The 109474-nt window shown below is 45.3% G+C and overlaps 3 protein-coding genes and 1 non-coding gene across 16 annotated transcripts; 1 reads left to right on the forward strand and 3 right to left on the reverse strand.

The window, feature by feature from the left end:
• Positions 1 to 13726: 13726 nt before the first annotated feature.
• Positions 13727 to 13830, reverse strand: LOC147917685 (U6 spliceosomal RNA). Its single transcript, XR_015551843.1, has one exon. It is a non-coding gene; the product is annotated as a U6 spliceosomal RNA (small nuclear RNA).
• A 15498-nt stretch (positions 13831 to 29328) lies between these two features.
• TICRR (TOPBP1 interacting checkpoint and replication regulator) lies at positions 29329 to 70462 on the forward strand. Of its 2 annotated transcripts, XM_014788644.2 has the most exons (22): positions 29330 to 30097; positions 34195 to 34474; positions 35438 to 35676; positions 37867 to 38101; positions 39094 to 39223; positions 42533 to 42672; positions 43466 to 43684; positions 46907 to 47058; positions 47900 to 48000; positions 48302 to 48395; positions 48489 to 48568; positions 48737 to 48976; positions 49508 to 49604; positions 51670 to 51727; positions 53215 to 53361; positions 61206 to 61296; positions 62384 to 62445; positions 63544 to 63678; positions 64300 to 64457; positions 66253 to 68431; positions 68549 to 68674; positions 69574 to 70461. In XM_014788644.2, exons 1-22 carry the CDS (start codon positions 29435 to 29437, stop codon positions 69684 to 69686), a joined length of 5739 nt encoding a protein of 1912 aa, XP_014644130.2. In that variant the 5' UTR covers positions 29330 to 29434; the 3' UTR covers positions 69687 to 70461. The 2 variants fall into 2 exon arrangements, with proteins under 2 accessions (XP_087285052.1, XP_014644130.2); XM_087428926.1 differs by lacking the exon at positions 63544 to 63678 and having other exon boundaries at positions 29329 to 30097; positions 69574 to 70462.
• An 817-nt stretch (positions 70463 to 71279) lies between these two features.
• KIF7 (kinesin family member 7) lies at positions 71280 to 87490 on the reverse strand. 10 transcript variants are annotated; one of them, XM_087428934.1, is made up of 19 exons: positions 87397 to 87490; positions 85792 to 86154; positions 84016 to 84216; positions 83296 to 83689; positions 82494 to 83028; positions 81902 to 82018; positions 81094 to 81321; positions 80066 to 80208; positions 79618 to 79733; positions 79282 to 79434; positions 77577 to 77779; positions 76337 to 76534; positions 75784 to 75909; positions 75429 to 75605; positions 74074 to 74289; positions 73086 to 73292; positions 72131 to 72329; positions 71871 to 72017; positions 71280 to 71644 (listed from the first exon to the last, which is right to left on the reverse strand). In XM_087428934.1, the coding sequence occupies exons 2-19, from the start codon at positions 86117 to 86119 to the stop codon at positions 71280 to 71282; spliced, it is 4053 nt and encodes a 1350-aa protein (XP_087285060.1). In that variant the 5' UTR covers positions 86120 to 86154; positions 87397 to 87490. The 10 variants fall into 10 exon arrangements, with proteins under 10 accessions (XP_087285060.1, XP_087285059.1, XP_087285057.1 ...); XM_087428933.1 differs by lacking the exon at positions 87397 to 87490 and adding an exon at positions 86959 to 87303; XM_087428931.1 differs by lacking the exon at positions 87397 to 87490 and adding an exon at positions 86253 to 86705 and having other exon boundaries at positions 80066 to 80205; positions 82509 to 83028.
• A 1151-nt stretch (positions 87491 to 88641) lies between these two features.
• PLIN1 (perilipin 1) lies at positions 88642 to 107540 on the reverse strand. 3 transcript variants are annotated; one of them, XR_015551631.1, is made up of 10 exons: positions 107485 to 107540; positions 104529 to 104733; positions 102780 to 102862; positions 101339 to 101603; positions 100869 to 101041; positions 98939 to 99130; positions 98266 to 98511; positions 96341 to 97199; positions 89347 to 89454; positions 88642 to 88795 (listed from the first exon to the last, which is right to left on the reverse strand). XR_015551631.1 is itself a non-coding variant. In XM_087428939.1 (8 exons), exons 1-8 carry the CDS (start codon positions 107530 to 107532, stop codon positions 96840 to 96842), a joined length of 1572 nt encoding a protein of 523 aa, XP_087285065.1. In that variant the 5' UTR covers positions 107533 to 107540; the 3' UTR covers positions 95320 to 96839. The 3 variants fall into 3 exon arrangements, 2 of the variants coding, with proteins under 2 accessions (XP_087285065.1, XP_087285067.1); XM_087428939.1 differs by lacking the exons at positions 88642 to 88795; positions 89347 to 89454 and having other exon boundaries at positions 95320 to 97199; XM_087428941.1 differs by lacking the exons at positions 88642 to 88795; positions 89347 to 89454; positions 107485 to 107540 and adding an exon at positions 106207 to 107364 and having other exon boundaries at positions 95320 to 97199.
• Between the last annotated feature and the right edge of the window lie 1934 nt (positions 107541 to 109474).

The raw sequence follows: 109474 nt of genomic DNA on the forward strand, positions 1-109474 counted from the left end.
CTTCCTCACACACACACAAAAAAACCTTAGCCTTTTATATTTGCTTTCTTTTCTTACTATCACTATAGCCTGGAGAAACAATGTTTTAGTCCGTATCATTCAGGCTATTGCATGCTCTACCAATGCCACTAACTGTTGGATTTGCCATCCCAAGCCCTCTTCTGTCTTTGAAAATGGGGATCCATTGGCCTGCCCCATATATAATTTTTCCCTGGTTCCTCCAGGTTGGACCAAAAGGCTCATAACCAAAAGAATTATATATGGGCATGGACTGACACACCACTTCTCAAGCCACGCTGTGGTGGCGTCCCATATAAAGCAGAAGATGATGGGCACAGATGTTAGCCCAGGGCCAATCTTCCTCCCAAGAAAAAGTAATAATAAAAAAAATATTTTTTAATTAAAAAATAAAAGATAAGAGATAAAACAATCAAATGTAGTGTGTGGTCCTTGACTGGATCCTGGTTTAAAAACCTACCTATAAAAGCTATTTTAGAGACAATTAGAAAAATTTGAATGGGCTGGGTGCTAGATAGTACTAAGAAATTATTGTTAATTTTATTAGGTGTGATAATAATATTGGATTATTTAGGACAATGGCTTTTTTAAAAAGAGGTACATGCTGAAGTATTTAATAGTGAAGTATCATGATGTCTATTGTTTATTTTAAGATAGTTCAGCAAAAATATATAAATGAAACAAGTATGGCAAAATGTTAAAATGCTTGAATTTAGGCCATAAGAATGTAAGTGTTTATTATACAATTCTTCCCTCTATATTATATGTTTGAAATTTTCCATAATTGAAACAATTTTTTTCAATAGTGAATGGTTTAAATCAGGGGTTGGCAAACTTTTTCTGCAAAGCACACGATAAATATTTCAGGCTTGGTGGTCCACATAGGTCTCTGTCACATATTATTATTTGGTTTTCTTTACAACCCTTAAAATTTTTTGAAAACATTCTTACCTTGAGGGCCATACAAAAACAGGTCATGGGCCAGATTTGGCCCACAGGCTGTAGTTTGCATACTTCTATTTCAAATAGAAGATTAGATATAGTTGAAGAGAGAATTAGTGAATTGGAAGATAGAGCTGAAGAAAATATCCAGAATACAGGCCAGAAAGACAATAAGAGGCAAAATAATAAAAAGAAGATAAGGAACATTGAAAAGTAGAGTGAGAAGTCTCAAATATATAAAATCAGAGTTCCAGAAGAAGAGAAATGAGTGAATAGGGAAGAGGTAATATGCAGAAATGATCACTGAGGATTTTCCTGAATTGTTGAAATACACCAATACTCAAATTCACAAAGCCCAATTAATTCTAGGCAGGATAAATAAAAAGAAATCCAAGCTTTGGTACATCACAGCAAAACAGTAACACACATGCAGACATACATACAAAGAGCCAGAAAGAGAGAGAGAATCTGAAAAGCAGCTGGAGAGAAAGCACAGGTCACCTACAAAGAAACAGTAACTAGTCTGATAGCTAATATCTCAATGGCAACAATAACAACTGAAAGCAAAATTGGGTGGAATAATATCTTTAATTTGCTGAGAGAAAATAACCGTCAACTGATAATTCTATACTTAGTGAAAGCATCTTTCAAGAAGAAAGCTGGAATAAAATTATTTTCAAACAAAGAAAAACAGAGTGTGCTACAAAAAAGTCCTCCTTAAAGAAAACTTAAAGAATGTACTTCAAGTATCCCAGATGGAAGAACCAAGATAAAAAAAGAAATAGTGAGCAAAGATGTTGGCAAATATGTGGATAAAACTAAACACGTGTTTTCTATATAAAAATATTAAATACTGTGAAATTTGTGTATGTGACAAGGGAAACAGGCTAAAATTCTGGATGAGAATACCACATAAATGAGGAAAGTGTGATTGGAATGAAAGAATTCTAAGGTCCTTATGTATTTGGGAGGAAGGTACAGATATTGATTGACTTTAGACTTTACTGTGTTAGGTACGCACGTTAGAGAAAAAACTATGGACAGAAAATAGAATAGTGGTTGCCAGGGGCTGGGGGAGGGGAGAATGGAGAGTTATTATTTAATGGGGACAGAGTTTCAGTTTGGGATGATGAAAAGTTCTGGAGATGGATAGTGGTGATGGTTGCACAACAAAGTGAGTATACGTAACATCATTGAATTGCACAATTAAAAATGGTTAAAATGATCAATTTAATTTTGTGTATATTTTACCACAATAGAAAAAGAAAGAAAAAGCTAGGGTAACCTCTAAAAGAACAGACATAAAGCATATAAGTTCCAAACAAGTAGGAGGGTGGGGGCAATGAAAAACCTTTAAAAATCAAAAGGAAACAAGAATGGAGGTGAGTTCAGAGGTAGGCACAACTCAACACTGTTTTGTCTAGGGAAGTATGAATAAGTGGTTCATATCTAGAGAAAATCGGGGGAATGTTAACCCAGAATTCAGGATAGCAGTGAGGAGGAGACATGTGGAATCAGGGTGGGACACACAGTGGCTTCTAGGGCACCGGTCATGTGATTTTTTAGCTGGGCGGTAAATATATAGGTATTCATTCTATTATTCTTCTTTAAAATGGTTCAATTTTTGTACATTTTGTATATTTTTTGTTAGTGCTGTCGAGTTGATTCTGACTCCTAGCGACCCTGTGTGCAGCAGAGCAGAACCCTGCCTAGTCTTTTTGCATCATTCTCTCACCTTCCAGTGCTATATCAGATGATGCTCCACTGCTATTCATAGAGTTTTTGTGGTCGATTTTTTGGAATTGGGTGGCCAGGTCCTTCTTCCTAGTCAGTCTTAGGCTGGAAGCTCCGCTGAAACCTCTCTACCACGGGTGACCCTGCTGGTATTTGAAATACTGGTGGCATAGCTTTCAGCATCACAGCCACACGCAGCTGCCACAGAATGACAACTGACAGATGGGTTGTGTGGTTCCCTGACGGGGAAATGACCCAGGGCCACGGCAGTGAGAGTGCCTTAACCACTAGACCCTCCAAGGGCTAGCTATTTTGTATATATGAAATATTTTATCATTACAATTATGATCTTACAACTTTTTTAAGAAAGAAGGAAAAGGTAGTTGTAAAGAAGGTTTAAAAATGAGACTCTTGGGCCGGCCCCGTGGCTTAGCAGTTAAGTGTGTGCGCTCCACTGCTGGCAGCCCAGGTTCGGATCCCGGGCGTGCACCGACGCACCGCTTCTCCGGCCATGCTGAGGCAGCGTCCCACATACAGCAAATAGAAGGATGTGCAGCTATGACGTACAACTATCTACTGGGGCTTTGGGGGGACAATAAATAAATAAATAAAATTTAAAATAAATAAAAATTTAAAAAAATAAAAATGAGACTCTTCAGAGGACTAGGGGTAAGCCATGCTGGCCACCCAACTTCAGCGTTGAGGTCTGCAGCTAGAGGACAATTTAAACCCAGCCTAGTTTGCAGTCCTGTCCCCTTTGGTTCTCTGTGGATGGGGATAGTGTATTCTCTACTCTCTGAACCTCTAGTTCCTTATCCATGGCATGCTGTGGCAAGCCCCCTCACTGGTTTGTTTTGTCTCCTTCTCCCACTTTCACTTGTCTTTTATGATGCCCAGCAGCTGGCTAACATCCTGCAAGTATTTGTTCAAGGTTAATGCTGTCTGGTGACCTCTGCCTTCCCTTGGTCTTCAGAGGTTTCACAGTCTCCTTGTGGGATTGGGAAACAGGCAGCTCGGAGGCTCTCCGTCTATCCTGTATTCATTATGCAGAATATAACTCTGGTGTGTGGATAATGGACGATTACATCTAATAATCTAATAATTACAATGAACATTCATTGAATCTGTATAAACACTCTGCATGCATCATTTCATTTAATCCTCACAGCAACTCCATGAACTGAGTAGCACTATTATTCCTAATTTACAGAAAAAGAAACTAAGTCTCATTAAGTGAGGCTGCACACGTGGTCAGAGGAGAGCCAAGCAGTCTTACCAAGATGTCAGGCTCCTCTCACTCCTTGTGGGTGCTTGTCCAGGGGACTGAACACCCAGAGAACCATTGCAAACTCTTGAGGCTTGTGAGAAGAGACCCTTCATGTGTTCACAGAAAGCCCAGAGAAATGTCCTTATCCTCCAGAACTTCTGAGTTAAAAGCTCACCCAGAAATTGGGATACAATTCTCCAAACTCACTTTCCACTCTGCTTCTTACCCATATGAGTAAATAGGCAGTAGGGAGCATGTGAATGAGATGGTGTGACTTTGGGGAAGCCACCTAACCTCTCTGTGCCTCATTTAAATGGAGCTTATAATGGTACTTACCTTATGGAGTTATTATGAAAAGTAAATAATATATGTGTAGTTTTTAAAACAGTGCTTGGAACGCAGTAAGCACTATCTAAATATTGGCTATTATTAAATTATTATCTGCAGTCCAACTCACCCAGTGAGTCCTCCTGAGTTTCAGTATGGCTGGCTGCTGGATTGTCTCCACATGTGCCTGGGGAGTTAAGTTCCCAGTTCAAGTTTAGGTGGCTAAGGAGGAGGTTGGGCTGAGTGAGCTGAAAATGCAATGGAGTCACTGGGCAGTGGAAGTCTTCCCCTCCCACTCCCACTGTGCTGTGAGGGGCTGCTGGGAAGACGGCTGGGGCCCAGGATGTACACGGATTTCATCCCAACAAGGGTATCAGTAGAGTTGAGTTCAAGAGCGTTGTTTAGACATGCTGCTCTACAGCATTTGGCTAATTGATTTGGATAACCCTATGTACTCTTTCTCAATATTCTGAATTTATGGATGCGGTTTTCTTTTCTTTTTCTTCTCTCTTTTTTTCCCCCTATATCCACTGTACTTTGTCTCTAGGAATCTTGGGGATCAAAGGATCACAGGGTCCTGGGACCAAGGTGGTACTATCCATTGAGCTCTGCCAACATCCTGAAAGAAGTATTCATCATAGCAGATTCTTAAGTTTCAAAAGGACTCAAGGGAAAATGTGCAAGGCTGGCTTGGAAGTTCAGCTCTCGTTTGTCTGATTTGATTAGTGAGACTAACTCTTCTGTGCCCAGAAACATGAAGTAAATTGCCAATGTAGACAAGACAATGCCTTTTTTGGAAACTTCACCAATGAAACAGTGACTCCCTCGCCCAGCACCTCACTTGCTGATGCCTCCCAGCTTCACATCTCAGTGGGGGCTGACTCCTAAAATGACCCTGGGGTTTGGGGAAATGGAGAACTTGAGTGGAAAGGGCTCTGACTGCCTCCCAGGCAAAGTTATCTCCTCCACTCTTCCATCACAGGCCTCGAGAGATTAAGTGTCAAATCACTCGGAGTTCTTGGTTGCAAACAACAGAACCCACTCTGGCGGGTTTAAGCAGAAAAGGCTTTTAGGTACCTCTGAGAATCTCTGTGAGGGCATGAGGCCAGGCTTGGCAGCTGTGACAAGGCAGAGCTGCGGTAAAGAGAATATCACTGCTGCCCCGACTGAGGGCGGCCCCTCACAAGGCTGATGCTGGGCTCACAGCTCTCCCCCCGCTGCATCTGGAAGCTGGGCACTTCTGCCGCCACCCTAGTCAAACTGGCGCTTGTTTCCCAAACTGTAGGCTCTGAGGTTGCATCTGATTGGTGGAGACCAGGTCACATGTCTGTGCCCTGAAGGCAAAGGAAGCTGGGACAGTATGTTTCTGGTTTCTGCTTTAGGGAGGCACAGACTCAAAAGGTGGAGGACATCCTAAACATAAGAAGAGTCTCCATGGGCAGCCAAGAACAATGATAAATGTTCACATACAATCAGCAACCTAAAATTACATGTTTATGACCCCCTAGAGCCAACTACACTGCCTTGAGACAGGCCCTTGGGCCCTCTCCTGCTGCCTGGGTCAGAACCCCCCTACACGCCCTCAAGTTCTCGTTGGTCCCGGGAGTCTATAGCATAACACTGGTCCTTCCTCCTCACCAGGGTCCTTCAGTTCCCCATGTATCCTGGAAGCAATGGTTTAGTTGTTGCTTTTATGTTTGATTGAGCCTTTTTAGGTAAACTCAAATACCTTGAAGGGCCAGGCAGGTAAGTTAGTGAGTGAAGTGGGCAGCGGGAAGGGCACGCCGGGGACAGGAGAGGAACTGGAGGAGCGCCAGATGTTTCCGTGTGGAAATACGGACCCAGTGGCCAGATCCTCTGAAGTTTCCAGAGAAGCCAGAAATCTGGACTTCTTCACATGAAATCTCCAGATTTTTAGACATTTGATCAAATATTCTTGATCTTTAAAAATAATTTTTATTATGAAAAACTTCAAACATACAGAAAAAGAGTGACAGTATAATGAACACCCACATCTAAATACACTCATCACTCAGATTTAACACTTTTAACGTTTTGCCATATTTATTTCATCTATTTTTTTCTGCTTAAGTATTTTAAAGTAACAAAATCAAAGAAACTTTTTTTTTTTTTTTTGGTGAGGAAGATCATGCCTGAGCTAACATCTGCCAATCCTCCTCTTTTTGCTGAGGAAGACTGGCCCTGGGCTAACATCTGTGCCCATCTTCCTCTACTTTATATGGGACGCCGCCACAGCACGGCTTGACAAGTGGTGCGTTCGTGCGCTCCCGGGATCCAAAACCCAGGCTGAGGCAGCGGAGTGAGCGCACTTAGCCGCTATGCCACCGGGCCAGCCCCTCAAAGAAGCTATTAAAATATTTTCATCCTTAAATACTTCAGTAGGCATCTCTTCAAAACATAGTTTCCTAAATAGCTATTATTAATAATACTTAAGAAAATTAACAAATATCTTGTTTTTTTTGTGTGTGTGTGAGGAAGAGCAGCCCTGAGCTAACATCCATGCCAATCCTCCTGTTTTTTTTTTGCTGAGGAAGAGTGGCCCTGAGCTAACATCTATTGCCAATCCTCCTCCTTTTTTTTTTCCCCCTTTTTCTCCCCAAAGCCCAGTAGATAGTTGTATGTCACAGTTGCACATCCTTCTAGTTGCTGTATGTGGGATGCCACCTCAGCATGGCTGGACAAGCGGTGCGTCGGTGAGCGCCCGGGATCCGAACCCGGGCCGCCAGTAGCAGAGCGTGTGCACTTAACCGCTAAGCCACAGGGCCGGCCCCATAAATACCTTGTTTCTACTCAAATTTCTTTCGCTAGCCCCAAAATGACTTTTTCAGATGGATTGTTCAAACCAGAATCCAATCGAGGACCATGAATTGGATTTGGTTGTTATGTGTCTCAAGCATCTTTAATCTAGAAGAGATCCCTACTGGTCTGTTTTGTTTTTTGTGTTTTTACCAACATTAATTTGAAGAACTCAGACCAGTGTCTTGTTGACTGTCCTATCTGTCTAGATATGTCTGATTGTTTCCTTGTGGTGTCACTTAACTGGTTCCTTTATCCCCTGCATTTCCAGCAAACTGGAAGTTAGATGTAAAGGCTTGATTAAATTCAGGTTAACATTTTGTCAGCTACCTATCTCAGGTGATGCTGACCCTGCCTAATTCATCACCTCCGAAGGCACAGGATGCAGACCTATTAGGAGTGATACCGGATGGAGGACTGAGTGAAGATGATTCCTTCCGTTGTAACTCTGTAGTTTCTTCCTTAGACCAGTCATTTCCCCCAGAAACCTTTTACCTAATGGTTTCAGCATCCACTGATGCTTCTTGCCTGAATCACTTGTTTTATTAGGAATTGCAAGATGGTGTTTGGCTAATGCTATTTCTTTGACATCTATTATCTGGCATTCCTCTGCAAAGAAAAGCTTTCCCTCATCAGCTGGAGCTATTTGGTTATCCTGAAACTGGAACTACTGGTTCTTACTGGAAGGCAGAAAAAATGCTTACTCCTTTGCCCTCAATTACCAATTCTCAGAGTAAGGAGTTGGTGGAACAGCTTTGTCCAATAATAACGAAGTGTTTTTCTCTTTTTTTAAGCATCATTATGGACTCCTGGATTTTTATGTTTTCAATGTTGTAAAATCAATTATAGTCTTTATTCTTTTTTGATGCTCAAATTGTTCCAACTTGGCCAGTGGGAGCCCTTCAAGATGGCTTCGGTGTTCTTCGACATATCTCTACTGTCTTTGGTCAATTTTCCCCTTTCGGGCACAACTTGATGTCTCCCATTCCCTTGGATTTTTCCTGTTCCAGACCTGGAATCAGCCATCTCTGCAAAGCTCTGGTTCCTTTTTCAAATATTTTAAAGACTCTGTGCTAGTTAAATAAACCATATTCTTTGGCTGGACACAGCCCATAGCCTGCTGGTTTGCCACTTCTGCTTTTGAATTTCTGTAGTTTTATTCTACAAGACACAGGCAGCTGAATGTCCCTGTGTTTTTAGTTGTTGCCCTTATTTGTTGAACACTTGTTTTTTACCATAATACACATCTGTGCAGGAACCAAGCTGTCTATCAACTAATATGCTCACGATAGCCTGTGAATGTCCTAATTTCCTGCAGAACTCTAGGGAATAATTTTCTAATAATCTAGGTTCACTTTGGTAGCCCTCAAACCTGGTCTCACTACCTTAGGATTATGTTGTATCCCTCTCACACCTTCACAACCCACAGCATTTCAGAATAGTTGGCTTCCTCAAGCCCCGAATCTGTGGGTAGCAAGGAGCAGGACCTTGGAAATTGGCATTCTCATCCAATGTTATTGGGAGTATAAATTTGTATGACTTTTTAGGAAGCCAGCATAGTGTATTACTCAGGACTTCTTCACTTACAAGTGACAGCAACCCAAATAAAAGTAGCTTAAACCAAAAAAGATATTTATTGACTCAATTAACTGGGAAGACCCAGGGAGAGATGGCTTCAGGCATAGCTAGATCCAGGGGCTTGGGCAAGGTCATCAGGGATCTGACTTTCTATTTCTTGACTCTGTTTCCCTGAGTGTCTTGGCTTTATTCTCATCAGACTCTATTTAGATGGCAGGGAAGATGACCTTTTATAGCCTCAAGCCTATATCTTCATGGCTTCTAATCCAAAAGGAAGAGAAAAACCCTCTTCACACAGAATCTTCATATTAAGTCTCAGGGAATACTCTAATTTACTCTCTCTAGATCACATGCTCATGTCTGAACTGAACACTGTGGCCAGGGTAATAGTACTCTGGCTACCTCAAATGACATGTTCGACCCTATCGAGGAGAGGTGTATAGTGATTGACAGCCCACAAGGACCACAAAGAGTGGGGGAGATGTGGCTCCCTAAAGGAAAAACAAAATGCTGTTATTAGAGGAAGCAGGAAAGAATTCTGAGCAGGCAAGCACATCAGAGGTCCATTACATTTTGCAAAAAAAGTCCACAAAGACTTTAAAACAGTCTATTCCCATCTGAAAGAATAATTCCACTCCTAAGAATTCATGCAAAAAAAAAAAAAAGAATCACGGACAAGGGCAGATTTGTGTCCAAGGATGTTTATAATCACAGTACTGTTTATAACAGCAAAATATTTTAAGGCCCTAAACGTCTACCAAAAGAGGGTTAAACATCTTAGTGCACATCCATGTTATTGGAATGCTAAGCAGCTGGTGAAAACGGTTATATATTTCTTTGTATTTCATGACAGGGAAAAACCTCCATGATACACTGTTGAGTGGAAAAGGCAGGTTAAAAAATAGCACACATATTATAATCTAATTTTTTAAATTGGGAATATACCCATTGGGAAATAAACACTGTCAGGAACCACACCACAGGCTTAACAGAGGTTATCTCTATGTGATTATTTCAATTTATCCAATTTTTTAATCTAAATTTTCTGTGATAGGCAAGTGTTACTTTTTAATAAGAAATAATATATATTATTTTTTATAGGAAAGAAATGAGGATAAACAGACGAGGACATTCAAAGAATAGACAGAACAGGTAAGGAAACAAGAACTGGGCTGACGCAGGACCACACCCACAAGGTCAGACACACTCAGGTGCGAGGACACCAGACCCATAGGCGCCTGTGGGGACATGGTGCACCTACTCATCAACTCTGACTTGCAGTCATCTTCTCCCTGTCATCCCTGCCATCTTCAGCATTCAGTTACGACGCTAATCACAGGGTAAGGATGAGCAGGATGGGCTGCCCAGGGCCACTGGCCTTAGCTGAAAGAGTCAAGTCATCTTTGTCTTTGAGTGCCTTTTGTTCACCCGGCCCTGCCCATGGAGAGAGCCTTTTCCCAGCCAGCCCTATCCCCACTCCAACCCCTGCCAGTTCTGGCAAGAGCTGCTCAGGCTGGCCCCTGCGCTCTCAGGTTAACTCAACAGTCACTCTACCTGGTAGTAAAAGCCAGCCGGCCAGAGGGCAGGGTGCTGCCACAGTGACCTCGGAGGATCCCCTGGGCCTGACGCCCTGATGCCCAGCTCCCAGCACTGGCTCAGCAGACCCACCCCAGCTCTGTTCCCCCTACTATCCTAGGGGCTGGGATAAAAGGCTCCCCTTCCCACGTCCTCCAGCTCCAAACCACAGGCAGCCTCTGCACACTGCCTGCCCGGGAAAGTGTGGGGCTTCTGGCCTGGTCACCTCCTGCAACCTCCACTCAGGAAATGCTGATGGATTTGTCCTCCAGAGGTCCTGGTGACATTAAATAGTCAACCATAACTTCATTACCTCTTCAAGACAAGTGCAGTGGGCAGCCCTTTTGAGTCCCTAATAGCCAAATTAAAATTGCAAAGAAGCAGACTCTCTGGTCCCAGAGAGAGAACCACAGCCCCAGGCACAATTTGCTAGCCTTTTTGTTTCCCAAGAGAAAGGAAGGGGAAAAATAAGTGTGGTAAGTGTCGGGGAGAGGGGGTGCTTCAGGCCAATAAAGGGAATCTATTCAAGAATCTTCTGGAACACTCTCATTCTATGATAAAAATTCACATAAATTTTATATGCTATTCCATGATATAGCTATATGTCTTTTTTCAACATTTTTTAATGAAAAATTTCAAACAATGATTTCTACAGTGAAAAATCCCTATACCCATCACCCAGATTCTACTATTAATATTTCCCTATATTTGCTTTATCACATATCTATCCATCTATCCATCCCTCTATCCATCCATCAATCCATTGTATTTTTTTAGTGCATCTCAAAGTCAATTGCAGACATCAGTCCATTTTTCCCTAGTTACTTCAGAATGTCTATCTTTAATTATAATTCAGTATTTGCTTACAGTTTTTTGAAGTAAAATCTATAAGCAATGAAATGCAGAATCTTAAGTGTACATTTGCCAAATTTTGACTAATGCACAAACCTGTACAACCCAACCTCTATCAAGACATGGAACCATCACCCCAGAGAGTTTCCTCAGGCCCCTCCCGGTTAATCCCCAGAGGAGACCACTGCTTTGATTTTTTCCACCATAGGTTAGTTTGGCCTGTGGTAGAACTTTATGTAAATGGAATCATGCAGAATATACTCTTTTGTGTAAGGCTTGTTTCACACAGCATAATGATTTTGAGAGTCACCTATGTTGCTGCATGTATCGTAGTTTGTTCTTTTTTCATTTGGAGGAATGTTCCCTAGTACGAACACAGCACTGTTACCAATTTTCCCATTGATGGACATCTGGGCTTTTTCCAATTTTTGACTATTACAAATAAAGTTGATATGAATATTCTGGTACAAGTCTTTTTGTGGACATGTACTTTCATTTCTCTTAGGTCAATACCTAGAAGTGGAATTGCTGGGTCATCGAGTTTGTGTATAATTAGTTTTAAAAGAACTGGCCTTTTCCAAAGTGGTTACAACCATTTTACGCTCCCGCTAACAATGTATGAAGTTCTGGTTGCTCCTTATCCTTGCTAGCCTTTGGTGCGGGTCAGTCGTTTAAATTTTAGCCATTCTGGTGTGTATGTAGTTGTATCTCATCCTGGTTGTAATTTGCCTTGCCCTGATTATTAATGATATTGAGACTTTTTCATGTGCCTACTATCCATTCATATATCATCTTTTGGGCAGCATCTGTTTTTCAAATCTTTTGCCAATTGTTTATTTGGGTTGTTTGCCTTTTTACTATTGAGTTGTAGAAATTCTTTATATATCCTGGATATCAGTTCCTTTTATTTTTTTTTTTTTGGGAGGAAGATCAGCCCTGAGCTAACATCCATGCTAATCCTCCTCTTTTTGCTGAGGAAGACCAGCTCTGAGCTAACATCTATTGCCAATCCTCCTCCTTTTTTTTTTTCCCCCAATAGCCCCAGTAGATAGTTGTATGTCATAGTTGCACATCCTTCTAGTTGCTGTATGTGGGACGTGGCCTCAGCATGGCTGGAGAAGCCGTGGGTAGGTGCGTGCCCAGGATCCAAACCCGGGCCACCAGTAGCAGAGCACACGCACTTAACTGCTAAGCCACGGGGCGGGCCCTGGATATCAGTTCTTTTCAGATATGTTTTGCAAAATTTTTGCCCCAGTCTGTAGCTTGCCTATTCATTTATTTAACAATGTCTTTGATGAGCAAAAGCTTAAGATATTGATGAAGTCTAATTTATCACTTTTGAGGGGGGAGGGCGGTGAGGAAGATTGGCGCCAAGCCAACATCTGTTGCCAATCTTCCTCTTTTTGCTCGCGGAAGATTGTCTCTGAGCTAACATCTCTGCCACTCCTCCTCTATTTTATATGTGGGACACCACCACAGTATGGTCTGGTGAGCGGTGTGTGGGTCCATGCCCAGGACTGCAAACCCATGAACCTCAGGCCACCAAAGCCGAGTGTGTGAACCCAACCACTATGCCACCGGGCCAGCCCCTAATTTATCACTTGTTTAATTTATGGTTATTGTTTTCTGTGTCCTATCTAAGAAACGTCTCCTACTCTCAAGCCACAAAGATATTCTCTGTTTTCTTCTAAAAGTTTTATTGTTGTAGCTTTTATGTTACGTCTATGATCTATCTTGAATTACTTTTTGTGTACGGTGTGAGGCAGGAGTTGAGGCTCATTTTTTTCTATATGGATGTCTAGTTATTTCAACCCCATTTATTGAAAAGAATTTCTTTCCCCCTTGGATTTCTTTGGCACCATTGTCAAACATCAAATGACGATAGAAGTGTGGGTCTATTTCTCAGCTCTCTATTCTGTCCCTTGACCTGTTTATTGATCCTTATGATGCTACACACTATGTTGATTACTGTAGTTTTATAATAAGTCTTGAAGTAAGGGACTGTAAGTCCTCCAACTTCCTTTTCAAGATTGCTTTGGATATTCTAGGTCCTTTGTACTTCCACATAAATTTTAGAATCAGCTTGTCAATTTCTTTCTTTTTCTTTTTTTTGCGAGGAAGATCAGCCCTGAGCTAACATCCATGCCAATCCTCCTCTTTTTGCTGAGGGAGACTGGCCCTGAGCTAACATCCGTGCCTATCTTCCTCCACTTTATGTGGGACGCTGCCACAGCATGGCCTGACAAGTGGTGTGTCAGTGCGTGCCCAGGATCCAAACCCGGGCCACCAGCAGCAGAGCGCACGCATTTAACCACTACGCCACGGGGCCGGCCCTCAGCTTGTCAATTTCTACAAAAAAGTCTGTTGAGATTATGATTGGGATTGTGTTAAATCTATAAATCATTGGAGGAGAATTAACAATATTGAGTCTTCGTGAACATGAACATGGTATGTCTCTCCATGTATTTAGATCTTTTAAAAATTTCCCTCAAGAATGTTTTGTAGACGTGTAAATCTTACACGTCTTTTGTTAAATTTATACTTAAATATTTTCTGGGTTTTGTTGTTATAGTAAATTGGATTTTTTTAATTTCACTTTTCAATTCTTTACTGCTAAAAAATATGGAATGCTTCACAAATTTGCATGTCATTCTTGTGCAGGGACCAGGTTAATCGTCTGTATCATTCCAGTTTTAGTAATATGGGCTGCCAAAGTGACATTATATGTGTTTTTAATAGAAACATAATATGAGGGTGTAGGGGGAAGGCAAAAAGGGTAAAAGGGCACATATGTATGGTGATGGAGAAAAACTAAACTATTGGTGGTGAACATGATGCAGTCTATACAGAAACTAATGTACACCTGAAATTTACATAATGTTATAAGCCAATATGACCTCAATAAAATAATTTAAAAAAAATAAAAGTTAGGAAACAAACAAAAAACCATAGTATGATCCACTCCTGTGAATTTTTAAGTAAAGATACACTCCAGGAAGGTAAGTCCCTTCTCTCCTGGGGCTTCTTGTGCTCCTAGCACACTGCCAAGGACCCCTCCATGGGGCATTATGGGGCCTCTGCCCAGAGAGGACCTGCTCTGCTGGGTTGTTATCCAGCTCTCTCAGCCTGGATGCCTACACTCTCCGCTACAAACTCCACACACTCACACCAGCTGTGATTCTGTAAAATGGTCCTTCAGTCCTAAAGCAGGGTGGCAAAAATGCTTCCTGGGCCAGGCCCTGATTTAGTGGCTCAGTCCTCACATTCATCCCCAAATATTACTGGAGAGGAGAGAGATAACCCCATCTCATGGACCTAAGGACAGCCAAAATGAGTGAGAAGAGAGGCACATCCATCAGGCTCTTTAGAATCCATTCTAACCCCATGGGCTGGTCATTTTGAGCCTGGAGGGGAAGACAATGCCTCCCCCAGAAGCTGCTGGCCACAGCCTGCAGGCCTTCTCAGAGCGCATGGAAGCCTCTCTTCAGCCTCAGATGCGACTAGCCTGACATGCTTTCTAAGCTAACCACAGTTTCACTTGCTTTTTTTTTAAATTATAGTAAAATATACATAACAAAATTGACCATTTTAACAATTTTAAAGTGGACAGTACAGTGGCATTAAGTACATTCACATTGTTGTGCAACCATCACCACCATCCATCTCCAGAACTGTTTCATCACCCCATATGAGAGTCTCATCTTATAAAACATTTTTCATCTGATCTTATGCTTTTGAATAATGAATTAAAAGTGGATTCCCCAGCCCTCCACTCCCAAATCACTTGGCAGCCCCAGGGTTCAGAATGTGGTAGAAATCTTTCCTCATGGTCCCTACTAGCTGGTCCAGGCCTCACTGGCTTAGCCCAGCTCCAGGCTATGAAACTGCAGGTCCCTTCTCCTAAAGAGGGTGGGTGGAATCCTGGGGTATGGGGCCTCCAGATTAGCTCCAGCCTTCCCTCTGCTCTGGCCATGGCTCCATTAGGGAGGTTGCAGTCCTGCCCATCTTCCCAACCTTCCACCCAGGACCCCATGGCTTCCCTGAGCCTATATAAGCCCCTCCGAGTGTAGTGAAGGGAATTTGAGACCCTTCCTCAAAAGTGAGGCTATCCCCCCTCCCTTGGGCAGAGCCTGAGGCTGATGGTCATCAGGGCAGAACTGCCCCCAGTATGCCAGGCAAATTCAGGTTCTTTGCAGTATACCTGACTTTGGAGAAGGAGTTTGATCTTGTAAGTTTCACCCCTGCTCAGCAGCCCCAGGGTCCCCCATCTGCTTTAGCCTCATCTCCTGATGGGCTTCCTGTGAAGACTGGGCTGCCTCCTCAGGGGACCTTCCTTTCACCCTTGGGTTCTCACATCAGTGAATGGATCCAGTGTTCCAGACCATTTCCATAGGACCCAAGGTGAGGGGTTTCTGGGCTCTGCGCAGACCTGATATGGCAGGCCTGGGCCAGGCCTCACTGGCTTCAGCCACGGCTTGGCTCTCCCAGCCAGAAAAGGGAGGGTCAATCCCACAGGGCTCTGGGATTGTACTGGCCCTCAGACATGGTTTGCCCAGGGGATACTCCTGGGGGGAGAGAGGAGGTGGGGTTTGAACAAGAGAGTCACATCCCAGGCCTCAGGCTAGTAGGCGTCAGAGAGATGACAGGGCAGAAGTGAGGCAAGCACCACTCAGCCTTATTCCTGCACGTCTGCACCCCACTCCACCCTCTACCACAGCTCTGACCCACAGCGCTGCCTCTCCAGTAAGTAGAGGGACCCCTCAATCAGCTGTGTGACATCCAGTAACTTACTTAATCTTTCTGAGCTGTAAAAATGGAGATTTAAAAAAATACCCACAAGCGGTCCTACATTGTCACTTTGCACTGGGCCCTGCAAGTTATGTAGCTGGCGCTGGCCCTAGATCACACAGCTCTTAAAAACAGAGCGGATTATCACTCCATTAGAGAATGATGAGGATCATACTCAGGGCTCAGAGGCTTGCTGGGTGCGGGGTTGTCTTGGCCCTCCATTGCCAGGTTCCTGCTGTCTACTCCATCAGGGGGAGGACGCTGTCCTCGCCTCTCTTGGGGGAAGCAGTGTAAGAGCTTCAGTGCTCCCTCTTATCAGCTGTCGGAGGCCCGCTGAGCCTCAGTTTCCTCATCTGTAAAAGAGAGGAAATAACACCTGCCTTGTAGCATTACTGTGAGGAGTGCCCAGATCATGACGGTCTCACTAGGTGCTGGAAATATGTGACTTCCTTTCCCTTTATTGGGAAAAGGGGGAAGCATCCTTGCCCAAAAGAATGAGACCCATGTGCTCCAGGTACAGCCTTGTCAGCCACCCCAGGGTCTTTTTTCTCCCTGAGAGGCCCGACTGTAATAAGTCCCCACACATCTGCTTCTCTCACGGCAAACCAAGGACAAGCAGTTCTGGGGAAGGCTTCATTCCGCAGTGGGGCACCAGGCTTCAGAGCCCTCATGGAAGGGTTGCTGCTACTGCCCCCTCCTGGTAATTTATCTGTATCTGCACAGATTCCTAAAATCCTTCTGGAAAATAAATGCTTGATAACATACTACAATTCAATTAAAAAAATAATTTATTGCTACTCTGCTAGGCACTAAGGACACAAAGACAGATAAAACCCAGTTCTTGCCATCTAAGAATTCACAGCTTAGAGAATGAAGCAAACTCTTAAAGACATAGCTTGGGGGCAGGCCCAGTGGTGCAAGCCATTAAGTGTGCAGCTCCGCTGCGGCAGCCCGGGGTTCGGTTCGGGTCCCGGGCACTCACCGACGCACCGCTTGTCAGGCCATGCTGTGGTGGCATCCCATATAAAGTGGAGGAAGATGGGCATGAATGTTAGCCCAGGGCCAGTCTTCCTCAGGAAAAAGAGGAGGATTGGCAGATGTTAGCTCAGAGCAGATCTTCCTCACCAAAAAAAAAACAAAGAGAGAGATAGCTTGAACATAGCAGAACGTGATAAGTTATAATAAAAACAATGACTCCTGACTTCTGGTTCCAGACAAAATGGAGTGGATGCATGTATTCCTATTCTTCCTACTAAGTAAAGCTAAAAGCCCTGGATATGCTGTATAAACAAACATTGGAAGATTCTGAAAGGTTGAGAAGAGGCTGACTGGCTGGGGATCCTGGGACCCAAGGAATGACATGGCAGTGAGTTCCCTGAGGTTTTTTTTTTTTTTTTTTGGCCTTTTATATCCCGAGGGGATACTGGAGCAGCTGGCAACCTAATACACCGATGGATGCAGACAAAAAATGCCCCAAGAAAAGTCTGCTCTCTCTAGTCAAAAGACCAGGAAAGGGGCAGACTAGCAAGACAGAAAACTTTTAGACAATAATCAATCCAGTCCAGCCAAACTCCAAGGAAAACTATGGCCCAGAGGATCTTCACCACCATCCGGCAGTAATGCTGCCCACCGACCCGCTGTGTCAGTGGAGGCCACTGTGGGGCCAGCTGGAAGTGACATGACATTTTTCAAGTGATGAAAAAAAAAAGAACTGTCTACTCAGGATTCTACATCCGGTGAAAATATCCTACAGGAATAAAGAGAAAATTAAGACATTCTTGGATGAAGGAAAATTAAGGAATTTACTGCCAGCAGTCTTACCCCAAAAGAATAGCTAATGGAAGTTTTGAAACAGGAAGGAAACGATAAAAGAAGGAATCTTGGAACATTGGGAAGAAAGAAAGAAAAATGGAAAGAGTAAAAATATGGGTAAATACAATAAGGTTTCCTTCTCTTCTTGTTTTCTATATTATGTTTGATGGTTAAGGCAAAAATTATTACATTGTCTAATGTGTTTATCAATATTTGTAACGGAAATATTTAAGACAATTATAAGGGAGGGAAGGTAAAGGGACCTAGAAGGAGGTAATATTTCTATAATTAATACACTATACTTCACCAGTAGGCTGTGGTAAGTTATATGTATATAATGGAATACTTAGACAAAACACTAAGAAAAACACATCTATATGAAGAAATACACTAAAAAATACAATTGATAAATCAAAATGGAATTTTAAAAAAATGTTCAATTAACCCACAGGAAAGCAGGGAAAAAAAGAAAACTAAAAAACCAACAAAAAATAAAATGGCACACTTAAGCCCTAATAATCAATAATTACATTAAATGTAGATAGTCTAAATACATGAACTAAAAGACAGAGACCGGCAGAATGGATTTTAAAAAATGACTCAGATATTACTTAAGGAAACTCACTTCAAATATAATGATATAGGGGCCAGCCCGGCGGCGTAGCCGTGAAGTGTGTGAGCTCCGCTTCTGGTGGCCTGGGATTCACAGGTGCAGATCCTGGGTGCACACTTAGGCACTGCTTGTCAGGCCATGCTGTGGCGGCGTCCCATATAAAGTAGAGGAAGATGGACACGGATGTTAGCTCAGGGCCGATCTTCCTCACAAAAAATAAATAAACAAATAAATAAATAAATATAATGATATAGGTAGGTTGACAGTAAAAAGATGAAACAAGATATACTATGGAAATATTAATCAAAGAAAGCAAGAAGGGCTATATTAATAGCAGATAAAGTACTTTAGAGGAATGAAAATCACCACTTATAGAGAGGGATATTACATAGTGATAAAAGGGTCAACCCACAAAGAAGACATAGCAATTCTAAATGTGTATGCATCAAACAACAGACATGCAAAATAAGCGAAGCAAAGGAGAAATAGACAAACCCACAATTATAGTTGGAGTCTTCAACATCTCTCTCTCAACAACTGATAGAACAACTAGACAGAAAATCAGGATAGACCATCCTGGGCCATAAAACAAACCTCAGTAAATTTAAAAGAACTGAAGTCATACAGAGTGTGTCCACCAACCAATGGAATCAAACTAGAAATCAATAATAGAAAGATAACAGGAAAATCTCTAAAAACTTGGAAACTAAACAACACACTTCTAACTGATCCATGGGTCAAAGAGGAAGTCTCGAGGGAAATTTTTTTAAAAAAATACAAGTGAATGAGGGGCCAGCCCTGATGGCCTAGTGGTTAAGTTCGGCGTGCTCCGAGGCGGCCCAGATTCAGTTTCCAGGGGGCAGACCTACACCACTTGTCAGCGGCCACGCTGTGGTGACGGCTCACATACAAAATAGAGGAAGATTGACAACAAATATTAGCTCAGGGCCACTCTTCCTCAGCCAAAAAAAAAAAAATAGAACTGAATGAAAATGAAAATATAATGTGTCAAAAATTGTGGGACACAGCTAATGCAGTGCTGAAAAGGAAATTTATGGCACTAAATGCATGCATTAGAAAAGAGGAAAAGTCTCAAATCGATAATCTAAGCTCTCACTTCAAGAATCTAGAAAAAGAAGAATAAAATTAACCTAAAGCAAGCAGAAGGAAAGAAATAATAAAGAGCAGAAATCAATGAAATTAAAAACAGAAAAAAAATCAATGAAACAAAGACCTAGCTCTTTGAAAAGATCAATAAAGTTGACAAACCTCTAGCAAGACTGATATAAAAGAGAAAGAAAGAGAGAACACAAATTACAAATATCAAGAATGAAACAGAGGCTATCACTACAGGCCCTGCAGACATCGAGAGGATAATAAGGGAATACTACCAAAAAAACAAAAGGAATACTACAAACAATTCTATACACATAAATTTGACAACTTAAATAAAATGGACCAATTCTTTGGAAAACACTAACTACCATAACTCACCCAATATAAAACAGATCATTCGAATAGCCCTATAACTATTAAAGAAGTGGAATTTGTAATTAATTAATTCCTAAAAAAGAAATCTCCAGGCCCACATGGTTTTCCTGAAGAATTTTACCAATTGTTTAAAGAAGAATTAAAACCAATTCTACACAATCTCATCCAGAAAATGAAGAGAAGGGAATCCTTCCCAACTCATTTTTAAATACTTAATTGTGGTAAAAAAAATACATAATGTAAAATTTATCCTCCTAGTCATTTTTAAATGTACAGTTCAGTATTGTTAACCATATTCACATTGTTGTGTAACAACTTCCCAGCTCATTCTATGAGGCCAGTATTACCTGATACCAAAACCAGACAAAGATAGTATAAGAAAACAAAGCTATTGACTAACATCCCTCATGAATATAGATGCAAAAATCTTTAACAAAATATCAGCAAATAGAATTCGTCAATATATAAAGAGAAATATATACTATGCCCAAGTGGGATTTATTCCTGGTATGCAAGGCTGGTTCAATATTCAAAAATCAGTCAATGTAATCCACTGTATAAACAAACAAAAATCACATGATCATATCAATAGATGCAGAAGAAGCATTTGACAAAATTCAACACCCATTTATGACAAAAACTCTTAGAAAACTAGGAGTAAAGGGGAAATTTCTTAACTTGACAGAGAACATCTACAAAACAGCTAACAACATACTTAATGGTAAAAGAGTAAATGCTTTCCTCCTAAGATCAGAGACAAAGCAGCATGAATGCTTTCACCACTCTTATTTAGCCAGCTCAGTAAGGCTAGAAAAGGAAATAAAAGGCTATAGATTGGAAAGGCAGATGTAAAACTGTCCCTATCTGCAGATAACATGATGGGCTACCTAGGAAATCCCAAGGAATCTACAAGAAAAAACAAAAAACAAAACTCAAAATTCGCCTAGAACTAGTATGTGAATTTAGCAGGATTGCAGGATACAAGATAAACATGCGAAAATTGACTGTATTTCTATATGCTGGTACTGAACACATGGAAACTGAAGTTAAAAATACATCATGTACAATTGCTCAAAAAAAGCGTTACTTTAGGTATAAACCTAACAAAACATGTACAGGACTTGTATGGTAAAAAACCACAAAACAAATCAATTTTTTTGGACCAAAAAATCAAGGAAGATGTGGGCTGGCCCTGTGGCTTAGCGGTTAAGTGCGCGCGCTCTGCTACTGGCGGCCCTGGCTTCGGATCCCGGGGTGCACCACCGCACCGCTTCTCTGGCCATGCTGAGGCCGTGTCCCACATACAGCAACTAGAAGGATGTGCAGCTATGACATACAGCTATCTACTGGGGCTTTGGGGAAAAAAAAAGGAGGAAGATTGGCAATAGATGTTAGCTCAGGGCCAGTCTTCCTCAGCAAAGAGAGGAGGATTAGCACGGATGTTAGCTCAGGGCTGATCTTCCTCACACACACAAAAAATAAATAAAATAAAAAATAAAATAAATTTTTAAAAATCTTTAAAAAAAAATCAAGGAAGATGTAAATAAATGAAGAGACATACTATGTTCACATACATATTGGAAGACTCATAGTAAAGATATCAGTTCTCCCCATTTTGATCTATAAGTTCAATGCAATTCCAGCAAGATTACTTCTAGATACAGATAGGCTTATTCTAAAATTTTAATGGAAAGACAAAGGAATTAGGATAACAAACAATTTTGAACAAAGAAAATTAAGTGGGAGGAATCATTCTATGTGATTTTAAGATTTATTATATGGCTACAGTAATCAAGACTGTGTGGTATTGGCAGAGGGACAGACACATAGATCGACGGAACAGAATAAAGAAACCAAAATAGACCATACAAATATACCCAACTGATTTTTTTTCTAGCTCACAGATTTTTTTATTATGATAAAATGTAGATAATATAAAATTTACCATTTTTAAAATTGTAATAAAATATACCTAACATAAAATTTACCATTTTAACCATTTTTAAATGTACAGTTCAGTGGCATTAAGTACATTCACATTGTTGTGCAACCATTACCACCATCCATCTCCAGAATTTTTTCATCTTCCCAAACTGAACCTCTGTACTCATTAAACAATACCTCCCATTCTCCCCTCCCCCGAGCCCCTGGCAACCACCATTCTACTTTTGGTCTCTATGAATCATCCTATTCTAGGTACCTCATATGAGTGGAATCATACAGTATACAGTCCCTTCATGATTGGCTTATTTCACTTAGCATAATGTCTTCAATGATTGATTTTTTATAAAATTCAGTGGAGAAAGGATAGTGTTTTAAACAAATGGTGCTGGACCATTTGAATACCCATAGACAAACAAAATGAACCTTGATCTATGATTATTTCAAAATAAAAAGTAAAAAAAAACCCATGTTATCAGCCAAATCATACTGATCTCACACAACCGGAAGAGGGACTGGGTATGTGCAATAAACATTGTCACTTGTGAGGTGGGAAAAGAGGAGGGACACAGAACTTTGGGTCATAGTGATACCAAGATCCTGGTAGGAAGAGATTTTGAGCTCCCTTGAGCTGCGGGTGCTTTTACCCCCCTGATTAGGTCAGTTTCTGCTCCCTAGGCATAGCTATCCAGGCTAGACCCTCGGTTTTCCTTTATCTTGTCAGACTTCATTTGTAGGTCCATCAGAGGCTATGACTTTCTTAAGGTCTTACCATCTATTACAGCTTATGTAAGATCCTGGAGGTCCGTAGGTCATTATTTTCATCCAAACAAATATCATTTTTCTCAGTTCAAGCTTTGTGACTTTTTTGGTGCTAAACACACACACACGTGTGCACACACGCACAATTTGTAAATCTACTTGATTGCATTCAGCTCCAAGTGTAATTAGACCTGTCCTCAACTCATTCTGGCTATTTTTTCTTTTCCTCACCTTGATTAAAATATCTTCAGGGGCTGGCCCGGTGGCAGAGTGGTTAAGTTCGCATGCTCTGCTACGGCGTCCCTGGGTTCGCAGGTTCAGATCCCCGGTGCAGACCTATGTACTGCTCATCAAGCCATGCTGTGGTAGGCATCCCACATATAAAGTAGAGGAAGATGGGCATGGATGTTAGCCCAGGGCCAATCTTCCTCAGCAAAAAAACGAGGATTGGCAACAGATGTTAGCTCAGGGTTAATCCTCCTCACCAAAAAAAAAAAAACTTCATCTTATTAGTTGACCCTGGCAAAAGCACACACCTTTTTTTTTTTTTTAATTCTGGAACAGTTTAGCCAACTGAAAACAGCTCTAATCCAATCATTGCTTTAAACCAAAAGTATGAGAGCCATAGCCTAGGTTAGATTTTTGCTTTCTTTTAATATGCTTTTTTTTTCTAGCGGAAAGTCCATGCTGTTGGACTGTTCTTGAATTTCTCCATTAAAAAAAAATGTAATGGGAACACAGAAAAGGCTGTGTTAATTCTGTCTGGGGAACTCAGGAAGAGCAAGAGAGAAGGTACAGCCAGGCCCTCAACACAACCCAACACCATTAGCCTGTTCCCCTGGCTATCTCACTCTACACTCTCTACAACAGCTATTTCCAACTTTCTCTTTCCTCCAACTCCCACTCCTCTATCTACCTCCTCACTCAGCCTTGCCTCCTTCCTCAGAAAAAGTAAAATTATCAGATGAGAAGCTCTCAAACTTTGAGCACCCAATACACAGACCTGCCTTCTGTAGCTGCCACACCGTCTTACCACAGAGAGAGGTTGCCTCTTCCCACTTTAGCCCAACACTCAGTCCCCTGTATTAAATCCTTCCTGCTTCAAATACCTAGAGTGGTTTGTGAGTCCTGCACTGAACCCACAGCCCTTTTTACCAAGCCTCCCAGATCATCCTCATATCAAGACTTTAATCCCTTACAGCTCTGTATATTCCCTAAGCTGACCCCATTTCCCACTCTTTCTTGACCTCCCTACAATGTCTTCTGGAATTGGCAGTGTACCATTAACAAACTCCTCTATGTCCTCAGCCTCTATTCTGAATAGTCCCTTCACCTTCTTGCCCTGTTGGAAACCTGGCTAATCCCTACAGACATCACTTCCCCTGCAGCCTCCTCAAGTAAGGGCTATCTTCCCTCTCATGCCCCTCATTCCACTTGGCCTGGAGGTGGGCGTAGCTGTGTTCTTTTTCCCTCCTCCATAAGGCCCCAGCCTCTTTGAAATAATTTACATTAGACTACACCCTGTCTCCTGTCACAGTCATCTGCACATCTCCTCCTCATTCACTGCACATTTTGGCCACTGGCTCACTCTCTCTCTCCACCACTGCCCTGTTACCATTCTTGTAACTTGAACATCTGTATAAATGCTCCATCCCACACCATACCTCTCAGTTGATCAAGACAATCTGCACCAATTCCCCAGCCTCCCTTGTAGCTAGGGGTAGCCATCTGACCCATTTTAGTCCAATGAGATTGACGTCAAACTCTGAAGGTAGGAGTGGTTTCTGTGCAAGCTTTGCTTTCCCACTGGGGATCTGCTCTCTTCTCTCTACCTTGAATACCAATGGGGCGTATGCAGCCTTCTCATGATTATGAGCATGCGGAAAAAGCAGGATGGCACACTTGTTAGTCCTGACATCATTCAATCAACGAAGCCACACCAACAGCTGCTTACATGCAATCTTCTTGTTATGTAAGAAAAACAAAGGTTCTGTTTGTTTAAGCCATTGGAGTCAAATTTTCTGTCCTTGCAGCTAAAATAACTTCTAATAATTTCTAATCAGTACAACCTCTCCCTGGCACACCTCTTCAAATCCCTCACCCTTGTCTTTCACCTGTTGTTCTTGCCCAGGAACACCAAATCCTGGTGTGTCTAGGGCTGCTGGCTATTCCCCAATACCCATTCTCTTTTTTCCCTTTAGTATTAGAACCCCAAGCTTATCACAGAGCCCATGGTCTTCAGAATAAAGAGATTCTCCCAGAGATCAAGCCACTGCACTGCTGCAATCTTCCTCGCCATTCCTGTTCCTGTGTCATCAGATTTTCACTCACTTCTTGATCGTTCCCAACCACATACAAACATTATGATATATCTGAAAAAAAAAAAAAACAACTTTTTCTAAACTCCTTATCTCCCCTGGCTACCACCTTATTTCTCTGCTCTCCTTTATAAAAGATCTGTTGGCCAGTGAGAGGTAGTGAGGCGAGTGTCATGGTCAGTGGCTTGTGTCAAAACTTGCAGAATGGGTGAAAGTAGTTTGAAAGCAAATACCAGAGACAGTAGTGGAGCACTCTTTTGAGAAATGTTCATTGCCAACACTCCTGATGGCAGAGAGAATGATATTGTGTGAAAAGATGGACACTGATGAGTGAATTGAAAACTGATTCAGAGGAGTGAGATTCTGAATGTGAAGAAGTTTTAGGAGTACTTTAATTAATTTTGTTAATTTTCTCTTTGTCTTTCATATAAGAGTGATAAGTAATTTTTTAAAATTATGTTTACAGAAATCTAAAGGAGCTTTTTCAAATATAAACCAAAAAATTCCAAGTGATTAGAAAGCACTGGGTTACTGCAATTGGCTGAATGTTTTCTCTCTTTCACTGTGACATAAAATAATGGGTATCTTGAGCCAGCCCTGATGGCCTAGAGGTTAAAGTTCGCAGCGCTCCGCTTTGGCTGCCTGGGTTAGGTTCCTGGCCGTGGAACCACACTACTTGTCTGTCAGTAGTCATGCTGTGGTGGCAGCTCACATAGAAGAACTAGAAAAGGGGCCAGCACGGTGTGGCGCAGTTAAGTTCACTTGTTCCACTTCAGCGGCCCAGGTTTCGCTGGTTAGGATCCTGGGCGCAGACCTACTTACCGCCCATCAAGCCAAAGCTGAGGCGGTGTCCCATATAGAGGAGCTGCAACTCTACAACTACGCTACACAACTATGCACTGGGGCTTTGGGGAGAAAAAGGAAAAAAGAGGAAGATTGGCAACAGATGTTAGAGCAAATCTTCCCCTGCAAAAAAAAAAAGAAAAGGCTATCTTACAATCTCTATATTGTTTTACTGGTGACAAACTACAAAAACTCAGTTAAATGTTTACCTTCTCTATGAAATCTCTGCAGAACATTGCCTAGTACATAGTAAGTACTCAATAAACTAGCTATTGCTATGATGATCATATTCTCCAGTGGGGGGACCGTAGGGCCAGTTTTTCAGTATTTAACTGGTAGTTCAGTGCCTTAGCCATTTCTTTGGTAAGATTAAAAAAAATTAAAAAGAGACATTTCCTATTTATCTCTAATGCCTACAGTGTGGCAGTTCCTTTACCTGCCTGGTGCCTAAGGCATGGAAAATCTCCACCCATGATAAAATTCTTCTCACACTCTCCCCCTTCCCAGTCCAGTGTTAGGGTAGCATATCTGGCCACCCTAACTCACTGTGATGGTTTCTTTTGGAATAGTTTCTTCTTTTGGCAATACTAAACATTCAGTTTAGCGTTAAATTATCGCTAAAGCATTCCATGCTCTGTTGCTTTTAATTCCCTCTAGGGTCAAATATTAAGGCTTATTCTTCTTTTTACATCCATCCCTCACTGCCACTAACAGTAGGCAGATACACAATAACTTTTCACTAAATAAAAGTGTACAAGGAAGGGAGTGAAAGGGAAACACATATTAAACAAACAAACAACCTTTAAGGGAGATTGTTGATCTGGGGAGGGATTGTTGATCTAGGGAGATTACATAGCCAGATCTCTGTCATTGTTTTAAACAAAGACCTGACCAATCAACTTGACTCTTAAAAAGTGTTCTGAGTCTTTCTTTAAGAAGCTTTTCAATCTAGGTTGCAAGCACTGTACCCTGGGAACTTGCTTTCTGGATTCTGAATTTGATTCCATTTGTGGTTCTGCTGTGTATGAAATCATGGAGAAGATTCTTAATTGCTCTGAGCCTCAGTCTCCTCTATTTGTAAAAGAATGAGCTTAATAAAAACTCTCAAGAAGTGAGCGTGGAAAATAAGGGAGCAAACTCCTGTCTCAGGGCCTTTGCACTTGCTGTTCCCTCTTCCTGGAACCCTCTTCTCCCAGCTGTCCACAGGGCTCTCTCCCTTCTCTCCAAGGGTCTTTTTTGAAATATCACCTCAGTGAGGCTTCCCTGATTATCCCATTTGAAATTGCACAACCCTACCTACTCCCTATCCCCTTTTTCTGCTTAAATTTTCTCCACAGCCCTTAATAAAAGATAACATATCTTTTACTTATTTATTTTGTTTATTATTTGGCTCCCCCTACTGGAATGTAAGCTCCCTGAAGGGAGGGATATTTATTTACATTGTTCCCTGTCATGACTATTTGTTGAATGAATGATAAACAACACAATAGGCGTGGAAGTTTTTAACAAGTGCCAGGCACACTAAGACTAACAAATGTTTTTTGCTCTAAAATGACAGTGGGTGGATCAGGAAATGTTTGTTTTATTCATGGACAAACTACAAAATATCAGTGGTGGCCTTTCTTGAAACAGCTGGCTCAGAGAATCTCACAATGGGAAGGAAATTTAAAGGTGGGCCAGTCCTGAGAGAGAGAGTTTAAATTCTTCTCTGCTGTTACCAATAATAATAGAAACTGCTCCCATCTAGACTCACAGACTTCTCTACACTTGAGGATTCTTCTATTTGCAACACGAGGATTCTTTTTATTCATTGAGGATATTTCCCCCTGAATGTAAAAGTAATATAGAAATAGAGAATTGTAGAAAATTTAGAAAATGCAGAAAAGAATAAAAAAAAATTTTTTTAATTACCATAATCTCATCACCCAGACACAAAGACAACTTCTGATACACAGTATTATCTTAACAGTTTAGAAATATACACGTAGATAGAAAATTTGGAGATCTCACTGCATGTGCTGTTTTGCAGTCTTTTTTTCATCTAACATTAAGTATAAAAACATTATTTTAAAATGCTGCACGGGGTGGCCCCATGGCTTAGCGGTTAAGTGCACGTGCTCCGCTACTGGCGGCCCGGGTTCGGATCCCGGGCGCGCACATATGCACCGCTTCTCCGGCCATGCTGAGGCCACATCCCACATACAGCAACTAGAAGGATGTACAACTATGACATACAACTATCTACTGGGGTTTTGGGGAACAAAAAAAAGGAGGAGGATTGGCAATAGATGTTAGCTCAGAGCTGGTCTTCCTCAGCAAAAAGAGGAGGATTAGCATGGATGTTAGCTCAGGGCTGATCTTCCTCACAAAAAAATAAATAAAGAAAAAGAGGGGCCGGCCCCGTGGCTTAGCGGTTAAGTGCACGTGCTCCGCTACTGGCGGCCAGGGTTCAGATCCCGGGCGCGCACCGACGCACCGCTTCTCCGGCCATGCTGAGGCGGCGTCCCACATACAGCAACTAGAAGCATGTGCAACTAGGACATACAACTATCTGCTGGGGCTTTGGGGAATAAAAGGAGGAGGACCGGCAATAGATGTTAGCTCCGAGCCGGTCTTCCTCAGCAAAAAGAGGAGGATTGGCATGGATGTTAGCTCAGGGCTTATCTTCCTCATAAAAAAAAAAAAAGAAAAAGAAAAAGCTGCAAGGGGGGGGCGGGGGGCGGGGTGGCCAGCCGGGTGGTGTAGTGGTTAAAGTTCAAGAGCTCCGCTTGGGCAGCCTGGGTTGGAGGGTTCTGATCCGGATGTGGACATAAGCACAGCTTATCAAGCCATGCTGTGGCAGACATCCCACATATAAAATAGAGGGAGATGGGCACGGCTGTTATTAGTTCAGGGCCAGTCTTCCTCAGGAAAAAAAAGGATTGGCAACGGATGTTAGCTCAGGGCTAATCTTCCTCATCAAAAAAGAAAAAAAAAAGCTGCACTATGTTCCTCTTGGGGATGTACCACACCTTAGTTAATGTTTCCCATTCAAGCTGCTTCCAATTTTTCTCAAGTTACATAAACTGTATAAGGTACACACGTCTTTTATCTGGATCTCTGATTACCTTCTTCAGAGGAACTCCTATAAGTTACTGGGGCAAAGGGAGTGAACTTTTAATTTTTAATAATTGTTTCTTAAATTACAAAAAATTAAAGCCTTCACCATCGGATTTTACTCCATAGAAAGTCTAGGGTGTCTTCAAACCAGTTCGATTCAACCATCCCAAATTCCCTTCCGCTACTGTTTTCAAGGTCTTAAGTAAACGTCTCCCGGCAGCCGGCACTCACGCCTGAGCATAATCGCCCAAACGCTGGTCTCCTTCCCCAAAGTGAAACTTCATGACACGGCGCCGAAGCACCATCTCTTTAAATTTTAAAACGAGGTCTCAGGCCAATGAATGTTAAGTTTCTCCCGGAAGATGGCGCCCCGCCCACAGTCACGCCCTTCACCAATCAAGGAGAGGTGTCCTCCACCGCCCTTCCAATCAGCTTCAAGGATGGAAGTTGCTCACGTAACATACGTAAGGCAAGTGACCAATCGGAGCTGATCTTGGGAGTTGGCTCCGCCAATGGCAGCAGCTCTTGGAGAGCGCGGGAGCGTTTCGATCGGGGCCTCTGAGGGAAGCAGTGAATGGCGCTGGTTCCCTGAAGCAAGGGCTTAGGGGAGAGCGGCGCGGGCCCCAGCCGGAGCCCCGGGGCGGCGGCGCGGCCGCCATGGCCTGCTGTCACAACGTCACGCTGCTGCTGGACACCGCGGGAGGCGCCGCCGGCCAGAGCCCGCTCCGGCGGGCCGCCCTGCGCCTCCTCACTCACCTGAGCTGCCGATTCGGCCTGGCCAGGGTCCGCTGGGCCTTCAAGTTCTTCGACTCGCAGGGGGCGCGGAGCCGACCCTCCCGCGCGTCTGACTTCCGCGAGCTGGGGGCCCGCTCCTGGGAGGACTTCGAGGAGGAGCTGGAGGCCAGGCTCGAGGATGGCGCCCACGGCGGCCACCTGCCGGGCCCGACGCCCAGGGCCGCCCACACGCACGGCGCGCTGATGGAGACGCTGCTGGACTACCAGTGGGACCGGCCCGAGATCACATCGCCCACGAAGCCGGTCCTGCGCAGCCGGGGGAGAAGGCTGCTGGACGTGGAGAGCGAGGCCAGGGAGGCCGGGGGCGCGCTCGGGGGCTTTGCGAACGCCGTCTTCCTGCTGGCCCCCTGCCCGCACTCGCAGAGGGAGCTGCTGCAGTTCGTGTCCGGGTGCGAGGCCCAGGCCCAGCGCCTGCCGCCCGCTCCTAAGCAAGTCATGGAGAAGCTGCTGCCCAAGAGAGTCCAGGAGGTCATGATCGCCCGGAAGGTCACCCTGTACTGGGTGGACACCACAGAGCGGAATAAGGTAAGTTTGTAGTGAACGCCGGTTTAGCGCACGGTGCTCTCCTGGGTAACCGAACTTGCGGCGTGTGCAGAGCAGCCCACAGACCCACAGTGACGCCAGCATGACCAGCGTGCGTCCCTTCGGCAGGCAAGTCCTGTGGTCACAGATAGGGACAGTCTTCACAACAAAATAGGTAGTCCTTGGTAACTGCTACGTCGAAGCGTTTAAGGGCCTTCCCAGACTATTTCTCCCACCCACGACCCATATTCCAGCATACGGAAGCCGCCTCCGGCTGGTCGACAGGCTGGACCGTTGTTTTGCGCTGAGCTGTTCAGTAGCCTGGAACGCCAGTGCTCTCCCTTCTCATCCTTTAAGGCTTTGCCCAAATGGCTGCTACTCAACCCCCACCTCTGAATTTCCACACACTCCGTGTGGCACTTACGCTTTCTCCATTGTGTTCAGGTGTGCACATCTCTCACCTTCCATCTAGTCTAAAACACCTGGAAGGCAGGCCCCAGGTCTGACGTGTCTTTGTGGCTCCTGCAGGTGTGTATCAGACATTGTAGGTGTTCAGTAAATATTTGTTGACTAAATGAATAAATTCTTGTGTACTTACAGTCCCGAATGGCTAATTTGAATTTTTGTTGAGGCCATGGGGCCCCCGCTCCAATTAAGTGTGGGGATAAGTATATATTTTTACCTTCACCATTTTCCTCCTGTCGCTTCATTTAGTCAACAAATGTTCCTTGAGAAGCCGCTGCATTGGGTGCCTACTACACTGTTTTAGCTGCTGGGGATGCAGTGGTCAGCCCAAGTGGAGTTTACTTTCTAGGGGGGAAGATAGATTAAACTGATAAGATTAACAGCATAAACAGATAGGCAAGTAAGTGATAGGATTTCAAATAATGCTCTGAAGAAAAGAAAGCTGGGGAAGGGGCTGGGAGTGGGGCAGAGGAGGTAGAAGGGGGTGGCTATTGTATACAGGGTGGTAGTCAGGGAAGGAAGGCCTTTTTGAACAGAGAATTGAATGGTGAGGGAGGAATGTGAAGGTTGGGAAAGAACATTCCAGGCAAAGTGAAGAGCAGGTGTAAAGATATGAGCTTAGTTTGTTTCAGAAACAAAAAGGCAAGGAATGCTGAGACCTAGTAGGCAAGGACGGGCCTAGTAGGCAAGGGCGAGTGCAACAGGAGAGGAAGTCAGAAGGCAGGAGAGGCCCATCTGTAGGACCAAGGTAGTAGGTGCAGATTTTGTTCTAATTGATGGGGGGGTGGTTTAACCAGGTGGAAGATGTGATGCCACTTATTGGAAATACATGTCACTAAACTAGAAGTGAGTTAAATTGCAAGATTACAGATGGAAAATGAGCAGATAATTAAATAATGATATGGTGTGTTCAAATTTCCAACATGCTCTCATACAGAGCTCAAAAAAGCCGTAGCAAATGCAAAATAAAGCAGCAATGGCTTGTCAAAGAAGAAAGGGAAAGGACAAAAGTGTTTAAGAGGATGGTAAACATTTGATGGAGAAAATGGAATCCTAGAAATTAAAATTTGATAAGGCAGCAAATCCAGTGTAGGACACAACACACAACATATAAGTGCTCGATTTGGGGTAATTGATATCACATCACATCAAAGACTTTGTTCTGGAATTGTTTTATATCAAATGCTGGCTAGAAATAAGTCTGGCAGACGGGGCTTCAAGATTCTTTTTTCAGAAGAGCATTAAAATAAGTTGGTTAATTGGATCTTTTTAAAAATCCCTTCCAGTTCTGATGTTCCACCATCTGAGGGGATAGGTCTTCTCTGAGGCTTCCCTTCTCACATCTGCTATATTGTTTCCCCCAAGAAAACGCCCATTAGATGATCTTTAGCTTTTCTGGAATTTTTTTGTCTGGTGAAAATCTATCTTTTCCTATTCTAAATTCTCTGTCCAGCCACGCTGTGGAGGCAAAAAGGAGCCTTAGGCCCTGTCCTTGGGGAGCTCTCTGTACAGGGGTAGAGAGAAGGGAAGAAGAGAAAATCCAGGACCTGCCTTGCGGAGCTCACAGTCTGGGAAGTAGAATTGGGAGAAACAACGTGGACTCGCAGATGGGGAGGAGGGCTTCAAGCCCACAGAACTCTTGCAAAGATATAGGATAGAAGGGAGCAGAGGAGACCCCTGGCACATTTTCGACTTTATGCCTCTGATTTATTCAACTTATGTTTCTTACATACCTCTAGGTATGCTGGGTGTACTTTTACTGAACCAGACAAATGTGGTCCCTGCTTTCTTGGAGCTTGTGGCCTAGTGGACCATTTATAAATCCCCACATTTGAAACTACTATTAGGACGTCTGTCACTTATCCTATAATATGCATAAAAATGGAAAATGTAACCATGCTCTATATACTGGTTGTAGTTTTTTTAATCCTGTGCATATATTACGTTTTAATCAAAAGTTAATGTCCTTTTCAACTCTTTTTAAAGTTTTACCTTTCATTTGATAATCAGTTTTTTTTCCCCTGGCTGGTCCTCTGGCTGAAACAGTTTCAACAATTTTTTTGTTTAACATTCTCTCCCATAGCAGTGAACACAGGCATGGACACATGAGTGGTAACAGCAAATATTAATTGATTAATCGATTATAGCATTTTCCAAGCTAGTATGCATAACTGAAAAAAAAGTTTCACAATACATTGTTTTTCTTCATTACATGTGATATTTTCTATTCTAGTTTTTTTCTTTAATGCTGATTATAAACCGCTCAGTGCATCCATCCAAGTCCATCAAAGGGTCACAACCCTAACTTTAAAAGCACTATCCAAGACAGTCCTTGATTCTTGCACTGGTCTATCTTTGCCTTGCCTGTGCCCTTGGGCACTCTTATGCCCCTCTTTGAACTTGAATATAATGGAAGGTTTGGAGATGACCTAGAAGACTTCATATTCACATACAATTGAAGGTTTAAGGTTGTTAACTCCCCTGTGGAGTAGGCAAATCAGCATGATAACCATGTTCTAGGATAGGTGCTCCTCCTTCATGTTCCCATAGTACCTGAATGTTGTCATGTTGTATTGTGATTCTCAGTTAAATATTTCGTGTTATTGCTGTTTTACCCACCCCACCCCTGACTTTAAGATCCTAGAAGACAGGGACTTGGTCTTACTCGTTCATGGCACATAAAGATTGCTTAATAAAAGCTTGTTGAAAGAAGATGAATGAAGAGGCAGCTTATGTGTGAAGGGATGAGGAATGGCTTTTACAGAGAAAGCAGGATTTAAGCTAGATGCTGAAGTATAATAAGCATCTAGTTGGTGAAAAAGGAAGGGTAAGGTGCAGGAAACAGAATCAGCAAAAACACGGAAGCATTATGAAATGTGGTATGTTCAGGAAACAGCAGATGGTTCAGTGTGCCTGGAAGGTAGGGATGGGTGTTTGGAAAGCTTGTTTAGGGTTGTGAAGGGCTTTATGGCTATAGTGAAGAGTTACTTGATCGTGGAGGCAGTGGGAAGCCCTTCAAAGTTTTTAGAGAAGTAGCATGATCAGATGTATGATTTGGAAGGATACTTGTTAGAGCAACATGGAAGAAAGATTAGAGGCGGAACATAGACTTTATAGGCTACAGTAGGAGTCCAAGGGAGAGATGATGAGGGCATTTGTGAAAGCAGTGAGGATAGGACTGAGAAGACCTCTTTGTTCCCTACAGTCCTGTGGGGTGGGCAAGTCAGCAATGATCTCATGCCTCACTCCCATGATACCTGGCCAGTGTTGTGTTGTGTTGTGTAGGACAGAATTATTTCTATTCATGAGTCATGGTTTTGTATTCCTTCTGCCTCTAACATTTTGTGATGTATCCCCAGCGATTTGCATCACTTCTGTTCCTTGACAAAAAAATAGAATCCAAGTGCTCTTTTCACTAAGTGGACACTTTCTTGAAGGCATATTATGTAGTAAATATATTCTTGGGCTGTAGAGTAATGGGACGCTGGCCATTATTTGTGTTTGGCTTAACAAATACATCAATTGTGTAATTTGATCCTTTAGGTATCAACTTTTATCTCTCCTGATTTCCCTTAGCTTTATTTATGAATGCCTACTTTACCATAACCTGAGGTTCTTTGAAATTTTTATTTCAGTTGTGGGAGTCCCCAGACCACCTCGGGTACTGGACAGTGTATGAACTGCTCCACCATGTAGGAGGCACTATCTTGCCTTATGCAACTTTCAGCCAGGATTTCACAAAAGCAAAGGAGACACTGCTCCATAGTGAAAGAACGCTGTCTTGTGAACCTCACCTCTCTTCCTGGATTTCAACTGTGCCAACTGATTCCACTTTAAACTGTTTGCTCTATAATTCTCCTGAGTATGAAGCCTCATTTCCATCGATGGAAGGAATGTTATTTCTCCCTGTCGAAAGTAAGCAAATAATATTTTGGGGAGCTTTTTGGTCACAGTTACATTCATTTCTTCAAGGCAGGCCCATGCTTTTAATTTCTTTAGAATTTCCAGCAGCCTAGGCACTCAATTAATGCTTGTAACTGAAAGAATTAAAAGATGTCTAAGGAAAATCAGAGATACCACAAGAAAGGATTGAACTCTGATGTACAACTGACAGCCTTGTATGAAAAGAACAAGTGAATGATTTTAAAGAGTTTCCTAAGTGTTTGAAAAGAAGGATAGTGTTGTTCAAGTGCCCAAGCTGAGTAGTAAGATTTCATTGCCTCATAGGAGAGATTGATAAACTGAAGACCATAGAGAAACAATGATTGACTAAGAGAAGAAATATGAAATTAGTCAACAGAAGCTGAAAATGGTGCTGACAGGAAGAGCCAGCATGTTGGAACCTTCATAAATTTGCTTTACCATATGATTCACTATATAATGAATCTCATTTCTGAGCACATTATGTATTCACACAGATGTATTCATATGGAACTATGTAGGGATTTATGCATAAAACTATGTTATACATTATGTGCAGTTTAAGGAAATTTCAAGAGTAGTTTTGTTTAAGTAGTTCCATTATACACAGTCTTTAAAATTTAACCTCCTCAGAAGATATGATGCACTGTATTTTATGGATTTAAGAAGTGGTATCTTTTTTGTAAGTAGTGAGAATTGCTTGACTACTTATTTCTGAGTCATAATTATTGAGAAGTTCTGACATCAAGTCATGCCCCTGTAATTCCGTTCACATATAGCTTTTCCTGTAGAACTAAATGAACTTGCTGGAATAGCCTGTTGGCAGTAGAACGAGATGTGAACTAAGTGACAACACTAGTACCTCAACTGACAATCTCATTTTTTCTTCTTACTATTAAATCTATCTTTAATAACTATTTCTTATATTAGAATTTTAATATTCTTTATTTCTAATAGGCAAAGAGATTCAAGAAACATGGGCAGTCACCCTAGAGCCCTTGGCCATGCATCAGAGACATTTTCAGAAACCAGTCAGAATTTTTCTAAAAGGCACAGTGGCCCAGTGGTTTCTCCCAATGAGCAGCACTGTGGGCACTGACAGCTGGATGCTACACAGTCCAGAGGAGAACAAATTGTCTCAAAGGATGTCATTTCAGCAGCTAGTAAGCAGGCTGGCTGCTGATGAGTTACATCTGGTAGGTATCTTCTACATGCTAATTATTCTTGTCTAATAACACATTGGTAAAGTGAAATAAGTGCACTTATGAAATGCCAAGAGCTGCCCTACATAATACATGCATGCCTTGTTTTACTGTGCTTCGCTTTGTTGTGCTTCACAGATACTGCATTTTTTACAAGACCCTCCACCAGAAAAAAGATTATGACTCGCTGAAGGCTCAGATGATGGTTAGCGTTTTTTACCAATAAAGTAGTTTTTAATTAAAGTATGTACGTTGTTTTTTTAGACATAATATTATTGCACACTTAATAGATTATGGTATAGTGTAAACATAACTTTTATATGCACTGGAAAACCAAAAAATTTGTGTGACTTGCTTTATTGCGATATTCGCTTTATTCTAGTGGTCTGGAACCGAACCTGCAATATCTCTGAGGTATGCCTGTATAGTCTCAGTGAAACTGATGATACTTTTGCAAATAATATTGTCTATATTATAGCATCATTACAGCAATGCTCATTAGTGAAGAAACAGTTTATAAATTGCTTGTACCTTGAATCCACTTAAGTTAAATTATATTCACATAGGAAGAAAGGCTGTAGGCCAAATGGAATGATTGTGTTAGGGTGGTAAAGTGATGGGTGATTTCTTGTTATTTTTTGACTATTCTATTATGTATTTATTACTTGTATGATAAATACATTTCATTTTTAAAAAGCCACTACACTATAAAATTAGGTATAATAGTGTCTAATAGTTACATAAACTTAGAAATGTCTTCTGAAAGGGAACACATAGATATCCAGATTTGATTTAAAGGTGATGGTTATTTTTAAACTTCCAGAAAATTCCTTACCTTACTTTGTCTTTTGCCTTTGTAACCTCAGAAGGTGTCTATATCCTATTGTGAAACATTCTAGAGAAAAACTGTGTAGTCATCTGAACAGATGTTGTTGTAAGAGTTGTATGCTCCGATGGAAAGAGCACTGGGCCGGGGTGTCAGGTGATCTGGATTAGATCTCAGCTCTGCTGCCCACTGTGTGATCTGAGTACTGTCATGCGCCGCTTAATGATGGGGCTATGTTCTGAGAAATGCATTGTTAGGTGATTTTGTCATTGTGCAAACATCAAAGAGTATACTTACACAAACCTAGATGGTATAACCTACTACAACCTAGGCTTTATAGTACTAACCTTATGTGACCACTGTTGTATATGTGGTCTGAAATTGACCAAAGCCATTGACCACCGTTGTTATGTGGTGCATTACTGTAAATCCCTTATGTCGTAGTATTGCCTTGTGGTTAAGAGCATGGGTTTTTTTTTTGTTTTTTTTTTTTAAGATTTTATTTATTTTATTTTTCCCCCCAAAGCCCCAGTGGATAGTTGTATGTCGTAGCTGCACATCCTTCTAGTTGCTGTATGCGGGACTCAGCCTCAGGATGAACGGAGAAGCGGTGCCTCGATGCGCACCCGGGATCCGAACCCGGGCCACCAGCATCGCAGCGCGCGCACTTAACCGCCAAGCCACAGGGCCGGCCCAAGAGCATGGGTTTTAAAGACAGACACACTTGGCTTCTGCCTCTTACTAACTAGGTCACCTTAAACAGGTTACTTAGGGGCCGGCCCGGTGGCATAGTGGTTGGGTTCGTGCACTCCACTGCAGCGGCCTGGGGTTCACAGGTCCAGATCCCAGGTGCAGACCTGCACACTACTTATCAAGCCATGCTGTGGTAAGCGTCCCACATATAAAGTAGAAGAAGATGGGCACAGATGTTAGCCCAGGGCCAATCTTCCTCAGCAAAAAGAGAAGGATTGGCAACAGATGTTAGCTCAGGGCTAATTTTCCTCACACACACAAAAAAAAACAGGTTACTTATTCCTCAGCCTCAATTCCTCCTCTGTAAGATGGGGATAATAATCACTTTTACCTGAGTGGTTGTGAGGGTTCAGTGAGTTATAATAAGTGCTTATTAAATATTCTTGGTAACCTTAGGTTTTTCTTATTTGTAAATTGAGGGATTAGGATTATATGATCAGTAAGTTCAATTCTAGCTCTAATACCCATCAAGTCTATCTTTTCCACAGTTTTCTCTTTTATATTAATAATCATTAGGGAAACTATCGTTCTGTCTTTTACTAAACTACATTCTTCTTTAGGCATATGACAACAATATGTTCAACTAATTAGAACTTCTCCTGTAGGTTGCCGATGTGGACCCTGGTGAAGGCTGGCCCCCTATCACTGGAATTATTTCCCCCCTCTCTACCAATACTACAATTCTCACTGTGTTCCGCACAGAGGAGGCTGAATTTCAAAGACATTTTCTCCAAACAGTTGTGGAAGAGAGCCCCCAGGACACAGCGTCCCTGTTTTCCGATGTTATGGATGGTGTATTGAATCAGATTCACAATTCACTTGAAGATCCTGCTACTTTTGGTAAGCTTCTGAACCAATAACTAACAGAGTCTAGGGCAGAGGTTTACAATCCCTTCCAGCATCAGAACTTTTTTCTCACTATGCTCTTAGTAGAACCCCAGTATGGTGTAAAACAGATAAAAGCATGCTACCATACTTCAGGCAATTTAAATCATCATAATTTTTAGCAGTCTTGAAGCACTTCTAAGACCAAAGTCTTCTGTGAAAACAGTTTGAAATTAAAGGTATAATATGAAACCTGGTTTTTAATATGTTTAATAAAGACTGTAAACCGTCCTGATTCTGTCTACCTTCTGATTCGTTGCATTGTTACTAATATGATACAAACCTTATTTATGCTAGGTAGATATTTTTATAAATATAATCAATTTGATATTCCCTCCATTCATTTATTCAACAGATTTATTGAGGACCTGCTACATGTCGGGCCTTATTCTATGCATTGGTAATGCATCAGAGAACAAAATAAACAAAGGTCTCTGTTCTCGTGGAGCTTGCCATCTAGTCAGGGGAGACAAGACAAACTAAATAATGAAATTATATAGTATATTTGAAAGAGATAAGTGCTATAGTAATAAGGCAAGAAAAAAGGAATGGAGAGTGTTAAGGGGTGGGAGGGTTGCAATTTTAAACAGGCGTTGTTGAAAAAGTAATATTTGAGCAAAGGCTTGAAGGAAGTGATAGGGAGAGAACATTTTGGTAGAGGCATCAGGAAGTGCCAAGGCTCTGAGAAGGGTGTGTGTCTGGTGTTTTGAGGAACAGCAAGGAAGCCTGTGTTTGTACATTTTTGGAGTAGCGTTTTTCAGAGACGATGCAGACCTGTTGGAGTTGGTGGTGCAGATGAAGGAGTGTTGTTAACAATGCCGCTTTGTATGTCCTTTGGAAGAATACTGTCAGTCCAAGGGAGGAGCAAGTGCTTGGTTTCTCTGCTTTGTTTCTAATGCCTCTTTTCCTTTGCTTCCTCTCCCATCTCTGCTCCTTTTCCCCTGTAGCTCCTCCTGTTCCAGAGTGGGCCCAGCAGGAGCTTGGCCGCACCACTCCCTGGAGTGCAGCTGTCTTAGAGAAGTGGTTTCCTTGCTCTAACCTTAGTGGCGCCAGTTCAGATTTGATGGAGTCATTTGGGTAAGACTTTCTTATTTCTCTGGGTAGTGATTATTGAAATCAGCTCTCAGTTATCTGCATGTGGGGTTTTTTTTTTAACAGACCACATTTTCTAGGTATAGTCCAATAATACTAAAAACTAATTACAAATGGAAAGTATTGTTTAATGGGTATAGAGTTTCAGTTTTAGAAGATGAAAAGAGTTCTGGAGATGGTTGGATGTGATGGTCGCACATTATGAATATACTTAATACCACTCAACTATGTACTTAAAAGTAGTTAAGATGATAAGTTTATGTTATGTATATTTTACCACAATAAAAAATTGGAAGAAATTAATTGCAAAAATAAAATGCTCTCATATTATGGATGTCAGAAAATATTTAGTGTTCAATTTCAATGAAAAGGAAAAATAGCAAACTTGTATAATGCAGCTAAATTTATACTTAAAGGAAAATGTATAGACTTAAACTATCTTTTAAAGAAGAAAGATTAAAAACCAATTAGCTAAGTCTCCAACACAGGAAATAATACAAGAGAGTAAACCCAAAAAGTAAAGAAAGAAAGCAATAATAAAGATAAGAACAAAAATGAATCAAATAGAAAACAATCGAAATCAACAGAAACAAAAGATGATTCTTTGAGAAGCCAAATAAAATAGAGTAATCTGTAGCAAGATTGAGCAATTAAAAAAATAACAATATTAGAAATGTAAAAATATAGCAGAAATTCAAAACGTTATTAAGAGGTATAGTCGAGGTTTATTTTTTCCATACATATATCCAGCTGTTCCAACACTATTTGTTAAAAAACATTCTTTTTATCATTGATTTATTGTGGCACCTTTGTCGAAATCAGTTGACCATCATTGTGCAGGTCTATTTCTGGAAAGAATCTAGTCCAGAAATTACATTAATACCACATTGTCATGAGTACTGAAATCAGGTAGTCTTAAGTCCTCTCAACTTTGTTTTTTGTTTTTTCTTTTTTTTCAGAATTGCTTTGGCTATTAAGATCCTTTGCATTTCCGTGTAAATTTTAGAATCAGCCTGTTAATTTCCACAAAAAAAAGCCTGCCAGCATTTTTGACTGAGAGTACATCGAGTCTATAGGTCAATTTGGGAGGAATTAACATCTTAATAATAATGAATCTTCTGATTCATGGACATGGTACAGCTCAAAAGGGCTAAGAATATAACAGGTGCACTTTCTCCTATGAGATAGCAGAATTTACCATAAAGCTCTAGTAAATAAAGCAGTGTGGTATTGGTATAGACCAATGGAACAGAATAGAGAGCCCAGAAAGTGACCCCCACACTCCTGTGGGAGCTTGGCACATGACAAAGGCAGCAATATAAAACAGCAAAGAGAATAGGCTATTCAATAAATGGTGGTGTAACAATTGGCTATCCAGAAGAAAAAAGATAGAAATTAGATTTCTACTTTATAGCATACACAATAATAAATTTCTAATAAATTAAAAATCCAAATGTGAAAAGCTCAACTTTAAAATTGTAAGAAGGAAAAACAACAGGAGATCAGGCTAGGAAGGGATTTTTTAAATAAGACATAAAAAATTCAAACCACGAAGGAAAATATATGACTATAATGAATTTTAAAATTTCCATATGATGAAAAAGATTAGTCATAGACTCAGATAGCTATAATCCATATAACCAACAAAGGGTTAGTGTCCAAATTGCACAGAGCTCCTAAAAATCAATTTAAGAAAAGACAAGCAATCCAGTAGATAATTGGGCAAAGAATGCAAACGAACAATTCACATGAGGAAATTCAACAGAGCAATAATTTGGAAAGATACTCAGTTCAGGCAAATGGAAATTAAAACCACAATAAGAAAAACCCACAAGATTCTATTTTATACCCATCAGGTTGTCAAAAATTAGTAAATCTGATAATGGCATGTAGGGAAACAAGAACACTTTAGATGATAGAAGTATAAATAGTTACAATCATTTTAGAGTCAATTTGTATTCCTAGTAAAGCAGAAACTACATACTTTTTATGACACCCAGCAATTCCACTTTTTGGTGTCTACCTTAAAGAAATTTTTGCACAAACACAAGGAGATCTACACTAGAATGTTCACTGCCAGTCATTAAAAGTGAAAAGGTGGAAAGAACCAGGTGAGCCTCAGCAGGGAAATGAATAAATTTAAGTGTGGTATAGTTATACAGTAGAATATTGTATATAGATTTAAATTCAGTATAGATTCAGTAAAGCTAAATAAACTAGAGCTATTTATATGCACATGAAAAATATGTTGAGTGCAGAAAGATGTATATCATTTATGTAAAGTTTACAACATATAAGATAGCAATTGATGTTAGTTTTGTTGCATATGTATGTCTCTGTAAATAAGATACACACAAATTTAGGAAGACCTCTGGGAGGAAGGATGGGAAAAGATTAGGTGGGGCTTTCTCTGTGTCTGTAATGCTTAATTTCATTTAAAAAAGATCTGAAACGAGTATGGCAAACTTTTAACAAGTGTTTAATCTTGGTGGGAGGTACATACTTACCTATTTAATAATGCTCTCTCTATTTTTTTGTGTATTTGAAAGGTTCATAAGTTTTTTAAAAAATGGCAAACCCTCCCCGTTTTTAAAGGAAACATGAGCACACTTAGGGAGAATTAGTCTGCTTCAGACCTACTGCATGTATGAGGCTGATAGCCCCAGCAGATTCAAATAATGTCACCATAACTTTCTCCCTTTTTAAATCAGATGATATCAGATAATGGGTGATAGTGAAATACAAATAATACATTTTGAAAATTATACTATTTTTGTAATTTCCTTAGTGACTGATATTTGGCTTTAGGTAGAAAAGCATTTAATAACCAATCATTCCCCTGCCCTACTTTCTCCCCTTCTCATCAATCCCAAATGAGTTTACTACAATGTGAAAGAATTATTCAGAAGTTGTCGTGATACTTATTATACTGTATTACATCATCTTTATATACATTACATTAAAACTTATGGACACTGAGTAAAAAATAACTGTGGAAGCCCAGAAGTGAAGTAGTTGCCATAATTAGGCATGTACCCTAAGACATGAAGAATCTTTTAAGTCAATACTGTATGTAATGATTAATGGTTTTGTGAACAAGTAGCTTCTGCCCCTGAATTTGTTCAAATCATAAATGAAAGAAGAAACATTTTCCCTCCTGAGAAAATATATTTTTAAAGGCATCTTGTGGGGACATCTTTGGATTAGCTTTTAAAAGGATAATGAATTTTGTTGGTTTTTAAAGCATTTTGAAAAATCAGAATTTCAGCTTTATGCTAGAGATCTTGTTCACAGGTTACTGCGGGCTGCCTCATCTAATAAAGAAGAGTCTTCCAAAACTGAAAGTGAATTAACACATTGCCTCTCCGAGCTCTACCAGAGAAAGTCTCGTGAAGAATCCACTGTGTCTAGTCAGGAAGACAGCAAAAAGAAACGTATGCACGTAGAAATGCTATTTCTTAAGGCAGTTTTTTTTGAGACTGTATGTTTTAAAAGATTGACATTCCCTAAAATGAGGTTGAAATGGTAACTGAATAAAGAAGGACAAATTCTTGTATTTCACATTTGAAAACAATTACATTATTACAATAGTGATAAAAGAAATCACCCACAATCCTACCTTCTTAATGAATAAACCATTTTCATCTTTAGTTATAACAAATTTAAATACAACTTTGCTGCTTAAAAATATCTGTTCATTTGCTACCTTGCCTTTTTGGTTGCTATTCTACCTCATTGCTTAACAAAATTTACAAAATTCTTACGTTGTTGAACATGTAGATTGTTTTCAGTTTTTATCATTGTAAATAATACATCATGCATATGATTTATTCTTTGGGTGATTTCCTTAGCATAAGTTTCCAGGAGCAAGTTACCGTATCAAAAAGTAGCTCTTGATGCAGACTGCTAAATTCCCTATCAGAATAGTTATATCACAACCTGTGACCTTTGGGTAACACCAAAATGAGTCTGTTTGGCATTTGTCTTATGTAAAAATCATCTAATCACATTCAGATGTTTAGTTCCTAAACTTCAGTTAAAAGAAGAGCTCTCTTTCTACCTTTGTTGTAGGTAGAAAGAGACTTAAGAACTAATTCAGCTCATTCTGAAAGGATAAACTTCATTTCAGTATTCTTTCACAGAATATTTAATTTGAATTAAAGTACTTCTTGAGTTCACAGAAGTAAAAGTTATTTTGCGTTTCTTCTCATGATGTCGTTTTGATAGGAGGTATCCCTCGTACTCCAGTGAGACAGAAGATGAACACCATGTGCCGTTCCTTAAAGATGCTGAATGTTGCGAGGCTAAATGTGAAGGCTCAGAAGTTACATCCAGATGGCAGTCCAGATGCAGTTGGAGAGAAAGGGCTCCAAAAGACAGCCAGGGGAAGAATAGCAGATAAATTGGAAAGTAGAGGAAGGACACTAAGAAGTGCTAAACCTAAAGGTATGCCTCAATTTCATAGCATTTTGGTGTCTAAGTCCATGTTTTCTCTTTTATACCCTCATATTTTTATAAATTTTAATCATATCCCTCAATTAATGAACACTTATTGAATATCTACATGCCCAGAAGTGTGTCATGGGAAATGCAATAAAAAGAAGATAATGTTCTCTTCTTAGATTTATGATCCAACTACAAAGATAACTATAAGAACATATATACATTGATGTATATATAATATATATAATGAACTAATAAAACTAATACATGAGAGAGCCAAGAGTCTACAACAGAAAATACTTGGTCATTTGGGAAGTAAAGTCATACAAAGCATCACAAAAGAGGTCAGTCTTGGGCTGGAACAGGCTAGGGAGGCTTCTCAAGAGCCAGTGGAGCCCAGGCTACACTCTGAAGAATGAGCAGAGTTTAGAGGGCAGAAAGGTAAAAGAGCATGCGAGATGGGCGATTAGCATAAGCACAGTCACAAAGAAGAAGGGCCATGGCTTGGCCATAGGACAAGTGGTTAAAGAAGTTTTATACATTTATGAATAAAGGGAGAGGGGAAATGTTCGTGAGTAATCTAGTGTGAGGTTATTGAGATGTTTCAAAGTTGGGCAGAATTATTTCGTCCAGTAGCTGCTATTTTCCTATTTGTTCTCTTTTCTTTTTTTAAAAATAGATTGAATTACAGTATGTTTCTTATTTTCAGGGTACATTCTTAGCTCACACTGACAGTGCCAGTCCTGTGGGATGATTGTGACAATTGCTTATGAACTCTGGGCAATAATTGCGTGATGTCATCTTTGAGTTCTTTTAAAAATACTGGAGTCAAAGTTTTCTGCTCCTTTAAAGATTGTTTTCCTGTGGAATTCTAGATCCATAGGTGATAATCAATTTGAGTGAAACAACATCTTTAATGAGTTAGTAAAGGTATAAGAATGTGGATGATACATTCAAGAGAGAGCAAAAATAACAGTATGTACTCAAGACAGTGTGGTATTAACAAAATTTCAGGACTAGATTATTTCTAGAAATGTTCCTGCACAACAGTGGTAAATTGATTTTTGACAAAGTTGCCCCAATAATTCAATGCAAAAAGGATAGTCTTTTCAACAAATGGTGCTGGAACAACTGGATATCTTTACGGAAAAAATGAACCTCGACCTTAAACCTCTTAATAGTATTTTGAATTTCTGCTCCATTTTTTCATTTCTAATATTGTTTATTTATGCATTTCTCTTTTTTAATTGCTCAATCTTGCTATAGATTTCTCTGTTTTATTTGGCTTTTCAAAGAATTGTCTTTTGTTTCTGTTGGTCTCTTGGTTTTTTTCCTATTTTATTCATTTCTGTTATCTTTATTATAGCTTTCTTATTTTTTGCATTTACTCTCTTGTTATTTCTTGTGTTGGACCCTTAGCTAATTGGTTTTTAATTTTTTGTCTTTAAAAGATAATTTGTAGGGCCGGCCCCGTGGCTTAGCGGTTAAGTGCGCGCGCTCCGCTGCTGGCGGCCTGGGTTCGGATCCTGGGCGCGCACCGACACACCGCTTCTCCGGCCATGCTGAGGCCGTGTCCCACATACAGCAACTAGAAGGATGTGCAGCTATGACATACAACAATCTACTGGGGCTTTGGGGGGGAAATAAATAAATAAATAAAATCTAAAAAAAAAAAAAGATAATTTGTAAATTTTCCTTTAAATATAAATTTAACTGGATTATACAAGTTTGTATATTCCGTTTTCCTTGATACTTAGTTCTAAATATTTTCTGACATACATAATATAAGGGAGTGTTTTATTTTTGTAGTTAGTTTTTAATATTTTTGGACTGTGCACTGATGTATTCTGTAAGACAATAATTCTTTAATATTTGCTGAAACTCTGGCCTAATATGTGGTCAAGTTTTGTTAATATTCCATGTGTACTTGAAAATAATGTGTATTGTCTTTTTTTTTTTTTGAGGAAGATCAGCCCTGAGCTAACATCCATGCTAATCCTCCTCTTTTTGCTGAGGAAGACCGGCTCTGAGCTAACATCTATTGCCAATCCTCCTCCTTTTTTTGCCCCCAATGCCCCAGTAGATAGTTGTATGTCGTAGTTGCACATCCTTCTAGTTGCTGTATGTGGGACACCGCCTCAGCATGGCCGGAGAAGCGGTGCGTCGGTGCGCACCTAGGATCCGAACCTGGGGCCGCCAGTAGTAGAGCGCACGCACTTAACCGCTAAGCCACGGGGCCGGCCCAATGTATATTGTCTTAACAGCTGGGTACTTGGTTCTGTACATGTCCATTACATCAAGTTTATTAATGTTTGAATATTCAACATTCTTAATTTTTTTCTACTTTTTCGTATAACTGAGATATCGTTTTATAATCTTTCACCATGTAAATTTGTCAAAATTCCCTTGCAATTCTGCCAGTTTTTGCATTATATATTTTGAGGCTTGTTAGGTTCATACAGATTCAGAATTGTTTATATCTTTCTTGTAATTATATCTTTTGTCAATGAGTAATGATAACTATTTATTCCTAATAACTTTATGCTTTAAAGTTTATTTTTCTTGGTATTAATATAGCTACACTAGCTTTCTTTTGGTTAGTGTTTGGCTTAATATCTTTCTATTCCTTTATTTCCAATGTTTCTTTGTCATTATGTTTTGGGTATATCCTTTATAAATGCATACATTTTTTAATCTAATCTGACAGTTGCTATCTTTTAATCAGTATTTGTAAGGTAAATGTTTATAATTATGATTACTGATAAGCTTGGATGTATTTTAGGGTCTTAGTTTGTGCTTGTTTTTTTCCTTTCTAGCAGGCTATGAGATTCATCAAGTTTTCTTGATTCCTCTTTTTTGTTTCTTCTAGGTTTGGAGCTTATATAGTTTCTTTCTTTTCCATTAGTGGTTACCCTTAAATTTATAATGTGTACACTTGATTTGCAAAGCCTTAAAATTGATCACTGTCTCTGTACTTTCTCAACCTTGATGCTATTGACATTTTGGATCAGATAATTCTCTGTTGTGGGGGCTGTTCTATGCACTATGGGATGTTTAGCAGCATCCCTGGCCTCTGCCCACTAGATGCCAGTAGCACCACTTCTCCTCACCAGTCGTGACAACTCAGGCAGCCAAATAGCCTCTGGGAGGCAAAAATTCCCAGTTGACAAATAATACAAGGACTTCAGCTGGAGTTGATGATCAATTTGTCTTTGTCTTTCACAGATTTTAAAACTGAGGAAGAGCTACTGTCTTACATACATGAAAATTACCAAAAGACTGTGGCCACAGGACAAATCAGATTGTATTCATGTGCTCAGAACATGATCTCAACCATTAAAGCGTTCCTAAAGTCCAGAGGCACCAAGGAATTAGAAGTAAGTGAGGGGGGGGTATTATTTGTCATAGAAGTAACAAACATCTTGGTTGTTTGTTGGTGGGTTTGGTTCATATGTCTTGGAAATGTCTATTATGCAGTGCGTGATTAAAAAATGATAAGATGAGCAAGGGGGTGAGCACAATTCCAGATCTTGGAAAATGGATGTGTGAATTGGAAAGGCATAAATCAAGGAAACAGCTGGGGGGCGGGGGGAGTTGGGGGTTAGTAATTACATGTACTTCTCTTTTAATGAAACCTCTAGCCTCATCTGAGCTGTGTGAATTAAGCCAGTGGTTCTTAATCCTGGCTGCAGTTCACAGTCACCTAGATTATTTTTTTTAAATGCTGATGCCTGGCTCCCTCCAGACAAACTGAAACAGATCTGTGGGGGTTGGGACCTGGGCATCTATACTTTTAAAAAGCTTCCTAGATGATTCTTCTGCACAGGGAATGTTGCAAACCACTGTTTTAGACCGTGTTGTTGTTGTTTTTATTCGTGGTTGGTGGTGAAAGCCAGGCTCCTTTTCCAAAGCAAAAAGGAGAGGAGTTGTCTAGAGTACTTAGCCTTCTCCATCACTACTTTCTGGAATCTTCCTTTTAAGAAAGTTCAAATCTGCAGGCTTGCTCTATCCGTGCCCACTTACTATCAAATACTTTTACTATGTTCTTTTTAAAGATATAAAATAAGAATATTCATTTCACTATTTTCATTCAAATGAAAGAAGGGGGAAATTTGTAAGGGAATGTACTTCCCTTCTTAGGGCATTAGTCAGCTATGGAAGAAATTAGAAATAATGATAAGTAACTTAATATTCTATGTGATAATTTTGTATTTTCAGGTGAACTGCCTGAATCAAGTAAAAAATAACCTCTTAAAAACTAGCAAAAGTCTCCGGCAGAATCTAGGAAAAAAACTGGATAAAGAAGACAAAGTCAGAGAGTGAGTAACAACTTTTTTTTTTTTTTTTTTTTGCCATACTCAAACAAAGCTCCAAGATTTGCTTGTATCGGTTTAAAATAGGTTGCCAATTGCTTGAAGAGGCTTTTGTAGCTGATTCTTTATGATCTTATGTGCAGTTTGAGTCTCCTATTTACCTAGTAACCATATCATTATTTAGAGAAAGCAATGGTGGTTCTCCTTTTTTGATTGTTGTTTCTTATATAAACAATCTATGCTTAAGGAAGGAGCTTTTGGTTACACAGCTCAAAGTAGATATGACCAAGTCTTTTTTTCTCTCAAGGTGCCAGCTTCAGGTGTTTCTTCGTTTGGAGATGTGCCTGCAGTGCCCTTCAGTACATGAAAACATAGGTGACGTGGAGTGGGTAGTGGAGGAGGCAAGTATATAGCTTAGTGCCGCTGGGAATAGCCACGGATGCATTCAGCTTCCCTGCAGAAGGCAGGTGGTAATTTTCTAAAATCTCCTTCAGGTGACAGATTTGCTGCGCATGGTGTGTTTAACTGAGGATTCAGCATACCTAGCAAAGTTTCTGGAGGAAATTTTGGGATTGTAAGTTTGATGCCTACTAACTTAACTTTGAAACTATTTTACCAAGAACTACATATGGTATTATCTCAGAATTATGGAATTGTAAGGACTGTTTCTCATGCTGGGTGAGGGAAGGTGTAGGGAGGGTGGAATGGTGACCGTTCCATATTTAACCAATCTCTTCCACAGGTATATTGACTCTATCCCAAAGATGCTTGGAAATCTTTACGACAGCCTAGGGTTTGTAATTCCTCAGAAGCTGGCTGGTGTCCTTCCTACAGATTTTTTCAGTGATGACTCCATGACACAGGAGAGCAAATCACCGCTTCTTTCTGTGCCTCTTATGTCAAGTGCTCATAGATCAGTGTTGGGTGGCACTGAATCTGACCAACTAGAGGAGCTTCGTACCAGATCAGCTAAGAAGAGAAGGTAGGAATTCAAGTAATTAAAGAAATTACTTGCACTGTTACAGTTCTGACAAAGGGCATGTTTAAACCATAGTCCATTTGTTTTTGTCTATAATTGATTGAATTAATAGTTAGTTGCCCTTATGTCTGAATCGCAGAAGCCAATTGTTGAAGTTCCTAACAAGGAGCATCTGACACTCTTTACCTTTTTCAGGGAACATACAGTATGTATTGTGTAGTCCACAGTGCCCTTCTTGACTGCCATATGGGGTCTCCAGCAACTAGGAGCCTTTCATGAGATAAACTTAGGGTTTCAGCTTATTTTTTAAGTTTTCCTTGATGCTTTTCATTGTTTGTAACTAAATGAATTTATAGTAGTTACTTTTAGAAATTCCGAGGTTGATTTGTTTTGCTATAAATTCAGGGCAATCCCAAGATAAGTGACTTTTATTTAAGTAATGTTTTATTTTAAACTCTAGTTCCATTCTAATTTAATTACTTTTGTAACCTGAATTGAGTGTATATTGACTGTTTTTTTTCCTTCTTTCAAAAGAAAAAATGCACTAATAAGACATAAAAGCATTGCAGAGGTTTCACAGAATCTTCGACAAATTGAAATTCCCAAAGTGTCCAAGAGAGCTACAAAAAATGTAAGTCATTTCCAGGAGACAAGAAATGGCACTACCAGAGTTGTTCCTTTCGGCATGAGTTGACATAATAAATAAGAATGAAAGACCGTGTCTCTACTTTTAAGAAATGGACACTAGAGGATACAGAAATAAAATTAGGTAGTTTATGAATGTGTATACCACTGTAATCCAAGGAATAAAGAAATATAAATTTGTTAAAGATTAACCATTTTACCCAAAAGTGTGACAGAGGTAATATAAAGAAAAATAGCAAGTAAAAGTTAGGAATGAGTAAGTTAATACAAAATCTTTAATGTAGATAAGAACACTCATAAAATAGTAACTAACATAAGCAAAGAAACCATTGAAAAATAATGTACAATCATAATAGGACTTTGCTTACCATAAAGTACTTTTCAGTACGTTTTACTTCTATAACAAGTTAAAAAAAAAAACACTCTCAGGAAGCCAGGTGGTAATTGTTTTTCTGTGGAAGTAGATGTAAGGACTTGAGGTTTTTGTTGGTTGCAAAAAAAAAAAAAAGAAACCCAGCTGGAGTCTATTTACTAAGTAGAATTAATGTTTTGCTAAGGCAAGAAGAGGGACAAAAATGCCTTGAGACTTTTGAACTACATGAATTATCTGAGAAGAGTTAAAATTCTCTGAGAACTAGCTTTAGAAGCATTAATCATTACACCAGTGGTTTGCTGTGTTCCTAGAGATTTATGGCTGTCCTTTGGAATTGGAGGTGGGATTTCTTTTAAAGAGTTAGTGTTGTTCACTTTCTCAGTATACGTTAATAAGTATAAGTGAATAAGATGCAAATCTTATGTATGAAATCCAAGAGGTGTCAGACCTCCTCTCACTAGACTTTACAATGATTTGCAGTCCTTTCTAGTACTCCTTTTTGAAACTTTTGTTTTAGATTAGCTAAGAAAGTTTCCTTCTATAAGACCAGATTTACTGAGGTCAGGATTTGATTTTGGTTAATAAAGAACATCATTTGTTGAGCCAGCCCTGATGGGTCTAGTGGTTTAAGTTCAGTGTTCTCACCTCTTCGGAAGCCCATATGCATTTCCCAGTTGTGGAACCACATCACCCATCTGTCAGTTGCCGTGCTGTGGTGGCGGCTCACACAGAAGAATCAGAAGGACATACAACTAGAATATACAACCGTGCACTGGGGCTTTGGGGAAGATAAAAAAAAAAGGAGGAAGATAGGCAACAGATGTTAGCTCAGGGCAAATCTTTCCCTAAAAAAAAAAAAGAACACCATTTTTTACGTTTCTGCCCCTATATGATGCTTCATTTTTTAATTACTACAGTGCCATAATTGAAAAAACAAAACAAAAAATCTAAAAACAATTGTATTGTTTGAGATGTATCTGGACTCTTGAATTCTTTACTATAATAGCAAATAAATAGCAGTTTAATACAGAGAAGTTCCTACGAATATAGCCATCCTCTAATTAATTTGTGAGTTTTCCCTTATTTTTTAGTTATAAAAGGTATATATAATCATCATTAAAAAGTTGAAATCATATAAAGTTAAGAGTGTCTCTTCTCCATCCATTCTTCAGAAGTAATCACTGAGGACAGTTTGTTGTGTATATTCCCAGGCCCTTTTCTGTATATACCAATAGCATCAAAGGTTTATACACGTCTGTTACACACATACATATACATAAACATTACAAGTGGTTAACCTACTGTACTTATTATTCTGCAGTTTTTTATGCTTTTTCCCCATCATGAACCTCTTTCTGTGTTAGTATATATAGGTCTTGCCTTCCTTCTCTATTTTTACAGGTCTTCCTAATTCTTTTAATGTCTGCATTGGATAGATGTATCATAATTTGTTTCACTCTCTGGGTATTTAGGGTGTTTCTTATTTTGTGTTATTACAATGCAGCCTTCAATGTCCTTGGAACATATATCTATTTTTTGAGCATTTTAACAACTATTTCTGTTATGGATTTCTACAAGTGGAACTGCAGAGATCAAAGGGTTTTGTGTGGAGTTTTTATTCTTATATTTTAAATGAACACTTATTTAAATTTTCTTATCAGATTTTGTCATCTTTCAGGAGAATTCACACCCTCCTCTTCAGCAGCCTCCACTCCCAGGGAAAGATACAGTACAAGGTATACTTTGTTTTCTTGGTGTATGCGTTTATTGACTAGAATGACAAATTTATTTTGATTGCATGTACTTAAGCAGCTGCATATGGTTATAAATTAGAGTTTTTTATAATTGTTAGTTAATGAAATATATCCAAATACTGTGTGCTAAGGGAATAAGATGTTCACATGGTCTCAAAATATTGCATTCTGCGAAATAACAAGCCTGAGATCTTTTTTATAATTTTATTTATTTATTTTTTTCCCCCCAAAGACCCAGCAGATAGTTGCATGTCATAGGTGCACATCCTTCTAGTTGCTGTATGTGGGACGCGGCCCCAGCATGGCTGGAGAAGCAGTGTGTCAGTGCACACCCAGGATCCGAACCTGGGCCGCCAGTAGCGGAGCACGCGCACTTAACCGCTAAGCCACGGAGCTGGCCCGCTGAGATCTTTTTTAAAAATGCCATTATCATGAAAGAAAAAAAAAAAAAAAAGAGGCAGCGAAACTGGAAAGATGAATTAGATAATATGCCCTTGTTCTTAGGAGACATGCTGAAGTACAGGGAGCTGAAGAGTTGTGATGTCTGCAGCTTACTCTGCAGTATTCAGGGTGAAAAATCGTGTAAATGTAGAGCGAGGTGGAGGGGAAGAAAACACATGTTGACAATTGGTGAATTTTAGTGACGACTCTATGGTTATTGTTATTTAAAATTTTCTGTAGATATCAAACTTCTCAAAAACTTGGGAAAAAGAGAAAGTAACACATTAAATTTGGCTGTCAGGTCACAAGTCAGTTTCACGGAGAGCCTAAGGCAGGTAACAAGGACACATTTACAAGGAGTTATTTAAGTGACTTGCTCTTAGAACAATTTACCCTTGGTGAATTTTTGAGCAGCCTCCACTAGGCCATCTTGCTTAAGACAGATGCCTTCCTGCTAGCTTTGTCAAGTATTTCTTGACTCTTCAGCTATTTTTCCTAACTTTGAGTCTAGATGGTCACAACTCTCATGCTCTGGAGTTAGGAAGAAAATTTAAAATAACCCAACAACTTAGTAAAATACTTATAAAAGAAAGAAATCTGTGGAATTGAAAAGAACAGTTTCTCTACTTGAGGCTGAGCTGAATACAAAGCAGCAAAAAGGTCCAAAATGAGAAAAATCATCATAACACTGAGATGTATTAAAAGGACCATGACTACATTAGCCAACTTCTCTCTTAAGGGTTGTGTCCATTTTACAATGAGTAAAGCTTCTAATTTAAGTGATAATAGGCTTTCCTTGTTCCTGAAAAGCTGGATTTAAGTTGAATTTGTAAGAGTAAATAGTTTTAATGTACCATGTGAGTATAATATTTAAGGAAATCCTATTAGTAAATGTGAATATAGCAATCAGTCTGTAGAATAATTTCCTTAAGTAGCTTCTCTGTTTTGGATTTCTTTCTTTTCCCAGATAAGGCATTTATTAGCAATAATATTTGGCTTTTTTTTTTTTTTTTTTTTTATGCTTTCAGAAGTCACCAAAGTTCGAAGAAATCTCTTCAACCAGGAAATGATTTCTCCTTCAAAGAGATCTGTGAAGCAGGGGTTGCCTAGAAGCCATTCTGTGTCAGCTGTGGAAGGTCTGGAGTATAAACTTGACAACTTCAAGAGGACCAAAGGTACTACATTTTAGGGTTACTAAGAGAAGGAGGTTCTTGGACCCAAATCAGTCCCCAGGCTCTCTTGTTATAGAAGCTTGTTAATCTTATGTGTTTTCCTCTCCCCTGTGGTTACCATCAGTTAATTTTCCCCTTGGGGTCTCTCCCCCTCCAAGCTTAGATGAAGAATTAATCCTGGTCTCTCTCAATCCTCCTTTCCTAGTTGCCCCTACAGACCAGCATCTATTTTATAAAACCAATTATAAAGAAATGAAGGCTAGTGACCAGTTTTATAGTCCTTTGGGTTTTTGTGTTGCTTTTTTGTTCTTTTTTAATAATTGAGATATAATTTGTGTACCATAAAATCAACTCTTTTAAAGTATGCAATTCAGTGGTTTTCAGTATATTCACAAAGTTGTGCAACCATCACCACTAATTCTAGAACATTTCATCACTCCAGAAAGAAACCCCATACCCTTTAGCAGTCACTCCCTGTTTCCCTCTAACCCTCTCAGCTGTAGGCAACCACCAGTCTACTTACTGTTTCTATGGATTTTCCTATTGTGGATATTTCTTATAAGTGGAATCATACAATATGTGGTCCTTGTAACTGACTTCTTTTACTTAGCATAATGTTTTCAAGGTTTATACATGGTGTAGTATATTTCAGTACTTCATTGCTTTTTATTGCTAATAATATACCATTGTACGGATAAACTACATTTTGTTAATCCACTCATCACTTGGTAGACGAACATTTGAGTTGTTTCTACTTTTTGGCTATTGTGAATAATGCTGCTATAAACATTCATATACAATATTTTGTGTAGACATGTTTTTAATTCTCAGGCGTATGCCTAGAAATGAAATTGCTGTGTTATATAGTAACAATGTTTAACTTTTTGAGGAATCACCAAACTGTTTTCCAAAGCAGCTATACCATTTTACATTCCCACTAGCAACGTATGAGAGTTCCATTTTCTCTACATATCCTCACTACCACCATCTATTGTCCCTTTTTTTGATTTTACCCATCCTAGTGGGTGTGAAGTGGTATCTCGTTGTGGTTGAGTTGCATTTCCCTGATGACTAATGTTGTTGAGCATCTTTTCATGTGCTCTCTGGCCATATGTATATCTTTTTTGGAGAAACGTTTATTCAAATCTTTCCCCATTTTTTGAATTGTCTTTTTACTATTGAGTTGTAAGAGTTCTTTATGTAGTCTAGATACTAGTCCCTTATCAGATATATGGTTTGCAAATATTTTATCCCAGTCTTTGGGTTGTCTTTTCACTTTCTTAATAGTGTCCTTTGATACACAAAAGGTTTTTAATTTTGATGAAGTCTTCAATCAGTTTATTTATTTTTGTTGTTGCTTGTGTTTTTGTTCTAAAAAACTATTACTTAATCCAGGTTTTATAGTTTAAGCTCATACATTTAGGTCTTTGATCTATTTTAAGTTAATTTTTGTATATTATTTTGTATGTGACAGGAATCCAATGTCATTCTTTTGCATGTGGTTGTCCAGTTGTCCCAGCCCCATTTGTTGAAAACACTATTTTTTCCTCATTGAATTGTCTTGGCATCCTGGTCAAAAATCAATCAATATTTGTTAGGGTGGTTAATTGTTTTTTAAATGTTAGGTAGAATTCAGCAGTGAAGCCATCTAGTCCTGAGTATTTCTTTGTGAGAAGATTTTTTTTTTTTTTTTTTTTTGGTGAGAAAGATTAGCCTTGAGCTAACATCTGTTGCCAATCCTCCTCTTTTTGCTGAGGAAGATTGGCCCTGGGCTAACATCCGTGCCCATCTTCCTCTACTTTGTATGGGATGCTGCCACAGCATAGCTTGACAAGCAGTGTGTGAGTCCACACCTGGGATCCAAACCTGTGAACCTGGGCTGCCGCAGCAGAGTGTGAAAACAACCACTACGCCACCAGTCCAGCTCCTGTGGCAAGATTTTTGATAACTAATTCCATCTTTTTACTTGTTATAGGTTTATTCAGATATTCTATTTCTTATTGAGTCTGTTTTCAGCATTTTATGTCTTTCTAGGAATTTGTCCATTTTATCTAGGCTATCTAATTTGCTGTTATACAGTTGATCATAGTATTTCCTTATAGTCCTTATTATTTCTGTAAGGTTGGTAGTTATGTTCTCTTTTTCATAGTAATTTGAGTGTTCCCTCTTTTTTCTTGGTCAATCCAGCTAAAAGTTTGTCAGTTTAATGATCTTTTCAAAGAACCAACTCTTGGTTTCATTGATTTTTGTATTGTTTTTCTATTCTTGATTTCACTTATTTTCTATGTAATCTGTAGTATTCCCTTCCCTTGACTTGCTTTGGTATTTGATCTTTTTCAGTTTTTTAAGGTTAAGGTTAGATTATTGATTTGAGATCTTTCTTCTTTTTTAATATGGGCATTTACAGGTACAAATCCCCCTCTAAGCATTGCTTTAGCTATATCCTGTAAGTTTTGGTATGTTGTGTTTTCATTTTCATCATCTCAAAATATTTTCTAATTTCCCTTGTGATTTCTCCTCTGACCCATTGGTTATTTAGGAGTGTGTTAATTTCCACATATTTGTGAGTTTCCCAAATTTTGGTCTGTTATTAATTTTTAATTTCATTCCATTGTGGTTGGAAAACATACTTTGTATGATTTCAGTTTTTAAAAATTTACTGAGACTTGTTTTATGGCCTAACATTTGGCCTATCCTGGAGAACATTCTATATGTGATTGAGAAGAATGTGCATTCTGCTCTTGTTGGATGGAGTGTCCTGTAGATGTCTGTTGGTCTAGTTGGTTTATGGTGTTGTTCAAGTCTTCTATTTCCTTGCTGATCTTCTATTCAATTGTTCTATCCATTATTGAAAGTAGAGTATTAAAGTCTCCAACTATTATTGTTGACTTATCTATTCTTCCCTTCAATTCTGTCAATTTTTTGCTTCATACATTTTGCGGCTCTGCTGTTAGATGTGTATATGTTTATAATTGTTGTATCTACTTGATGGATTGAACTTTTGATTAATATGTAATGTACTTTGGCTTTTTAACCTTGTTTGATTTAAAGTCTATTTTGTCTGATAATAATATAACCATGCCAGCTCTCTTTTACATAAAATATCTTTTTCTATCCTTTTACTTTCAACCTGTTTGTATCTTTGTATCTAAAGTGAGTCTTGTAGACAGCGATGCATTTACATTTAATGTAATTACTGATAAGGGACTTCTGCCATTTTCTATTTGTTTCCTATATATCATTTACTTTTTTTGTTCTTCCATTTCTCCATTACTGCCTTTTTTGTATTTAGCTGATTTTTCTAGTACACTTTTTTGATTCTGTTTGTCTTTCCTTTTCTATCTGTGTAGTTACCTTACCAGTGTTCTTTATTTCTCCTTATGGCTTCAAGTTATTGTCTAGTGTCCTTTCATTTCAGCCTGAAGCACTCCCTTTAGCATTTCTTATAAGGAAGATCTACTGATAATGAACTCCTTAACTTTTGTTTCTTGGGAAATGTCTTAATTTCTGCTTTATTCTTGAAGGATAGTTTTTGCCAGATGTAGAATTCTTGGTTGACAGCCCTTTTTCTTTCAGGATTTTACATATGTCGTCTCACTGCCTTCTGACCTCCAAGGTTTCTGATGAGGAATCAGCTGTTAATCTTACTGAGTGGCTTCTTTATTGCTGCTTTCAAGATTCTCTGTTTGTCTTTGGGTTTTGACAATTTGACTATAATGTACCTCTCTGGGTCTCTGAGGTTATCCTGCTTGGAGTTCATTGAGCTGCTTGGATGTGTAGATTCATGTCTTTCATCATATTTAGGAAGTTTTCAACCATTTCTTCAAATTTTTTTCTGCCCCTTTCTCTTTTTTCTTTCTAGGACTCCCAGTATGTGTATGTTGTAATGCTTGATGGTGTCACACAGTTTCCTCAGGCTTTGTTCATTTTTCTTAATTCTGTTGTCTTTCTGCTCAGACTGGATAATTTCAGTTGCCTTATCTTCAAGTTTACTGATTCTTATGCCTGCTCAAATTTGAGGTTGAACCCTTCTAGTGAATTTTTCATTTCAGTTATTGTACTTTTCAGCTCTAGAATTTCTGTTTGGTTCCTTTTTATAATTTCTGTCACTTTATTTGTATTCTCATTTTGTTCATACATTGTTTTACTGATTTTCTTTATTTCTTTGTCCATGGTTTACTTGAGCTCATTGAGCACATTTAGAAAATGTGATTTACTATCTTTGACCAGTGATTCCAGTGTCTGGGCTTTCTCACGGATGGTTTCTGTCAGATTCCTTTTTTCCTGTGAATGGGCCATATGCTTTATATGCTTTGTAATTTCCTGTTTCTTTATATGCTTTGTAATTCTTTGTTGAGAATTAGATATTCTGAATATTATAATTTGGTAACTCTGGAAATGAGATTCTCCCAGTCCTGAAAGATTGCTGATCTTTGCTTATTGAGGGCTGCAGCTGTCTGTTTGTGCATTTTCAAAAGTGTTTTTGCAAAGCGTGTATTCCTTGTATGTGGTCACTGAAATTTCTGTTCTCTTATCTCTGTAGTTAGCCAATGACCTGAAAAAGATTTCCTTAAATGTCTGGTTCCAAAAAGGGAAAAGTAAAAAGGTGTCTTGTCCCTTTAAATCTCCCAGTAGATGCAGTGGGGGAAAGCCGCTGCAGCCTAAGGGGGCCAAAAACAAGGCAAGCGTCTGCACCGGCCCCAGAGGGATCCACCTTGTGTCCAAAGCACACAACCCCGAATTTGGAGGACGAGGTCCCCACTATCTGCCCTACCACCAGCCAGCTAGCTGCTCCTGGAATGTGGGCCACTATCCCCACAGCTGCAGCAAGGCTAAGGAAAGGGAGGTGGTAGTTGGTTTGTGCACCTTGTTCCCTTACCAAAGATCAGTAGCCTCTCCCGTCATCAAGCACTTCTTGGTTATAATAAGCATCCAGTCAGGTTCTAGAGTTCCAAAATAGTGTATTCTGATCATTTCTTTCCTAGTTTATTTGTTGTTTTGGTGGAGGGACCAACCCCTAGAGCTTCCTGCTCCACCATTTTGTGTGATGTCACTCCCCCTGGGGATTACAATTAATGTCTTAATTTATAATAGCCTAGTTCAGATTAATACCAACTTAATTTCAGTAGTATACAAAAACTTTGCTCCCATGTAGTTCTATTTCCTACCCCCTCTTTTGTGCTATATTGCCACACAAATTACCTCTTTATACATCGTATGCCCATCAACACAGATGTATAATTATTGCTTTATCTTTTAACTCACAGGAGAAAAAAGTTACAAACAAAAAATACTTTTATACTGTCTTTTGTACTTACTTATGTGGTTACCTTTACCAGTGCTCTTTAATTCTTCACATGGATTCACGTTACTCTCTAGCGCCCTTTCTTCAGGCTGAAGCCTGAAGGACTCCCTTTAGTATTACTTGTAGGGCAGGTCTGCTAGTGTCAAATTTTCTGTTTTTTTTTTTTTTAAATCTGGGAATGTGCTAATTTCTCTTTCATTTTTGAACAATAGCTTTGCAGAATATAGAATTCTTAGTTGAGTCTTTTTTTCTTTCAGCACTTTGCATACGTCATCATACTACCTTTTTGTCCTCCTTTGTTTCTGATGAGAAATCAGCTGTTAAGCTTATCAAAGATCCCTTGTACATGGTGGATTGCCGCTCTCTTGATTCTTTCAAGATTCTCTCTTTCTTTTTGACTTCTGACAGTTTGATTATGATTTGTCTAGTGTGGATCTCTTTGACTTTATCCTGCTTGGGTTTATTGAGCTTCTTGGATGTGTGTCTTTCATCAAGCTTAGGAAGTTCTCAGCCAGTATTTCTTCAAATATTCTTTCTGTCCCTTTCTCTCTCTCCTCTCCTTCTGGGACTCCCAGTATGTGTATGTTGTTGTGCTTGATGGTGTCGCACGGGTCTTTGAGATTGTTCATTTTTATTCATTCTTTTTTCTTTCTGTCCCTCAGACTGGATAATCTCAATTAATCTGTCTTCAAATTTGTTGATTCTTCTGCCACTTCAAATCTGTTGGCAAGCACCTCTAATGAATTTTTCATTTTACATATTGTATTTTTCAACTTTAGAATTTCTAGTTGGTTCTTTTTTATGATTTCTGTCTCTTTGTTTTTATTCTCTATTTGGCAAGTCATCAGTCTCATACTTCCCTTAGTTCTTTAGCTATGGATTTCTTTAGTTCTTCGAACATATTTCAAATAGCTAATTTAAAGTCTTGGTCTAATAAATCCAACGTCTGGACTTCCTCAGGGACGATTTCTATTACTAATTTTTTTTTCTTTGTATGAGCCATACTTTCTTGTTTCTTTTCATGTCTCATATTTTTTGTTGACAACTGGACATTTTAAATAATATGATGAGGCAACTCTGCAATCAGACCACCCCTACTCTCCGCCAGGGTTTGTTGTTATTGCTTTTGTTTGTTTAATTACTTTCCTGAACTAATTCTTTAAAGTTTGTCTTCTGTCATCGTAGCTACTGAAGTCTCTCCTCAGTTAGCTTAGTGGTCAGCTAATGGTTGGACAGAGATTTCCTTAAGTGCCTGGGACCAATAAGTTTCCCAGCCTTTGCTGAGGGGCCCTATGTGTGTCTTTGCTCATGCCTTCAACCCTCAGCCAGACAGTTTACAACTCTACTTTCTGCTTTTCCAGAGCCTCGAGGTCAGCCGAAGATGTCAGTTTAGGGCCTTTTCGGGTCTATCCTGGGCATGCACACAGCCCTATAGCACATGGACTTTTAGGTTCCCAGGAATGTGTGAGTTTGCAGAGCCCTCTGTGGACATCTCATTCCCCAGTTTTCCCATTTCAACTTTCAGTCAGCTGTTGTTTGCCACAAGTGCTATCACTCCCTCTGGCAGCCACTATGTTTACAGTTGCTACTGATTGTTTTTGGTATATGCTCCCTGGGAAAAGGCTGTTTGCACTGGGTGAGTCCTGAGTCAGGTCAAAGAGAGACAAGCCTTGTGAGTGGGATTTTCCAGGGAACTGCCAGACAGGTCAAATCGTGACAGTTGTCTGGGCAGGGGGCTTTGGGGGAGCTTCAGTCCCATTCTGCCCCATCCAGAGGCTCCTGGGCTATTGGTTTTCACCATGATTGCAGGCTATTAGTTCTCAAGGCTACCATGAGGCTGGAGAGAGGGGGTTGGGACTTGGGCAAGTTAAAGTTCCACAAAACTCGCTATTCTTACTGAGATTCAGCCATTTTTGTTGAATAAATACTCCCTGGATTGTTGCAAACTAGTTAATTTCCAGAGTTCTGAAAAAGTTGATTTTGACCATTTTTATCAGTGTTCTCATTCCTTTTATGGAGGAGAGTTTTTTCAGAGGTCCTCACTCAACATTCCTACTGACATCACTCCTCGTTCTAGTCAATTTTAACTTCCTTAAAACCAGTCCTCCCATGAATAGCTTGACTACCTATTCTCAGAGAAAATTTATGCCAGCTAGATTTATCTTAATATTAAATATCTTAATATTTGCATGACGTATCAGCATTTTCACATACTTTATTTCATTTAATCATAAATACAAAAACCACCAACTAGGTGGACAGATGTGTTAGCCATAAGTGGGCGCTTGTCATTTTTTCAGGATTGCTTATTAGATAATAATTTTATAACATTTTACATTGGCTTATTTATTATTTAATCTCTAATAGTGCTGATAAACTGTTGTATCATGTTAAATTGAGTCCTATGGTTAGACCTTAGTCCCAAGACCATTACCATCTACTCCAGCTGAGTAATATGCAATGCACGAGTTCAAACAGCTCCTTTTGCCTTGCAGCTCCTTCTTGATAGGGCTGAGTGAAATTTATGCTGTTTATATTTTAGGTCATCACAAACTGCTGACTAAGAGTGTGGCTGAGACTCCAATACATAAGCAAACCTCCAGAAGGCTGCTTCATAGACAAATCAAGGGCAGGTGAGTGACATCCTTATCCAGCCTCTTCATACCTACACAGCCCTCCTAATTATCCTGGAGGCCACTGTTTAGCTTCTCGTGACCTTCGTGACTCAAGTCTTAACTCTGTTACTTACAACCAAAGAGCATTCTGTAAACTCGATGAGGGCTGGAGAACCACACAGAATGTACTCTTGTGTCTGGCTACTTTCACCTGGCGTAACTGTTTTGAGATTTATCCATGTTGTTACATGTATCAATAGTTCATCCCTTTTTATTGCTGAATAGTATTCCATTGAATGGATATTCCACAATTTTTAAATCTATTCTTGTGTTGACATGGGGAAAGAGGGAGTCTTCATTACTGCCAGGCCAGCTAGAAGTCTAGGCTCCCACCTTGGCCTGTGCTGACAGGGGTGTGAGGGGCCACAGTTTTCCATGGCACTTGGTTGGAGTAGCATCATTCTTGTCTGAAAATTTGTCTTGCTTGGCTGCTCCTTTCCTGGTTCTCTGGCTAGACAGAGCTGCCTTTCCTTAAGGCAGTTTTTATCTGCACCTCCTGGTGTATTTGGGTTGTGAGCTTCTCCAGCACCCAATCTGGGATCTATGAAGCAAAAAGGAAACTCCGGGAGCTCGCTGTTCTGTCTCTCCTTGGGTCCTGAGGTCCCCAGCCAGTCTACCTCTTCTCTCCACCTTTGAGAGTCATCTTATGTTTGCTTTATATATAATGTCCAAGGTTTTTAGCTGTACTTAACAGGCAGAGTAGGGAGAGATGCGTCTACTCCATCCTGTCAGGGCTCTGTCTTGACATTATTTGTCTACAGATTTTATACACTTATGCAAGTTTATCTACAGGATAAATTACAAGAAGTGAAATTTGTGGGTCAGAAGGTATACACATTTTTAAATAATTTTGATGTTGCAAAACTGCTTTCCAAAAAAAATGTTCTAACCATTTCACTCGACAGTAATGTAAGAGAGTGCTTGCCCACACTGGTGTTATCAAACCTTGTGGTCTTTGTTACCTTGTGAGGTGAGAAGCTGTATCTCTTTAATGTGCATTAATTATGAGTGATATTGAATAATCCTGTGCTTGTTGTTCCTCCAGATCCTCTGATCCTGGTCCTGATATTGACGTTGTTGAAGAGTCCCCAGAAAAAGGAGAAAATGGTATTACCTACTTTTGTTTTATTTTTGGGTTTGGGGGGGTGTTTTGTGTTTTATCTACTTTCCATGAAAACTTTTGTGTACTTGTGTTGTCGCTCAGCATATCCTAAGATGTTTTACAGACATTGTGACAGCTCTGGGCCCACAGCATACATCAGTAAATATTTATTGGTGAATGGTCTCTTGCACAGAGTGTATTGAGGAAATTTCTGGCGAAGAAATATTTTTATGCAATAGAAATGGAATTCAGAGTGAGGGCTAACCTGCTATGTAATGCAAAGTGCTAAAGTTTATTTTTAAAGTATATACATGATGGGGGCCAACCCGGTGGTGTAGCCGTTAAGGGCGTGCGCTCCACCTTCGGCGGCCCGAGGTTTGCAGGTTCAGATCCCAGGCGCGTGCTGACGCACCACTTGTCAAGCCATGCTGTGGCGGCATCCCATATAAAGTAGAGGAAGATGGGCACGAATGTTAGCGCAGGGCCAATCTTCCTCAGCAAAAAAAGGAGGAGGATTGGCATCGGATGTTAGCTCAGGGCTGATCTTCCTCACACACAAAAAAATAAAGTATATGTATGATGAAGGAGGAGTTTCCAAAAACTAGCTTCTTTTTTTTTAATCAAGTAATTTATCTTTATTGTAGAAAAAGCAGAAAATATAGAGAAGCCAAAATTTTAATCATCACTTAGTAATCCCACAACTCAGAAATACTGTTAAAATTTTAGCTTTAATAGTACTCTTACAGATGTTATTTCTATACAAATATATGTAATAATCACATGAAAACTGCAATTTTTAAATTTAAAAATTTTTTTACAAAAGTACACTATACAGACTTTTTTTTACCCCACATCATGCTTAAAAGTGGCAGTTTATGAGACTTCTGGAGGTGACAGTCTAGTGGGTCAGTGTTTTTTTGTACCTTATTGGGGCCATATATCATATCCCTCTTAGCTTTGTTACACTTCAGAAGTCTCAAAGCCAATAGCTTGCCAACTTTCCATCTTGTATGTGGTATTACATAAAGTTTACCCATTTCATACATGGGAAAATATCAAGCTTGCATTTCTCTCTTCTTCTTACTGTGATTCCGGTTTTGTAGAAATAAGTGTGAGACGAAGTCCTCGAATCAAGCAGTTGTCATTCAGCAGGACAAATTCTGGTTCCTTCTATTCTGTGTCTCAGCCAAAGTCCCGCAGTGTGCAAAGAGTTCATTCATTCCAGCAAGACAAGCCAGGTAACGTGCTTGCCTACCTGTCTTCAAAAGTCCGTGCTGGCTTGGTGGGAAGTGTTTTTGAGAAAAGAAGTATGGAATTTGACATTTTCTTTCTTGACATTGGAGAAGTAGAGTAAATATGTATATTTGAGGTTCAGGGTGATGACCAGATGAACAGTCCATGGCCTTCATTATCAGAGTCATCCCTTTGGATTCCTACAACTGGTCATCCGCACTATCCTTGTAGGTAATTCATTCATTCAAGAGGAAATTACCTGTCATTTCCACCATATGTTCAGATCCTACACACGTGTCCCAGGTAGAAGGTGATATCTGTTTGTATGTCCTTCATTCTTTTATCCATCATTAGCTTGGATCATCAGATATGTGTTTTTATATTTACAAATTAAATTATTTTAGTCACCTACATTTCCTAACATAGGTGCTGGGGTTAATATGCAGTCTTATTAAAATGCAAGGTGGAAGCAATCATTGCAGTTGCTGACATAATTAGGTGGGATAGTCTCCCCAGTTGCTTCAAAAATTATTGTTTTCTTTCTTGCATGGTCTAGCTGTTTTATTAGAATTGAGAGGGCAGGAGTTGAGAAAGAATTAAATGTTGTCACTGTTTTTGTCTTGCAGACCAAAGAGAAAATTCTCCAATCCAAAGTATTCGGTCTCCCAAGAGCCTTCTTTTTGGGGCAGTGTCTGAGGTGATCAGTCCCTCAGAGAAGGGTTCAGCTCGAATTAAAAGGCCTTCAAGAAACACACTGGGTTCTGAGATACCTATAGCTAATCAGGTATAAAATTTCTATAATGCTTAATATAGTATAGTCGTGGGGAACATAGCAACATGGCCAAAGAAACCCACTGAGTCCATTCAAGAGAAAGCAGGTGATCTGTAGATGATAATAGAGATTTGGGATGGTGCAGGTTGACCCAGATAAATAATTATTGGGTATATTGGGACTTAAGGCAGCAGTTTAGCTGAGGCCAAGGTGGTGGGGAGGAGATAGAAATGATCTCTTGGCTTCGTCTACCATTTGTATTATACACTACATCTATATCTTTCTGACATGTGCCATATCATTCATCTGTTTCCGTTGGATTGCCCACTCATCTGGTCACCCGTGTTAGAAACCTGGGAGTCATCCTTGACTTCTCCATCTCCCCAGGAATAGCCAATCAATCAATCCTGCCCATTTTATTTACAAACTATCCCTCTTCTCCATCCCTGCAGTTCCTGCCCTAGTTCAATTCTGCCTGGAATATTTCAACAGGCTTTTCCCTCTCAAATCCATCCGGCCCCCAGAGGTCAGAGTGACCTCTGTGACCACATCAGATGCTCCTCTGACCACATAACTTTGCTTGAAGTTCTGTAGACTCTTCATCTGTTTAAAGCAGGGTTTTCTAAGTTTTCCTAAAATGGAACCCTGTGTTCAAAAATAATAATCTTGGTTTGGAAACCCAAAAAACTGCTTAGAGGTTGGGGAAGGACAGGTTGCTGTGGGGAAGGGTTTGAAAACCACAGATTTACAGGACCAGGTTCAGTCTCCTCCCCGGATAGGCAAGGGCCTCCATGGTCTGGTCCCTGCTGGCCTGGCTGGCCTCCACCCTCAGCCCCCTTTGCTTCATACTCTTCTCAGCAGCATCAGGCTGCACGCTGGCCTGCACACAACTGCTGTTTTTTGCTTTTGTGCCTTTGCTCACATTGTTTTCTGTGCCTAACATGCCCTCTCCCCTCTACCTTACCCTTTGCCTTCACCCACTGACACCCATTCTTGAAGACCTGACTCGCTATTCGTGTCCCCCGCCCCTAGCTGGGGTAGACAGCCAGCCCTCCCCTGTGCTCCCCTATTGCCCCATGCACGTCCCTGTCATTGCATTGGTCACATTGTATTATCATCTATCGATACCCCACTCAACGTGAAATGCTAACTAGACCAGGATTCCTTTGAGATGATGTAATAAGGTGGTAGAAATGACAGGTGTCTGACCTCCTTACCTGTTGGAGTGTTTAACTGCATTTTTGCCAGAAAGAAGGGAAATTTGGGGGGGTCGGGGGAGGAGTTGTCCTTTCTGAGATGTTATCTTTGTTGCTGTGCCTTATATCTGTGTATTCCATGCTCCACCCACACACACACAGACACACACACATTGCCTGGCACATAGTAGGTTGCACGTGTGGAATGCAGGTGAACAGCAGATGGTGTGGCACCTAGAGGCTGCAGTCAGCAAAGATCAGACGTAGCTGTCTTGTTGAGGAGAAAGATAGCTGTGAGTGGTGGAGTGATATAGTTAGAGGCAAAGCATGTTGTAGCCACAGTATGCCAATTAGTAAGATTATTTATTTGTCTTAGGAGAAGAGACAAAGACTGGATACAGTGGTTGGTGCTGGAAAAAGTGGCCAAGTAAAATCTGAGTCTTGTAAAGGAAGTGGACACATGTCACTATTTGAAATCCAACTGAAGCTCATTCCTTTGGCTGACTATAAATCTCCCACTGGCCTTTCTAATTGTCTCAGAGATTACTAAATACTCTTTAGAGAATAGAGATTATGATATTCAAACACTGAAATAAGCATTTTCTTTACAGACTCCTAAGAAGAGTTACCAGAAATCTCCAAGCTTTTCTAAAGCTACACCGAGAAGGTTCCCTCGTACACCACAAACTCCATTGTGTACTCCCGAAAGGCTGCAAAAATCCCCTGCAGAAACGGCACCTGCCAAACAGGTCATTTTTAAGGAGTCCTTAAAAGACTCCTCCTCACATGGCTGGGATTCACCATCTCAACCAAAAGTCACTCCCCTGAAAGGGGTGGCAGAAGGAGGTGCCTCTCCTCTTGAAAAGACACCAAGAACTCCCAAGAGGCCAGGTGGTCAGCCACCTGGATTTTTGCAGAATTCTACTTGGCCACCTTCAGTGAATTCCAGTCCAGAAAGCACCTCCTGTCTGGAGGCCCCAGTTCCGTCAACTGCCTGGGCCGGGGATGAGTGTCCGACTCCTGTCCGGTACTCTCTTAGAACGTCTCCGAGAGCGGCAGCCTTGGGGGTGCGAAGAGAAACTGCTGTCAGGGGCACACCTGTGAATCAAAAACACCAACATCCCCCTGTCCCTGGAGCTTCTCAGGCAGAGGAGGCAACCCAGAAATGGAAGGATAAAGCTGTCAAAACCCCAAAGAGGCCAGGGAACACAACTATGACTTCTTCCCCACCTATGTCTCCAAGGAAACCTTTTACCTCTCCTTTGTGTGATATTTCCAAGAGTCCATTTAGGAAATCTTCAATAGACTCTCCTCCCCCTGGAGAACTGGATTGGAAAGAGTCCCAGAAATCACCCTGTGTAGCCACATCTCTCCCCTGTCCTGCTCCCTCAACTCCCCCTCAAATCTCACAGATAGCTAAATCTGACACCAGCCCCCCTCAACCCCCTTCTAAAATTGGGAAAAGGCACAGAAAGACCTCTAACCCTGAAAGAAGCTTCCTGCAGTGCCAGCCCAACACCTCTGCTGCTCCTAGGGTTGGCATAAGTGACAACCCATCTGCCATCACTGATGCTGGGAAGGACAAGAAAGAAGTGACCCCCTCTCCTCAGTCTTTCCCTGAGAGACATGGTCACCCTGGGCCTGGTTTCAGGAGTGATTGGCATATATCCTCTCCTTTGCTTATTGCAAGTGACACACAGTATCTCACTCTTCTTGATGAAGCTGGGGGCTGTGGCAGTGGTAACTTGGAAAGTAACGTTTCTCCAGTGGAAGAAGGTGAGGGGTTAGGGATGGTGGTTGCTGATGACAAGCCTTCTCTGTCTAACCCTGGGATTCCTCCTTCCTCTGGGCCCAGCTCTCCCCTGACACCTTCCTACGACCTGTGCTGTACCGCAGACAGTAGGCAGTGCCAGGCTGCCACACAACTAGAGAACCTGCAAGCTTCAACTTGGCTTTCGAAAGCTTCTGCCAGCCCACAGACCTATGAGGTTGAGCTGGAGATGCAAGCTTCTGGCCTTCCCAAGCTTCGAATTAAGAAGATAGACCCCAGCTCGTTGGCAGAACCTGAGCCCCTAAGAAGAGAAGAGAGCTCTCTAGGAGAGGAGAGCTCCCTTCCTGGTCTCGGCATGCCCAGGGGCAACAAGTCCTCAGGCAAACCTGAAAGCACCTGCATGTCACCCCCCTGCCCTTGCCCCTCGCACAGCACCCCCGGCAAGAGTGGGGGACAAACCTATATCTGCCAGTCCTGTACCCCGACCCGCTGCCCCTCTAGTACCACCTCTCCATTTCAAACAGACATCGGGGTTTCTTGGACACCATCTCCCAAGCACAGTGGGAAGACGACTCCCGACACAATTAAAGACTGGCCACGGAGAAAGAGAGCAGTGGATTGCAGTAGCAGCACCTCTGCTGGGAGGGGTGACGTCAGCACAGACCTTCCTGGAGGCATATCGCTGCTCGAGCTGGAGGGAAAGGAGCAAGGCCTTGAACTCAGCGTCAACAAGACTCCCATCTTGGGGGATTTTGAGCTTGAGGGGGTGTGTCAGCTGCCAGACCAGTCACCTCCCAGGGACAGTGTGCCTAAGGCTGAGGAAGCCTTCTCCTGGGGACAGTTTGGGTTGGGTTCCAGGAAGAGACTCCTTTCTGCCAAGGAAGAAGCCGAGTGTCAAGCCAAAAGAGTCTGTGACAAGCAGAGAGAAGACTCAGAATTTAGTAAGGGTGAAGAGAGGTCCCCGAGTGCAAGTGTGCGGCAGCTCCCCTCCACAGGGGACGACGAGGTGTTTGTTTCAGGTGAGTGGTGGCTGTTGGACAGTGTTTGGTGATGGGGCATTCAGGAGTTGCTTCTTAAGAAGGCTCAGGCTTCCTGGTTTGGGGCCCTGCAGTGCTGACCGTGTGCCATCGCCTTAGGTTCCACCCCACCCCCTGGCTGTGCCGTGAGGAGCTGCCTCTCTGCCAGTGGTCTCCAGGCTCTGACCCAGTCTCCACTGCTGTTCCAAGGGAGAACACCCTCCTCTCAGTATAAAGACGCCAGAGGTAATCTGTTGACAGTCCTGGAGACTCTTACCAGGATCAAACTTCTGTCCTTTGGGTGACTCCCCAAGTTAGCTCAGGGTTGCCAGACAATTGAATTTTGGAGGAGTCAGAAGGCATTCCCTGAGTATGGGACAGATGGTTTTGTCCCTACAGTGTCATGTGCCCTTCCCAGAGAAACTCCACATTAGAACTTCTGTGCATTTGAACAGAAATCCCCTCACAATCCTACCAAAATACTTCAGCTGCTTGAAGACGGTGACCAAAGTGGGCATACGACAACATGTATGCTCATCTGCAGTCACTGGGCTCTGAGGAGTGTTCAGAGCAGCACAAGTGACAAGTGGTATGTTCGGAGCAGCCGTTTCCCTGCAGTGGGTCTATACTCAGGTGTTTCTGTCATCCTGAGTGATAAAGGACTGGCTGTTGTAATCAGCCTTCAGACTCTAGGAGTCCCCATTTCTCCGTCCACGTGGAGAGAACTGGATGGAGCCTGTTGACTGCACTGGTTGGAAAGGTTTCCTTCTGCTGCTAGAACTGACGGGAGTGCAGGAGCTAAGGCCTTCAGTGGTCCTCTTCCCTCAAGACTATGATAGGAATCATGCAAAATAGCATAAACCCCACAGATCTGAGACAAAAAGAATGTGCAGACTATCAAACTGAAGTACCCCAGGTCCTTGGCATTTTCACAGTTCCTTATTGCTGTCAGCTCAGTGCTGACATTAAGGGTGGAGGGCCTTGTACAAAGTGAAGGCAACATTTCTGCAGGATGAGAGAACCTGCGAGCAGTGTTGGTTTTCATAAGTCCATCTTCACATGTAACCCTCTGCAGTTCAAGCCCATTTTCTTTTTTTCCGTCCTCAGTTACTTCCTGCGTGCTAATTCTTTCTGCCTTTTTCTAGATGAGGATGTGGATGTATTTCCCCCTATGACAGAAGAATCACCTTTCAGCCGAGCAATCTCCAGGAGACGCCCCATCAGCAGAACTTACACACGGAAGAAGCTGATTAGCTAGTTAGGATGGAACTGGTTGGGAGACTTAACTACAGACACTACTGAACTTGTCCAGAGCCACTGCAGTCTCAGGACAGGAGAAGTGCTCTGAGAGTGGTTTTCTCTGGATGTATCAGGAATTCCAGATGCATACCATAAAGGAATTCTTAGCAGTGTATCCAGAAACTCACTTCATCTGAGCCAGGGCCCTACTGATGTGCATCATATGTAACCCTGGGCTTGCTGCACAGAAATAGGAATATGCAACTGAGGAAGTTCAAAAGATGAAGGTGAAGTCAGCCAGGTCCCCATGGGCATAAGGAAACCTGTCCCCAAGCTTCTTTTACCACAGTCAGCTTTAAGAGTCCCACTAGAACGCCTTAGGGTTTTCAAATTCCCCTCCTGGAATCCATCCACCCCAGGCCCCGCCCTGACCCACCACACTGACCCCTTGTTAGGGAGGTGGACCAGCTGGTGTAACTCAGAGGCAGGTGGCAGTCAGGAACCAGCGAAGGAAGTGCAAGACCAGGATCCCATTCCAGCCCACCCCCCACCCCGCCCCCGACCGTAGCAAGTCAGAGGACCACTCTGCCTCACTTGCAAAGTGGGAAAAAGGACCCCCACACAGGTTCTTCACAGAGCTGTTATCAGGCGGGGACCCCGAGACAGAAGCAGTGCTTGTGAACAGAAGCACCATATGTAAAACAGAAGACTGTGTCACAGGTGGCAGAATAAATTTTTTGTATTCCGTGTGTAACAATAAAATCCTCTCTGGCTATTTAGCATTTGGTGCATTTCTGTGTAATGCTCCAGCCCAGGGTTAACTATGACCATGGTCCATCTCTAGTGATTTCTGAAGCATCCACACCTCAAGGTCTGCGCTGAGAGTCAGCCACTCCACAGACAGACAGTCCTCCCCGTTAGTGGCGAGACTGTCCTCCAAGTCGTGGATCTTCCTGGAGTGCCCATGGACCAGCTTGCTGTCGAATCTTGGCCAGGGACCTGGCTAACAGTGAGGGCTGACTCAGAACTGTCTCCAGGTCTCTGAAAAGCTTTCAAGCCTATTGTGTTCCTAAACCTGATTTCTACTATTGTCTTGTAAACCAAACTCTAAGTGAAAACTCCCATTTGTCCCTTAAGAGATTATTCTTGTTTATTATAAAATGCTTCTACAAGATTCTAGAAATATGCTAGGCTTCCCAAGTCCCTCTCACATACATAAGACATTTAAACCACAACCCTGGTGCCACTGACCATTCTGTGACAAACCACAACCCTGGTGCCACTGACCATTCTGTGACAAACGTTGGCTGGCCCCAAAGCTAATGGCCCATACACATAGGCTTGAGACCAGAATTGTCCTGAAACGCAAGCCAAAAGGTGGCAGTCGGGTTAGACGGCTTAAAGGAAGTGAGTGGTAGGAACCTGCATATTTTTTTAAGAAATGTTTTGAGTCCAGTTCTTTTGGGCTTTGGCCCAAATCTTGACTAATTAGTGTGAAGATCAGGACCTGATTGAGAGTGTGAGGTAAGGACTGTCCTTCACAGAAGCAAACACAGGCCCCGGCACCTTCAGCAGGCTCGGACTCTCCCTCCAGGCGGCTCTGCCCAGGAGCCTACAGTGGGTTTCTCCTGACGTCGATCATCCCTGGGCTGGCTCTCCGCAGTTCCCGCCGGGGCTTGGACAAGGGCCCGAGGTTCCAGGGCAGCCCCACCTCACCCACAGGGAGCACCCGCCCCACCAGGGACTCAGTGGCCTCCCGCTGCTGCAGCTCCTCAGAAGAACCCTGCTCCTCGCCACACAGGCTCGAGCGTTTCCATGTCAATGGTAACGGGGCGTTGACCAAGTCCCGCATCTCCTCCCGGGCGCGGGGGACACCCTCAGCAAGTGGGGACTGCCAAAGCTCAGGCATTGGGTGGAGCTCATCTTCATTTCCAGGGGGCTGTCTGTTCTCCAGGCACGGGGTCCTCTTCTCCCCACCTGTCACCAAGAATGACATTCTTGTCAGAAACGGAGGTGGCAGCACCTTCCTGAAGCCCTAGCCTCCCAACACCCAGTGCAATAAGCAACGTGTGAAATGACCCAACAAGTCACCGCAACTGACGTTACAGTGGTTTCTGGGCTTTCCCCAGAACAAGGGAATCAGCCTGACGCTGCAAGGCAGGGCAAAGCACAGTCCAGCCCGATGACGGCAGATCGAGATTACCCCTGCTCTGGCTGGCGGCATTCAAACTGCTGAGCTTCTGTTTCAGTTCCTGGTTTATCCACATGTGGCGGCCCAGCTCCTTCTCCAGAGCTTGAATCCTGGTCTCATACTGCCTCTTGCTGTCTGCTAACCCTTCACCAAGGTGGTCTAGAGGGGCAAGGCAGAGAAGAGGGTGGTGAGGGGCTGCGGGCAGGCAGCAGCCACCACAGTCTGGGGGGCAGGCCAGGGCCTGGGCACGAGTCTGGCCAGGGGCGCCTCACCTCGACTCTGCTGGAGGAGGAGCTGGATGTTCTGCTCGTGCTCCTTCTGCTGCAGGGTCAGCTGGCGGTCCATCTCCAGGCGCTGCCGCTCCAGGGCCACCTCCAGCCAGTAGACCAGCCTCTGCTGCTCCTCGAGCTGCATCTCCAGCTCCGAGAAGGCAATCTGCTGCTGGTGCTGCTCCTCTCGGAGTGTCACCACCTGTCCCAAGACCCAGCCAGGCTCAGCCCCCAGCACTGGCTCCCTTTGCCCAGGTCATCCTCATCCAGGGACAGCAGCTATCTGGCAGACTTGCCACCACCGTCCCATCGCAAATGACTTAAGAAATAACCGGGGTCTCCTGCTGAGGCTTGGCCTCAGACACCTTCTCAACTGTGTTCTAGGCAGCAATTTCCAAATGATGAGAGTCAGCTCTCAAGATGAATCAGATTTGCCATCCCTGCCTCCAGCTCTGTCCTGGTCACATGCTACTAAGCTGCTAGCGGAGCCTCAAGCTGGGGGATTTCAGTGAGGCCAGGATTTCTCAACCTCAGCATGGCTGACATTTTGGGCCCGATCATTCCTGGTGGTAGGGGAGGGGCCTGTCCTGTGCGTTGTAGGATGTTTAGCAGCCTCTCTGGCCTCTAGCCCTACTGTTGTGACAAAGAAAAGTATCTCCAGACATGGCCAAATGTCCCCTGGGGGGCAAAATCACTCCTATCAAGAACCACTGCTCTGGGCCAGGGCCACCCTGAGGGTGCCAGTCAGACCGGCAGGGGAGGTGGAGGAGACTGGGTCTTCATTTCACGAAGTAAAATAGGCCTTAAAGAGGAGAGTCTGAGGCAGCCCTGGAGACTGGAGTTGGCCCTGATTCTGTTCACCCTGAGAGGAAACGGTATTTTCTGGAGCTGCCATCATACACCTCCCAACATGAGTTCCGGAAGGAGGCGGCAGGGGGTCCGCGGGCTGGCGATTCACCTTGTCAAAGTACTTGCAGAGCAGGGCTCTGGTCTCGGAGGATGAGAGGTAGCTGAGCTTGGCCATGAGGTTCATCTCGCACTGGGACAGCAAGGAGGCTGAGGCCCGCAGCACCCGCTGGCGGCACGTGATGGCCTCGTTCTTGTACTCGATGGCAGCGTCCAGGGCCTCGATGGCCTCATCCAGCTGGAACAGCGTCCGCTCCTCCTGCGGGGACATGGGCATGCGTGGAGGGGAAGTCCTGGCTTCCTGCACTGTGGAACGCCCGCTCCCTGAACAACGAAGTTCTAGGCAGACATGCGACAGTCGGCACGTAGCCACAACTGAGCTTTTAAGTGACCCCTCGTCGTGAGCATGTGGTCAGCACGTCAAGACGGGTGCCCCTGCCCACTACGGCAGGAACACGGAAGCCTCCATCACAGCCCCAACCCTGGGGGGAGGCCAGGGCTCTGCCACGAGACTGCTTTCTGAAGGGCATGGCCTCTCAAGTCATCTACACTCAGGAAGCTCAGGGTACCCTACACTGAAAGAAGGCATGGCAGGACTGCCCAGCGGACCACAGGGTCTGCTGGGGTCAGCTATCTTAACACAGGCTCTCTCTGCTGCTCAGGGAAGGCAAAAATGTGGCCATAAGGTACACTGAGGTGCTGCCTGTGCTCATTCCACACAGGCAGCTGAGCTGTGTGAGCATGCGGTCGATGCGGCACATGACGCAGAATGAGCCAGACTCCAGCTGGAAGGGAATGAGAGGGCGACAAGGCCCAGCCCATGTGTCCCAGACAAGGGGGCAAACATAGGGGCAAAAGGGCCAGTCCAGCATGCTCCCCAGCCCCCACCCCACCTTTGTGGGCGAACACACAGGAGGAACTCCAAGAGCAGCAAGGCCCAGTACCTGGCACAGAGCCAGAGCCAGGAGGCTGAGGAGCAGAGAGACAGACGGACGATGGAAGCCCAGGGCCAGGCCAGGTGGCTAGCCCACAGGGCGTACCTCGGGCGACAGCAGGCTGCCCTGCCTCAGCTTGCCATCGATCTCCAGGCGCTGCTTCAGCAGCAAGTCCTTCTCCTGGCGCAGAGTGTCAATCTCCCCACGGATCTGCTGCTGGCTCTGGGCACTGCCCTGCCGCAGCTGCCCGCTCTTCTCGGAGAGCTCCTTCTCCAGGTGTTCCAGCCGGCTGGACACGCGCACAATGTCCTCGGTGAGGGCCTGGGACAGCACCGCCAGAGATTAGGGAAGGAGCAGGCGCCATCCTCACAGGGGTGACAGAAATGGCCCAGCCCAGCCATCAGATGCTAAGGAGGCCGCAGGCCCTTCCCTCAAGCATCCTACAATCCAGGAGTGCTGCTCAGCGGGGAGGCCTGACTCTCGGTTCCATGGAGTCTCAGGCAGTGGGGGCTGATGGGACCAGAGCCCCTGAGGAGGGGCCCCCAGCGATGGCCCGGAAGGGGGATACAGACAAGCAGAGGAAAAGGCACTCCTGACAAGAAGGGGACGACACAGGCAAAGGCACAGCAGGGGGGTGCTGGCCTGTCCTTAGATGACTTGACTGTAGAGTTTGTGATAGGAATCATGGGAAATTAGTGGGCGAACCCTGAAGGCCCTTCCGGGAGTCTGATATGGGAGCAAGTGAGGGCTCTAATGGCGAAGTTACAGATAATCCAGCAGCACCCTGAACCTCCTGGACTTCAGAGTGCTCCATGGGGGCAGGAGTGGGGCTGGAACCCTGTGGACTGCACCTGAGCACCTGCTCCTGGAACACGCTCTGGGTTTTGTGTTTGACATACCCCTACAATCCTCACGGCAACATTATGATTCTATTTGACAGAGGAGGAAATTGTGGCTCAGCAGCTTCCTACTCAAGAGCCAGGTGGAGCTGGGTGGGACCAGGTCCGTGTGCCCAGGTCTGTCTGCCTCTAATGCCAGTGAAGACTCTCTCTTTGGCCATACCACCGTTCTATACCTGCTGTTCCTTGTTCGGCCTGTGCACTCCCAGAGCAGGTGGTTATGGGTGAAATGAATTATAGGATGGATACTTGGAGAGGTTCTTTTACCCCCACATCAGAACTCGTGTCATAAACATCCTAAGGCCCTAGAGTTCTTGAAAGGATATAGCCCAGTAGGACAGAGCTTGACCTGGCTGGAACTTACCTGGCAGGGACATCACCCAGAAGAACCTCACCTGTCTAGACCTTACCTGGTAGGAACTCACCTGGCAGGGTTAGCACCTGGAGGGACCTCACTTGGCTAGACTTCACTTGGACGGCCCTCACCGGATGGAATCTCACCTGGCAGGACCTCACCTAGCAGAAACTCAGCTGGCAGGCTCTCCCCTGGCGGGACCTCACCTGGCTGGACCGCAGGCGCTTGCTCTCCAGCCCTGTCTTCTCCTGCATCAGGGCCTCTTTCTTGGCCAGGATGGCCTCCCGCTTGTGGAGCTCCTCCCCCAGCTCCTCCAGGGCCCGCCGCTGCTGCAGGACCTTCTCCATCTCCTGGTCCAGCCACTTCTTCTGCTCCTCGATCTTCTGAGGGAAAGTGGGGGAGGGAATCAGCTCACACCTCTGGCTCTGTGGGCCACCACCCCAGGTCAGATGGGGAGAATGGTGTACCCACCAGCTGACCCCCAGGGGACCCTGGCAGCTAGCCAGGGCTGCCCAGCCAGGCTGTGGGTGCTCCTGGGGTGCAGGCTCAGCCCAGCCCCACCTGCTGCTGCTCCAGGCTGACGACAGAGCCGTTGCTGCCGCTGCGCCGCTTCCTCTGGAATGCCGCAATCTCTTCTGTCTTGATCTTCAGGATCTTCTGCTGCTGCTCGTGCTTCAGCTCCAGCTCCTGGGGATGCGCAGGGTGAGCAGCTCAGTGGGCAGGGCCATTTGTTGTGCCAGCATCTTACCAGAGCCCACAGGGGTGCCTGCCTCCTCCCGAGAGAGCCCTGTGCAGCGTTCCCCAGCCTCACCACCCTCGAGTCTCGCTGGGACCAGCAAACAGAAGCAAACCCTTATCTAGTTCCTATAAGCTGCCAGTCGCCTTATATGGTTCATCTCACTGAATTCTCACCCTAGCCTTGAATTTCCTATAACTCTCCTCATTTTCAGGTGAAAAAACAAACTCAGAGAGGCCAAGTGACCTGCTCTATAGGGTCACATGACTGTGAGCAGGGGGGCAGGGACAGAGCCTGCCTGGGCCCCCTGGCTGTGCCCCCGACTCGGCCTCCAGGCCTGGGCACAGGCGCCCCCCACCGCCCCAGCCAAGAGCCAACCTTGACGCGGTGCTGCCGCTTGCTCATCTCTGTCTCCAGGCGCCGCTTCTGCTCCGTCTCCTCTCGAAGCCGCCTCTGCAGCCGCCCCTGCTGCTGCCGCATGAGCTGCACGTTCCTCTCGAGCTCCTGCAGCCGCTTCTCGCTCTGGGCAGACAGCGACACCAGCCGCTCCGTCGCCTGCTTCTTCTCCTTCAGCACCTGGGACCAACACAGCTCTGCTGGGCCACGCACGGGGGCTGCCTCGAGCCTGGCACAGTGCAATGGCACTCAACAAGGGCGGGCAGGACCAAGGACGGATGAAGGGATAGAGGGACAGACAGAAGGGAAAACAGGTGGGTGGATAAAGGATTAATAATAATAACGAAACTCTAATAATGGGAGGTAGTATGACATTTACTACGTACCAGGAATTCTAGCAAATGCTGTGTATTAAATGATCCTAACAATCCTATGAAATGGTATGATTATTATTATCTCTACTTTACAGATTAGGAAACTGAGGCACAGAGAGGTTAGGAAACTTGACCAAGAACACACAGCTAGCAAATAGCAGAGCTGGGATTCAAACCCAAGCAGTCAGGCTCCAGAGCCCACGCTCTCAACCACTCTACTGAATTGTCTCTTGGACACCTGAACTGGGGAAAGAAGGAATGAAAGATGGATGGACAGCTGCAATGATGGATGAATGGAAGGGTGGGTGGACAGACAAATGGATGGGATCATATAAATGTGAAAAATACAATGGCCAGAAAAATGTATGAATCAATAAAAGGGAACAGAAAGACGAATGGATAGATGGATAAATGGACAGTTGGTCACATCAGCTGATAAAAGGATAAACAAATGGATTAGATGGACACATGGACTGATGGGCAGACAGAGGGAAGACAGGATGGAGAGGCAAGGGAATGGAGAGCTGGAAGGGTAGACACATGGATTGTGTGGGGGGGGGGGCCTGCATAAGGAAGGGTTGATTTTCTTCTGATGCCCACCCCTCACCCTCTCATTGGTTTCCTGGATGGTCTTCGGGCAGGTCCCGCCTCCCTGCCTCTGCCACGTTTAAAGCTGAGCTGAGCCCCAGTACTGGCAGCTTCCACATACTACCAGCCTCACCCTGGGAGGCCAGGAGGGCATCAGCACCACCAGCCAGGGGCTGGGGCACCAGCTTCCACAGGGAGCTTGATACCAGGACCCCAGCTTGGGAGGCCACGGCTGCCACCCCCGGGGTCCTGACACTGACCTGCACCTGGCTCTGGGCGGCAGCGACCCTCTTGCGGAACTCCTGGAGCTGGGACCGCTCACCAGCGTCCTGGGGCTCCTTGCCCTCAAGCTCCCGCAGCTGCCTCTGGCCTTCGCTCAGCTCGGCCCGCACCCGTTCTGCCTCCTGCTCCAGCTCCCGGATGCGCTGGCTGTGCTGGCGGTTCAGGGCCTGGGCTGCCTTCCCTGGAAGGAAGGGGGGCCGCGTCAGCACAGGCAGCCCCTTTCCCCCGGAGGACCATCTGTTCACTCCCCTGGGAGGTTTACCAGCCCTCTGTCAGCCATGGACACCGACACAGGTTTTGCCAACCTTTGTACCACTAGTACCATAATTTACTTCATATTTTTCTTTAAATCAACTCACTTTTTAAATTAGCCTCGTCCACAGCAGTGACCCAGGGAAATTATGGGTTACCTAGTTTTATTTTTACCTAATACATGCTAAAATAAGTACATAACTTGAGCCTACATATAATTAAGCCTCTAGAACTAACTTTGATTTGCAGGAAGTATGGAGGACAGAGCAACAAGTGAAATGACACCACAAGGAAGCAAACAGACAAAGCCAGAACATTTGGGGTTTGAAACATTCCACAGGCTGGCTGTGCAGAGGTGAGAGAAGGGGGACATCAGAGTCCTCACAAGCAAGTGCAGTGCGGGGAACAAGCCTGGAGCCTGATTCAAGCAAACGAGCTCCACACGGACATTGTGGAATAATCGCAGGGACCCGCGGATGCTCAGAGCATTGAGGTGACACTAGTTTTCTTAGATGTGCTAATGGCATTTTGGTTAAAATGTCCAAAAAGAGGCATACTGAAAGGTGTAGGGACGAAGTGACATGATGCCTGATATTTGCTTCAACATATTTCAGCAATGAAAAAAGGGAGAGGAACCAAATGTGGGAAAATCTGGATAAATGCTAAAGCTGGGTGATGGGTATACAGGGACACACTGCACTAGTCTCTTTTCTTCTCATATGTCTATGGCATGAAAATTGTCATAACGCATTTTATAATAAACAAATTGATAACTATAAAAATGAAAAGGCTCAACTGGTCACCTCATAAAATCACCCCCTGCCCCTCCACCCATATCACCAGCAGTAGATGTGGCAGGATGTGGGGACACTGCATGCTCCTCAGGATCGAGAGATTCTATGCCCAGCACAGTGCGTGATACAGCAGGCATTGATAAATAATAATAACAGGTAATGCTTCCTGAGAGCTATTGTAAGCACTTTTCCTGAATTAACTCATTTCATCCTCACGACACCCCTAGGACGCAGGTACAATTACTATCTTCATTTTAGAGATGAGAAAACGGAGGCTTAGAGAAGTTATCCTACTCGCGCAAGGTCATACAGCTGTAAGAGGCTGAGCTGGGTATCAAACCTAGGCCATCTGCCCCCTGCTTCTTTTTATTTTTTTTTAATTTTTATTTATTTATTTTTTCCCCCAAAGCCCCAGTAGATAGTTGTATGTCATAGCTGCACATCCTTCTAGTTGCTGTATGTGGGATGTGGCCTCAGCATGGCCGGAGAAGTGGTGCGTCGGTGTGTGCCCGGGATCCGAACCCGGGCCGCCAGCAGTAGAGTGCACGCACTTAACCGCTAAGCCATGGGGCCGGCCCAGCCCCCTGCTTCTAACCACCCTCAGGTGGAAGGCCCACCCCAATGCCCGCCCCCTCACCTGTGCGGACCAGCTCGCCAATGAGCTCCTCCTTCATGCGGATGTTGATGGCCAGCTCCCGGATCTTCTGCTGGGCTTGGGCCAGCCGCCACTCAGAGGCCATGGCAGCAGGGGCCTGGCAGCGCCGAGCCTGGGCCTTGCTTCCACCAACTGCTGTAACAGGCCGACTGTCAAGGCTGCTCCCCAGCTGAGAGTGGGGGAGGCCGAGGAAGGGTGAGGAGAGGCATGCCCCAGGCAGGGGTGGCCAGGGATGATGTGTGGACTGTCTAGGGTGGCCAATTCAGGACCATGGAGGGAAGAAGGGCTCAGGGCCCGCTCTGTGCCCAACCAGCTCACCTCTGGGCCCCGGGATTGCTGCACCCAGCTCCTCCAGGCGAAGCTCTGGACCCTTCCTGTCAGGTGGACTCCCCGGGTGGGCCCCTGTCCTCTGGCTCCACTTGCTGATCCTGTTTCTGGAGGGCAGAAGCAGGAGGCAGTGCAACCCCGGGGTGTCAGTCTGGCAGAACTCTGAGGCTAGGGGCCAAGCTCAGGGGAGACAGGGCAGCTGGGGGCACCAAGGGCCGCCTGGGAGGCTGAGAACCAGGAGGCCTGGGCCCACCCCGCAGCATACCTCCCACCCTCCGCGAGAACTCTTGGTTCAGATCCACAGCCCCTGACCGCTCTCCCCCAAGGGCTGACCAGGGCAATGTAGGAGAGAGCACCCTGCGACCACAGCAGGATCTTCCTCTGGCCCAGCCCAGGCCCTGAGCCGGTCCTTGTCAGGTCGGCAGCGGGTCCCACTCACCTGCGCAGGTGCGGGGTCCGCCGCGCCAGGTCCTCCTCCTCTGCTTTCTCCTCCTCCTCCTCTGAGGCAGCTGAAGAGCCACTTCCCAGCATGTCTACCTCCGCCAGCAACTTGGCTCCAGATTCCCTGCCATTTGTCACCTGCTAGAGGAGTGGCAGCGTCTCAGGACAGGAAGCTTCTGGGGTATCCCCCATCCGCCATTTCCCATCACCAAGTCCTCGCTCCTCCCTCTGCCCTGCCTTGCATGCCCTTCTCACACCTCTACCTTCTCAAGGCCGACCTGACCTTCAAGAACTAGCTCAAACAGCACCTCTGGGCAGCCTTTCCAGTCTCAAGTCAGAGCAGGGCTTCCTCTTCCCCCCCCACCCCCGCTCTGGCTCCCACAGCACCTGGTTCCCCTCAGGGGACAACCTGCCCTCTGTCTTGTATACAGGTCATCTGCACCCAACTCGAATCTCACCAACAACGCTCTGCCAGAGTGGCGTGTGCATAAGAGACGTGTGCCAAACCCACGGCCTCCCGCTCCTCAGGCCCTCGGGACTTAGAGCTGAGCTAGCTCAGAGCTTTCAAATAGACGCAGGAGCAGCCATTGCCCAAAAGGCCCCAAGTGACAGAACCAGAAGCAGGAGACCAGGCTCAGGGCGACGATGAGGGCTCATGGGAAAGTGAACTTTCAAAGACAGGCATCCAAAGACGGGGGAGTGGCCTCAGAGGTGAGAAGCTCCCGGTCTCTGGAAGCGTGCAAGCTTCCCATGTGGTGCTGGAAGCCAGAACCCCCTCTGTAACCTTCTCACTGCAGGCAATCTCCAGCTACCCCAGGGATGCCCAATGGCACCAGACCCTTCTGAGAGACCCTACAGAGTCACCCAAATCTTGGCGCTTCCTCCAGGGACACCAGAAAGGGGCATCACACAGCCGGTCCCATGAAAGCATGGGTGAGGAACACATTCCCCAGCATTGCCCTGCCCCTGCCCGAGCCTGCCCAGTCCAGCAGACCCAGCAGCCACCCATCCTTGCCACCTCCTCACCTCTCCCCAATTCTCAGGGCCAACCTGATCTTCAGGAAGGCAGGCAGGGGGCACCATGCCCAGTACACGGGTGTGGGCAGCCCCCAGGGGGGCTGTGTGAGGCCGGGGCACAAAGGACCCAGGAGGCACGCCCTGCAGGAGCCCTGGGGCTCCCCAGCCAGGGCGCACCAGCTCTAGCCGCAGCCGCAGCTCCGCCATCTCCTCCTGCTGCTCACGCAGACGGTCGCTCTGCAAGACATGGTCCAGGTGCAAGGGAGGATGCAGATGCTGGGGTGCGGGTGCAGGGATGCTGACAGGCAGAAGTGCAGGAAACAAGAACAGGTGTGAGGCCACCCCACCCTCTCTGGGCTAAAACTGAGGAGGCCAAATACCTCTGAGACCTCTTGCCCTCCCGCCCCCAACACACACACACATCCTGCACTAGTTCAGGCTCAAGCTCTCACTCCACCCTGCCGCGTCCTCTCCCTCCACGCCAGTCCGCCACGTCCATGCCAATCACTGCCACCAGAGGGCGCCAGGAGTAACACCGACCTAGTTACCTCGTGACAAAAGGAAGAACCTGGCTCCAGCGTCCCACCCTGCTGCCCCTCCAGTCCCACCTCTCATCTACAGGCATGACCATCCCGCACACCCACCCGCACCATTCTGTTCCTCACCTCCACACCTTTGCTCACGTTGTACATTCCCCAACCTCTACCCACCCTATCAGAACCCCTCGAAGGCTAACTTTCTCTAATCCTGGGAAACTCAACTCAGTTTCACCTCCTCAAGGAAGCATCCCCTGCACTATGGAAGGGGGTGGCCCCACCTGCAGTTTGTACTGCTCCATGGCGTCCTCCAGCGCAGCCAGAAAATCTCTGTTCTCCTCCTCCAGGCGGGCCACCTGGCTCTGCAGGCCCAGCAGCTGCAGCGCCCCCTCATCTTCCTATGGGGCAAGGAGAGGCTTCAGGGCCAGGAGCCGGCGGGACCAGACTGCCTGTCCCTGGGACACCCTGGCCCTCTCTCTGCCCGGCCAGGAGTTCCCCTAGCCCTGCAATGGGGGCTCCACACCCCACCTGGCATGTGGCGCCCTCTGCAAGCCATTTGGGCCATCTAATTATTAATCCTGTTTTTATTAACAATAATATCACCACCGTTATTAGGAACAACTCTCTGAGCTTTGACCAGTGTGCTGGGCACTCATTACACCTTCAGCCTTCACGACATCCCCAAGAGGTAGATACCGATGTTCTCCCTCTTTTACAGATGGAAACCCTGAGGCGTGCTGAGGTTAAGGAAAGTGACCAAGGTCATCAGAAGTGCCTCTGAATCCCAAATAGGCTCTGCTAGTGGGCAGGGGCACAGCTGGCTGTGCGAAGACCTTCTTCCTTCCCCTTCCCCTCCGCTTCCCGGGGCCACACCTGGCCCTTGGCCACCTTTCGCGCGCCGGGCGCCTGCGCGGCCTGCTCCTCGGCGGAGGCGCTCTCAATGCCGCTGTCGGGCCCGGAGGCGGAGCTCAGGGCGCTCCGCTCGCCTTCGACGGCGCACAGCCAGTCGTGCACCTTGCGGGCGGCGGCGCCGGGCAGCCCAGGCTCGGCCTGCAGCTCGCGCAGGAGGCTGTAGGCGGCGTCGGTGCGGGCCCGGTAGCGCGCGCACTCGGCGCCCAGGCGCGCGGCGGCTGCGGCAGAGGCGGCAGTGGGCCCCGGGCCGCGGCGGCCGCGGTGGATAATGCGCGTCTCTGAGCGGTGCCGCGGCGGCCCCCGCGCACCGGCCGCCGCCTCCTCGGGCGCGCGCTCGGCCTCGGGCCGCCAATTGACGGTGGCGCGGTTGCGGATGTTCTGGGCGCGGCTGGCGTAATTGAGGGTGTTGAGGGTCTCGTCGAAGTCGGAGGAGGAGGGGCTGACGCAGGCGATCATCACCGTTTTGGCATTCCCGCCCAGCGAGTCTTTGAGGATCCTGAGGACGCCAGGGGAGGCGTGTCAGGTGCCCCAACGAGCTGGGGCCGGCAGTCTAGACCCCACATCGGGCCTGATCGTCGGCCTGGTGCCCTGTGGGCCAGATACCTCGGGTGGCATGGGCAGAGCGCCCCAGAAGCCAGAGGGGAACCCATCCCCTACTCGCCTCCCCGAGCCCCAGCCTAAGACCAAACAGGAGACGTGACAGACAAGAGCGGCTCTCTGGGCCCCTTCTCCCGTGGGCCGGCCGGCCATCAGGGGGGCTCACCGGGTGATCTTGGAATCCCGGTAGGGGATGTAACTGCCGCGGCGCTGGGGGTCACCCAGGGCGCTGATGACGTTGCCCAGAGCCAGGAGGCTGCTGTTGATCTGGATGCTCTCCTTGAGCCGCTCGCCTGTGCTGCCCGTCTTGAGCACCCTCTCCGAGCCTGCCAGGTCCACGAAGTGGAACTTGGAGAGGAGCAGCTGGCCCGCGGCGGGTCGGGGCAGGCGGCTGGGGGCGCGCCCCCGCTGCTCCAGGGTCACCGTGAAGACCGTGTGTGAGCGGCTGGAGACGTGGTTCAGGTGTGTGGCCCCTGTGTGCCGCGCTGCGTTGCCCATTTCCAGGAGGCTCAGCACCTCGTCCAGGCCCTCCACGTCCACCTCCTTCACCCCACACAGCACTGCTGGCACAGAAGGCTGTGAGCCACAGGCAGGGGCAGCCTGACGCTGACCAGCCAGGAGAGCAGGCAGGGCAGGACTACCCTGTCACAGCTCTTCCTGACTCATGTGCCCTGCCCCACGCCCAGGGGGTCCTGCCCATCCTGGTTTGGGCGTGAGGGGCTCCAGCTTCCCGCATGCCCGCCTCAGCGCCTCTCACTCTGGGTACAGAAGGATTTCCCAGTTAGGTGGTACCCCTCCCAGACAGGCCAGCCGCCCTTCAGCAGGGGAAGCCTCCTCAAGCCACATGCCCCACTCCCTGCCAGTGGAGGACTCAAGATCTCCTCACCAACATTCCCGCGGTCATCTTCCCGAAGCTGGATGTCACGGCTGGCGGTGCCCACCTCGAGCAGGTCTCGGAACTCCTCCTTGTACACTTCCAGGTAGGACACATGCACAAGACAGTCAAGCAGGTCGTTCTCATCGATCAGCTTGAAGGCCTCAGCCATGGCCCGTGGGATGATGCCCTGCTCATCCTCGTGGAGGGAGGCTGGGGAGACATTGCAGGGCCTCCTGCCACTGTGCCTTCAGCTGGACATGGCCCAAGGCCACAAGGGCCCTGCCAGCAGCTGGAGGATAGGGCTCCAGTCTAGAGAAGGATGGGCTAGGCAGCTTGAGCCAGGCCATCCTCCAGAATGGTCAGGCATAATTACAGAATTTCAGAGTTGGAAGCAACCTCTCATGGGTCAACCAACCCCTTTCATGACATAAGCCTACCCTCCACTACATCCCTCCCTGCCAGATCATCATGCCTTGGCTTGATTATTTCCTAGGACAAGGAGCTCATTACTACAGTCTATGTTCCGTTATCTGAAGGACCTCCTAAATTTGTCCCAAGGAAGTAATAGGATGTTCAGAGCAGCACTCTTCCTCATAACTTCAAAAAAATGCAAACATCCTACACGTTCATCCTAAGATCCAATAGGGGATCTGATTAAATAAATTACCTTCTATTCACAATGGAATGCCAGGCAGCCATTAAAAAATTAGATTGAAAAATATTTAATGATAGAAATGTTCATGATATATTGTTAAGAAAATAAAACAGGATACAAAAAAATGGATACAATATAATCCTATTTTTTTTTAAGTGTAATAATTTTCACAGAGAAAGAAACTGGAGGGCCAGCCCCGTGGCTTAGCGGTTAAGTGCACACGCTCTGCTACTGGCGGCCCGGGTTCGGATCCCGGGCGCGCACCGACACACTGCTTCTCCGGCCATGCTGAGGCCGCGTCCCACATACAGCAACTAGAAGGATGTGCAGCTATGACATACAACTATCTACTGGGGTTTTGGGGGAAAAAAAAAGGAGGAAGATTGGCCATAAATGTTAGCTCAGAGCCGGTCTTCCTCAGCAAAAAGAGGAGGATTAGAATGGATGTTAGCTCAGGGCTAATCTTCCTCACAAAAAAAAAATAAAAATAAAAAAGAAAGAAAGAAACTGGAATGTTAACAGGGTGAGTGGTTTCTGTAAGGCAATTATCAAGTAAGTTTTATTTTGTGCATGTATTTTTCTGTATTTTCTATGACAAACAAGTACACTTTTATAACCTAAGAGAAAGCAGTTCGTGCTACTTAAAAGGGGACAGTTCCTTCAATTGGCCCAAAGCAAATCATCTCTCCCAAAACTCTGCTGCAGAGCCTCACAGAGCCAGCCCTCTCCCCTGCTCTGCAGCCAGAGCAGGTCTCTTCCAGGACAGTCCCCATTCCAACCACGCCGACCAGAACATGGATTCCTGACCCTGGCAGCCATCCTGGCAACCTCCAGAGACAAGCCAACTTCCTGTGCCCTTCCTCCCCTAAGGTCCCCAGAACCAGACAGCGTGACCCCATCTCTGTGAAGCTGAGAAGGCCACTCACCTCCAAGGATCCTTCCTTCCTGCCCTGCCCAGCCCAATGACAAGGCTGGTCCCACCCTGGGCTGCAGCTCTGTCTAGGAAACCTGCTCTCCCTCCCCCAGCATCCCCACCTTCACAGGGAATGGCAGCAAGAGGGCAGGGGCAGAAATTCAGGAGACACTGAGGCCCTCAACATCGGCATGGGGCCTCGAGCAGGGTCACTTACCCACACTGGCCTCCCCCATGGTGTACGTCTTTCCAGAGCCTGTCTGACCATAGGCAAAGACGGTGGCATTGAAGCCCTCAAAGAAAGCCTCGAGGAGGGGCTGCACGCAGGCCTGGTACACAGCCTCCTGCCCAGCGTCCTCATCCAGCACCACATGGAAGCCGAAGTGGCGGTCTCGGCCCAGGGTGACACGGTCGTGCCCCGGCTCCACCCTCAGGCAGCTCTGGTGCCCATGCAGCAGCTCCTTGGGCAGCAATGGGCGGACTCGAAGGGCCACCCTCACGGGGGCCTCCTCGGCCCCTGGCAGCTTCTGGGCCTCCAGACCCATGTTGAGGGAGGGAGCACCAGACCCTGCTCCCGGCCCTGCAGAGAGAGGAAGAGGCCCCTGCCATCAGCCCCTCTACTCAGAGGGCCGGACCCATCCCGCCCATGACCTGGAGCCAAATGCTGCAGCTCCTGACCTTGGAGGGGAGGAGAGGAGGGTGGACAAAGTTCAGAGCATCCTCCACGCCCCAGCCTGGTGCCTAAATGCTGCAAGGGCCATGATGCAGACCTACACAGTAACATTTCATGGCTCCCATCACTGGCAAAATCAGGCCCTAACTTCTCCACTTGACACTCAAAGGCTTCTCTGTTCCAGCTGCCTTTCTCCTGTGACCCCATCTCTTAGAACACACACACACACACACACACACTCTGGGAGTGCTGCTCCCATCACACACACACAGACTTTGGGAGAGCTGCTCCCATCACACACACACACACTCTGGGAGTGCTGCTCCCATCAGCCACTGACCATTCTGTTGCAATTGCCAGATGACCCGCTGGTCTCCCCCCACCTCTCAGACTAGGAGCTGGGAGGCAGGGACCCCCCTGCCCCTTCGTGCTGTATCTCCAGTCCCATCACAGGTCTGACGCTTACTAGCTACCCAATAGTGATGAATAATCTTCACCCAAGGAACTCCCCCCTCCTCCCTCCTCTTATCGCAGTCCTGACGACCCTCTACCCCCGGAGCCCACAGCAGTTATTTCTATTTAACTTCTCTCAGCACATGTAACGGTTCGTTCGTTCGTTCGTTCATTCATTCAGTCCCTGCTGAGTCCCGGCCTTGGGCACACAGCGGTAAGTGCCGCGCAATACTGTGGGCGCCTTCGCGCACCGCTCACCCCGAACTTTTTCAGGCCCGGGCGGTCCGGCTTTTCCGCGCACCGAAGGCGCCCGGACAACTCCACCGGTGCGGCCGGGCGCCCGGGTAGGGGATCAGGAGCCGGAGGCTGCGGACACGCGACAGGAGCTCCCGGGAAGTTTGGAGAAGTGATTACAAATGCGGCCCCGACCCTCGCAGCTCACTCCTCCTGCCCAGGCCCGGGACGCCGGACTCAGGCCCCCGACTTAGAAGGTGGGGGGACTCCCGGCCGCCCAGGGAGGGGCCTCCAGGAAGCTGGTAAGCAAGGATGGGGGCTCCTCGTGCCGGGTCAGGGCTCCCCAGGCGTCCCGGCTCCCCGTGCCACCCGGCCCAGGCCTGCGCACGGAGGGGGCGAGCGCGCGCCTCCCCCCACCCATCCCAGCTCTCGACCTCCACCCCCTCCCGGGCCCGCACCCACCTGCTTGGGTGTCAGCGCAGTTCCCCCGGAGCAGTCAGGCTCCGAGCCCCAGCGCGGCGCGCTCCGATGCCGTCATCGGGACCCCCGCCTCCCAAAACATCCCGCCCCTCCCCCGCAACTCCGCCCGCCTGGGCGCCGGGAGGCGGAGGCCGAGCCGGGAGGCGCCGCGGAGTCTGTCCGCAGACAGGGCGAGGCGGGACAGGAGGGGCGGGGACTGGGCGGGACCTTGCCCGAGGGGTGGGACCACACGTCCCCAGACCCGAGCACCGCGCCAGCACTCGCTGAATTCTGGGGACACTGCGATCAACAAGGCCGGCCTGATTCTCCCAGCTGGAGAAGCCCACCTGCTCATGGAGCGGGCACCTAAATCTCATAATTCACGCTGTAACAAGTCAGAAGACGAAAACGAACTAGGAAACTTTTTCACTCCGCAAGAGGAGGGTGGATTTTCCAACCCTGAGACTCTGGTTAACAGCGGACTAAAGATAAGCTACTTCGTTCATTCATTCGTTCATTCAGGTGCAGACCTTCCCTCCTCCCGCCATTGCTACCCCTCTAGCGCAGCACTGCCCACGCTCCCTCAAAGCTCAGCAAAGTTCTCCCTCCAGACCCAAGAACCTCCAACCCCCTCTTCTCATCTGATTTCACTACCCCTTCTAAAGCTGAGAAGGATCCATCCCCCATGAGATTTTTGAGGTTGGGAGGGGGGCCCACTCCACCCTGTGTGGCCTGTCCCTGGCTGCACCCTCTGCACTCACACCAGGAAAAGTCATCGCTGTGCACTTTCTCTGCCCCAGACCCCGGGAGACCCAAGGGATGGACGATGAAGCCTCGAGGGAGCTCCTGTTCAGTCCTTCTAGGATGCCAGGCAGAGAGCCTCACCCCCAAGGCAGGCCCTAACAAGGCCTGGCCCCACAGCTCTAGCTTGTAAGCCCCCAGTTTGGAATGGGCATGGGATCCACTGATCCATTGGTGGACTGCACTGCCACCAGCCTCGGGTTCCTAGATGGACAAGTTGGGTTCTCCCTAGGAGAGGCCACTGGGAGGTGAGGGTTGCTGTAGAGTTCATAGCCAACCTCTCCTATTGGAGAGGTTATTCTGTGGGAAAGTGACCAGTGGGAACCTTGCAGAGGTGTTCATCCTGCATCTACCTCAGCAGGTGCTGCCCAGGGGACTGCCCCCAAGCATCTCTTCCCGCATGCCCCCCACCGTCCACCCCATCACTCAAGCCATCCTTGACTCCCCTTCTCTTCTCCCATCTACCACCAAGCCCTGATTCCCCCTCAGCAGCTTTCAGTCCAGGCACGTCTCTTCGTCCTCCACAACCTCGCCACCCGAGCCACCACTGTCTCTCAACCTGGGCTTCTGCAGAGCCTCTTCACTGGTCTCTCTCCTGCCCCTGTAACACATGCCAATTAAAAAAAAAAAATTAAAGAGCACAAAAGCACAAAGGGAGGGAGGTAAGCACAGTCAATGTCTTGGAGGGTACCCTTCCAACTATTATTCTCTATATGTCTTAGTCCATTCGGGCTGCTATAACAAAATACCATAGCCTGGGTGGCTTATAAACAACAAACATTTATTTCTCACAGTTCTGGGTGCTGGAAAGTCCCAGATCATGGCTTCCACAGATTTAGTGTCAGATGAGGGCCCACTTCCTAGACGGCCATCTTTTCATAGTGTCCTCACATGGCAGAAGGGACGAGCTAGCTCTCTGGGGTCTCTTTTATAAGGGCACTCATCCCAATCATGAGGGCTCCACCCTCATGACCTAATCACCACCCAAAGACCCCACCTCCAAATACCATCACCTTGGGGGTTAGGAGTTCAACATAGGAATTTGGAGGGACACAAACAAAATTTGGAGGGACTATAGCACTATGATATACAAGCAAGTACGTATATATTATACACATTGATAATAAACATATTCTAACTTGTCCATCTTACCTACTAAACCGTGAGGTCCTTCAAAGGAATGTTCCTTATGAATCTCTATGTCCCTTTCGCTTGGCCCAAGACCTGGCATAGTCACTCCATAGGGGTTTTTGGTAAAAGCTGTTGAAGAAAAGAAGGAAAAACTGTCTTTATATTAACAGAAATATGGATGTGGATCAATATGGCTCATATTTTCATATTGTAGGCACGAAGTGACAGGGTGGTGCATAGAACATATCTGGAGAATGAAGAAGTGTCCTCACGATGACATCTCCTTGTGTTTTAGAAGTCAAGTCCCCAAACTAGATGCCAGACAATCCTGGCTAAGAGAGGCTGGTCAACTGATTCACATACTATGAGTGACCATCATCCAGGCACCAAATATCTGTCTGTCAGAAGCTGCCAGAAGCTCTGACACTTCCTACTATATATATTTCAATTAAGGAGAAACTAAAAATTCAAGCATTTGAGAAAAATAGATGAAACCTTAGGGTTCTCTGACATGCTGTAGAATTACACTGTTGGCCCCAAATATTCTAAAGCATTTGGGTCCTAAGCCAGAATGATATGGCGCAGCTTGTTACCATAATGGTCAAAAAGGTCCATTTAGACTCCAAGTGTGAGGAAGCTGAAAACTGAACTTGGATCTTCATGTGTGTAAATGTAACAAAAAGTGATAATGATTGATGAAACCTAATATTTAAGAGGAGATACAATTGGGCCCGCCCCGTGGCTTAGTGGTTAAGTTCGCGCGCTCTGCTACTGGCGGCCCGCGGTTCGGATCCCGGGCGCGCATCGACGCACCGCTTCTCGGGCCATGCTGAGACGGCGTCCCACATACAGCAACTAGAAGGATGTGCAACTATGACATACAACTATCTACTGGGGCTTTGGGAAGAAAAAAAAGGAGGAGGATTGGCAATAGATGTTAGCTCAGAGCCAGTCTGCCTCAGCAAAAAGAGGAGGATTAGCATGGATGTTAGCTCAGGGCTGATCTTCCTCACAAAAAAAAAAAAAAAAAGAGGAGATACAATTATAATTATAATTACAATTATATTAATTAAGTTTAGAGAAAATAAAATTGAAACTTTTATGTTATAATAACATTTTTAAAGAATTGTAATGTTAAAGTTCACATGCACTCTCAATGTGAATTCATGACCTTGGAAAGAAATATGTTTTTTCCAGCTCTCGCTAGTGGATGTGCAGAGTTTTTCTATCCACCACCAATATTCACATGGAACAATCCGATATGCACACCCCCGTGTCCAAAGTGTGGTCTCTATCACTATTCCCCATTAAAAGTAGCTGATTCCATGTATTAGGTCAAGAACTGGAATAATTTTTTGTGGTCAGAAAGCTCAGATGCTTTTAAAATGTCTGTTGTAGGCCTGAAAGGACAAAGACCCCAACTTAAAGGGGCCAAATTGTGACAACAAGAGCATCAAAAGAGCAAAGAATAATTATAGTTAATTGAAACAAGTTGAGTCTGCAAACATTTCTTTTGTGGAATTTGACAAGCTGACTTTATAATTTATATGGAAAAGCAGAGAGCCAGAAGTTGCAAAGACACTCTTACAGAAGGGCAATGTGGGGTGCCTTGCCCAACAAGATGTGAAAACATATTTTAAACTATTGTAATTCAGACAATGTGTAAATGTCATGGGAATAGACAAATAGACCACATTTGGATACTTGATCTATGACAGAACTGAGAGTGCAGATCCGTAGGGGGAAGCCAGACTATTCCACACGTGAGGCAGAACCTTGTCCCTAAGCCCCATCTAGATGCAAGAAAGCATCATTCAGGCATCAGGCATCGACAGGTCAGAAGCTTCCTGCTAACTTCCAAGAGAAACTCTTAAAAACCTTCCCACAGTATACAATTCAATTAAGGAGAGACTAAAAAGTCAACAAATTAGGAAATGTATATAGGACAATCAGTTATCCATATGGAAGAAAAAAGTCAGATTCCTACTTCAACCATACATAAAAATTAATTAAATATAAAAAGCAAAACTATGAAAATATAGGGGAATATCTTCATGACTTCATGGTAGGGAAGAGTTTTTAAAACATAACTCAAAATAGCAAAATAAAAAGGAAAAGAATTATAATTTTGACTAAATTAAAATTAAGAACTTTTGTTCATTGAAAGAAACCATAGAGAATGGAAAGACAAGTCACAAACTGGAAGAAGAAATTTGTGATACATACAGCTGATAAAGGATTAGTATCCAGAAAATATAAAAAACATCTAAAAATCAACAAGAAAAACTACCAGTAGAAAATTGCTCAAAAGTTTTGACAGACACTTCACAGAAGGGGAAATACAAATACAGTATTCAATAAGCATAATAAACAATGTTCAATATCAGTGCTAATCGGGGAATTAAATCCACAATGAGATACCATTTTATACACTTCAGATTTGCAAAAATGATAAAACTAGACCATATCAAGTATTGGTGAGAAGGTTGAGTAAGAGGACTCATAATTCCAGTAAGAATGTAAATCAGAACAACCACATTGGAGGACAATTTGGCAATATCTAGTTAACGATCCACATACTTTATGACTTAGCAATCCCACTCTTAATCATATTCCCTAAGAAACACATAATAATGTTCACTGTCCAAAGTTAAAAATATGGAAACAACACAAGTGTCTATTGATAGGAGAGTGGTGTGGCAGAGATTGTAAGTTGCCCCCCACCACCAGGATCCATTCCCCTCCTTTCAAGACCTCTGACTTTTAGCCACTCCCAATAAAGACTATATTTCCCAGCCTCCTTTTCAGCTAGATGTGGCATCTACTGTGACTAAGCTTTGTCCAGTAAATTATAAGCAGAAGTGACATGTTTAATTTTTCCTTACCCCTTGCTCTTTTCTGTGGTTGGAATATGGAGTTGATGGCTGGGGTTGGAGCAGCCATCTTGGCCTATGAGATGACTTCAGGAAAGGAAATCACTCACAGCAGAATAATAAGATAGAAAAAGCCTGGATCCCTGTCGCTGCAGAGTGCCATCCCAGCTCTGGATCACTCATCTCTGGGCTTTTACATGAGAGAGAAATAAACTTACATCATATTTAAACCACTGTGTGCTAGTTTCTATTATTGTTCAGCAAATATTTGCTCCTCTCTCTCTTCTTCTTCCCCATGGATGTGGACTTGGCCATATGACACATTTTGGCCAACAGAATGTGAGCAGACGTGATGCAAGCAAAAGCCATGTGGTCTTAGTTCTTGTGTGCCAGTAATCTGTGCCCCAGATAGCCACTGACCCCTTACCCTGGAGCCCTGAAATAGCACATCTGGAGCAGATCTGAACCCATGAGTGCCACAGTGATGAGCCGAACCACAGTCGGCCCACTGACCCACAGACGTAGGAATAAATGCACATTTTCCTGAGCCACTGAGTTCTCGGGTAGTCTTTGTGCAGCAATATTATGACAAAGGCTGACTCACACACATTGTTATTTAGGGCTTTCTGTCTCTCAAAACTGAATCAGTTCTAATACAAATGACTAAATAAATTATCATATATTTATACATACTTATTAAATACAAAATATATTTGTCTTAGTCCATTTGATGGCTGTAACAAAATACCACAGACTGGGTAGCTTATAAACAACAGAATTTATTTCTTACGGTTCTGGAGGCTGGGAAGTCCGAGATCAAGGCGCCAGCACGGTCACGTTCTGGAGAAGGCCCCCTTCTTGTTCATGGCCAGGGCCTTCTTGCTGTGTCCTCACATGGCAGATTACCAAGCAAGGGATCTGTCTGGAGCCTCTTTGATAAAGACCTGAATCCCATTCGTGAGGCTCCGCCCTCGCAGCCTAAGCACCTCCCAAGGGCCCTATCTCCTAATCTTATCATCTCTGGGGGTTAGGATTTCAAAATGTGAATTTTGGGGGACACAAACAATCAGACCATAGCAATATTTGTATAATAAGAATCTCTACTGAAAATAAGTGATTCTCAAAACTTCATTTTGAGTGAAAAAAAGAAAGTCTCAGAAAGGTACATATAATTCCACTTCAAGTTCAAAGCATGCAAAACCAAACAATATTGGAATGGGTACATACATAAGAAATAAATCTATAAAGAAAAACAAGGGGTTAATAAACACAAAATTCAGGATTGTGGTTACTGGGAGTCGGGTCAGGGTGGGAACATAGATGTCACACAGGACATTTTAATGGAACCGCACACGTTCTAGCTCTTCCGTTGAGTGGTGGGTAGAAGAAGGGTCCAAAAGTACATTGTAGGAGGAGACTGGACTGAGTCTGCACAGACCCAGTCCCCTCTCTGCAAACAGAGGAAACTTTGATGCCTGCTACCTATAGTAAGGTGCCAATAAGACATGCAGAAGTTTCCATTGACTCCGGGTTTATGGAAATGTTCAAAAGAACTTAACTTTTTAGTTTGTAATCAACATTTAAATATTTAAAATAATTTGATTTATGCATTTTATAAGTTTTTAAGTATGAAGTGTTCACATGTTTAAGAAAATTATGCTTAATACAATGAGCACTGAAGCCCAAGTCATAGTGATATCTCTCTCCAGGCACAGAAGAACTTTGGATATATTAAGATCCTAGATAATTATGGAAGAAACAGGTGGTAAATAAATGCATGGATAAATGTATGTTATTGTCTCTAATGGTTCTTTTTCCATCTCCAAAAGCTTTGATTGAATTGGAGCTGCATTTTGTCAGCTGGAATAGAAGAGAGGAGGCAAGGTATTTCTCTGCAGAGGGACTTTGGCATCCCAATGTGAAAAGGAGGTCTTCCCCGGGGTCCTGAGCTACCAAAGATGCGTGTGGATGAGCCTTCACATCCACACGAGTGAGAAGGCTCACCAGAGTGATGCCTCTCAGAACAGAGAAAAGTCCCACATCCAGCCTGGAGCCAACGAAGCAAATTTCTGCCATTTAGAGGAGATGCTTTGCTCTCTTTTCTCACCAAAAAGTGTTCAGAAATACTGAGGCACAGGCTCAGAGCACTTTGCTACCTAATCAAGAGGTTTTTAATGATAAAGAGACTTTCTGACTTAAACCGTTTGTTTTCCTGGGCTGTCCCATTCCATATACTGGCCCCCAGCACCCTGGCTGAGTTCTAGGGCAGGGTGAGGGGTCTGAGCCTGGCCAGTGGGTGCGTTGATTGCTACAGCCCTGTCGAGGCCCCAGCTCTCGCTCTCCTGGGTTGCTGAGAGGGCAGCTTTTCTGCCTACTGGGGTTTGGCCTCACAGGAGGAGCCACAGGACTGTGGAGGAGTGGCCTGGAGTGTGGTTTGCAGAGCTCCAGGAAGAAAGCAGCATGGGCAGGCGAGGCCCAGGACAGCTAGGCGTTTCTCTCTGCACACCCAGGCCTGAGGTCACTCCTCCAGCAGCTGCCCACGGGGGCCCTGCCAGGGCTAGGCTGGGCTCTGTCTTCTTAGCCCTGTCATATCAGCTGCTAAGGGCCCCTCTTGCCAGATCCACACCTCCTCCTCAGGGAACTGCTGGGTGCGGTGTGGATTGTGGAGGTGTAGTGGGAGGCCCAAGGCTAGCTCAGGGTCCCGGCCATGTCCACGTGTGTATGTCCACCAGCACCCCCTTCTCCCCATTCTGGGCATCCTCAGATTTCAAAACCATGGATCCAGGCCAACAACTCATTACACCAAAGATCTGCCAGGGCCCAGAGTCAGTTTCAGGGAGCTGGGCTTTCAGGCGTGCAACAGAATGGGGGCCAAGAGGGTGCTCACGGGTCTGAGGGGGGCTGTAGGGGATGAGTGTGTATGTATGGATGTCTAAAAGGACTGACAGGGGTGTCATAATTATCTGGGCAGCTGCAGATGAAAATAAGAAAAACCAAGTTTGCTTTGGAAGACTACTTGGCATTATCTATCAATATTTAAAATACACATACTCTTTCACCTAGCATGTCATGGTTCCAAGTTATAAATTTATCCTATAGAAATATCCACGCATCTACACAAGCCATTTAAGGACATTTATTGTAGCACTGTTTGCAGGAGCAAAAGATTAGAACAACCTAAAAGTCCATCATTAGCAAACTAGTGAGGTCAGATATAGCACATCTATATTATGAAGCACATACTATGTGGCCGTTAAAAAGAGTAAGGAGGATTTATGATACTGATACAAAAAGATCTCTAGATGTATTGTTTTTTGTTTTTTGTTTTTTTTGTGAGGAAGATCAGCCCTGAGCTAACTTCCATGCCAATCCTCCTCTTTTTGCTGTGGAAGACCGGCCCTGAGCTAACATCTACTGCCCACCCTCCTTTTTTTTTTTTTTTTCCCTTTTTCTCCCCAAAGCCCCAGTAGATAGTTGTATGTCGTAGTTCCACATCCTTCTAGTTGCTGTATGTGGGACACCGCCTCAGCATGGCCTGACAAGCAGTGCGTCGCTTGCAATCCAAACCGCACTGCCAGTGGCGGAGTGTGTGCACTTACCTGCTAAGCCACACGGCAGGCCCCATCTAGATGTATTAAGTGAAAAAAGCAGTATGAGTATAACACGCCCCAGATGTGTAAACAAAGTGGGGAGTGCATACACATGTGTTTGCACACGCACACCCTGTAACTGGAAGGATGCACAAGAGACTGGCACCATGGTTGCTTTTGTGAAGGAGAACCAGGGAACTCAGGGAGGAAGACATAGCCTTCTGCAATGTTTGAATTTTTAAATTATATGTGTACATTTCCTAGATTTACCAAATATGAACATTTTCAAAAACAGGGCTTGGAATGAACTATGGCTATAGAGTCCATACTTTATAACGTGAACGGTCACCATTGTCGTCCCCACACACGGGGGGAGGGGGGACAGGCGGGGGTGGTGAATATGCAGGCGGAAGGGAGTAAGGATACAAGGAAATGTGGCTGTGAACAAAATGGTGGCGCTACTGAGCAAGGCCCGGACTCAGCCCGTGAGGAGTACGGGGTACCCAGAAAGCGACGCTAATATTTTATATAAACACAAAAGACCTTTCGCACCTGACTGTGGTTCCCTTCAGAGCAGTCTGCTGAGAGCCTGGGCACTCAAGAGTCTCTCAGCTCAGTCCTTAGAAATGCGTCAGGAATTCCTTCGTGGACCCTCAGGGTGGCGACACGTTACTCACTGGTGGCAAATATTTGTCTACAGGGGATGGATCTAAATTTTGGAAACAGCCAAATGTCATTTGGCCACAAGTTTGTTTAAAGAAGTGAAAGATCAAGTCAGGCAATTAATCTTTTGGTAAAAAAAAACAACAAGGCATAGAATCAAAGCAGGCTGCTGCTCTGATGCTTCTTAAAAATGGGCTCTGACAGCTAAGCCCAAAAAGGATGCTAAAAAGATGCGAGTCTTGGCAGCAGGGTCGGAATGAGGCTCTTGTCCCAAGGGGACTACTTTGAAGAAGTCAACGCTCACTTGGAAGTGTAGGTTCTATTTGCTGGAGACCCCGGCCCTGGCCCTCCGCGCCGGCCGGGCCGGGAGGGCGGGGGCGCGGCGGACTCAGCTCTTCTTGCGCAGCTGGCTGTACTGCGCGCGGCCCAGGATGGGCTCCATGACGCTGGGCCGGAAGAAGCTGTCGCTGACCCTGCGCGTGGGCTTCTCGCGGGGCACGGCTGGGAAGGCCGGGCGCGGCGCGGCGGGCAGGTCCCCCCTGTCCTCCGGAGCCAGGCCGGGGGGCGCGCTGGGGCCTCGCGCGCTGCGCGGGGTGCCGCGGGGCGGCGCGGGGCGTGGCGCGGGCTCCACGCCGGCGGGCGGCGCCCCAGACGCCCTGCGCTCCGCCTCCCGGCGCTCGGTCTCGGCCGGCGGGTTGTCGATATCCCGGAATTCGCTCTCGGGCTCCATCAGTGACAGCCTGGGGAGCTGAGGGCGCGACAGCCGCGTTAGGGTCCAGGCTTGGCCCTCATTCCTGCGCCTCCCACTGACTGCCCTGCTGGGGCCCCCGCGTTTACGCCTCCCGGGAGCGGCCGTCCGGGGACACGGGCTGGGTTGTAGGGCACACGGGCTGGGTTTTAGGGCATGGGCCTCGGGTGCAGCGGGATGGTATGCACAGGGGAGACCGCTGGTGTCCTGCCCTCTCTGATGGCCTCCAAGGTCCAGCCCTCTACGGCAAGGCAGGCAGCCCCTCTCCCCAAGTTTCTGGACCCCCTCCTGCCTTCCTCAGGGGTCCCTCAGTGGGAGGTCAGTGGCTTTCCTGACCCTTCCTGGGCCTGAGTTGTGGACTATGCACGGCTCACACATTGCCCCAGCCAGGGTCATTGTACCCAGGCCTGGTCCTGTTTGGGGCCCAAGGTGAACAGGCTGGCTGCCAAGACCCCTGGCATGCCTCTTGTTGGGAGTGAGTGACTGAGTAACCCATCCCCCTTCCAGCTCTAGGGGAGCCTCCTGCCCTGCCCAGCCCTCCCAGAACCTGCAAAACCTGTAACTTGCTCTGGGAAGGGGCCCAGGACTCCCAAAGGGGCAGCACTGGCGTCCCTTGGTTTCTTCCCGTTGGTGATAGGTGATAGAACTGGGATGGGGGCAGCTGCCGTCCCCTGGAACATAGCCTCCCCGGGTGCCCTGGAAGCCTCCCTCCCACCTCTTCCAGGAGCAGCATGCAGACCCGCCAGGTCCTTCAGGTGGGAGTTGAGGGGTGAGGGCCACTGGGGCCGGCAGACTGATGGTGGGAGACCTCTCCATCAGCAGGTGGGAAGGAGGGATGTGGGGAAAGGTCTCAGGCCAGGGCCACGGATCTCGATACTCTTGGGGCTGGGAAGGGCCCCAGTCAAGGCCATAGTATGTCAGCATGTTTCCAGGGCACTGAGGATCAGAAGAGGACGGCCGAGGAGATCGGGGAAGGAGGGCAGCCGCAGCCCCTCAGTCAAATATGCATTATCTGTCCTGTCCAGGCCCCCTCGGGGGAGGGAGGGTGACCAGGGGTGGGACTCACCGGCACGTAGTGCACCACCGTGTCCACCACGTTGTCAGTAACGCCCTTCAGAGTGTCGGACAGGGACATGGCCCTCCCCTTGGTGGAGCAGACAGCATGGGCTGGCGTGAGATGCAGCATCCTCCCTGCGGTGCCCAGCACAGCCACAGGGGCCCAAGTCACCGCTTTGATGGTGCCCTGGAAGGCCTTCTGCAGGGCATGTGCCACACTGCCCAGAAAGCCTTGTGGGCTGGGCAGGGCTGCTCCCTGGGAACCAGAGCAAGGTTAGCACCTCCTGCAGGGACTCCTCTGACCCTTCCCCTCCCTGCCATCCCCAGTGCTAGAGGGGGAAGAACAGGGACACCAAAAAGAAAAAACTGTAGGCTTGACTCGGCCACTAGCTATGTGGCCTTGGGCAGGTCACTTCCCTCTCTGAACCTGTTTCTTCCTCTGCAAAATGGGGATGATGATCTCTACCCTGCTTATCTTCGGGGGTTGTTGTGAGGGTCAGCTGAGAGAACGTCAGGGAAGTACTTTGTTAGCTGGGCTTTTTGGGGAGAGGTGAGGAGTGCTGCGCCTATGTACCGTGTCCCTGGCTCTTGTTTCACCCTGTGACTCTGCTTCTCGCCCCCTCTGTGGGCTGTGGGACCCCGAGGCTTCTGCGTCCCCACTTAGCTCCCGCTGTCTCCCCCACCTCACTGAGCTTGCTCTCCTCGGTCTCGGATTCCTCCTCCTCCTCCGTCTCCTCCCCGCCTGTGTCCGCCTGGTCATCGTGGTCCTCCTCCGGGGTGCTGGTGAGGCTATGCAGCCAGGGCACCCGCACCTCACTCTGCCGCCGGGACACCACCTGCATGGCCGCTGACGCGCCCCACTGGGCCAGACTGCTCTGAGGGAGTGAAGGGGGCAGGCCTCTAGCTCCATGGGCCCTGCTGAAGGCCGGGCAGCCCCAGCAGCCAGAGTCCCTCACCCCCGAGGTCAGAGTAGGGGGAGGTGAGCAGGGCCCTGCCCCAGCAGACTGTTCTGAAAACTTTTCATTGAGTAATAACTTATATACACTAAAGTGCACACATCTTTAGTGAACAGCTGTGTGGATTTTTATAGGCACACACCTGAGCAACCACCAGAGATCAAGATAGAGACCATTTTCAACACCCCAGAAGCCTCCCTGTGCCCCCCACCCAATCAACACCCCACAAGGGTGACCACACCATGCATTGGTTTTGCCTGTTTGAACTTCCTATAAATGGACTCATACAATGAGTGTATCTTTCATAAAGAGCTTCTTTTGTTCAACATTATGTTGTGAGATTCATCCATGTTATTGCATGTTCAAGTACTTCCTTCTTTTTCATTTCTGTGTAATATTCTACTGCATAAATACACCACAAAATGTACCCATTCTACTGTTGATGGACATTTTGTTGTTTCCAGTTCTTGGCTAAGGATAAAGCTGATAGGAACATTTTCGACATGTCTTTTGGGGAACATGGCTCTCGTTTCTGTTGGGTTGGATTGCTGGGTCATAGGGGATATGTAGGTTTAGCTTTAGTAGATGCTGCTTGCAGATCTTCAAAGAGTGAAAAAATCAAGTGGGCCAGGGTGTCCCGTGGGAGGAAACTGATCTGGGCAGGTGGGCTGGCATCCCCTGAGGCACAGCTTGGCTCATTCCAAACCCACAGGGAGCCCCACAACCAGGGCCCCTTGTTATACAACATCAGGGAACACCATTATATACCCTGTGAGCGGTGGTGCCCCTGAGGTCGCATGGCCCAGTGGGCCCTCCCCACCATGGGTCAGGCTGGGGCTCGGGAGTCAGTCTCAGCTCCCACTTGTGACTGACCTCCCAGTGCAGGCGACAGAGGGAACTACTACTCCTGTGTCCCCACTGGAACCACAGAACCTGGCATAGCAGGTTCTCAGCAAACATTTGCTGGAATCAACAAGCCAGGCCTGAAGACACTTTTCAAAGTATCACCCAAATGATGGCTGAAAAGTGGTTATCTTGTTTGCTGACCTTTATGCTTTAATGTTTTCTTTCTTTTTTGGGCCTCAGTGTTTTACTAAGGTTCCTTATGAAAAAAATCCAGCCCATCTCTGCTAAAATACACAGAGAGGTCAGGGCAGGGGCGGGGCGGTGGGGAGTCAGCCCTACCTGGGCCTAGAAAAGGCAGCTTTACCTTGGGTGCTGTGGGATGCAAATTAGAAGCCTCTAGAAGGGAAATCAGAAATGTGGTGGCAGTCAGGGATATGGCCCAGCTGGAGCTGTCTCCACCAGAACGGGTTTTGTGCCTTGTTTATTTGATGGGGGGGGTAGGTCCCTGCACCCTCACTGGTGGCGGGGCCCACAGCAAGAGGCCCACCTGGGGGAACAAAGGGGGTGGGACCCACCCTAGCAGGTAGGCCTGCCCTTGGCTCCCGCCCTGTCCTTTCTCTCCCCTTGCAGCCTAGACGACTAGTGCTCCGTCCCTGCTTAGGGCCTCTTGTCTTTAGACCTGAGGTCCCAGCCCAGGCTGGAAGAGATGTTCCCAGGACGGGAGGCAGAGGCAGGTAGGAGATGGGAGGGACCAGGAGGCCCACCTGGCTCCCAGGCCTAGGGTCAGTCCGAGCTCAGAGCAGACACTCACCAGGGGCGCCACACCCGGGATCCACATGGCCAGGGTGTGGCCCTGCTTCAGCACCTGGGCCATGGTCTGGAAGGTGTGTTCAGAGAGGGTGTTGGCCAGGGCCCCAAACCTGCTCATGAGGCTTGGCTTGGCCTTGGAAGGCTTCTGGGCCTGCTGGTGTCCTGGAGCGGGGGCTAGGTAGGAGTTTGGGGGAAAAGAAGGGAAAACAGATCAGAGAGGGGTTGGGGAAAGCTGATTGCGTCTGGGGTTGGAAAGCGGTTGTCCTAGCTCCACCACAAGCTCACTGGTGACTTCAGCAACTCACTTCCCCACTTACAATGGGGAGGGGCTAAATGAGGATGGATCCATCTGAAAATCCCACTGGGCCTTCCCTGCTGAATGAGCATTTGCCCATTTTGCTAATTCCCAGGCAGCATGGGAGGCCAACTCACTCCCCAGGGTGGGTCTGCCAGCCCCCTAATGGCAGATACCTGACTCTTCCTTGGTTGGAGGGAGGAGGAACTCAACCACCTTCTCAACACTGCCCAGGGCCAAGTCGGCCCCTCCAGAGGCCAGCCGACCAGCTCGGGTGTTGGCGGCATATTCAGCAGTGTCTTTGGCCACACCCCAGGCAAGCTCACAGCCAGCCAGAGCAGCCCCCAGGACCTTGTCTGAGGTACTGGCAATGGGCATGCTGATGCTGTTCCTGGCACTGCGAAGGCGGGTGGAGATGGTGTCCTTCAGCTCAGAGGCGATCTAGGGGAAGTGGGTGGGGAGGAGGATCAGGCACGTGGGTCTAGCAGGCCCTGAGCCAAGCTTCCAGGAAGGCACCAATATTTGGGCAGCTGGATTAAGCTGGGCTTTAAAGGGGAAGGGCTCCAACCCTCCCTGTGCCAACCACCCAGATCACTGGCTTCTTTGTGCCCCATTTCTGCCTGCTGACATCCTAACCATCCTGTGACAATCCCCCCAAAGGCCACATCCTTGATGACACCTGTCCTGATACCCTTGTGCAGACACAGCATCTCCTGTTCCAATTCCTCTACTGTCTCCTCTGTCCTTCCCTCAGAACACTGCTCACACGCCCATCTGCATTTATAGATGTGGTTGATCTTCCTACAAGTTCTGCATTGAAAGAATTTGTCTTTCTCTCCTATTAGCCTGGGAGCTCCTTTGTGACAAAGAGGTTGCCCTTCATCTGGAAAATGGGAGTCAAGAGCACAGGCCTCGCAGCCAAACAGACCTGCTCTCATGTGGCCTCCACTTAAGGCTGAGTGGCTGGGGGAAGTCACTAGTTTTCTCATCTGTAAAATAGGATAACCACCCGATCCCCAAAGGCTGACAAGAGGATCGAATGAGAGGCTCCATAAATCATGTGCTGTGGCCCTGGGTAGGACAGGGCTCAGGGGGATGGGTAGATAGCTGGTCAGTGGGATGGATAAGGTCAGAGATGGAAGCTTACTCCCCCAAAGCAGCTGACACGGCCCTTTCCACAGCAAATACCCAGTGACTATGTATCCAAGCGAAGTGTCTTCTTCAGTCTCGTGGCCCATAAAGGGTTGGCTCTTGAGGACATGGGACTACAATCCTGGGGTCTGATGAGTGTGACCCATGATTTTAGGTGGCCATAGTCACCGAGTGGCCCAGTAAAGCCCCTGGGGTGTCCTGGTGGATGGGTATCAGGAGCAGTGGGACCCACCCCAAGCTCCTGTGTGAGACTGCCTCTGGGCTTGTGTCTGCTGGTCCCAGAAAGCCTGCCTTCATTTGGCCCCACAGGGAGAGGAAGAAGCACGTGTGTGGCCTTAGGGGCAGGCCCTTGCCACAGAAATGAAAGACTCACAGTCATGGCATCGTCAGCTCACACCCTCTCCTCCCCTGAGAGGCAGCGACAATGGAGTGTGGGGTGCGTTAGAGAAGAGGGAAGGGGTTCACCTTTTCAGGAGGGTACTGGAGGGCCGGGATCTTCTCCTCCAAGTGGTCCAGGCCTCGGCAGGCCAGCTCGTTGGCAGCTGTGACTGGAAGTAAAGGCCATGGTGGGGTGAGCCCTGCCCCTCTGTGAGAACCTAGCAGTGGCCTCTGTGCCAAGGAGGGTGCCTGGGAGCCCTCAGACCCCCAGCCCTTCTGCCTCCAAAGCATCTCGGGGCCTGAGGCCTCTGCCACCTTTAGCCCCCATCTGCTGCGACTCCTTGAGACTAGGCCAATGTCGTCCACCTGTGTAGGAATTCTGGAGGCAGGCAGACCTGCACTCAAAGCCCAGTGCCCACATCTGCAGTGTGTGGCTTCAGGGAGTCACAACCTGCCTGAACCTCGGGTTCCTCTTTTGAAAACATGGACTGATGGTGCCTACCTTGCAGGGTTGTTGTGAGGAGAAAGTGACAGAAACTAAGCGACTCACCACAAATCCTGGTCTCTCCCTCCCCTCTCTGGGTGAGCATGAGAAAAGAGAGCAGAGGTGTGAAGGGAGGGGGCAGCAGGGCCCTAGGGTGGGCTTTGGTGGGACCAGGCCTGGGGCTACTTAGTTCTAGAGGTGACAAACTCCCAGCCACAGCTGGTACAGGTCCCACACTGTCCATGGCCCTTCCTTTTAACCTCTAGGAGTGAGATGGTCAACAGTGGGCAGAGGGTCACAGGGAAGAGAAAGGAGTTGCCCCCAGAGAGTGGGGCAAGTGCCAGAGGATGCAAATGCTTCCAGGAGACACTGCCCAGGGGCTGCCGGGGACGTGTGCTCTGCAGTCACAATCATGGAGACCACAGTTTTAAAGGATATTTATATATATTCTTTCATATATTTCTACAGAGATCCTATTTTTCTATACAAAATTCTCAAGTAGCAGAGAGCCCAGATGACTTGGCCATCTTCCGATTGGGCAAAATGAGACCCAGGGAAGCTATTTAAGGAGCTTGCAGGCAGGGAGGCTGGCCCAGGGCCCGGGTCTTCTTTACATCTGTTCTCTCTTGTTTGCTGTGCAGAATCCTCAGATACACATATTTCTCTAATTAGGATGGTGGAAGGTCCTAGACTTGGTGCTGCTGGAATTTCCCTCAGCCCTGTTAAGAGCTGTGCCTTGGAGAGCGTATTTTCAAATGGGGCAGAACACTTTGAACAGGGCAGGTCTGGTGAGGTCCTCATGGACCTTTGTCCTCCACCTCCAGGGCCCTGGCTGGTAGCTCTCTGCTGCCCCTGCCTGTCAAGAGCTGGTACCACCAGCTGCTGGGCCCAGAGGGATTCCCCTCCCCCTGCCAGGCCCGCCCTAGTGCCTGCTGTCCCTGCCTCTGTGCCAGATTCTGCTAGTTCCTGCTGCTGCTGCTGGATTTGGAGCTCAAGTGGTGTCTGGTCTGCCACGGGCCCCACTCCCACCACTGCCCACAAAGCTCTGCCCATACCTTCCCCCTGCCAATGCTTTGGCCCATCATTGTTATCCCAAGAAAATGCCAGCTGGGCTATAGATGAGGCATCTATCGATGAGATATATATCTATATCTACATCTACATCCATCTATATCTATAAATGAGAAGAACATGCAATGAGATGTAGGCAGCCAGGCAGACAGATAAACAGGCAGACAGACAAGCAAGCTCTCAGATGATCAGATAGACTGATAGGTGGACAAACAGAGTGACAGGCAGCCAGTGAGCATCAGTGAACAGGCAGGCAGCCTCCAAGTGCCACAGGGACTCACATTGGGTGGACAGCCTGCGGACCACTGGCTCCATGCTCCAGGCCGCCAAGCTGCTGGCGCCCTGCACGCCCTTCTCATAGGCATTGCACACAGAGGCCACCAGAGGGTGGGCTTCCTTGGTGCTGGTGTAGGTCTTCTGGAAGCACTCACAGGTGCCACTCACCACCGGCAGCTGCAAGACCCGCTGCAGCACGTTCTCCTGCTCCTGGCATGGAAGGAAGGAAAGCATTCCTGTTGTCCCACCTCCCCCTCCCGCCTCCTGGGAAGGTGGCCCCAGGGTCACGGAGCCCATTGGTGAGGCTAGCCTGGGTCCAAGTGACCTAGGAGGAACCCAGACCAGCAACGTCTCTAGATGCCCCACAGGAAAAACAAAAGCCAGCCTGCCATGCTCTCCTTGTCACAATCCAGGCTCTGCAGAGCTGCTGAGACAGTCTCCATCCTCCAGGGGCCTTCCAGCCCACCCCTGGTAGAGAGCAACTGTGTCAGCATATCTGTCTAGAGTTTTTGTCCACCTTGGGTTGGTGGCTTCATCTACACGTTTTTTGGTCTTTCTGGGACACTGCCTCCCTGCCTGTGCATGCCAGTCCCACTGCCTAGAATGCTCCCCTTCCCTCCCATATCCCACTGTCTGGTGGAATCCCACTCCCTCAAGACACAGCCGGAGCATCGCTTCTTGCATGAAGCTTCCTGACTCTCCTCCCTCAAGTCAGAAGCCACCGCTTCCTTCGCTGGGTTGTCTCCCCCTTCCTCACATGGCGCTGTGATCGTGTGTGTACTTGTCTCTCTCCGAATAGACTGCCACCTCTGTATTTCCAGCACCTAGTCTAAAGCCTGCACAGTAAGCTCAGTTGAATAAACGAATCACAGTCAGGGCTGCACTGAGCAGAAGGCATAAGTTTAGATCTGCCCAATGGCACAGAATCACAGAATCTTAGGCCTCCAGGGGCCTCTGCAGCATGAATGCTTCCCACAGTGTCTCTGGTAGGCTTGTGTTTGGACGTCTCATTGGATGGAGCTCACCCCTCATAGAGTGACCTGTGCCCCTCGTTGGACAGCACTGCTGAGCTGAATTTGCCTCCACCCACTGCTCCACCCTCTGCCCTCTGGAACAACGCTAAGCAAATCTATTGCATCATTCACAGGCTGGCCCTTCACCTATCTGAAGGCACATATGTCTCCCTTTAGCGGTCCCTTCTCCATGCTAAATAGCTCCAGTTCCTAACTTAGCTTACAAATGGCCCACCACCCTCGTCTGGTGATCCCCTCCTCTGGGCACGCTCCAGTTTGGTGTTGCCTTTCTTACAACTACAGCTGTCAAACTTGAAGACAGTGTTCCAGGTGTGGTCTGAGCATGTGGGGTATAATGAAACCATCACTCTCATTATTGGGGTGCTGTGCTCTTATTAACGCATTTTAACTTTGGCAGCAGTCACATAATTAAACTTTAGGTCACGTAAGAATCTTAGTGAAAAAACACTAGTCTTTCAGTAAAAGAATGTGGATTCTAGTCACACAGAGGGAAAAAACACTTACTCAGGGCCATTACGCTCCAGGCTCTGATGGGGTGCTTTGGTGGACATGATCTCATTTAATTCTAACAGCAACCCTCTGAGGTCAGCATTATCACCACCACTTTGCCAATGAGGAGGCAAAGACTCAGAGATGTGAAGTGACTTACCCAAGATCACACAGCTAGTAAGTGGCAGAGCCAGGATTCCAACTCAGGCCTGAAATGCTGTATCTGGGATTTGCTTCAAAATAACAGAAGGTGGGGGAATAAATGGGGGTGAGGACAAGGCAGGATTGGCCATGGATTCATGGTTGTTGGGGCTAGTGAAGGGTATCATATTCTTCTGTTTACTCTTATGAATGTTAAGAATTCTCCACATAAAAAGTAAAAAGAGAAAACTCCCCAGGTCTGACTCAGGCTCAAGCTCTCTCTGTAGCGTTGAATATGCCACTGTTGCATGGTTCTGCTCTAGAGGCGAAGACCTAGCCTCTTCTATTTGTAGGACTGCTGAGTTAGAAGACTCATCAAGGAGACTTGTATGTATACTAGACAGCAGGCTACAATATTTTAGCTTTTTGTCTTGCAAGTGAGCTTGAAATTTGAACTAGAAAAAGATTATGACTGTAAACAAGAAAACATTTTCTTTAACGTTTTGGACAGAGCCTACAGGGTTCTTTTAGGCAAAGCCAAAGCGGGAGAGAGGTCCTGGGAAGGGAATATACTACCATCCGTTAGGATGGCTTAACTACACACCACCATTTTATGCCTCTCTGTGTTCTATGATTCAATACAAAACTTGCCACGGTAACTCCTAGTGCATAAGTTAGAGTTAAAGCCTAACAGGACAAGATGAGTACTGTATGGGTTTGTAGTTTTTAAGCTTCACTAACTATTTGAACGGTGCCTAAATCAGAGAAGCCTTGCCAGGAGGCATCAGGTACACCTATAAGTGTCAAACCACACCAAGAACAGTGAAAACCAGGCCAGACAACACTGGACACACTGCCCCTCCAACCCCTTCCCACACACAGCAGCAGAGGCTGTGCACTGTGTAACTCCAAGAGGTGCCATGTACATAGACTTTGACATGAACAACACCCCTGGAGTTACAGAACGCCGTGGCTCAGTACTGAATGTACACTCTGCCTGCGTCAGGGTTTAGAATACAGTCGTTCCCTTCCTCTCCTTTCCCTCCCAGCCGGTATTTCTGTCCTTTTTCCCCAAGGTACTTAGTTTTTAATAAGCATCTTTTTTCTCCCCAGATCCTCTAACAGCCCTCTGCCAAAGATAGTGAGGGCAACAATAACTAAGACATAATGGTCAATGAATTATGAATATAATCGAGACATACCTCGTTCTAAGCCCCCCGAACCTGCCCTTGCTGCTCCACAACCCCCCCCCCCACTCTGTTGTCTACCCCGTCTTATACGAGCCCAAGTTACTCACAGGGAGGTCTCCCTCCAGCAACGTTGGGTCCTTGTTGACTGCCATCATAGCTCTTGAAGCTGCAAAGCAGAGGGCCCCAGGTCCATCAGAAAGCCCTCAGCTTGAGATCCACAGGGCCAGACCCCTACCTCTCATGGCCACCAACTGGACCCAGGCTGCCTGGGAGCTCAAGTTTCCTGAACAGAAGGCATTAGGTTGGAGGGTAAATGTCACCGACAAGCGACCACTCCTTAGAGTCTCATAGGGATGAGTCGCCCCCCACAGCCTACTTGTCAAGACTGATGTTTCTTACTAGGTTCAGGGTAAGAAACGAAAAATGAACGTAGCTTTAAGAGATAAGACGTTTTAGATGAAGTTTAGGGGCTTTTAGATGAGAGTCTAAAAGAATAAGTTTCAGTCTTTTTTTTTTTTAATGAAAAAGTTCTGTGTTAATGCCTCTTTTTAAGCAAGTATATCTGCCAGTCCTTCCCTCTGTGCTCAGCCAGGTGAGAAAGTAGTCACTCTTAAAACAAGCTATTTCAGCTGTGTTCTGGAAAAGCTAGTGGCCCCAGGATATCTACTCTACACTCTTCGTCATTCACCTCGAATAATCTCTCCCTCAGCGGTTTCCCTGCAGGCCTCTTCATCCTCACTAAAATTCCCAGGAGACCCCTCACCTCAACCTCTTCCCTTTAACTCAGAAACAAACCAGGTAAGGCAGATGTCCCAAGACCCCCACACTCACTCCAGCTGATACTGCCTCAGTCCACAGAGCCCAGACTGCGGAGCGTCTCCTCAGCAGAAACAAGCCCGGTTGCTCCAGGGAGTCTTGGACAACGCTACTAACACCTCCCAGCTAGAGGAGGGCAGAGAGGAAGACAAAGCTGGGTCCACCAGTTGTCATGGTTATTTGACCCAGGGTCCCCGGGGCATATCCTAATTTCTGTAAGGAGATTTAGCCAACTAGGCAGTGGATTGCAGAGCTGAAGGAGATCCAGGATCAGAGGAGTCGTTATTCCAGAGCCACCAAGTATCAGTTCTGTAACATTTCTGGCCCCCCGTTCTCAAAACACCTGTTTTCCAGAAAGAATGTGTTGGGATATATGTCATTAAACTCATAAGCTCTGAAGTTCTATAATCTTTGGCTACTTTTCCACAGAAGGTCCTGTGGGACCATTTTCAACCCATTTCCCTCATCGCTTATTATTTCCTGTCAAGAGAGGATTTTGAACAGTAAGATTTAAACCCAGAGTTCACCTGAATGTACTACTCTGATTATGAAGATAACTTCCTCTCAGTCAAGAAGAGAACCAGAGCTGGGGGTTGACTCCTTAACAACCTAGACTTTGAGGGAGCAATTGCAACCTCTGTAAATTCCTAGATTTCAAGAGTTGATTGAACTGTACCTGGTCTAAGATGCCACCAGAATACACGGTGGGAAAGCCAACTGGATTTTGTCAAGTCTGGAAAAGTGACAGTGTTGACCAAGATTTTGTTACTGACCAACAGCATCCAGACAACCAAGAACTATCACCTCCCACCCCTTCCTTAGCAATGAATCGGGCAGGAGCCCAAATTCTAATTCCTAGCTTCAAAGATGATGGAGGACTGTGGTGTAAGCCATCGCTTTAGATTGTCTAAGAAGGGCCTTTTAATTAAAATGGATAATAGGAGGACACAACTATCTATTTTCCCTGTTGTTGGTAGAATTGTATCTATTGCTGGCTCTCTGCTGAGTTGTATGCTGTGGGCAACAGGAGGAAGAGGCAGGGGGTAGGGAGAAACGGAGCTTTATTACAGATCCATGGTAATCAATTCTGTATCTGTGCTATAATAAAGAAGGCAGTGAGCAGTCAGGAAAGGGAGGGGAAAGTCAAGCAAGAAACCCCCAAAAGGAGTAATAAACATGTGATATATTTAATACTTATTAATCCAACCTGGACTTTTAAAACATAAGACAGTAATGGAGAGGAAGGGAAGCATCTAAATAAGTGGTTTCTGCCCTCACAGC

Source organism: Ceratotherium simum, chromosome 3 (assembly GCF_057802395.1).
Source record: "Ceratotherium simum simum isolate JZ-2026a chromosome 3, ASM5780239v1, whole genome shotgun sequence".
NCBI lineage: Eukaryota > Metazoa > Chordata > Mammalia > Perissodactyla > Rhinocerotidae > Ceratotherium > Ceratotherium simum.

Coding starts and splice junctions, on each gene's coding strand:
- TICRR (XM_014788644.2), top strand. CDS start 29,435: ATGGCCTGCTGTCACAACGTCACGCTGCTGCTGGACACCGCGGGAGGC. Junction 30,098..34,194: donor ACACCACAGAGCGGAATAAG/GTAAGTTTGTAG, acceptor TTTTTATTTCAG/TTGTGGGAGTCCCCAGACCA. Junction 51,728..53,214: donor AGGGAAAGATACAGTACAAG/GTATACTTTGTT, acceptor TTATGCTTTCAG/AAGTCACCAAAGTTCGAAGA.
- KIF7 (XM_087428928.1), bottom strand. CDS start 86,454: ATGGGGTCACAGGAGAAAGGCAGCTGGAACAGAGAAGCCTTTGAGTGT. Junction 86,155..86,252: donor CTCCTCTCCTCCCCTCCAAG/GTCAGGAGCTGC, acceptor CTCTCTCTGCAG/GGCCGGGAGCAGGGTCTGGT. Junction 82,019..82,493: donor GAAAGGTGGCCAAGGGCCAG/GTGTGGCCCCGG, acceptor CTTGCCCCATAG/GAAGATGAGGGGGCGCTGCA.
- PLIN1 (XM_087428939.1), bottom strand. CDS start 107,532: ATGATGGCAGTCAACAAGGACCCAACGTTGCTGGAGGGAGACCTCCCT. Junction 101,604..102,779: donor TCCAGTACCCTCCTGAAAAG/GTGAACCCCTTC, acceptor CACTTCCCCTAG/ATCGCCTCTGAGCTGAAGGA. Junction 97,200..98,265: donor CGGTGGTGCACTACGTGCCG/GTGAGTCCCACC, acceptor TCGCGCCCTCAG/CTCCCCAGGCTGTCACTGAT.